The sequence below is a fragment of the Sardina pilchardus genome, chromosome 8, assembly GCF_963854185.1.
Source record: "Sardina pilchardus chromosome 8, fSarPil1.1, whole genome shotgun sequence".
In the NCBI taxonomy this organism is placed as follows: Eukaryota; Metazoa; Chordata; class Actinopteri; order Clupeiformes; family Clupeidae; genus Sardina; species Sardina pilchardus.
In genome coordinates, this window is record NC_085001.1 from 16730711 (window position 1) to 16872253 (window position 141543).

The window sequence follows — 141543 nt, forward strand, 5'->3', positions numbered from 1 at the left end:
TTAGCCATTTAAAATGCAGAGCCTACCCTCATAAGGAGACCTCTCCAATTCAGAAAAATGCATTAAACTAAAATTGGACAACGTTGTTATGTTTCTTAAACCTTAGGGTGGGTATGATATAGGCCTAGCCTATATGCTTTAACGAAATACGTTGTCAATGGTTATTTGAGCAAGCTAGCCAAGGTCTAGCTAATTTATCCTGGCTGTAGATAAAGCAGGATAGGCTATGTTTTCCCAATATGTTAGCAATTAATAAATAAATGCTGAGATGTTTGGCGATTTAATTGACATTTGAAAGAACAGTGTGCTAGATGGACCACAAGGACCAGTGTTAATATGTGAACAGTATGATGATGATCTGACAGCTGTGCTCAGCATACAGTCAGTCAGCTGATACAGTCAGTCAGCCGATTTTAAGTCTTTCAGCAGTGTGTGCACAACTCCCGTTGTTGACAGCTCCGCCCATGTCTCAGCTAGCCGCCGCATAGCCGCCTCGCGTGCTCACTGCAGTCGCCCCGGGAATATGTGTACCCTCAGGGGAGGACAATTGGCAGCGTAAATCACCTCGGCGATTAGCCGGCTATCAGTGAGTACAGTCGGGACTAGCCGGCTAAAAGCCCGTGCATCGCCGGCTATCTGTGCAGTCAGTAAACGGCTACACACACACACACACACACACACACACACACACACACACACTCACACACAATGTCTTGTTGTCTCTCACAGAAACACTGGTTTTCCTTCATTTTGGGCTCAACTGCTGTGTTCTGTGCTTTTGCGTTCTGTAGATTACAGCCCCGCACAGAAGCCCTGCTACAGCAGCTGGTCTCAGAGAAAGTGGACTGTCGGGAAGCCCTGCTGTGTGCATGGAAGAAAAACCAGAAATGTAAGTGTGTGTGTGTGTGCGCATGCATGCTTGGCACTGATATTTGATTGATTAGGGTAAGCTCTTTTCACTTTATTGATTGACTTGACTGACTGATTTATTGATTGATCTTTTGTTACTGCCTTTCTCTGTGATCTTTAGATCTCCTTTCAGCGTTTCATCAGTGGATTCCAGAATCCCTTCATGAAGAAGTTGCGAAGATCTGGCCTCCTCTCTGACAAATACACACACACACACACACACACACACACACACACACACACACACACACACACCTGTCTGGACTGTCTTCGTGCACCTGTGAGCGGTAATCATGAGCAAGTTTTTTTAAGTGTTTATTGAGGGCAATACAATAAACACTCACTTTTTACCCAACAGCATTCCTTTGCACCTTTTTTGTCTGTTCTGGGCTAGTAATAGAGTGCATAAGTGAAAATGTCACGTTGTCCTGACAATGTGATTTACAGCTTTAAACAACCGAACTGCATGCCTTGCTGTGTTGTTTCTTTCATGAATGAAATGAAAATAGATACATTTTATGCGATGGGAATCACTACTATGTCGAGGCATTTATGTATTCCTCTGCTGTATTAAAATGTTCGGGCTAGCATGAAAAACAAAGTTTATAATGTAACGGTAAGGTGTGTGTGTGTGTTACATTCACATCCTGTGCACCTCTGCCAGAAGCCTCTTATGTTTGCCATCATCATAAATGTAAGTCTCACATACATATGACCATCTCAGCATATCCGCTATTATGTTTGTTAACATATATCAATACACACTTTGAGTCTGTGGAGTCTTGTCTGTGTGGTCGTGGGTGTATCACTGAATATTTTTCTTGATCATACACGTAGAGGCATGTTACAAAGTACAAGCAGTGAGCTCTAATGCACATGGTGTGGGTGTGCTACTCTAATCTACTCCGTCAAGGGAGTTCTGTATGCCTTTCACTGACTAGGACAGGGGGTGGGGGGAAAGACCAGAGGCAAAGATGTCGATCACTTGAGTTGCCGTAGTAAGTAGGTGTGTGTGTGTGTGTGTGTGTGTGTGTTGAATGGGGCAGCAGCACTTAAGCTGTGGGATAGGTGTGAACTTCGACGAGATCGGGAACGGAATTCCACAAAACTGGTTGGTTTACTAGAGCTCTGTCGCAGACACTGATTATGTGCGTCTCGAAGACACACACACACACACACACACACACACACAGATATGCAGAAGTTATGCGGTCATTACCACAACACACATAGGTCAGCTAGCAGCAGCTAGCCCATAAAACTCAATAAATGTCTTGACGACACTTTAATGGTCCTTTCTGCTTGTTTGTCATCTATCGTAAAAATGATTGGGCGCATGATCTCATCAGAATGTTTGCTTAGCTAGTAGCCTGACAATAGATTTTGCTCAGTCAAATGATGGCTGTAATTGCATGACTGACTGTCACTGGGTTATGTAGGCCAATGTGGTTGTCTGTATTAGAAAGCTAAAGCCAAACTAGTGATTAAAGGTCCCTACAAGAGTTTTAAAATATTTGTCTTTCTGTTTTTCACACAAATAATTTTGTGTTGCATCGGGTGTCTAAAGACGTGTGTTCCCTGACTGACAAATGGTCAGTGTCCAAGTTCATTGCCTGTTATTTCACATTACGCGCATTTAGCATGGGAATGAACAAGACAGCCATTTGTGACGGGACGCAGCTGTTTGCCAGTAAGGTCTTTCACACGTCGGTGTCGTGCTGCCTGCTTTGTGTGGTGCCCCGTTAACTAGCAAAGCAGTTTTAATGAAGGGTCATGTTAACATGGTGACATGCTGGGATAGCTAATTTCAAAAGGGCTTTGCACTCTCCCTAAGTGGGTCTGGGAATAGAGAACTGGCCTTGGAGCCTGTAGAAGCACAAGGACATCAGTGCTTTCATCTCTCCGGCCTTACCTGTACATACATTATGTATATGAGGGCTATTTTAGTTAAGAAAATGTGTGAGTGTGCGTGTATTAAAGGTGTGTCCATGGATGGTCTTGTGTGCAGGAGACTATATTTCTGTCTGCGTTATTGCAATGAGGGTTGCTTTGTACAAAACGTACATATTACTGTAATTCCATCTTCAGCAGCACTCTATATAATCTGGGTCCTGTGATGCCAGCTGGATGAGAGTGGTCTGAAGTTCTGAGAGGCTCTAGTGTTAACTTCCAGCTGTGCTGATCTGAACACAGCCCAGGAGGGTGGACGCTGTTACAGGAGGTTCAGGGCCTTTTGTATGGAACGTTTATGTGGCTTATTGCTTCATCCAAGTGTTCTGATGCTTTCTCTTAATATGTGAGGGCTAAAATCACTCGTTCTCTCTCTCTCTCTCTCTCTCTCTCTCTTTCATCTTGTACATTATGAGCTTGAACATGTGAATAACGTTTGACCCCTGAGGGGATTTGTCTCTCTGCATGACAGGGACACCCTGAGATCAGCCTGTAATATTTCAGATGTGGGCCCCACCCACCCTGAGCGCTGCTGCTGCTGAACCACTGCAGAATTCATCAGCAGGATTCTTTTGGCAAGGGCCCCGCAGACAAACGAGAGGATAGACACCCTTCAGAGAGGATGGCTGTTACCAGTCAGAAAGGTCAAGAGCACAAGAATGCTTTCTGTAATTTATGCATGTCTGTATGTATGTGTGTGTGTATGTGTGTGTGAGAGAGAGAGAGAGAGAGACTGAGACGGTGAGAGTGAGAGAGAACAAGAGAAACGCATTCCTACAGTATGTAAATGTGAATAGTGAATGGTGCCGGGCAGGACTACCTAACCTGCTGTGTGTTTAATCACTATATTTAGGTTAGGAAAGGGGAGTCTTCCTGTTTCCTCAAACCTTAACATCAGTGTAGCAGGATGTGTGTGTGTGTGTGTGTGTGTGTGTGTGTGTGTGTGTGTGTGTGTGTATGTGTGTGTGTGTGCGTGCACGTACATGCGTGTGTGTGTGTGTTCGTACGTGCGTGTGTGTGTGTGTGTGTGACCTATTCTTAATTTTGTGGAGCAAAGGGGGGAGTAGTCCTCAGGGCTTGGAGGTAATTTTGGGGATTTAGCAATTTGCATATAGACCCTGGGATTAAATGTCAGATATTTCTCTGTAGGACAGTCGTCTGTCCTCTCTCTCTTTCTCACACACACACACACACACACACACACAGAGATTCCATTCAAACTGGTTTGGTCTGATGGATTAACAAATAGTAGACATTCCCAAACTAACTAATGCAATGAGCTTCAAAAGACTGGAACTTGCAACACTTCAATGTGGCATGCAAGTATGTCAGAGTTTGATCACAGGAAAAAAAGCATGTGATCAAAGTTTCCCTTTTCAATTTAAAAAGAGAATATTTGTCACTTGACCCATTTCCAGATGGGTGTGTGTGTTCTTGACTGTGCATGTGTGCACGAGAGAGAGAGAGAGAGAGGAAGAGAGAAGAGAGAGAGAAAGGAAAAAGGTCACCGCTGTAAAAAAGGTGAGTAACCCTGTGGTGTAGTAGGAGTAGAACTGAAAGAGAGCGTTTATCAGCTTGACTGAGCCATCCCTGCCCGCCCTCAGGGATAGAGGGAGGAAGAGAAAGGAGAAGGGAGGGAGGGAGAGAGAGAGAGGGAGAGGGAATTGCCCAGGGTGTGGCCGCGATAGTAACAGATTAAACAGTGCCTGAGCAAAGAATGAAGACACACCCAACGCACGGAGAGTTGAGTGAGTACGAGCGAGCGAGAGAGAGAGAGAGTGAGTGAGGGAGAGAGGGCGTGCTGTTGAGCAAGAGGAAGGAGTGGCTAACTCTTGTGTGAGAAAAGAGAAAAAGTAGGCAAAGAACTGCAGAGTGTGTCTGTCTCACACCTGTCCTGCTGCCTGCTGTCACCAAGAGAGGGAGGGAGAGAGAAAGAGAGAGAGAAAGAGAGGGAGGAAAGTGAATGAAAAGAAGAAGAAGAACAAACAAGTCACTGGAAACTAGCAGAAAGCTGCAAAGCAGAAGACAAATAAATAAATAAAGAACGAAAGAAAGAAGCAAAGTCATGAAGGACAACGGCAAGAAAGGTGGAAAAGGACAGGGAGTTCCAGGTGAGAACCGTCACCCTTCGCACTTCTCCTCTCTTCTTATCGCTTGTTTTCTCTCTCCTTTAACCCCACCTCCACTCCCTCATCCTGTTGCTTCTCCTCTGCTCTCTCTCTTTCTCTCTCTTTCTCTCTGTCTTTCTCTCTCTCTCTGTCTGTTTGTGTCTGTTCTGCCATGCAGTGGACTTCTCTCAGGAATGCTGGTAAGGTTTGGCAGAGCAGTGTGAGCTTGGATCCATGTGGGAGAGGTTGTTTGCAAACGGCCATTTTTGTAAAGTGTGCGTGGTCAGGGAATGTGCACTCAACTTTTTCCACTCGCCCTCGCATAAGCTCTGTCTGGCACACACACACACACACACACACGCACACACGCACGCACACATACACAAGCATACAGTCACCAACTTCTCTCTCTTATTCTCTTTCTCTCTCCCTCTGTCTCTCTCTTACTCACTCTCTCTGTCTCTCTCTGTCTGTCTCTCTCTCTCTCACTCACTCACTCACTCTCTGTCTTTCAAACACACACACACACACACACACACACACACACACACACTGGTGTTGGAGGAAAGATTCCAAACAGGCTGACTCACCGTATAACTGCTCCTATTTCCTCACTCCATTTACCTCCTTACCTTCTCGCTTAGTCTCTTATCACTTTTCTAAACCACACACACACACACACACACACACACACACACACACCAACCTTTTCTCTATGAGTCATACACACGTGCGTGGGCATGCAGGCTACCCCTAACACACACAGTTTTGTCTTTTGCCTTTGTTTAGCTACCCTTCCCTTGCGCACACACACACGCGCACACACAGGCCCGTGTTCACACACACACACACACACACACACACACACACACACACACACACACACACACACACACACACACACAGCTGTAAGACGGACATGTGTGATTTCTGCTAGGTTATGTTCTCATGGCACTCTGCCAGAAGAACTGATCAGGAGACATTCTTGACTCTTTTAGGGAGGGGTGTGTGTGTGTGGGAGTGTGTGTATGTGTGTTTGTGTGGAGGGGTGACTGAGATGGGTAGGGGAGGGGGGCAATAGAACGCGTTTCTCTCTAGGCGACAGGAGAAGCTGACAAGCCTTACATAACAAGCCCATCACAGCAACCCCTGCTTAGGGCTCACGTATTCCCAATGCACACATGCTATACACACGCTGTACTGCGCTGCTGAATGACTGCTGGGACTGCTTGCTGCTGGGACTTCACAATTCACATTGCAAGAAGGGCTGAAGTATCAACCATGTCACCGAATGATCACTCTTGAGGACGATGGATGTTTAAAAGACCTAGGGACTGCTGGAAGCTTGTGAAGTGTAGTCAGTGTTAGCAGAGTGCATAAGAGACATGCATGTGTTTTCTAGCTTCTTTAGGGATGTGAAGGATGATATTGACAGCAGATGCACATGGTGACATAGACAGCAGATCAAGTGTGAAGCACATGGTGAAGATTAGCACACGCCTCATGTTAATTAACTGTAGAACTCCCATATATTCCCACTGCATGTTTAACAAACTGGGTGGTATGAAAATGCATGCAAACTGCAGCATCTGCAAATTGTTTCGCTTGCCTTTTGATTGAAAATGTTCTGGGCTGCTTCTAATCTAAAACAGGCCTGAGTTGAGCAACACTGCAGCCCCCTATTGACAGACACAAATTATGCTTAGAAATACTTCAGTGAGGGACACACTAAATTATATCTCTTATGTGATTTGTGTGTGTGTGTGTGTGCACGTGCGCGTGCGTGCGCGCGTGTTTAATGTATACCTTGAGTCAGCTTTCTTCATTTACGACCATGGCATCACCCCTGAACACACCGTAGGGTTACTCTCCTTGTGTCTTTGCCAGCTGCACTTCTGCATTAACACGTGTGTGTGTGTGTGTGTGTGTGTGTGTGTGTGTGTGTGTGTGTGTGTTTTATATGAGAAGGAGCGGCAAGGCAGGTCTACATGGCCAATATGACGTGCGCACTCTCCAAAAGAAGATCACTGCATCCTCCAATACCTGTTATTCCTGTAAAGATTAGGAGCCATTGATTAAAGAAAGGCAGTCAGGTCACTTCACTCCTATCGGCTCCTATATCTAGCAGACAGACAGCACCCTCAGGCCCTCAGGGGAAGGCTGGGTGGGGAATGCGGGTGGGAGCAGGTCAGAGGAGAGGCAGGTCAGCTGTGCATTTGTCCACTCTATCCCCTCCTCAGGCAAGAGTGCCCATCAAGACCAAGTCAAGACTGCCTATCCCATTCAAATGCACTGAGAGGACCCCCTATGGCTGATAGCAGACATCCAGACATCACCACCCATACATACACACACACACACACACACACACACACACGCGATGGCTGCATATTTCAAGCGATCGTCCCCTCGGAATTCAAAAGTTACTCCGAGTAGTTCTGAGATACTGAACTTCAAAGTTGTAGGACTCTATAGTTATAATTATATGTCAATATGTCTCTTCATAAGTCCAAAAGGGCATGCAACTTCAAGACTCACCTCATATCTGAGGTAGCATATCATGCACCTCTTTAGCTAGTGCCTCTGAGTGGTGGCAGTTCAGTGGACAGTTGCAGCTCTTTAAGGATTTGTGCTGTGCTTGTGCAGTATACAGCCTGTTTTGACCGTTAAAGGTTGAGATATCTACAAGTGAATTTCTTGAATATCTTGAATTTCTCCTAGGGGATAAATAAAGTATCTATTTATCTATCTATCTATCTATCTATCTACTGTATCTAAGTATCAACTTTCATGAATCAAACTGCTGAGGGGTTGTTTTGATAAACTTTAAATAAATCAAATCAAAACAGACTAACTTCAGTGTGAATGACATTGTGCGGAATGGACAACTAACGATATTTTCTGACACAATTAAACCGGATGGCTGTTTTGCAGATGTATTCTTTGTATAGAAACTTTTATAAAGATAACCTACAGAGATCTGAACTATAGTTCCAAAATACATTCATTGAATGATGAACCCTTCTTGTGGTACATAAAGTTGTGCTTTGGCTGCAGTTCTGGAAGGGAAACCATTTCATTTGATTTAATTCAGACAGATGAGTTTGCCTTGTTGCAGTGCTTAAATGAGCCCAGTCACACTACCAATGAACTGCCCTCTTTGTGAAAGAATCAGCCAATCAGTGGCTCTGTTTGTGACAGCGTGGTGTTCCTCCTCTTCTGCTTGTGCCAGAAGTGGGTTGGGCTACTGAGGGTGAAATCACTAACCCTCATTTTGTGTGAGAGAGAGAGTTAAAGAGAGAGTTTTAGCATTCTGCTGGAGGGTGTGTGGCTGAATGAATGCTTCAGCATGCAGAGGGTGTGTGTGTGAGTGTGTGTGTGTGTGTGTGTGTGTGTGTGTGTGTGTGTGTGTGTGTGCGTGTGCGTGTGTGTGTGTGTGTTTGGGCGGGCTCCTGTCTCGGAGGGACTGGTGTAGCTCAAAGAAACACAAGTGTAGTCTTGCTTTTACTTGTAAAAGTACACTCTCTCTTTCTGTTTCTTTGGCTCCTGAAGAAAGTCATTATCAACTCGAGGAAGTCTTCCCTACTCGTCCCTTTCATAGCAACTTCTAGTTCAAACAGCTAACCCACAACTTCTGTCTAAACTGCCATGATGTTCCACTGATTTAACAGCAAAGGGAAAAAAGGAGAAGAGAGTTTATTTTCTTAACTATCCTGGTGGATTCCCAAATTAATCTAGAGCAAAAAAATATAAGATAAAAAAAGCCCTCTAGCTGACATGAATCCAGTGTCACTGACTCGTCATTCTGGCAACAGTGAACTTTCTAACAACAGCTTTAAACACAAGCAACACCAACACAGAGGGTCATTCAGGGTCACACACACACACACACACACACACACACACACATACACTATGCCTAAACAGCACTCACCTATGCAGACCTGGATCTGATCAGAGCCAGCTGTTTGCAGGGGGATGATTGGATTTTTTTTTTCAGCTTTCAGTTCCGAGTGAGTAGAAGGTTCATATGGGGCCAGGACTGGCCTGCATCTGGGTTAGATTAATAACAAGGCAAGGCAAGGCAATAGGCAAAGTGAGTTTGTTTATATCACATTTCAAACATAGAGGCAATTCAATTCACTTTATGTCAATAAAAGCAAAAGGACCAGATGAAAGCAAACAGGTGATGAAAATATTATCAAAACAAAGTCAAGTAGAATGATTATGAAGACAATTTTTAATGGAATGCTGCAGGATCAATATTCATCTCCTGCTCCAGGAATGGACGACCAACTCTGGAACGAGACTCCAAGTAGACCCTTTCCTCCATTCAGATGCCATCTCTGGGACAATAGTGGCCCTTTTTGCAGCTTTGGAACTGTCAGTTAGCCTACTCTGTAATTGGCCAGTCAAACCTGAGCCAGATCCGTCCCAGTAGAGGATACCACCTGCGTGCGGATATTAGCCTTGTCCACAGCTTAAGCTGCCAATTCCCCTGAGACTAACTCACCCTAGAGTGAGACCACACAGCATCAGACCTGTTCTAGTCCCTTGCTATCTTAATGGGGATCTGAAGACCTGTCCATTTGGAACCACTAGACAGCTAATTAACTCTTTCTGTATGGGGCATCTAGCTAGCTAGCTCTTGCTCTAAAGCAGTTTCAGAATGAGACACTATCTAAGTGAAGATATTACTCCCCTCCACAGCTTACCCTATGTCCTCTCTCCCACAAATAAAGTGACTGCCTTTACAGCGTGTCAGAGCCACACCCATTAAAGACTCATTCATTGCAGACCTGTTCCAAACCACTTTCCACACCTTTTCCACATCTGCTCCCATCCTGTTCCAGACTTGTTTCAGTCCTCCTCCCGACTCACTCCAACCTGCTCCAGACCTGGCCTACAGTCTGCTGTGATTTAGGTCACGGTCACGCTATCTGACCAAGTGAATCAGGTCACTCCGGTTGACTGCTGGGGGTTTTAAAAAGACCCCTCTCAGGCTTCAGGTATCGAGGGTGAGAGCGCTGCTCTGGCTTTTGTGTTGCCCATTTGCCTATCAGCATGTACCAGAGAGGCACATTGCAAATAGTGACCGCAGCTCAGTTAGCGTGACAGTGTGTGACAGTTAATAGACAGTAGTGGTAGTGTGAGAGTGTGTGACAGCAGTAGACAGTAGTAGTAGTGTGTGTGACAGCAGTAGACAGTAGTAGTAGTAGTGTGTGTGACAGTATAGACAGTAGTAGTATGGGTGTGTGACAGTATAGACAGTAGTAGTAGTGTGAGAGTGTGTGTCAGCAGTAGACAATAGTAGTAGTGTGTGTGACAGCAGTAGACAGTAGTAGTAGTATGAGTGTGTGACAGTATAGACAGTAGTAGTAGTATGGGTGTGTGACAGTTGGTAGGCAGTAGTTGTAGTATGAGTATGTACATAATGCGGACCACACAGAAACTGGAATTGGGGCAGTCTCGGTTAGTTTCCTATCAAACACCGATGTCAGATATCTCTATCAAATAATGGATGTATTCATTTGTTTCATTTGGGGGGTGGGGTAAAGACACACAGGTCAACCACACACACACACACACACACACACACACACACACACACGCACACACACACACACACACACACACACACACACACACACACACACACACACACACACACACATACATGTATATGAACATATACCCATCAATCTTTCCTTGGTCCCTGTCGACCTCTGGGCTGTCTGGTTTGTAAACAACAGGCCCTATTGGTCTGTATCCTGAGGCAGTTCCCTTCCCCCAATGAACTTCCTGGCTGTTCATTACAGCATAGGATGTAGGTGAAATCAGCTGCTTTATGTCTCTGGCTGACCGTGTGTGTGTGTGTGTGTGTGTGTGTGTGTGTGTGTGTGTGTGTGTGTGTGTGTGTGTGTGTGTGTGTGTGTGTGTGTGTGTGTGTGTGTGTGTGTCAGAGAGTGAGAGAGAGAGAGAGAATGAGAGAGTGGTGTGTGTGTGTGATCTATGTCTGACTCAGACTAAAGGAATGCTGAGAACAGATTTTTTCTCTTTTTATGGGGACGGCCCAGTGGCTTGCTCTCACCAGGCGAAAGTGTTTGGCAAAGTTGGCCCATAGCCCTGTAGATGAAAGACTTCCCTATGAAAGAGCAACAAGAGGAAAAATTCCCCAACTCTGTGTCTGTGTGTGTGTGTGTGTGTGTCTGGTGTGTGTGTGTGTGTGTCTGGTGTGTGTGTGTGTGTGGCTTTTGACATGATGCTCTGCAGGTCAGTGCATGGAAGACTGTATGATTCATGCAGAAGGTCAAAGTCATTTTCCTTTGTCAGGGCCCTTTCGATTCACTCGTGTCATTCATTGTGTGCTCTAGAAATCAAAGGAGCCCTTATGGTGCAGAATAATTTATTCCCAAATCCTCAAGGCCACAAAACACTCGTTCCTCTTAATCCTTAATCCTTGTCTTCATGGACCTCATCACTTCAGCACACATGAGATGAAGACATTTGGGCTCCTTTGGTCCTTTCCTTGTATGGTAAGCCATGCAGGCTTAAATAGGGCCCTCCACATCCACTTCAATAGAACTCATGATTTCCTTCTATGGTGTGAGGAATCTCCTACTGGGAGAAAATATACATGTACCACTGACAGTCTAACTCTTGCTTTATTGTGATTGATCTCTTGGTCTAGAAGCAGCAACCAATGGGAAGAATGCTGCCGAGGTGAAACAGGAAGACGATGGCTCATTTTCTGTGAAGATTCAGGGCCCCGGAGTTGAACCTTTTGAGCTGCAGGTCAGACAGTGGTGTGTTTTTGTATGTGTGTTGTGTGTTTGAGTGTCATTCCCTGAGAAAATATTAATGTTCAGTAAAAAGAAAAAAGAGAGAGACAGAAAACACACTAAATTGAAATGTATTTTTTGAATCGACATTTTAGATTAGAAATAGGCATACACAGCTGCACCTGATTTTATGTGTGAGTTTTATGTACTGAGTGTATGTGTGTCTGTGATTGTGTGTACATGATTGTGCATGGTCTCTTGAGTGTTTGTTTCTGTGTATACTTACATTATTGTGTGTGTGTGTGTGTGTGTGTGTGTGTGTGTGTGTGTGTGTGTGTGTGTGTGTGTGTGTGTGTGTAGGTGCACGGGTTCTGGCTGGTCCAGGACGTGGTGCTGGCGGCTCTGGGCCGTGACGAGGTGGCTCCGCGCACCTCCCTCTCGCTGGCCCTCTCGGGCGTCACGCTGGACCCTCTCGTGCCACTGCAGCAGGTCAAAGGCCTCAAGCCAGGGGCCATACTACGCCTGGTGGAAGGTGAGTCAGTACACACACTCACACACATACACACATACACACATACACACACATACTAGGGGCCATACTACGCCTGGTGGAAGGTGAGTCAGTACACACACACACTCACACACACACACACACACACACACACACATACACACACATACACACACATACTAGGGGCCACACTACGCCTGGTGGAAGGTGAGTCAGTACACACACACACACACACACACACACACACACACATATACACACATACACACACATACTAGGGGCCACACTACGCCTGGTGGAAGGTGAGTCAGTACACACACACACACACACACACACACACACACACACACACATATGCACACATACACACACATACTAGGGGCCACACTACGCCTGGTGGAAGGTGAGTCAGTACACACACACACACACACACACACACACACACACACACACACACACATACACACACACACACATACACACACACATACTAGGGGCCACACTACGCCTGGTGGAAGGTGAGTCAGTACACACACACACACACACACACACATGCACACATACACACACACATGCACAGTACACACACACACACACACACACACACACACATACTTGGGGCCACACTACGCCTGGTGGAAGGTGAGGCAATATGCATGCTCACACACACACACACACACACACACACACACACACACACACACACACACACATACAGTACACATACAGTACTAGGGGCCATCCTACGTCTGGTGGAGGGTGAGACAATACGCCCACACGCACACACACACAAATATATGGACGCATGCAAGGGGCCACACTACGCCTTGCACGCACACACACACACACACACACACACACACACACACACACACACATACACATAGACACAGACACACACACATGCTAGGGACCACCATACGCCTAGTGGAGGGTGAGACGATACACACACACACACACACACACACACACACACACACACACACACACAAACCCAGTGGACTCATGTTTTCCAATGGAGTCATTTTGGCTCATGTTCTCCAGTTCTCCAGTGTGCCTTATTGTAAACCTCTTAGGTGCTCTAAGGCTTAAGCAATGACGTGTGTGTGTGTGTGTGTGTGTGTGTGTGTGTGTGTGTGTGTGTGTGTGTGTGTGTGTGTGTGTGTGTGTGCTTGTGTATTTTCATTTTAATGTATGGAGCATTCCTGTGTAAAAGTCCTGTATGTACTCCCTGTGTTTATGTTGGCATGAGTGAGGGAGAATGTGGGTGCATTTTGTAGATCCGTTGGAACTGGTTACACTACTTCCATGCACAATATGCAAATAGTGTTTCATGATACAGGACCATACCAGTTGCCCCTACTCTCTCTTGTACCCTCTCCTCTCTTGTTTTACATTCTCTCTCTTCTTCTCCCTCACTATCTGTCTCCTCTCCCTCAGTTTGTCCTTCAGTCTTACGAGATCTCTCAGGTCACGCTGATCTGAGTCACTCGCCGCATTATGAGTTTTTATGAGTTTTTCAAGTGTTTCTTGGCATGCATGTGTTTATGCTTCACATTTGTGTGTGTGTGTGTGTGTGTGTGTGTGTGTGTGTGTGTGTGTGTGTGTGTGTGTGTGTGTGTGTGTGTGTGTGTGTGTGTGTGTGTGTGTGTGTGTGTGTGTGTGTGTGTGTGTGTGTGTGTGTGTGTGTGTGACTGTGTGTGTGTTTTTACTTCTGTGTGAGAAAAAAGTCTAAGGACAGATCGAGTGACTGTCTGAGGATTTTACTGTCTGTGTGATAAAGGGTTGACCTTTACTCTTGCGAAGTAGAAATGCCACTCCAAAAGATCAGCGATGAAAATGATTGTGTGTGTGTGTGTGTGTGTGTGTGTGTGTGTGTGTGTGCGCGTGTGTGTGTGTGCGTGTGTGTGCGTGTGTGTGCGTGTGTGTGCGTGTGTGTGTGTGTGTGTGTGTGCGTGTGTGTGCGTGTGTGTGTGTGTGGATGGATGTGCTTGTGTGACCACAAAGACAAACTGGTTATGTGAATGAGCACAAATGGTATACATTTGCATTCTTTTCTGTTTTTGCATACTATATTGAGACTATATTGATATTGTTTTTGTATACTATATTGAGACTATATTGATATTGTTTTGGTGTATGTTTATGTTTTACCTTCATGAGTGTATAACAATATACAATATACAATATGTTTGCATATTTATGCTTGTGCTTGCATTGTTTGTGTGTGTGTGTGTGTGTGTGTGTGTGTGTGTGTGTGTGTGTGTGTGTGTGTGTGTGTGTAACAGAGCCCTACTCCCCACGTTCTGCGCGCGCTCACCTGGCGAGGGTACAGGATCTCCTGAGAGCAGCAGGACCTCATGACTCCTTAAAAGACGGCAGATCCCCCAGCATTCTCAGCACACTCACACACACACACACCACAGGTGAGACACACACACACACACACACACACACACACACACACACACACACACACACACACACACACACACACACACATACGCACACAAATAGACACAGATCATCATCACTCATTCTCCTCAGAGATCATCTCATTCCCACACACACCTCCATTCACATACAGGCACCTGCAGCACACAGCTGAGTCATACACACACATACACACACACACACACACACACACACACACACACACACACACACACACACACACACACACACACACACAGACAGACAGACAGACACAGACTTACTCATCAATGATGGCATGAAATTCCAGGTAATAATGTCATTTCCCAGCACCGCCCTCATCTGATGCCATATTTCTGCGGTCACTGCTGATATGACATCACATATCTTCGTATGTGTTTTAGTAGGTTATGATTATGACCAATCCTCTGAAATAAAAGACAGGCTTGTTGAATTTATATATTCAGTAGCAACATGTTACAATTTTAACAGTTAGCTTGTAACAACTGTTTATGTCAGGAGGACACAACCACTAGTAGCATGTGTTGTTCACCACCAGTACATTAATCATTAGCAATAACTGACTAATTAATGTTGTGGTACGTTTAATAATGGTTGCCTATAGAACAGCTTTTAGAATAAGGATGATTTTAGAGAGAGATGTTCTGTTTTAGAGGTGGCTGTTCTATCTTATATACAGTGTCTTTTTGATCATTTGATAAACGCACATCTATAAAGAAGATGATTGACCTGAGATGACTAGCTCTGATAATACATTTTAAGATCTGAACTGCAGTGATCTCTGTAAATGGCAGTAGTAGGCTAATTTATGCTGGTTTAGGTGACGTTAACTGTTGTTAACCTGTTGCTGCTCAGATGCTCCCCCTGCTGGACACTCCTCTAAGGGCCAGAAGCGGCCAGCCAACAACACCAAAACAGATCAGCCCGGCCAGGAGACCGCCCCTCCAGAGTACATCCTGCCAGGAGCCACCGAGCGGCCCCCTCTGGCCACTCTGCTGCCCGCAGACCCACACAGTGAGGTGAGTACCATGATGGCACACACACACACACACACACACATACACAGATGCAGTGCATGGCATCAGAACAAAGACGCTACTGATGAAGAAGAAGGTGTTGATGGCTGAGGCATAACGTTTTGTTGATGATGATGACTGTGATGATGATGATGATGATGATGATGACAACGATGACAACGATGGTGGAGGTGATGATGAGGAAGGTTGTGATGAGAATGATGATGATGAGGAGGAGGAGGAGGAGGAGGAGGAGGAGAAGGAGAAGGAGAAGGAGAAGGAGAAGGAGGAGGATGGTGATGATTGTGAGGATTTCCCCACAGGTTCCGAGCTGTTTGTTGGACCTGTCACTCAGCTGTTGGAACCCGCCGCCCGGCCCCAGGAAACTGCAGGGCGACTTTCTGTACATCACTGTACACACACGGGAGGGCCGGCACTGTGATATCACTTCCTGTCCTCGTGGTTTCTTCCTCAACAGGTGAGCAATATGTTCCCGTTTCTCGATTCTGAGCTCAAGTCAATACTCTCATATCAGGATGAAAACCACAGGTGATGATACTTTTTTTGAGCAATGTTGTTGTTGTCAGGCAGTGTTACTGACTGACGTTGACATCTGTGGGCACTTTCCCACTGATACGAGGCAACAAATTTGTATCTGGAATGAAAATCATCAGCAGGCAACTTGTCATAAACATCCAATCAGATAATCAGGGATCAGTAATGTGACTACCTGCCAGCTTTGGCGAAAGTTTCCCAGAGCATCATTCCCTTACTACTGCCAACAGTTCGGACCCAGGACCTCGTGCATAATTATAAAATTGCGGTGAAATTTAGTCTGAAGCTCTTTTGACGGCCCCTTCTATTATAAACAACTTATAAAAGAAGTGAAATATGACAAATGTTACAGTTTTGAGGGATATACATGTAAGTGCCATAAGTGGAGACTCCATCCATACAATGAAACCACCCAATGAAACCCTGGTTTATGTGTTTGAATTGCAATCTTTTTGTAACAGGTTTACTGTACATTTTGTAACAGTTATACATTTATGAAATACATGCACTGTAATATTTGTTATCATGCTGTGATATCACCAAGACCAAAGTTACCAAGACCATAGAACATCAAGCTGTACCAAGCAGCACATATTGGTTTTCTGTGTACTGTAAGTCATCTTGTGAAATGTGTTATCAGGCGGAAATGTCAGATGCATTCTAAGTGAGGTTTCTGATTGGCTGTTTGTGCAGGTCTACAGCTGAGGTGTTTGACCCACGTCCCTCCACTTCCACTTCTGTGTGCCACTGCCTCTCGGACCTGCTGAGTCAAATCAGCCCAGAGTTTAAACAGAATCTCACTGCACTGAGAAACAGGTACACACACACACACACACACACACACACACACACACACACACACACACACACACACACACACACACATAAGAATGTGAGGCATGCATACACACAGAAACAAGAGTTCAAAGTTAAGACAGAACAGAAGACACTCCTACATCTTTTGTTCATTGTGCATAGTGCATAGAGTCACATTTTCATCTGTTAAAACTGTATGCGTGTGTGTGCGTGTGCGTGTGCGTGTGTGTGTGTGTGTGTGTGTGTGTGTGTATGTGTATGTGTATGTGTATGTGTATGTGTATGTGTATGTGTATGTGTATGTGTATGTGTATGTGTATGTGTATGTATGTGTGTGTGTACTGTGTGTGTGTTGCATGTCACAGAAACCAGCGTCCATCCGAGGAGGCTCTGGCATCTCCGTACCGGGTGTTGAGCTGGCTGGGTCCTGCCTCTGCTACACGCTCCCACAGGCATACCTACAGCAGCCCACTGGCCATACAGGAACACATCATCCCAGAGGTGCGTGTGTGTGTGTCTGTGTTGTGTGTCTCACTGTGTGTGGGTGTGCTTGCTTGTCTGTCTGTCTGTCTGTCTGTTGGAGTGTGTGTGTGTGAGAGAGAGATAGTGTGTGTGTGTGTGTGTGTGTGTGTGGACTGTGGACACAAATACAGAAGTAAACTGTTTGTATATGTAAATGTCATTGTGTTGTTTTCAGACTCCAGATTGGAATGAGGAACTGCAGGCAGCCAGAGATCTGCCCCAGAGGTCTTTGGAGGAGAGACTGCAGAGAGACAGAGCCATTCAACAGGTACACACACACACACACACACACACACACACACAGAGACACACACACACACACACACACACACACACACACACAATCATCGTTGTCGTCTCACTCTCGTTCTCTCTCTCTCTCTCTCTCTGCCCTGTATTACTTGTGTGGCAGAGTTTTCCAAGTAACTTCTAAGGACACATCTACACATTCAATTTACCCGAGATAAGCAAGCTAACTTGTCAGAGATCTTTTACAGTACATTAGCAAAATATTGTGAGCCATTCCATAACGTTGTCAAAATATGTTGTCTACCAGGCGGAGTTGAACAGTAATTTCCTGTGAATTAGCCGCTTTGTGTATAAGCCGCAGGGCAGTGTTTTATGTAAGTTAAAAGAAACAAAATCCATATTAATACCATATTAAATGCCCCTGTGTATTAACCTCATAAGCTTAAGAAATTTAGCAAAATCAATGTATAAGCCGCGACTAATAGTTAGGAAATGAGCAAATGACAGTATACAGCATCAGGGGCAGGGACAACTACTGTACCTCCCCACATTGGAGATGAGGCAGAGGGAGCAGAGACTAGGCATTCTAAATAAGAATCTGTTTGGAAACTGTTTTTATGGGTTAATCATTGGCTGGAGTGCATCTTTCAACATGTTCACTCTCGCAGACATGTCTTGTGGAAAGTACTTTCTCAACTTTGCGAGATGATTCACCCCGAATTCGCCCAAAGTGACTGTCACACCCCTCCCAGAGCTGCTGTCATATGGATGGGGAAATAATGACATGACAGATGAAACCCTTATCCCATAGTAATGTCATGCAGCTGGATGGGTGAAAGTTTAGCGTGTGATAAGTCACATATCACATCAACTTTCCATTCCTGCCAATGTTCTCTTCTCTCTGTTTTTCTCTATTTCTTTAATCTTTACATCCCTCAGACAGTTACTCAATCCCTTATGACAAACAGATATTGGTTATTTTGACACAAATCCGGAACACAAACTCTTGGGAAAAATTATTGTCAAATTGGTCATGTTAATTTGGCAGGCTCAAGGTGAGACGTCAAAATTAACGTTCCAGTTTTAGTTCGATTAATTTGGATTTCTGGCATGTCAGAAATGTTTGTCAGATGTTCTGTAGTTGAATGCACAGTAGTGTGAGCACAGCAAACACATCTGATTGAAACGTCCAGTCCGAGTTGCCATTTTGAATGCGACTGAATGAAAGCACACAGTGTCCATCCAGCTTCACTCAATCCTGTCTCCACCCATCCAGGTCAACAGCGCCTTTGTATGGGCAGCCACACAGGGAGCGGAGACTGTGATTGACGGCTGTGTGGACCCAGTCAACGGCGCCATGGATGAGGCAGCCTTCCTGTGGAGTGGTGTGTTTCTGAGCCAGGGCGGGGCAGCCGCGGCCCATCTGGGAGGGGAGAGGGGGAAGAGGACCGCCCAGCGTCTGGAGCTCAGGGCTGTTCAGGTACCAGTGAACTTTGACACACACAACCTATGACTTCCATGTTCCTAAATTGTTACCTCTATAATCTGACAAGAGGCATCAAATATGTCTTTTCTTTCATATATTAATTTATTACTTTCATATCCTATCAAATTTTTGGAGCATATAAAATATGAAAAATATATTATTCTGTTGATACCACTTTTATAATTAAGTTTTCACTCATTTATTAATGGTGATTTGTTTTAAATGAGCTAAAAATCAATAAAAAATTGCTTTCATTTCAATCGCTTTTATTCATTACCCCATTATCAATGCATTACTTTTAATCAATCCTCTAATGTAAAGGTCAACCTCTGCTAACCGCTGCCCCCTGCTGTCTATACAGGCCTACAGCCAGCTGGACGGCGATCTGCACAGTCTCCACACGCTGCCCACGGCGGTGGTGGACTACCGTGGTGTGCGTCTCTCCGCGCAGGGCCTGGCCCCCGGCTCGCAGGGCTCCGAGGCTGGGGCCCCCCGAGGCCTCCTGTATGGCTTCGCCGCGGGGCCCCTGGAGAACCCACTCCGCAGGAAGCTCTTGGAGCTCCTGGCCCAGTCGGCCAAGGGCCTGTCCCTGCAGAGGCACGCCGTCATGGGCCCCGCCAGGCACCAGGTGCCCCTCTTCACCTCCGTGGACGCCCAGGGGCTGCTGGGGGCTGACGGGCGCTACTACGTGCTCGACGTGTTCCGCACCATGCCCGCCGACGCCAACTACCAGGCTGCAGAGGAGGGCGAGGAGGCCCAGAACGGAGAAGGGGATGGCAAGGCTGAGGATGTTCAGGCAGCGGCGACCTCTGACCTTAAAGAGCCATGCAGGTTCCCTCACGCTCTCTGCCGCCTGAGGCCTGAGCTGGTCAAAGCCTTCATTCAGCACAAGTGAGTGTACATGTTTTTTAGTATGTGTGTGTGTGTGTGTGTGTGTGTGTGTGTGTGTGTGTGTGTGTGTGTGTGTTTGTGCACGCACATGCTTATGAGTATGGATAGAGGGATGGATTAACATCTGTGCATGCTTTAACATGTAACATGTCTGTAAATGTGTGTCTTTTGCATGGGTTTTCATATTTCAGTGTGTGTGTGTGTGTGTGTGTATGTGTGTGTGTATGTGATTGCTCCACCTGATTCTACCTTCCTCCTCTCTCTCAGAAACATCCAGTTCACGCAACGAGTCAGAGAAAGGATGGAAGAGAACGGAGGAGTGGAGGAGTGTGTTAAACCAGGTAAGATGCAAATGAGTGTGTAGCACCCCCATTATTTGTGTGTGTGTGTGTGTGTGTGTGTGTGTCTCTCTCATCTCAGTAACACTTTATTTCATTGAACCTTTCATGTCATTGTATGAATGGCAACAATTATAGTCTAACAGTTCACATTTGATTATCATCATATCACTACACGCAATACTCATCCTGATAGACTGAAATTTTGTGTGTGTGTTCATTTGGTGTGTGTTTGTTTGGTGTGTGTGTGTGTGTGTGTGTGTGTGTGTGTGTGTGTGTGTGTGTGTGTCTGTGTCTCTGTGTGTGTGTGTGTGTGTGTGTGTGTGTGTGTGTGTGTGTGTGTGTGTGTGTGTGTGTGTGTGTGTGTCTTTCCATTTCCCAGGTGACCCGCGAGGGGCAGAGGCAGTAAGAGGTGCATGCAAAGATGTGGGCTCCATCAGTGATATCATCTTTGAGATGCGCTTCAACCCCAATGTTTTCACTCCAGGTATGGTTTCTTCTGTACTACAAGTGTACCCAAATATAATAACAATATATTTTCTTGACCTTTGGTACTCTATACTGCCTTAAAATATAGCCCAGTACTTCACTTTTACTTCTATTGTTTCTTTTTCCCGCCAATATTTGATTTATTTTATCATCCCTCATAATTTTATCTCATTGTAAACCTCATGACTTTAAAACCTTTTTTCATGTTTGTATCATAACTTTAAAACCTTTATTCATGTTTGTATATGTGTGTATGTTGATTTGTGTATGTGTGTTTGTGTATGTGTGTGTGTGTGTGTGTGTGTGTGTGTGTGTGTGTGTGTGTGTGTGTGTGTGTGTGTGTGTGTGTGTGTGTGTGTGTGTGTGTGTGTGTGTGTGTGTGTGTATGTGTGTAGGAGTCGAGTTTGCCCGCTCTGAGACAGAAGCAATCGAGCTGCAGAAGAGATTGTTGAAGGAAGCCGGCTCATTCATTCTCACACACCAGATACCAGCACTGGTGAGCTCACACGCACTATACTACCTGAAGGAGTCTCTCCACACATCCAATGCATAAGAGCTGTACTACAGCACTAAGTAGACTACTGTCCATACTCCATACCATACATTAGAGGTAGAAAGAGCCATTAAACTTTTTACTTCTATGGATACTGTATGTATATTTATGGTGCCAGTGATGGTCATGGAGAATCTTCACCTATAGGGAAAAACAAATGAAACATGTGAAATACAACATTCTGGTGTATAAACATCATGTAAAGCTCATGAAGAACATCCTTCCATGAAAAATATGATTTGATGCAGCAGCAGCATCCTCGAATGAGAAACATGTTTGTTTTATGTAGTTGGAAGACTGTTTGCACTGCCACGAGATGCCCATAGATGGCGCTGCTCTCTGCCGTGTCCTGCACGAGAGAGGCATCAACCTGCGGTACCTGGGTCAGCTGACCACGGCCATCAACAAATCAGAGGACAAGGATCGTCTTCGGCACATAAGAGTAGGTGTAATTTAGGCGCCTGTTGGCACACCATTTCACTCTAGGCAAATTTCCAGAACTGTGTCTGATATTCGGTTCCCTCTTCTTTTTCAGAGATTGGCATATACTGAGATTGTCTTGCGGTCAGCCAAAAGAATCTTCAACAATTTCTTACAGGTTGGTTTTGTGTATACTGCATACTAGCATACTCCTGCTTGTACCTTTTATTAGCATCCTTGCTTACAAATAGTAGCTTGCCTATTACATTTAATAAGCTGCATTTAACTGTTTCATGATACCCCCAAGTTCTGAAACACTAAAACATCAATTGAACATTTACTGAAAACAGTTCAGTGCTTATCATGTGAATAAGACTGTCATTTCTTTTCTCTCTGTGTCACTTATTTTCCTCAGTCAGTGGAGGTGTCAAGTCTGTCAGCAGCTGTCAGTCATTTCCTCTGCTGTCTGTTGCTGCCACACCATGGCTCCGCCTCTGCTGGGGAGGAGCCTAAGAAGCGTTCCAGGAGGCGAGGCCGTGGAGGGGGAGGGGCTTCCGACAGTACGGCCTGGAGTTCTCTCAGTGGGAACGAGCTGTGGAGCATGATTGGTCAGGACGCCAAAGCAACCTATGGTCTTACAGACGGCCTTGGGTGAGATATTATGCTATGTTCCCGCATAGAAGAGGAAAAAGGAGGATTAGAAGGGTGAGATTAATTCTGTTATGCATTGGCTGACTGTATGTTAAATGTTGTTGCAGTACCAATGCTGACCACCTCGTGGAGCACTATGGCCTACAGAAGATGTCTCTACTGAGGGAGTTCTGTCTGAAGACTGGCGTACAGGTGAGTGTGTTGAAGTGAGTGTATAGATAGACTCTCATAGGAACTCAAAGGAAAGCTGTTAAACACAATCAAATCACTGACTGAAAGTGAAAAAAATCATTTGACTGAGCATTGTGAAAAAAATATTGTTGAGAGAATAGCTTGTGGCCGTCAGCTAATTTGTTTGCTTTTTCCTTATTGTTTATCACATGTATCAATGAAATATAACAGCCTATGAGAGGACGGTGTATTTTATGCTCTTTGCTATGTTTGTTTTCCTGTGTCACAGCTGCGGCTCAGAGACTATGCCCTTGATAACCGTACCAAGGCACCCATCGGACCTGACGATGTGTACAACATCCTACCTGTGGTCAAACACCTCACCATGACGACCCAGGATGCCTCACGGCTATTCCGTGCTGCCCAGGGTTACCTGCAGAAAGGTACTGACTGAATGAGCAAGTGTATAGATCCTTCCCTCTTACAGTACAAGTACTACCCCCTCCCTCCCTCTGTCTCTCCCTCTTTTTTGTATGTATTTAAGTTGTTTTAAATACTGTATGTTATGGCTCCCTGTTTCTCACCCTGAAATGTGTGTGTGTGTGTGTGTCTTCAGGCCAGCTGGACAGGGGGTATGAGCAGTTGAAGGAAGCGGCCTACCTGTTTGGCCGTGTGTGTGACGACCTTCACCCGGAGGCCTGTAGCTGTCTCAGTCTGCTGGCCAAAGCAGCCTACCTACAAGGCCGGCCCGTGGAGGTATGTGTGTGTGTGTGTGTGTGTGTGTGTGTGTGTGTGTGTGTGTGTGTGTGTGTGTGTGTCTCTGTCCATCTGTGTGTGTGTGTGTGTGTGTGTCTGTCTGTCTGTTTTGATACACTACCCATAATGCTCTGCTCTGCCCCTCCACCTCCAGGCCCGTAGTGTTCAGCTGAGGGTGGTGGTGATCAGTGAGAGAGTGCTGGGCTTCGACCACCCCAACACCATCAAGCAGTATGTAAGTACGGAGACAGGACACACTGAACACAACATTACACTGTAACCTACTCAACACCCTCAAGCAGTTTTTGTGAGACACAGGAACGATCTTTAAACAAGACACTAAGTCGCCTGCCGATTGCCAACTCTTACGCATTTGAATGGTGGGAGAGAGTGTGTGGAGCCAATCAAATGAATGAATCTCACTCTCAATGTGTCAGAGTTGGCAGCTATGACCGTACAGTACATCCTGAGCGCACTGGTGGTGTGGCTGTCTTGAGTGAGTGCTGGAGTGTCTTTACAGATCCCAGTTATAGCCTGTGGTGTGAATTGTGCATAGCTGTTTCCTGTGTCATGTGGTATTATCAATTTCGCTTGCCTGTTGACTTGCCACTGTGGAGTCCAAAGCCCAAAAGCCAATAGCACAAGGAATTTGACATCATTCCTGTGTTTAACTGACGTTACTTAACAATGGTAACGGGTAAAGGTTAAGTATTTAACAGATTTTGTTTTGCTTTTTTAATCAAAAGTGGCTTACAGAGACAAGCAAATCCAGGTCGATCACATTCCAGGCAGTGACACTTCTCTCATTTCTCTCTCTCCACTGTTCTCTCCCCATTTTCTCCCTCCCTTTCTCTCTCCCTCCCTCTCTCTCTCTCTCTCTCTCTCTGTAGGCTCTGTTGGCGGTGTATGTGTACGCTGGCGGGGAAGTGGCCTTGGCACAGCGGTGCCTGTACCGCGCTCGTCTCCTCATGTTGCTGGTGCACGGAGAGGACCACCCCTACATCGCCACCCTGGACGTAAGCCATTACTCATAGTTGCCCTGAAAATACCCACAATCTGTGAATCCACTGATGCTAATTCCCCCAGTGGCTATTTCTGCTTCTTTTTTTTTTCTGCCCGTAAGCCCTTGTGAAACACACTTCCATGTTAATCTCATCTAATCTGTTGTACAACTCTGTCTTCCATCATTTACTTCAAAAGGAAAGATCAATGAAAGGAAAAAAGACAGATCCATGTGAATTTTGACATGTCATGGCTGATTCTTTGTCCAGTGATAAAACCTTACACAAACAAGTGCTAGCAGATGTCTAAATTAGTATAAAAGTAAAATGGTTCATGAAATGTGTGAGTAACATCTCGGCCTCCTATTTGTCTTGCCCCTATCCCAGAGCTCCCTGGGGTTAGTGTTACAGGGACCGCAGTCCATCCAGTACTTGCAGAATGCCCTCAAAATCAACTCCTCCTTCAGGGGGGACATGGATGTCAAGACTGCCCTCAAGTAAGACCACTATATACTGTATTAGTCCCTACCTCACTACACGAGTGCATACACCATTGCAGAAGTATGAAGTTGGATGTTAAAGACTACATCTCATGATCTCATTTGTCACAAGGATTTCCTTGCTTGTGACATGCACTCTTTCAGTGCTTTGTGATTGGCAATTACTGTATGTAGTCCATGGCAATTAAAACAAAATGTCATCGATTTTAAGTTTGTATTGCATGGCAATTATACTATAATGACTTTGCCATTTGTTACAATTCATGTTTGTATTGGGTTGGCTTTTCCTGTTTGCTTGTAATTTTTCTATTTCGCCTATATTTCTGTCAGAGAGGTTGCATTGAGAGGTCATACTGTATGTCAAGCACTGAATGTTGTGTCATTTGTATGCAGTCACCACCTGTTGGCCCAGAAGATGTGTGTAGCTGGAGACTACAGGGCAGCCATGAACCATGAGAGGGAAGCCCAGACAGTGTTCAAGAACAAGGTCAGACAAGTCACACACACACACACACACACACACTCACTCACTCACTCACTCACTCACTCACTCAATCACTCACTCACTCACTCACTCACTCACTCACTCACTCACTCACTCACTCACTCACTCACTCACTCACTCACTCAATCACTCACTCACTCACTCACTCACTCACTCACTCAAACACACTCTATGACAACAATAAATTCATGTAAAACATATGGTGAAAGATGTTTGTAAAAGAAAGTGATTTGTCTAAATTGAACCATCTTCATATTAATTTCATTAATGTAATCTGTAATTAAAAGCCGAGATAACATTTTTATGCACGTGTTTGCGTCATAGTGTGGCGAGGACCATCCCCAGACCAAATGCAGTGCTGAGTTCCTGACAGCAATTACCCAGCAGGCTGTGCGTGTGGAGCGCTCCCTTCGTCAGGCAGCACCGGAGCTCCCTGACTTTACCACACCGGAGGTAAGATGATTGACACATTTAGAATCAGATGTTATGATATTCTAGTGTGAATGTTTAGATTTCTGTGCTTTGGAACACTAGACTCATGTTTATTGTTCATGACTGTTTCTTGTGTGCAGACTTTGGCGCCCTCTACAGACACAATACTGGAACAGCTGGCTCTGGTCAATGGCATCCTCAAGACCTCCTACAGGTAGTGACCTCATTCATGAGTCATTGAAGCCAAATAGTGCTAATGCCTGATACTTGACAGTTGGTAGTAAGCTTCACTACAAACCTTTCAACTTTCTCTCTTTAGTGAGAAACTTCTTCAGATGAAAGAAAAACTGAGAGAAAAGAAGGCATTGGAAGAGGCCACAGAAACAAAATCTGAAACCCCAGAAGCAGCCAATGGACGATCTGAAGAGCAATCGGCCAATGAGGGAGAAGTTGCTGAGGGTGAAACCACTCCCTCACTTGAAGAGAGGGCTAATGGTCACTTGAGCGATACTGCTAATGCTGAGTCAAAATCTGAAACCCCAGAAGCAGCCAAAGGACGATCTGAAGAACAATCGGCCAATGAGGGAGAAGTTGCTGAGGGTGAAACCACTCCCTCACTTGAAGAGAGGGCTAATGGTCACTTGAGCGATACTGCTAATGCTGAGTCACCCATCCAAAATGGAAACTGCTCAGCAAGTGACACAGACGAAGAAGGAGGAGCCACAAGAAATGAGGACCAATCAAGATTGACCAATGGTGAAGCGCACTCCACAGCAGCCAGTAACCAATCAGATGAGGCAGAGCCAAAAACAAACGGGGTGTCCGGATGTCACGACGAAGAAGACAACACAAAAGATGGAGCCCTGATTGCTGTGAGCAAATCAGCATCAAAGGTTGCCGTCTCCGTGGTGACGGATGCCCAATCAGAAGCCACCGTGATCAATGGAGGAGACAGCGTCATGACCAATGGTGAAGTGACGCCAGCACTGCAAGATTCTGAGTGAGAGTTGAGCAACCAATCAGAAATAAGGATTTGTGAACATTGGCAGAGTGAACAAAACAATTAGAGCAAAATGACACACCAACTAGGGAATCACTGGCTACACCATGCTTTTCTGTGACCATGTGACCAAGGATATACTATACTGTATTTGAAGATGTTTAAGCCCTAACTCATAAAATGTCCACAACCCCCATAGTAGAATTTGCTTTGATTCTAACCATGCAAGGTGGCATTTTGCAGCACTGATATCATATCCAAGGACAGTATTGTGTTCTGGTATACTTTTAGAATTTAGAAAATACAGACCTTGCTTGCAAGTCTTACAAGTCACACTTTTATTATGGTTATTCGCTGTAAATGCATTACTCACATTTCCTTGATCCCAAATGTCTGACCCCCAAGACTTAAAACTGAACCAGCAAAATCTGTTGCTCTTCAACACAAAAAGAATCCACTCGTTTCATAACGAGTTCAGAGAGAGAAGAGAGTGGCATGAAAGAATGACGAGGTAAAAGTGTTTTCATAGACACTGGAAAAGGAGAGATAGAAAGCAGTTGAGAGAGGAGGAGAGGAGACTGTTGTTTTGTGGTCTCCTCATGTTGTGAATCATGTATCTGGTGATGGGAATGGGATGTTGTTGTTGTCTGTCTGAAGGGTTTTTTAAAATGGTTACAATAAACATGACACTTTCACCGAAACAGATGGTTTAATGTGGAGAGTTGTTTGTTGTGTGTTTTTAATAGGATTTGGTGAAATCTCGGTGTGCTTTCCATGTAGACACAAAACCACTCCATATTTGATCCTTAAAGTAATGATGCAATACATGAAGTTATAATTGTCCCTCTTTTTAGCCTTAATGTGTAAAACCATGAAAAAGACATGCAGTTTAATTCAAGCCCAAATAGCAGTTCAAATAGCTCACTAATCATATTTTTAAAAAATAAAATAAAATCAAGACATTAACAGCCAAAAAGGTATCAAGAATGATTTTACTAGACTGTACTAGTTTGCTTACTCCTACATAAATGAAAAATAATAAAGGGCACAAGGGTAAAACCCAACAATGTCAGTTTTTGGCGGTTCAAGAGTACAACAAGAGAATGTCAATGTTTTTCAACCAATACTAACCGCATGCAAAGTGAGCGAGTGTCAGCAACATAATCAGATTCATTACATGATTTACAGATGATTTCATAATTTATATTTGATACAACATTTTCAGTATTATGATATGGTGCAATTATTCTGGTTTTGCTTCAAACCTTTGGCCACAGCTTTTGCCTCAGCTCTCTCTGCCTTTCTGCGAATACCGTTACGAGCACTGGCGAGTTGAGCAAAGATTTTGCTATCCATTTCATTGATCTTCTTCTCGTGGTTCATCTCGAGGTTGGCTCGTAACTTTTCGAGTTTCTTCATGTCTTCGTCTTTTTCTCGTAGAGAGCCATCACGCAAGCTCCTGAGCTTCCTCTCCAGTGCCTGCTTGATCTTGGATATTTCATTGACTAAAAAAGTGACGTCTTTGTCCCTGTGTGCGTCTTCCAGTTCTTCCATTCTCTGCAGTAACAATCTCATCTCTCTCGCTCTGATATTTGCCTCAGTCTCCTCAAACATGGCGGTGGTGTAGAATCTTCCTCCATTTTGCCGAATCATTCTGTCAATCTTACCCAGAAGAGACGAGACCTGATGTTTCTCCGTGTCTTTGTCCTTGTTGCAGAAAACATGGTGTCGACCACCACAGTCCTCAATTAGAGCCCGCAGAGGAGCTGGACTTTGTTTTATGTACTCCTTAATATCCATATTTTCTTCCCTCAGAAGCTCGCCTCTAGTGAAGCCCACCATTGTGTACGCTTTTGAGTACTCTCCAAAGATCTCCTGGATCATCTTCACTGTCTCTCTCTCCTCTTGGGTGAAACGTCCCACGGAGATCAGGAGCAGGAACACATGGGGTCCTGGTGAGGACATGGTGATGCATTTCCCGATCTCCTCTCTAATATTCTCATGTGAGACAGATGTGTCAAACAGACCTGGGGTGTCAATGACCTGCACCATTTTTGAACCAATCATTGCCGTTCTTCTCTCACACTCTGTTGTGACAGACCTCATTAAGGCCGAGGACTTGAATTCCTTCTTCCCGAGGATGGTGTTTCCTGTTGCACTCTTTCCAACTCCAGTCTTCCCAATCAGGACCAGCCTCATACAGTCCACTAAAGGAGACGAATTCATTGCGTTCATTTCTTTGTTTGGAAGGATTGTATTTAAATAATTTGCAGACTTATACAGTACTTAAAGCTGTGATACAGTACCTGGATGTATTTTCTCACGTTCAAGCCCTTGGGAGAGAGTGACAAAGAGAGAGAGAGAGAGAGAGAGAGAGAGAGAGAGAGAGAGAGAGAGAGAGAGAGATCAGAATCAGTATTTGCAAACATTTTTCCCTGTGTAAGCTGCAAACCCCAACAGATATGAGATTCATCAAAAACCTTGCCAAAATGTTACAAGTCCTTACAAGCGTTGAGTTTAGATGAAAACCGAAAATGTGTCTCTTCCCTCTCTGGCCACTGTCTCTCCTCAGGGTCCTGCCTGTGCCCTGCCACTGGTGCAGCTCCAGCTTTAGACACTAGTGTTCAATTAGGAGCAGAAAAAAGCAAATTCACTCAAAAGAATGGTCTTAATGTGGGGCACTTGAAATGCATGAACATTAGGCATACAGGTACATTATTCGTAAACCATTATTCGGGTTTTCAATGAGTGACACCTTATGAACGGGTAATGGGTATTAGGGGGCAGAAAAAGACACTAGCAGATGAAATGAGTGAGTTGATGAAATGATGTCAGTACAGGTTAACATTTTACTGTATATATAAAAAGAAGAACTCTTATGAATAAAGTAACGCTATAAGTCTAATAATAAATGTGCCCTCATACTATTGCATTTGACAATTTTCTTACAGTAAAAAGGTGATTCCCCTTTTGGCATATTGTGACAGGTGAATCGTGCCAACCTTGGATGCAGTTGTCTTAGCGATATCCTCGATATATACATATAGTTAGAAAGCTTATGTTATATGGCAGTGAGGAAGTGAGCACAATAACTCAATTTTGTAAATGTTACCAAAGCGACTGGTTTTGCCTTGCAGGGTCATATATTGAAATATGTTAATTTCCCCCCTAACATACTGTACAGGTCATAAAAAATGTGCCTATTATTTTAGAAATGTACGCAGCATTTATTCAGTTACTGAACAAAAAATCTTTTTATTTTCACAAGAATACAACACTGTACAACACATTATGGCGAGTGCTGATTCTTATCACTGTGTCTTTGGTTGTCATATTCAATGCTGATGATCATGATAAGATTTACGTGTGAAGGAGAACTGTGCGTGAGAACGCACTGTGCACAATGTCTGCTTCATGTGAATGTCACTATGCTTGTAATGTAAGTTATGTATTGGTTGAAAGGGCAAAGGACACTGTGCTCTATATAAGTTAAATGTGTTAAGACAATCAACGATGATTACATTTGTTGACATGGAAAATGAAGCAGTAGCTTAAAGACATACATTTTGCAGCTTCACATCTCATTCAAAAGTAAACAAAATAATCAAAAATAGACAAATTGTGGAATGAGCCCTGGGGTGTCTGACGTTGGACACGCAAATTTAGACATGATGTTCACACACAGAGACACATACTTCATAAAACTGAAGTATTTCTTGGTATAGCTTACTTTTTTTTGTGATGTTGATGGTTTTCCCCCTTCAGAAACCTTTGTCCTCTATAACACAAACAGCAAAAGCCAGTTGATATTTCCAGTCAGTGGATTGATATTATTCTTCTAGCCTACCAATAAATCCAACATTTCAATGGCATTCAAATGAGTGCATTGACATGAACTTGGTTTCTGTATGACTTGTTTCCCAATTTCAGGAACCCAGACGAGCTCTTATTGCAGTTTTGATAGACCCAGTCATGCCAGTTGGAGTATCAAAAAGGAAACGAGAATTCTGTTGCGTGTAGGCTACACCCTGTTGTTTGATTGCTGCTGATAGCATGTAGGTACAGGAAGTCTCAATCGTTCAGGCTATGATATATATTATGTACATTGTTTTGCTGTGGCAGCAGAATGGGAGTTGTGGATTAGGCATAAACTATAGCCCGTATGCACAGTCATTACATGCTCTTACTAACATTAGTCTACATTTACATTTATTCATTTAACAGACACTTTTTTTAAAAGCCAAAGTGACTTACATGTGTTTACTACAAGGAGGCCATTGGGCCCATAGAAACCTAGCTCAAGGGCACAAAGGTGGAATTGAACCCACAACTTTTCAGGCTACCATAACAGGCTATTTAGGCTATAGGTTCTTAACCATTAACACCGCTCCCTAGTGTGTTTAATAACATTACAGTATGATGTAAATTAATATCAACTAAGAAGAATCAGAGCCCACCATAAGATGATGAAGTCTTACCTTCAGGTCTCACCTCCTCACCAACCACTTGTGTTACTTCTTTAAACTGTATTTGCTCCTCTGTCTTGAACAGCCTACCAAAGACTGGTGAAATTTGATCTGTTTGATTGTGTCTGCTGTTGAGTGAAGTCTAGAATGAAAGAATGTTGTTGACAAAGTTTTGCAGCGACCTTTGATCACACAACATGCACATATTTCGCATACCCTGTATTGATAATAATCTACAGAAAAAAGTGATACAACAAACTAAAGAAACCTTGTATTGGTTTAGGTAATTACAACAGGCTGATGAGTTGATGATGGAACTGGTGTAGAGATATTTAAGAATATTTCCAATACATCAAATATGTGGTGTAAGGATGTGGGTGTGGGTACTAGATATCGTCACAAAATGTTTCCACAGTTGAACATTTCCAATTACATTCAATATTCAAATCTGCAGATAAGACATGAATGTGAATACTCTATATCCAATAATACACAGTCCTCTGCTTCTAGCAGGGGCATTATGCAAGATGACATGGGTCTGGTGGGCATAAATACTATAAATAGAGATCGCTCTGCATGTTGTTACTTACTAACAGATATTGTCCTGCAACTATCGGAGGACACCAATATGTATGGAAGGGGGTGTATGATTTTATTAGATATTATGATATATGACATGCTTACAATTATTACGTTTTGACTCCATACACCACAACAAGAGAATTATAGAGATAACAATAACACACTAATCAAAATATAAATGTAATTCTGGTGGGCATGAGCCTATATCTATCTTCATTGAACACAACACCTCTGGCTTCTAGATGGCTTTCTTTCAGGTTTTTCTGGTCTCTCTATCAGCATCTGACATTGTATGCATGGCATACAGCAACTAAACTGTGTCCATGAGTAAGATGTCTTGTGTGCTGTGATGCAAATCATGATATGGAGACCAGCCCCTGCACTGCAGATCACAGATTTGGCTGGTTAGATATCCTGTCGCTCTGTTCAACAGGTCTTAAACTGTAGTTGCCCTGTACTCCTCAGACACTCGTCTGATTGGCTATAGCTACACATTTGAGTGAGTGTTTGTCAGAAGTAGTTAAAAAATATCTTACAGTTGAATTGAGGACACCTTTTTCAACACCTTGGGCACACCTTTTTGATGTGCAGGATTCCATGAAAATCAAGTTGACTGCCCTGTATGTTGGAAAATTAGGCCACATCATATAGTAAGTCATACCATCATGGTTGTGATAGCCAAAGAGAAAAGCAATGGTGTCATCTGTAACACCATGCAAGAAAGCGTATCCGCTACAGAAGCCCACCACCATTGTGTACTGTATGCTTTGGAGTGCTCTCCGAATGCGTCTTGAATCATCTTCACCATGTGTCTCTCCTTGTGGGTGAAGCATCACAAGGAGATCAGAAGCAGTAACACATGGGGTCCTGGTGAGGGCTAGATACAATCCTCAATCTCAATGTTTTTTTAGATAGACTGTTCTGAAGAAAAAAAAAAAAAGACTTCAAGTTTCCTCCAGCACTATTTCCAAATTCAACTTTCCCAATGAGAATTTTTAAGTTATGGACTAGGTTACAGGCAAATCCCAGCCAAATTGCAATTGTTATCATAAGAAATTGATTGTATACAGGATAAGATTCTTGTGATAGTCATAAGGAGGTGCTGTACTTTAACAAAACAACTGCCCCCACAAGTTGACAAGTTCAAAGTGATTTAACATTCAAAATTGAAATAAGGACAGCGGCCCTTTAAATCACTTTTTGATTTTTGATTGGTTGAGGGACTATCCAAGTGTACAGAGTCATTTGAACAATGCCCATCGATCAAACAAAGCGCAGCCTACCCATACTAATGTTCAATCTTAAAGGATTGAGCTTAGTATGGTGATAGCCAGACTAACTTCTCTCATGTTCTCAAAGGAACTCTGGATCTCATTCATTCATTCATTGGGTCCTTGGTCATCTGTCTAACACTGTTCTATAGTACTCAATGCCTAATGTTTTGAAAACCAAAACCAAGAATCTGTAATCAAGAAATCATTCTTCACTGTAAACAAAAGTCATTTCTAGGTGATGGCATCATAGCCAAAATATGAGGGCAATGTAATGTATGTGACAACAGTTATTGTGAGGTTAAAATGATATAACTTTATTCAGCTGTTGAAAGCAGTTGTTGAAGAGGAAACTAAATCTGTATTTATTACATGGTAATACATATATTTTAATATATGAAGGTCTTATGTAATAACCCTATTTAATTAGATAACATTTGCATTGGTAAAATGCTCCTTATATATAACTAGGACGGAGTTTTTTTTCTTCTTTTCAAATGCATACTAGAGAGAGATTAATAATACACATTAGACTAGAAAAGCCTGACATTTTTGTTTTGATAAATCAGAGAGAAAATATTTTTTATCATGAAATAACACATTTTTTTTCAGGTGGTTGAAGTTTTTTTGCTGTCTCTTCAGCTTGAGCCTTCTCTGCTATTTCACGCAGCTGACTTTGAATTTTGGAAAGCTCACTAAAGACCTTCTCCTCTACATCGTTGTGACTTTTCTTTTCAATATGCAATTTCTCCAGTTTCTCTTGTAGGAGTTTAATCTCTCTTCGTCTGATTTGTTTCTCAGTTCCCTCATACATGGCTGTGGTGTAGAATCTTTCTCCATTTTGGTGAATCATCTTGTCAATTTTCTCCAGGAGAGAACTAATCTGGTGACCCTTGTCTTTTTCTCTGTTTCTGAAGACGTGGTACCGGCCACCACAGTCCTCAATCAGTTCTTTTAAAGCAGGTGGGCCTGTCTGGATGTACTTCTCAATGGTACAGTCTTCATCCTCAAGAATCTCTCCTCTGGTGAAGCCCACCATTGTGTACGCTCTGGAGTACTGACCGAATGTGTCTTGAATCATCTTCACCGTGTCTCTCTCCTCTTTGGTGAAGCGTCCCACGGAGATCAGAAGCAGGAACACATGGGGTCCTGGTGAGGACATGGTGATGCACCTCCCAATCTCTGCTCTGATCTTCTCATTGGAGATAGTCGTGTCAAACAGACCTGGAGTGTCCACAACCTGTACAGTACGGGAGCCAATGACGGCATTCTTTTTTTGACACTCTGCTGTGACAGACCCCATTGCAGTAGAGGACTTAAATTCCTCTTTTCCCAGAATGGTGTTTCCAGTGGCACTTTTCCCAACTCCAGTCTTCCCAATCAGGACCAGCCTGACCAAGTCAACTACAGAAGAAGAAAAATGGTTAGGCACAAAACATTTCAACATTTGTATTTATTCATGTATTTGGTGACAGACATCAAAGGCATATTAATGTTACTATACCTTTGTTTTTCTCTCTTTCAAGCCCTGGACACCAGTAGCATCAATATATACAGACACACACACACACACAGACACACACACACACACACACACACACACACACACACACACACACACACACACACACACACACACACACACACACACACACACACACACACACAGCAGATGAGCTATAAAAAGTTTTGCTACAATCATAGTGCACCACACAAGAGAACCAAATTTGAAAAAAATGAATTTCCCATAATGGTTTTGCATTCTGTTGTTACAGATTTTTTTCTTTTTTACTTAACATGAACATACAACATGTTAAGACATTGTTATCAGTGAAAAACACAAAGTCAGTGCAGTATGCTTCTTACTTACAATTATTAAGTTTATCTGAAAACATTCCAGACTTCTCTTCCACGGCAGGTTTGTTTGTTCCCTTTAAGAGTGTTTCCTTTCCTTTTGATATTTCTCTTCGTTGTTCACCACGATCTTCCTCGGGCTTGTGCTCTGTCAGAAACACTCTTCTGGCTCTAACAGCTGGCTTGCTCTGCACTTGCTCTGCATTTTCATTTCCCTCCTGCATTCTCTGTATTTTACTTTTTCAGTATAATTTGGAGTTGATGACAATTTTCTTATTTCCCTGTCATAAAAAAAACAATAGTTAATAGTAATGTATTATTGTTTCTGTTAGTAATAGTAGTAGGAGGAGGAGGAGGAGGAGGAGGAGAGGAAGAAGAAGAAGAAGAAGAAGAAGAAGAAGAAGAAGAAGAAGAAGAAGAAGAAGAAGAAGAAGATGAAGAAGAAGAAGAAGAAGAAGAAGAAGGAGGAGGAGGAGGAGGAGGAGGAGGGTGATGAGGAGGAGGAATAGCAGTTGTTGTAGCAGCACTACAAGTAAAGATCATAGAGCGTTACGCACAAAGCGCTCTATGACCTTTGCTACTACTGGTAGTAGAAATTCAATTAGAGAATAATACATACAACACACAGACTACAGTTTTATAAGTATAGAATCAGAACGTACCTTCAAGTCTCACCACTTTGTAATGTCCAGACTCAAACAGTGCATCGGATTTTTGTGCCCTTCACACCTCAAGGAGAAATGTGATGAATGTGATTAAGTCTGCCCCTTGCTAGACGGACTTGTTCGCTGGGTGATAATGAAAGAATACTGAAGCATTCCTTCAAAGTATTCAAGGTTTCCACAAGTATAGAAAACAATGCACATATTTCTTGGCCCATGTAGTGTGAGGAATTCTTTAGTAAGAGATTAACACTAAAGCACTTTTCCCCCTTCGCACGCACACTATTTCTTTATCTAGCAAACAACGACAGAGGAGTAACGAAGGTAGGGTATGTTGCATGATTTTATGAAAGTATGATGTATTGCGACATCGGAATAAGTACAATTTTGTAGGGGTTTTTTATGTCTCATTCCATCCAATACAGATCCGCTACCCTGGTATCTATCTGGTAAACTTACATAGTGTGTTTACAGGCGATAGAGGGGCGTGAAGTGAATGCATAAGTGCCATTCACCCTGTTACGAGTTGATGAACCCCTGAAATGATTTTGGAAGCATAATTTAAAGGTACAAAAAACTCTTTAGTGTTACTTTAAGTCATACCACAACGGTGCTGTTTGCATTGTAACTTTTTGACACGCAACCATACAATAGGAGAATATTGGCTTAAGGCACTTGCATGGAACACAGAACATACTGTATGTTGTGTTTGTCAGCATGCTGTATAGTAGGGCCTACAGTATATACTATATTGCAAAATACTGTACGGTTTCAAATGAGCCAAATTATGCATCACAGTGTAACACATTTACAAATGCATTATGTGTCAACTACATAACAAATATGCAAATATAGACACAACAATGACACAATATGGCCCATTTTTGTGTTGTAATTAGTAGTGTAGCCTATAATTTAGTATCTTATTATTCAACTTTCGATTGACACCGTGATCATGGCATAACATCCACTGTCACTGTTCACAATCATTCCTCCTTTACAAAATAGGCTCAAACTGTCTTTTCAATAGCATAGCACACCGTTTTTACAACATGTAATATGTTAGATGTCTATGTGTCCAAAGGCATTCTATTGTACAGTAACTAAATAAAACATCTTCATATTTAATGAAGACCACAAAATATTAAGTGCCAATGAAACAGTTGATTATCAAAACTCTCCAGCCAACAAGTTAGGCTGGAGGGACTTGTTCATGTCAGAGTCTATCTGCACATGTGCTTGAGAGGTAGAAGCATACAGTATCTATAATCACAGTGACAGTCAAGCACAAGGGGAAATAAATAAATAAACAAATAAACATGACTGGCATATTTTCTTCCTTTCACTCCCAGTGAATCATGGAAAAGAGATATTCATCATGTTTGCTTGATGGTTATATAAGGCAGCTATGCCAGCTCTTCACTATATGAGCTCTTCATTCGGTTGCACAATGACAAGACCCTTTTCCATGAAGTTTATTCTATAAGCAATGCTACAGGATAGCACAGAGGTCTTGTACCATTGGCAGCTTTGGTTGTAGAAGAGATTTTTCTGTAACAATCAATTGTTTGACTTTAATCCCCAATTTGCATACTGATTGTTACTGTCAATAGTCTATAGTTAAACTGCATATAGTCACTCATTATGCTGATTCAATGGCAACTCTTGCCAACACCGGTTCTTAACTCAGTGTCTCACTTTTTTTTTACCCTGTTACACAGTTGTTTCTCAGATGCATCTCTATCATCTACTGTACAATTAATTATTGGAAAATTGTCCAATCTGAAAGCGCCAACACAACATTGAGACATCTCTTTATATCTTGAAAGTCTAAAATATGATTAGCAAAGTACATTGCCACGTATTAATCTACATATTTGTATTTGTATCATATACTGTATTTTTGAATTTCAGTCAATGTCAATACCACCTTTGCTTTGTAAGCTGCATGAGAAGCCAGCAGTGATCTTCTGTCGCACAGATCAAAGTTATATTTGTTCACTGTGTATGCTGGAAGACCACAAAAGGCATGACATCCCACATTTAAAAGACAGGTCACAGAGACCGGTAAGAAATATGTATTTGTACTGTTTGATGAGAAAATAATTATTGTTAAGGTCTTTGGGCATAATAGACAAAGTTATGGACATAATATCTATTTATCATGCTTTTTCTTGTTATATTGGTGCATTCTCCACTCAAATCAGAGGATCTTTCAATTCATGGTTGGAAAAAAAGCCCCAAATCCTTTTGTTATCATTGAGCTTGGATGGTATGATGATATTTACAAAAAATAGTGGCTTGATTTTTGATACTGTCAAAAATAATATATTCATATTTTATACTGTAATTCCTATTTAACTGATGATTCAAAGTCATTTTGATGGTACACAAACTTGTTACTGGGAGAACTGCTCGCTTCAGCAGCCTTAGCCTAGCTGGCCATGGAGAACCAGCCTTGCAACTTGCCAACATCCCAGAAAATCACAAATGGCTTTATGGCAATTGTGCAATAGCTTATTTGTATTAAATAGTTTAATCAAGTACTAAACAATAATTGTATTGGCATCAGTTCTTCAGACATGACAGTATTATGATGAGGATGCTGATAATGGTGGTATACATGTTGAGACATAACAAAGTCTCTCCCACTTTCACTTTGGTCTGACAGGGCTTCAGGAGACTAATATCTACAGGAGAAAGGGATTGTGTCTTTACACTGACAGTTGCACCCAAAAGTGAGCTATACACAATAATGCACCTCACAATCTATCTCAATCTATTATCCCATTTTACTTCACATTTCTGTATCTGGAATTTACACTGTTGCAGAATAAAGTTCACTTACGCACAACCCCAAATCAGAAACGGTTGGAACATTGTGTAAAATGCTCATAGAAACCAAATGTGATAAAACCACAAGGCGATGTAGTAAAATAACATCTTCAACCTCACTGTGATGCAGCAGTGACGCCCAATCTGATAGCACCATATTAGTTTTTAGTTTGTCTAAAACCCAACCCAACAACCATACTACAGTACTACTACCACTTCAACACAAAAATTAGTTACTTAAAGGAGTACTTAAGTAGTAAAGCAACACAGGTTGGGAGTTGAACCCAGGTCAATCACTCACAGGGCAGTGACACTACCACTAGTTCACTATGTTCCCCATGCTTTTCCACTTATTCAAATGTAACATACATTTGGCTAGTGATTTCTAAGTTAGTTTTACCTGATCCTATGACCCAAACCTGTTCACGTTCAGGTTTCATGTCAATTAAACAAATATGTGCTGTAACCAATGATGATTCGTATTTGCTTATATCACAGTTTTTATGCTTCATACTTTCCTCAGGCCCAACTGTGTGCAAACCTGCCGTCAAACCAAAACCTCGACCAAGGATTCATAATGCACCTTGGAAGGACCAGTTAGATCATTTGTCATCTAAACTGGGGAGATGTACGTACTAGTTCTGCTGGAATTTCATCTGTGTTTAGTGTTATACATCTATCTGACCTAAAAAAGAATATTAATTCAAACTGTCTCTGCCAATTATCTATTTTATATATTCTATCACAATGTAGGTGCTTATTTTTTGCTAAAAATGATTTGCTTTATACATATATTTATCTTTGTGTTTTTGTCCGTCTGTCTGCCTGTTTATAGGGCTTAAAGGTGAAAAAGAGCAGTCAGGTAAAGTTCCATCAGGGTGTATGTTGAAGAAAATGTCCAGGTGTACTGTAATAAATGAATTGTAAACATATGTTTGTTTTTGCTTTCTTATCACAGTAGACTGTGTAAGGTTGGTCCTGATTGGAAAGACTGGAGTTGGAAAGAGTGCTACAGGAAACACCATTCTGGGAAGGAAACTATTTAATTCCTTTGCTACTGCAGTTTCTGTCACAACAGAATGTCAAAAGAAGACAGCAATGATTGGTGGCAGAAAAGTGCAGGTCATTGACACCCCAGGTCTGTTTGACACATCTGTCTCACATGAGAACATTAGAGAGGAGATCGGGAAATGCATCACCATGTCCTCACCAGGACCCCATGTGTTCCTGCTTCTGATCTCCGTGGGACGCTTCACCCAAGAGGAGAGAGAGACAGTGAAGATGATCCAGGAGATCTTTGGAGAGTGCTCCAAAGCGTACACAATGGTGGGCTTCACCAGGGGGGACGCTCTTGAGGAAGACGGAAGCATAGAGGAGTTTATTCAGTCAGGCCATGATGAGCTGAAGGGACTCATACAAGAATGTGGGGGAAGATACCATGTCTTCTACAATAAGATACAAAACAAGGAACATCAGGTCGTCAGCTCTCTGCTGGAGAAAATTGACATGATGATCCATCAAAATGGAGGAGGATTCTACACCACAGCCATGTTTGAAGAGACAGAAGCAAACATTACAGCAAGAGAGATGAAGCTTTTACATAAAAGACTGGAAGAATTGAGGCAATCAAGTAAAGTGATCTCTTTTCCACGCTACAGTGCAACGACTGTAGTCCAGCCAGTTGAGGATGAAAAGACTCCAAACAATGTGAGAGGTGAACCTGTTAAATCAAGGGAGGAAGAGAGGTCCACACCGGGGGAATTAAGGCTCCAGAGGAAGATGGAAGACATGGAAGAAAACATTTTATCTGAGCTGGCCAAGAATCGTGATGTCATCCGGACACAGGCTGAGAGGGATGAAGCCAAAGCCACTGCCAAAACTTTGAAAGATAAACGTTTTAGATGCTCCATTTCATAAGGTCTGTCAGCAGCATGCCGGCCATTTTGTGTGGGCCATTAATTTAGTCTTGCTCAAACTGATCTAAATTCTAAATTGGTCTGGCTTTACACCATGGATTGTTTCTAGTCCTTGAATCCTAATGGACCTACATTTAGGGATACCAACCCAAAACGGTCTCCTAAACCCCTTCCCCTACAAGGGAGAGGGGAGGAGGCTATGAAACACGAGTGCATGAGCAGTGATCGACGCTCTGTTAGATACCCCCTTGGCCCAGATTGGTGCACCTGAAATGGGAGTGTTGAATGTCTTGCAAATTGTTCTACAGGCTCTAGGTGGGGCCAGAGGAGCCGGAACATATTAAAAATGACCCACTTCATGTATTTCTAATTGAACATAGGGTCAGTGTCAGCAAATATGACAGAAAGTTAGTTGTATAAGGCTTACATACGGCACCTTTCATTTTATTTTATTTTTTTTCAGTGGAAAATATTATATGTTTATGTTGTATGTATTGTGTATGTAACATGTGTAACCCTTTGAGGCTGGATATGCCACATGGACTTGTAGAAGTAAACTCTGAATAATCTCAGTAAAACACAAATCCTCAAAAATGATAGATTGATATGGAAGAAATCTGAATAATGAAGGATTTTTTTGTGTTATTCCAATAGTGACTGTATAGGCTCACTTACTTAAAGATCTGAAACATAAACATCAATGTCACTGCCATAAGATTCTGAGGGGACCTGGACCAAGACATCACAGTCAGTGTAATGGGAGGTGGAATTGTGAGCGATATCTACATTTTGTAACATAGGCCTATAACATTTCAGAGATCACTTTTGTTGATTGGCATCTAAATAAGAATTTCATGTTGATAATTAAATTTGCCTGAATAAAATATTAAGAAGCTAATACGTGTTTGTTCATGAAGACTTTATAAAGAAATAAATAACTATTCCTGTTCTTATATGGGTATATTGAACAGTTAATTCAAATCTTCATAAATCCTCCTCATCAGATCATAAATGATTTATTCCACAGAATGTGTTATTTTTCTATACAAATAGACATACAGCATGAGTTGTAAAATTTTATTCAAAAGTAGCAATTCAATAAAGGTAGACCATACAAATCCATTTTTTAATATTTGGGATTTTGTACCAAAGAGGGATTACCCATTTATGATACGTACAGTATATGGATAATGCTTATTGGCTTTAAAATGCAATAAAGCAAGGATGTACACATGTTATGGTTTTGGAGGCGTCTAACACAACGCAGAGCTAAGATACAGTATGTGACACACTCACATGACATGAGGTAACAACAGATACCCTAAATGCCAGCTTAGTAGCACACATGGGTTTTAGTTGTCTTGCTAACACTCCCATTCTGAAGTCCTATAAGCTTGTGGGTTCAGTTCAGGCCCAGACAGAACACCTTAAAAGAGCAATACAGGGAGGCGCTGTGGCCCAGGTGTCTACAGTGTCCAGTGGGCTTAAGCGCCCATGGGGAACAGGCTTTGAGTCAAATCTGGGTCAATTCCTGCAACCTGTCTCTCTTTCCCACTCTCTTCACTGTGTTGTTTGATTGAACACATTCAAATAAAATAAAATAACATCCTTAAATAAAGAGCAACACAAATGAACACCACCGTCCCGCGCACAGCCAAAGCATTATGGGGTGAATGTTGTACTTGCAGCACACAAAGTTTTGCATCTAACATGCTACTGTACATTATTATTAGCCCAGTATCTCAACACCCTTACAGGTTATTTTCCCACATACCCATCAATAACAACATAATGAACAGGGGAGACACAGGGTGTGTCAGTGAGATGGGGATAGAGAGAGAGAGAGAGAGAGAGAGAGAGAGAGAGAGAGAGAGAGAAAGAGAGAGAGAGAGAGGCAAAGTGGTTGTGAACAAACAGAAATAGAGAATTCCCCACTAATTTATATTATATTATCCTATATCACATTTCCTCACAAATAATGAGTGCTCCTTTTTTTCAATTATATTTTTTAGGCTTTTATGCCTTTAATCAGATAGGATAGTACAGAGAGAGACAGGAAGTGACTGGGAGAGAGGTGCCCCAGCCAGTCGCGCCACGGCTGGGGCCCTTCCAGACTATTCTTAAGATATAGTGCATTTTTGCTGGTTGTGCTGTAAGGCCTTAGCCATGGCTTTCGCTTCAGCTTTCTCTGCTTGCCTGCGAATGCTATCACGACTTCTGGCGAGGTCAGTGAAAATTTTGCCATCTATTTCCTTGATCTTCTTCTCGTGGTTCTTCTCCAGGTCGGCTCGCAATTCTTCGAGTTTCTTCATGTCTTCGTCCCTCTCCTTGACAGCGTCATCACGCAGGTTCCTGAGCTTCTTCTCCAGTGCCAGCTTGATCTTGGACAATTCACTGACCAAGAAAGAGACGTCTTTGTCTTCATTTGCATGCTCCAGTTCTTCCATTCTCTGCTGTAGCAGTCTCATCTCTCTTCCTCTGATCTTCGCCTCTGTCTCCTCAAACATGGAAGTGGTGTAGAAGCTTCCTCCATTTTGTTGAATCATTCTGTCAGTCTTTTCCAGGAGAGATAAGACCTGTTGTTCCCGAGTGTCTTTGTCCTTGTTACAGAAGACATGATAACGACCACTACAGTCCTTCATGAGCTCCTTTAAAGCAGCTGGGCTTTTTTCAATGTAAGTCTTCATGGCAATGCCCTCTTCCTTCAGTGCCTCTCCTCTAGTGAAGCCCACCATTGTGTACGCCTTTGAGTACTCTCCAAAGATCTCCTGGATCATCTTCACTGTCTCTCTCTCCTCTTGGGTGAAGCGTCCCACGGAGATGAGAAGCAGGAACACATGGGGTCCTGGTGAGGACATGGTGATGCACTTCCCAATCTCCTCTCTAATGTTCTCATTTGGGACAGATGTGTCAAACAGACCTGGGGTGTCAATGACCTGCACCATTCTTGAACCAACTACTGCTGACCTTCTCTTACATTTTGTGGTGACAGACCCCATCAAGGCAGAGGACTTGAATTCCTTCTTCCCGAGGATGCTGTTTCCTGTAGCACTCTTTCCAACTCCAGTCTTCCCAATCAGGACCAGCCTCACACAGTCCACTAAAAAAAAGGATGATATTAGATACTTAACACATTGAACACTTAGAAGATTGTTTGAATATTTTAACTTTTCTATCCTTAGACAAGAAAGTTAACAGGTATTGAGCTTTTGATAATACCTGTATGTTTTTTCTCTCTTTCAAGCCCTACAGAGAGAAAGGGAGAGTAATGAATATGTTGGTTGGCTACTTTTCAACTACATTTCCACCAGAGTATTTATATTTACATTAATATTTACGCGATTCAACATCGCAATATTGCATAATCCATGTAACTGCAATGCTGAATATTATAGCGATTAATGCTTACATGTGTTGAGTTTTGATGAAAACCGAGGAGGTGTCTCCACACTTTCAAGATCCTGTATTTGCTTTTGCCCGGCTGTATGTTCAGACAAATACACAAACTTTGTTCGAGGTTTAGTCTTAACAGGTGGTGGAGTTTTGAGAATCTGCCTAAGATAGAAACCATTCGTTTTCTCTACTAGTCTGTCCATTTCAGACATAAGGCGTTGAACTTGCTGGCTGTCTTGTTGTTTTGTGTTGTCGAAAATGTGCACTTTTGGCCTAATTGCCTCTGGGAAGTTCTCTGCAGCTGTCTCCTTGCGGTCACCATGTGTGATAATAGCAAGGGAGGATTCTGCTGCTTTTTCTCCAAAAGTTGCCCTAATAGCCGCAAGTGTCTCTTCAAAGTTGCGACAAACATCAGCTGGGGACAACACCAGTAGGAACACACAAGGCCCTGGAGTTGTCTGGGTGATGATGGAAACCATCTGTTTCTGTAACTCCTCTTGGCAAACCTGGGAACCAAACAGGTCTGGGGTGTCCATGATGACCACATTTGTGCCACCAGCCACTCCTCGGGCAATTTGTGGTTTCAGAGTTACGGGTTCAGGGGAGGAGGGTGGACGGGTCTGGAAGACTTGCTTTCCCAGGATGGTGTTTCCACACGAGCTCTTCCCCACACCATTCTTCCCCATAAGCACAAGGTTCAGTCCCTCACCAGCTTTAGACACTGTTGAAGTAAAATCAGTAAGAGATTTCAAACGTCACTAACCCCAATCAATAGGTCAAACAGAAATATTCCAATACAGATGATGAGAACAGTGTAATAAATTCTTAGTTAGGTTAATATATGGCTGGCCTCTGTGGTGCTATATTTCTCCCAACAGTTTCTTTCCAAATGGAGCTTTATATCTTTCATTTGCCTGAGATGTTTTCTGACATCTTTAAAGGTTCCATCAGGTATCCAGGATGACGTCATTTGTTGATGTAAACCAAACACCAGCAGAACACCATGAGCAAATTCACTAATTCCCTTCCAAAACTCCAATCCGCCTTTTGGTGATTGGCCAGAACAGGTTTTTTTTTATGGGGAACAGGCATGCTCCACTTTATTTCTAGTTCACGGAGCCAGGGTTTAGTCTTTTTTTTACAGTGTGCTCATGGCTAGAGGATCGTCAGGAGATACTCACTGAGTGTGACAAAACGGGTTAGAAATAGCTTAGAAACACTGACTGTACCTTAATGTTGCTGACTGTACCTTAAAGGTGAACTATGCATGTTTTTTTTAGCTTAATTTGCCTTCACTAATCAGCTTCGGAGTCATTGGAATGGTTGTTATGACCATTGCTAGCATAGCTAGCGTAGCGGTCATATTGTGATTTTTTTCCCCCCTCCGGTCATCTACTTCGTGAATTTTTGGTTAACGATTCCTTAGTGGGGCACTGCGCTCAACTCAACTTAGCTTATAACCAGTCATTTGTGATTTGCACCCCTTTGGTAAAAATGAAAATGCAATATTATATTGCTTTAATCGCCCTTATCTTCAGATTAAATGTTATGAACTGCACCAAATTTCATGTGTATGATTAACCTGACATCCTCTGGGGAGTATGCCAAGTTTTGTGGAATTTCATCCAAGGGGGGCTAGAAAATAAATGTATTTATGTGTACATTTCGTGAGTGTACATCCATCGGCCTGCAGATGGTGCTATTGAGCGAAGGGTTGCTGGTTGATGAATGATACTGTCATACTCACACACACACACACACACACACACACACATGTACATACACACACATCCACAGATTCACACCCACAGATACACACACGCACACACACATACAGTATGCACATACACTCACGCACAGACACACACACACACACACACACACACACACACACACACACACACACACGCACACACACACACACACACACACACACACACACACACACACACACACACACACACACACACACACACATAAACATACACACACAGACACACACAGTCTTATACACAAAAACAAAGAAACACATGCACGCACTCCTTTATACAGTATACATTAGCTGCAAGAGTAGGAGATACCTGCATATAAATTGCACAAATAGGAGTTACAGGAAAAGTTGACATGCGTGAATTTATTATTGTGGAGAGAATGTGCAGAACTGAGCGGCGGTCGTATTGTGTACCGCTATGCGGTGCATCTAGTTTAACTTATTTCGGGATGACGGCTGTCTCGCTTCCCCCTAGCGCCTCTGAGCGGAAAAACCACGCATGCAAGTTTGTGCTGACAAAGAGAAAGTCTCCAGCCTCGCAATCATGCTCATGAAAAGGCAGACTGACCTGACCAATTGAGGAGTGAAAATATACACGCTAAAGTTGTAGGGGAAGCTCTGCAGAGAAATCTGCAAGCGTAAAACGAGCGAAAACGAAAAGCGAAAGTGAAACCGGCGATCAAATCGCCAAACTTGCATAGTTTCCCTTGATAAAGCATGAAAGATGTCTTAGTAACCATACCATAACAATCACATTTAAAATGTCAATGAAGCAGTTAATGTTGCCTGAGCTCTGATAAACAAATAATACCACACATAGCAGACGTGTATTGCACATGATAAGCGGATCCATAGCACATCTGTAACACGAGCTGGACCACCAGTGCTAGCCCCTGTTCACAGCAGAAATTGGATCCAATTTTGGACCTATGCGCATCTGGATGCCGAATTAGGTCTATAGGCATATTGGTGCTGGATTATATGGTAGGTGTGGCCCAGTTCCATATGAGTGTATGTTTGCTATTTGGAATAGTGATAGAGCAGGTGCAAGGTGGAATATGGAATGGAGAGTGTATCAACATGTTCTGTTCTGAAAAGGTAGAAATGAATGTGGATAGTCCAGATTTCTTTGTTGATATACAGTAGAGTTTACTGACACCACCCAGCTTAATCTTTCTAAGACAGTTAACCGGTTCCTTAAAAGATGGCAATAGAATGATCACCAGGATGACATTTATTTTAATTATACAGCTGATAAAGGTGCGTGATAACAACGCCAGGAGCTGTTCTTATTTGGCTTAGCTCCATTTAAGTTCAGGTGTAAGGTGAAATAGCTTCAAGCAATACACGTACACCTGTACTGCATGAAGTTGAATGAGCCCATTGATGCCCATTGAACACGTCTGTCAAGTCCCCCATAGTGGAAACAGCATCTGAACAAATCAGCATTCTGCTCTGACAATCAAATATTCAAAAAGTTCTGCCACCTTATGACTTATTTTTCCTCTATTACTAATACTACTACTACCAGTGCTACTACTGACTGTATACAATATCTGTGAAATACTGAGGTTATGTCATTTCATGTAAATGAAAAATAATTTTAACTTACTGTTTGTGATGTTGAAGGCTTTTTTGAGAAACGTTTCTACTGTAAAAAGGCAAAAGCCATAAATTACATGACATGATTTATGGCTTTTGACATGATCAAATTGTACATTTCAAATTCACCCTCAAAATTACATTGCAGTGTCTGCTTTAAGTGCATTAAGAACATTATTTGTTCATGAACATAACAGATTAGATGATGGATAGAAAAGAAAGACTTACTACTACTACTACTACTACTAATAATAATAATGATAATACATGAGTTTATTGGTAGCTTTAGTGGTAATTATAATAATCAATATGAACCAATATGACTTTTTATGACATATGCAGTAGAATAGGTTTTGCAGCAGTGTAATGACATTTTTTTCTGGAACTAGCATTGGCTGAAAATGGTTTGCATTTCAATATTACCAGTATATGTTGTGTAATATTAACATTGGTGCTCAGTTCAATCCTACCAAAAATCAGCCTCCTGTGAGTTGGTGATGTCGTCCTCAAGTCTCACCTCTTCATAAACCACTCACGTCACTCCTCTGTGGTCTTTATATGCTCTGGTGAAATCTGATTGGGCCATGTGTGGATTGAATATTTAGAAAGTGAAAGAATTTTTGAAAACGCATGCACAGTAATACAAGGTTTTTTTTTTTTTTTTTTTTTTGATAACAATCAGACAGAGTCGTACGACAAACCCAACCTGGTTGTATATAGTTTATAACATTTACAACAGGCAAGCGAGAAGGCAACGATTTACTCATGGAATTAGACCGTATACTGTACATTCAATATTTCAATTGATTATGATTATTAAACATGAAAACAATGTATGGTGCAAACTCTGCCTGAATCTGAACTTGCTGATTTTTTTCCTAACTGACCTTCCCTAGTTTCAGCCAGGTGAGAGTGATAACAGTTAACTCAGTGAATGCTTGGATTTAAATGCTTTCTGAAGGGGAGATATCTGTGACTGTGCTGCCTCTGTGCAGTTGTGCCCTCTGCAATACATCCTTTGCTTTGGATCAATAAAATTACTTTATGTCCTATACAGGAAAGTTACCTCTCTTCCAAGGCAGACTACAAAATTGCCATGATACAAAATTCAGCTGAATCTATATTATGTTATGTTTAAAACTAGACACTGTATATCAACGCACAACAGTCAAGGCAATTTAGTTCATATTTTAACCTCCCAAAGTCTGGTTATTATTCACTGAGTTCTTGGTATCATGCTCACCTGGCTGAAGGAAGGTCAGTTAGGAAAAGTTTCTGCAAGTTCAGTTTCATTGAACAGCATCAAACGTGTTTAAAAGCACAACTATGCAAAGTATGCATTTTGGTGCCTTGGACTATCTGATGCCAATGGCTTTTCTGTGTCAGTTCTGATGATTGCTCTCCTCACAAAGGCCAAAGGTTAGCCAACTGCTTTGGCTTGGTTTACTGTGTTGAGCAAATTGCCTACCTTGATCACAACAAACCCAGATACATCAAAGACATAACTTGAACGATTCTAAAAGTGGAAAGCAAGCATGAGGACAAATGTCGTAGTCCATTTCTGTCAAAGTCTTGCAGGCTCCTGGTTGGTAAGCGATTGCAGTCCTGACTTACAGATAGGCTCTGCTGAGCGTGAGGACAAATGCCATTGTGTTTGATTGATATAGATTAGAATTTCGGTACGAAGGCCCACTGACATGACATTAGATAAAAAGGTGCTTTGAGTTGCCTCAGATAAGGCTCTTGTGCAATGCTTGGCATTTTTACACCCATACCCCCCCCCCCCACCACCATCAGCATTGTACAGAATTGAAAGAAAAACAAAAAGATGTTTGGCATCGATTTATCTCTGCAGATCCATGTGATCCATGATGTCAGACCACTTCCAGATAGTTATTTGCTATATTATTGCTTTCCTGAAATGGTTACTACATTCTGTCAAGATTTCATAAAATAAAGGCACAGCAAGAAGAAATGTAACAATTTATATGATCATTCTTCCCCCAAGAAAATATATTTCCTCTATGATTTCCTATTTGAGTAACATAACTTTAGAAAAGGAACAGTTCTCCATCCTCTGCCTCTCTCTTATTTATTCCCCCTCAGGATTGTTGATTGTTCATTGGAACCTGCCTTGCCTTAGTGATATCAAAAGTGGGTTGGTTTCATTTCCATTCTTATTTTCATTTAAATATTCCTTGATTTTTATTTCATTATGAACACTAATCACAACTTTATTCCCCCCTTCACTTTGATGTAAATGTGACTGTTTATCTTCCAACATAATACCTTTATGATTTTGTTTCTTACTGTATGTAGGCATTTTATATTCTGTATTGTGTCATTATGCGTTATTTTGCTATTATTCATCACAAAATAAAATACAGAAGCCATAATATGCATCATACTGAATTCTGGTGTTTTTTCAAGGGAGAATGGAATCAATTTGATCAAGAATTGACAGTTAAATCATTTGGCTGATGCTTTAATCTAAAGCAACTGACAGTTTTAACTAACCCCATTATCATCAATAGGCCAAAATCATGTTGTTTAATCATTCCTAATTCAAGTCCAGTGCATAACTTAACAAGAGAATAACAAGGCTATATCATGAAGTTCCAGTATGTGAGAAACTTGATGTGTCTACGTATGCAGCCAATAATTAAATATAATTGCTATTTGCACAAGGTGAACTTCTCCCCACTGTGGTATGCAGAAAGTGATGCTACAAAGAAGGGAATTCAAACACACCCAATACCTCTATTTCTGTCATTGTAAAATGCAAACATGTCTTTAGCAGCGCAGTGCTGCATGAAGATAAATCAATCCACTGACATATAAAACACTTGACAGCTGTCAACATGTCTGCCAAGTCTCACATCTCTAGTGCAAACAGTAATATCGAACAAATCAAAATTCTGCTCAGACAATCAAATATTATATTCACAATGTTCTGGCACCTTATACTACTACTACTACTACTACTACTACTACTACTTCTACCATACCATTACTCAAAGTCTGAGAAATACTATGACACATTTTAATACAATCTTAATGTGTTTCATCAATGTATTAAAGAATAATTGTAACTCACGGTTTGTGATGTTGATGGCTATTTGATAAACGTTTCTACTGTAAAAAGGCAAAAGCCACATACATGATAAAATTGCACTACAAGTTCTGCATGTAGTTCCCACTTATTTGTTCTTCATAACAGATTTGATGATGGATAGATCAGATAGACTTATTACTGTTGTTATTATTATTAATAATAGTAATGATGATAATGCATGACTATTGTATTGATAGTACTAGTATCATTATAAAGCAATATTACATTTAATGACACTGACTGTAGAAAAGGTTTTGCAGCAGGGTAATGACATTTATGGAAATACTTTAGCATTGGCTGAAAATTATTTGAGTTATGCATTTTAATATTACAAGTATATGTTGTGTAATAAGGGTCTTATTAACATTGGTGCTCAGTTAATAAAGACAATCCTACCAAAAATCAGCCTTCCTGAGAGTTGGTGATGTCGTTTTCGAGTCTCACCTCTTCATAAACCACTCATTTCACTCATTTCTGGTGAAATCTGATCGGGCCATATATGGATTGAACATTTAGAAAGTGAAAGAATTTTCAACATCAGTGAAGTTTTGATTGATGTTAACAAAGGAAGGTGTGGTGTGCCTGACAGCTACAGGTCCATAATGGCATAGAATGCCAGCGAAATGCTTTGCTGATGTGTTGAAGTCAATAAAGAGTGAAAACCAGAAGAGAGGAACAACAGTTTCCAGATCCCCTTCCCCTCAGACCTGATCCATATGGAGATATTTCATGTTAAATTACATTAGAGTTATGCACTAGATTCAAATTATGCAGTCTCAATGCATTTTTGTTACAAAGCAAGACAAAGTTACACTGAACATTTCTGAAATCTTACTCTGTTGTTTATTTTGAATGCAGCCTCCTGCTGAAGCCATCATTATTTCAAAACTCATGAAATGACAGAGAATAAGCAGTCAATGCGCTGTATCCTGTATACCATGGTATTCACATAATATACTGTAGCACTAAAACGGTCACCCCAAACCATAACATTTGTGAACTTCCCCACAGTTATGGCTAAGACCAATTTGGGTTAAATGACTCAGATAAACCAAGGTCAACAGAACAACTAGAAACGCTCTTGCTCTCTCGCTCTCTCGCTCTCTATATCTCTCTCACACACAAACACATACACACACACTCTCTCTTCTTGTTATCTCCGCTCTCTCCTGATGATCTCTAGATCTGGGCAGTGCTGGTACTGTGGTTCTTCTGGGTCGGCCCAGGTGGATTCTGGGAGTTGGCTGAGACTTTGAGGGGTGAAGCAGATCAGTGCCGTGTCATTGAACACATCCAGGAAACGCTGCGAGCAGGGCAGGGCTGTCTCCTCGCACACACTCATCGCCTGGCAACAGTGTCAGTGGTCAAGGTCCTAATTACATTTTTTTTTTTAAAGTTACAGAATTGTAAACAGAAGCTGGAGTGGGCTCCAAGTAAGTGCCTTAATAAGTGTTAAGAGTAAGTCCTCTTTTCCATGAGATATATTTGCATCGCATTGCTTCTGTGTCACATTTCCAGAAGCAAGAACCGCAAGACTTGGCAGATGCACAACTGCTTCTGAAATATGCCCCTGCACGGCTGGTTGAAAAGGAAGCATTGACTTGCATGATGGCTATTAAGATCCTTCCTTACACATTGCAGACAGAACACAACAAAGATTTAAAGTATACAAATATAGTGGAAAAGTATGTACAGTAGCACACCCCCTTATAGAAAATCTATGACTTCATTATCCTAACAAAGCAAAGATACAGGGCTCTTCTTTTAGGAGGCCTATTAACCTAGTTAACTGACTGATAGGTCACTAACACATGTACTTGGAATTGTGTTGTAATTGTTTGAGTGAAAGGATACAGTGCACAGGTAAGCATAGTCCCTCTGGAGCTCCCTCTGCAGCATTCTATGGGAAACACACACACATGTTTAAATTGCAAAGGAATTGGATGAATATATACTGTATATATTAGGGCTGGGACTCGATTAAAAAAAATAATCTAATTAATTAGAGGCTTTGTAATTAATTAATCGAAATTAATCGCATTTTAATTGTATATGAATATATGACCTGAGAACAGTGAGAAGAATTTTTTTTTCACATGGATTTTTAGTATAGCCTACTATTGGATAATGACTGAATACATAGGCCTAAGCTTAAGCAACAAAAATATTGTTTATTAATAAGTCCAACAGACCAGTGCAATTTTTGCCATAAAGTGTAGCAATACCATATTTAGAAATAGTACATTTTCAGAAATCCATATAGCCTATAGATAGGTAGGCCTTCTGTAAACTATAATACTGTGATATCCTGTTAATTGTGTCACCTGTTACCTTGAGTTGAGTTCATGAAATTGTTGTGTCCCTTTAAGGGGAACTGGGGGGCGGAGTTTACGTGTGTGCGTGTGTGTTTGTATGCGGTTCTGAGTGTGAAGTTTCTTTTAGGTCTATGAAAGTTGGACATGGAATTAGGTTCGGTGGATTACTGTTATAAGCGTGAGTTGTGGTTGTAACAGCAACTCGGTTGCTATTTGTTTAATAAATAAAGCTCAGAGGTTTCCCTCAAGTCACTTTGTCCACGCTAGCAGCTAGCTGCTTTATGTTTTGCACTGAGGTGATACCTGCGGTGATACGTCCTTGTTGCATAGGTTGCACACATCTACGCTTCCATCCGTTCGTTTTTTGTCTTTCCCATCCACGGGGCCAACCAAAGCGGTCACATCAGCTTCTTTGTTCATGTTCACTGTGCCACTGTGGTTTGTTTTGTCTGAACCGAACTCATGCGCGTTACTTGGTGCTCCAGTATAATCGGTCCGTCTGAAACTCATCCAGTGAGAAACGTTCCGCGGTGCAAAAATAAATAGGCATACGATTAAAATGCGTCAATTTTTTTAATGCATTAATGTTTGTGTAATTAATTAATCGTAATTAACGCGCTAAAGTCCCGGCCCTAGTATATATATATATATATATATATATTAAGAATTAATTGCTGGTGATTCATACTGTAGATATTATCTACATTAATGCAAATTCTGCCTGAAATATTACTTTAGACAAGGACGGTGTAGATTTGTTTAATCTCTCATTCAGTTTTTGGCAACAACGGTCAGTTAGGACACACCTTTCTTGAATGCCAATGAAACTGTTGCCTACGATGAGGAGTTTGGGCAAGGCCTGAGAGCTCCAGTTCTTCCAGAGCAGGTTGTTATACAGAGCCTTCCCACAATGCATCAGGTAAAGGAGTGTTGGCTGATGCACAACTCGCTTGCCTTCCTAAAACACATCCATGCCACAGGGTTAATGTTAAACAAACAAACAACAAAGATTCAATTCACTTTAAATATAAATCTGAGTGTCACCTGCAGCTTGCAAAGCTTGCAGATGAGAGAGGGAAAGTGAGCATTTGTGTTTTATTCACCTCATTTTCTGTGAGTACTGAAAATCCCAGAGCTCTAAGTGTCTCACACTCCGTCAGTGAGAACACAGGATCATACACACTGCAGCGCTCCACTGGGATCTGCAGAGTGAACCTAGTGAGTAACCAGGACAATACTTTGCATACATTGAACACTGTATCAATATACTTCTGTTTCCAAACATTTTTTTTCAGACGCCTTATGGATTTTATCAATTGTCAGATGGACCCATTTGAGTCACTATTCACGCAAAAGCATTCAAGACCAAAATGTTTTCACTGTGTGTGTGTGTTCAAGAGCTCATGCACATATGCAACTATTCAAAATAAACTCAGGGGCAAGCGTACTGTAAGTGTAGCCTGCTCTTTACGCGAAGGAGCATGTCATAATTTATGTTTGGGTCTAAACTATATGCAGGCATGTTTCAAAGTGCATGCCAGGTGGGTATTATCATTTTACAACAATATCATTATTAGAAGCCTTGTAGCTTTATTTCCTTGGTAAAGCAAAGCCATAGCTATAGGACTAAGCCACACTTGAAATACCTGGTGTCTATTTGGTACACACCTTTAGGGCATCCAGCAGGAGAAGTAGTAAGGCCAGTTGATAGCGTGCAGACACACATGTGGAGAAGCTGCCCAGGCCGTAACACACACAGTCCTGCAGGCGTTCACTCTGGACACCTGTCTGACCCCTACAGGGCCCAGTGTTGGACAGCCGTCCCGTTAGGAGATCTGTGAATGATGAGATTATAAAAAGATAATCTTTCAAAGTACAATTTCGGCATCAACACTTGCCTGACAGTTTGGCAGTTTGGCCAAACCAATCTGTGCTTGAACGAAATGGAGACAGACAGGAAAGAGACACTACTAACCTTTCCATTCTGACCAGAAGTCCTCCCCTCTCAGTTCATTCCTACGGGAAGAGATATGAGATTCAAACACTGACAATAAAAGATAAACGGTAAGTTAGTCTGTTGTATATGAGGCATGGTGTATGTTTGGATACTGACTAGCCTACAGCAGATATGCGACGCAGATGTAGTTTTGGAATGCTGTTTTCGTTTACCTAACAGCCACTAGACACCAAAAAGTGTGTAATACTCACACGGCCTGAATGATACGTTGCTGATCTCGATGGCTGTCACCGGCTTCAGGGACTGGAAGATCAACGGCACACACAGTTGGTGTTTTCTTCTTTCTACTTGAGGATCCTTTACGCCGCCCTGCTACCTGCCACTCATTGTCACTAGCCATCACTCAGTAAGATCATCGGTGAAGCAAAAGAGGAGGCAGATGAAAGCACGCGATGCCATACCTTTTAACACGTAGGCTAATGTTAAAGTCTAGGTTCAACTGAGTTGTGTAACCTATCCAGTCTATGGCAAATTTAATCGTATTCAATTACCAAGTTATTTCAACAACTGAGACCATTCAGGCATCAAGGCAGCGACTTCACGTGTTTACAAAACCAGCTTCCTGAATTCTGTCGTCACATTTTACGTCAAAATAAAGGTTACCAAGCGTTCAAAATAAAAGTTCTGTCTCTCGTTTGATTTTGTGACTATTTTACAGCCCATAGCCTAACAGGTCTCTAGATAGGCTAGCTAGCTTCATTATTCTTTACTGACAATTAAACAGATAAGGCGTAATGCTTAGAGCATGCATCCACCACCACCACCACCCATCTGAACTCTGAACTGTTTCATTTTGTATCTGTGTTGCATGGAATTTGAACATATTTGTTTGGTGTTCAGACCGTGGAGGAGCAGTCCAACTTCGATTTAAACCCAATAGCGTAAACGGTAATGAATAGTGTGTTTTCTTAATTAACGACAGATCACATCGTCCACACATCGCGTTGTTACTTTTTTTCAGAATTGAAAATGCATGTTTTTGAACATTTTACGGAGGAAGTTGCGCCATGAATTGACGGGAAAAAACGAAAGTAGAACTATTGCTGCGTTGCCCAAAACAATACCTTATCTGTGACTGATGCCATGTCAAGTAACCAAGACTTTTTCACGTGTTCGATGGTGGACGAACTCAGAGACCATCACACAATTCTATCTGCAGCAGAGAGAAAGGTAGGAAGGTCTAGTTACAGGTTCCACTTACAAGCTATCTACAACTTGAACGTCGACATGCAGGGTGAAGCAAACAAGCTATTTGGAAAACAAATCCGTTTATTCCCTGCTAGAACTGCACTTGGTGTTAGGTCAACATTATACTAATGTTCTTTGTTTGGTAGATATTTTGTAACACTTCTCAATCGCTCACGGTATAGAGCTCCCCAGTCCCGCCCACAGCCTTGTCCGGAAGTAAAAATCCAATACAATTTCTCCATTGACAATTGGAGAATAAGCCATAACATCGTAACCGTCCATGGTAGACTTAAAACCAGCTACGATGTGACTAAGCGATTATACCTGCTCATATAGATGTCAAAAGTTAATGGGGGCATCAACCTTGTTTTGAGAAAACAATGCTTTATTCACGATTTAACGAGAGAGTACTACACTACCCGACACCCTAACGTGTAAAACTGGTGAAAGCAGAGCCTTTGATTGGTAGAGATCGCCGTTGCCATGGCAATGCCAAACAAACTGTACTCAGCTTTTCCCGCGCCTATCGTCCAGCTTCGTCTCGCTGGAACTTCCAAACTTAAAATGGCTGCAGGGCTGATCAGGACCGATGTGTGGTCTTCCGAAAAATAACGGTTTTCTCATCTTGAAGGTTGAATTTACTCAATGGAAACGGTAGGAAGTAATCATCTTCTTTTCTCAGATTAATATGGAACCATGTTAAACTATCTTTAGGCTGCAAATGTTGGAAATGTGTGTACGTTTGCAAAGCATCCTGGGATTTGAGTTTTCTATCTCGGAATTTAAGATATGTACACAGTCTTGTACCTTTCGCTTTTTTTACATTTTCTGTTCATTTTTTCACTCGAAATTATAAGTTATATGCTTATGAGTCACATCGTAGCTGGTTAGCCTAAGGCATGGTCTAAAACTCTATATATCCGAATTTTTCCAGAAGTCAATGGGAGAAATGAATGAGAATTTTACTTCCGGACAAGCACCTCTCTCGGAGGAGGGGCGGGACTGGGGAGCTCTATTTAGCCTAAAACTAATTTATTAGGTGAGTGTGGGACTAAGTGCCTGTGGCAGAGCTACAGTAGGCTATATCTAGCTGTAAAACCTACAGTGGTTGACACTATGACTCAGTTGTAGCCTAAAATCTGCTTAGACATCTCAGATCTTTGTGACTTGACAGGTTTATTTTCATTTTAAGTTCACAAGACAAATTTGTGGTAGGCCCACAACAAGTTATCAATGCTTCCTTCCTGTTCTCCTTTTTCCAAAGACCATTTATTTCACCACATCCTAATGAAAGGAATTGTAGACAACTTTGATAATGAGTTTGAGTGATTGCTGTCTAAGTCTGAGAAACTATGGCTATAATCAGGTAATGCCTTATATTTTGTTTTGTTTTTAAAATAAAGATGGAAAAAAAAAATCTATGATCACAATTTTCAGTGTTGATCATATGTATTTTGTTCATCATAGACACACTTCAGGGAGACCCATAAAATCCAGCAGAGAATCCAGATGAAAGAGAAGAAGCTCCAGGCATTGAGGAAAGCTGTGGATGCACTCAAGGTGAGTAGCCCACTGAACAGGATAGGGCAGGTGGCTCTAGTCCGTCAAATACGAGTCTATTGCTCCTTCACTTTAGATGAACCACTCTACATTGTGTGTGTCCTAACAGAGCTCTGCTCAGACAGCAGTGGTGGACAGTGAGAGGATCTTCGTCGAAATGATCTACTCCATTGAGAGAAGGCGTTCTGAGGTGAAAGAGTTGATCAGAGCTCAGGAGAAGGCTGGGGTGAGTCGGGCTGAAGGCCTCCTGAAGCAACTTGAGCAGGAGATAGCTGAGCTGAAGAGGAGGGATGCTGAGATGGAGCAGCTTTTACATACAAAGGATAACATCCATGTCCTCAAGGTAACTGTTGATGTATGGTTAGTTATGATACCCATGTTGGATATTGTGTGTGTTTTAATGAATCATTAGTCACAGCTATTCAGTCCATTTTCTTGCTCACAAAACACATGCAAAATCATTATATAACTTTATAGACACTATATAGAGGCTACCAGTTGAAACCAGGCTGGCTTGAGGAGGTCATTCTTTAGATGTACATCAAGAAACTTGAAATTAATTTTGCCTCCAGTCATCCCTCTGCATTTTTTTTTGTATTTCCCTCTAAATACCTTCCAGTTTGTGAGTGACCATCGATCTAAAGACTTATCCTGTATCACTATCAACCAGAGCCTTACAGAGAAATCTGTCTCCACACTAAAAGAACAGCTGGAAGACTTCTGCAAGCAGGAAGTCATGAAGATATCTCCAGGTTGGTGGCATTCCTGCCATGAGTTTAGTCTCCTGTCTTACTTTGTGAAAACATGGAAATGGTAAATTCTAGGATCTGTGAAAATGTGAGATGGTGATAGCATATAATGGCTTAGGTGCTGGTGTAGCATGCCGTAGCCAGAAAAATGGTGGGTTTAATTGCCAGCTGCTACAGTTGTGCCTTTGACCAAAGCACTTCACCCCAATGTGCTCTGAGGAGAGAGACCTTTGTAATAATTTACGGATGTAAAGTCACTTTGGATTAAATTGTTGGCTAAATGACAGCTATCATGCCTTAGGAGACGTAGCAGGCAATAAACAGGGTACCAGTCAGATCTGCCAAAATCATATCCAAGTTGCTTGCATGACCCCTGGGCTCTAGTTTAAAATGAAGAGATTAAATATATGGGCCTATGAGGTACCATGGCATATATTGTATACTAGATTTTTATATTTTAAGTTCAATTTTTTTTTTTTTAAAGTGAGGCTAGTTAAGATCAGAATTAGGTTAATGTTCAGAAGAAAACATTTATGTGTTGTTTTCTGCAAGCATACACACATACCTAAACAAACACATAGTACATAAGTGCATAGTAATGAACCAAATGATTTCGCATATGATATCTGCAGTTGGGTTGTATTATTGAATAGTTTCAGACTATCAAGACCTGAAGGTCTTCTTCCTTACTCTCCTAATGAGGGTGAACGCTTCTTTGAGTGAATCTCCATCTTAACTGGTCAGTGATCCCAGAGTCCTTTCAGATTAAAGCAAAGGGATACTCAAATGTCACCTTGTCTTAATTTATTCTGACATGATGTAAAAATTAACATCCTGGTTTTTTTTTTGCCAACCTGGGAAAACCCAGACAAACCTTTGGCAAATTTGAATTTGCTCTGCAGGTCCGTCTGGCAAAGAGGTCATTCACTCCCATTTCTAATGTTCTTAAAACCCGATAACATGATGACATTGAAGCAGTTTTTGAAAAAACAAAAAGATGTTGAGATGTTTTTTTTTTTTCATTGGTTTGCATGTCATCTCCTTCATTGTTGTGATTTGTTTTAGGTTATACAATTGCAACCAGAGGCATTTTGATCGTTGTCTGTTAGTGATTCTGCTTGGAAATAGGAGTTGAATGAACCTTGTCCAGACCAATCTCGATTTCAATTGAGATAAGGTAACGGTCTGGTGCTAACCAGGCTATTTTTTTTCTGCACTGCTCACTGATTGTAATTGGTTGTAATGTTTTCTGCCCAGTGTCTGATGTCCAGGCTGTCTTACCTGAACCAGTGACCAGAGAGGATTTCCTACAGTGTAAGTTGGGCTTGCGAGCAATGCAAGTTCACACGCACACACACACACACACACGCACACGCACACGCACACGCACACGCACACGCACACGCTCACGCTCACGCTCACGCTCACGCTCACGCTCACGCTCACGCTCACACTCACACTCACACTCACACTCACACTCACACTCACACTCACACTCACACTCACACTCACACTCACACTCACACTCACACCCATACAGTCAAATGAATACATGTACTCAATGCATTTCGCATGCACACAGACTCATACTTGTAAGTCATTATTAAAGGACTCACCTCAAACACACACACACACACACACACAAAAGACAAATAAATACTGAATAATAATAAATAATAAATAAGCACTGGCTTCAATCCCAACAGATTTCACTCCCTTCACACTGGATCCAACCACAGCACACAGAGAACTCCACCTTTCTCAGGAGAACAGGAGCGTGGAATGGAGACCTAAGGTCCAGTCATATCCAGATCATCCAGAGAGATTTGATTGGCCTCAGGTACTGTGTAGAGAGGGAGTGTCTGGACGCTGCTACTGGGAGGTTGAGTGGAATGGGGAAAATGCGGTTGATATAGCAGTCTCTTATAAAAGCATTCGCAGGAAAGGAGGGAGTGAGTGTGTGTTTGGAGGCAATGACCAATCCTGGAGTCTGATGCTTTTCAGCTCCAACTCCTCTTTCAGACACAACGATGAAGAGACTAAACTCCCTGTAGTCTGCAGTTCGAAAAAAATAGGAGTGTACGTGGATCACAGGGCAGGAGCTCTGGCCTTCTACAGCATCTCTGACACAATGACCCTCATGCACCGAGTTCAGACTACATTCACTCATACGCTCTACCCTGGGTTTTTGGTTGGCTTTAGGTCGTTGGTTAAGTTGTTGTGACAGAGATATATAGACACTTAATCCAGATGTCAAGTTCCATAGGCTTTTAGTTTTTGAAACTTTTTGTTTCTTCACATTCTTGCTATCTGTAATTAGTTTTTTTGTATGCTTTATACAAATGCTACACAGCACCTCATCTGTGAAGCTATTGTGACTCAGATATAAACAAAAGGAACTAAGACCGTATTCACCCAGCCTGTCTTATGTTTGTCTAGAGAAGTTTGTTTGCATCATCAGTAAACTGTTATGACACTCAGGTAGGACCACATGTTGGGAATAGGTATCATCTACTAAATCTCCGAGCCACTTTAGTTTACATGTCCTTTGTATCTTATATGCTTTATAGGTCTTTGCACTTCAGACTTGACTTGATGATGTAAATACTACTTTAATGTTCCTATTTATATTACTACTAAGTTGAACTGGTTCTGAGACTAAAGAATTTCACTACTGGAAATTATGTTGCATCTTGATCAAGTGTAGGAAAATACTGAAGACAAACACGGCATTTATTTAGAATGACCAAAATGCAAATAAAAACAGGTAATTTTTTTTTGCAGTAATTTGTTAGATTACCTTGATTAACAAAATGGTATAAAGCATGAAATGAAAGGCATTTCATGTTTTACCTAACTATGATATGCGTTAATTTTGAAATTGATGCCTGCAACACATTCCAAAATGTGCAAACAGACATTGTGTATTCATGTGACATCACATGGAGCTTGGCAGTGAAAACAACTAAAAGAGAAAAGAGAACATTGAGATTGATGGGTAGCCTACTGTACATATGCTTTAGTGGATTATTTCCATTTCGTTTTTTATTTATTTCCATTTGAATTTATTAAAACACATTCCACAGGAAAATACAGTATGGTACTATGTACTCTTCCACGCATATTTTACAGCATTGGTTACTAAAATAAAACACACTTGTAAAGTACAAGCCAGTTATTTCCTACCACTTGGGCTTCTGATGTCTCACAAACACATATACTGTACACATTTCATGTCCAGGAGTTGATAAAATCTACATCGAACTGGGATGTGTCCCTCTAAACTCCACACATGATTTCATTTCAGTGAATATTCAAGTGATCCATACATCATTTCATGACCTCTCAGATTTATCTGTTGTCCCTGCATACTGTACAGTATGAAACAGTTTTAAAAAGTAATGTTGAAGTTTCACCTCTACAACTGTAAAATGTTGCTTACTCGCTAATCTTTCAACACTGTTGATCCAATAACGTCATTTGATACACAGAGGTATCAAACTTCTACTTAAATATTCCATTCACGTGCCATGTTTCGCTGTACTTTTCTTACAGGATATGTTCTTTTAATAGAGTATTTTTGCATTGCTGTATTTATATTCTTGCTTAAGTAAAGGATCAGAATTCACCCCTCTCAGTCTCTCATTATAGCACTTTCCATTGTGAACCAGTGGCAGTAGATTCTAGAAAAAAAACTGATTGGCTGGCCGGGCTGGAGCACAGACTCAGAGAGGAGTGGCACATGAACAAGACAAGTAAAACGTAAAACAATACATATTTATGTCTTAAATAGGCAAACTTTTTTATGTCATTAATATTTGAAAATGCAGACATATGAAGTAACAAATATATACCTTAATTTTTGGTAGAACATCTGAATCACATAACTTCAAAGATGCAATGCAACACGAAAGATAGTATTTTCAAGTAAAGCAGTAGGGCGGTTTTCCACTGTATTCCTGTTTTCCTACTATATAAGCTAGATGTGCATGGAGAACAACTTCATTACAATGGTAGAAAATGGTTCAGTGACACAGGGCATTCATAACATCGCAATGTGTCCCCGTAAATATAGCCTTAACATTATGATTATATTAAATCAATGTAAAAAACGTGTTTTTGGCTTTTCATGACGTTTCATGCTGACAATCCCAATCACACCTCGGTGGGGTGGCCCTTGGGATCCCCTACTGGATTCCGGGGGTGGCTTTTGCCCCCCATTTGGCTCTGCCCCTGGTGTCAACTCTATCTGATTTGGCATCAGGTGGATGGGGTAGTTTAATACATATAACACAGATACATATGTTTGTCAGTCCTTTTTGCAGTTGCCTGAGGTTGCATAGTCAAGGTGGTCTCCGTCCGTTAGAGACTGAGAGAATGATGGTTGTGGCCATAAGAACTCATCTTTGGAGGAAAACGCTCCACATTTTCATTCTGATCTCTTGATTATCAGGATATTATGACTTGACTTTGGCTCTACCTTCTCTCCTGTTCTCGGGTTTTCACCGCTGTATTTGGATCCAGGCAAGGCTAATAAATGAGAAGAAGATGGGACAAGCTTAGTTCACTTTTGAAAGGTGTGTGTGTGTGTGTGTGTGTGTGTGTGTGTGTGTATATGTGTGTGTGTGTGTGTGTGTGTGTGTGTGTGTGTGTGTGTGTGTGTGTGTGTGTGTGTGTGTGTGTGTGTGTGTGTGTGTGTGTGTGTGTGTGTGTGTGTGTGTGTGTGTGTGTGTGTGTGTGTGTGTGTGTGTGTGTGTGTGTGTGTGTGTGTATGTGTCCGAGACCGAAGGAGAGAGAGAGAGAGAAAGACAGAATACAGTATGTTTGTCTGAAGAGTGTATTTGTGTGTCTGTGACAAACTTACACTGTGAGAACTCCTATCTGCTCACTAGTTCAGTAAGACAGCCTAGATTTTACTGAGACATAAAACATATCATTTCAATGACTAAATAACATAAATTGCATAAACATCACAGCTCATTTTTTTAAAATCACATCAGTAGAGGTATACAGTACTTTCAACCATACTTTTAACCTCCTGCTCAGTCACTATAGCTTGGCTGCATTTCAGAGATAAACATGATTTTAAGTTATGTGGCTTCTTAAGCCTAATTGCTGTATCATTGGCATCTGTGGTTTAACCTACAGCTGCACACACACACACACACACACACACACAATCACCTCCCCAGCTTACCGGCGTATAGTGAGCATGACATGACCACGGCGGACGGCATTGGTCATGAGGTCCACCACCTGCTTGTGTGAGTAGCCAGTGATGGATGTGCTGTCAATGCAGATGAGCTCATCCCCTGCCCGAAGCTGGCCGTCCCGCTCTGCTGCTCCATATGGTATGATCGTCCCAATATACACCTGAAACACACACACACACACAAACACGCTTATGTTACAGGAGTATTTTTAAATATACTGTATGTAAAATAAATAAATACACGTAAACATATAGAGTATGTGTGATTTGATATTTCAATAAACACATTTATATTTATAAAAAAATTGCTCTCAAATATTTCATTTTGCAATTTAATTAGCATGGCTGACACCAATCCAATTCTCAACTGAGAACTGGCCTGGACACAGTTTTTCTTTCCAAGCATAACCAGCAGTGAAATGAAACACGTCTACTTTTAAGGTTGACAGCGTCCCAAGATCTACCAAGCCAAATAGAAATCCATCTAGGAGTATAGCAAGAAAGCAATACCAATTGATGCCAATGTGCCAACCACCCTCTTCTGTCTGTCATCGTATAAAGCTTGCTCCATGCTGGTTGTGATTCGTTTCTGAGATCTGGATATGAATTCAAAATGTGCTCTCAGAATCGTCTGGTCTCCATGTTACAGTTGAATGGCAGTCATTCTTAATCATGGAGTACGCTGGCAGCATTTTCATTTTCAAGACAATGACAGCTCTAATAGTATAGTGATATGGGCCATCTTTAAAAGGTGAGCTGCCTGCTCAGGTTCACGCCAGAAATACTCACGGCCTGCCCGGGTCTTTCTCCTCCACAGATTCTTAGGCCAAAGCCTGACTCCTCGTCCCGTGTGATGAACACATCCAAATTCACAGTGTTCACAGCCAAGGCTGGAGAAGGGGAAGACGTCAGACACTTCAACACAAATTAATATAATTGCTTGAGAATGTGCTTAAATCTGAATCAAACACATGCTGGAATGTCTTGCCAAAATTCTGACTATACTGTTTTGGGACAACTAAATTAGTTCATTTATATTAACCACACCAAGGAAGTTGGTACACACACACACACACACACACGTTTATAAGATTTGGATAGGACTGGATATGATTTCCCTGTATCTTATTCTTAATATCAAACATCAAAGCGTGAAGTAAAAAATGACTTCAACAGCAGTATGTCGCTCGTGGGATCGGAGGTACTCCTGCCATGTATCCATCATCCACCATCGGCCCCAAACGCCTGTCAGCCCTGCTCGACCGAGACTGCGTGTCCGTAGCGGCGGGGTGAACTCCCTGAACATTCGCCCTTTGGAATATTCCCGATGCCCCCAGGCCGCGGTTCACTCCAGTGAAAAAGTGGCCTTGATCAACAGCAGGTCTGTGTCTAACAAGACTTTCATTTTAAATGACTTTTTCACTCGTCACAACTTGGATTTCCTGTTTTTAACCGAAACATGGATCGGTGCTGGAGCTGGCCAGTCTTCTGTTTTCGGTGAACTTTGCCCAACGAACTGTTCGTTCATTAGCACGCCGAGGTGCGTCGGAAGAGGAGGCGGTGTGGCTCTTGTTTTTAGAAAAACTTTAAATTACGCACACTTGCTGCAGGGGGTTTCTCCACCTTCGAACAGCAATGCGTAATTGTGGATTCTGTTAAGTCCCCACTGGTCTGCGCACTGATCTATAGGCCCCCTAAGCCTGACAAAGACTTTATCACCGAATTCTCGGACTTTCTCTCCAATCTTGTGTCATTATATGATCGTCTTCTCATACTTGGCGATTTTAATATCCACGTCTGCTGTCCAGACAAACCTTTGGTTAGCGAATTTCGTGGTGTAATAGACGCACTTGGCTTTACGCAACACATAAATAAAGCTACTCATAAACTGGGACATACACTTGACCTCATTTTGTCTTATGGTTTAACTGTTGGAAATATTGTGATTGAGGATGCTACATTTTCGGATCATAAGCCTATTATGTTTGACATCACCCTCTCCAGTCCCCTGCAAACTGCTACAGCTCAGGGCCGTTATTCCCGCCATATACACTCTCTTACTGCAACTCAGTTTTCTGATAGCTTTCTGAGTAAAACTGTTGCTTCTTCCATTGCAACAGCAGCTTCATCCTCCTCTAGCCCTGATGAGCTAGTCACCCTTTTCCACTCCTCTTGCTCTTCTATACTTAACTCTGTAGCTCCTCTCAAGTACACTCGCCCCAAACTAAAATCTCACTTTTGGTTAGATGATGCCACACGCTCTCTCAGGCAGGCATGTCGTAAAGCTGAAAGGAGATGGAAAAAGGACCAACTCACTGTCTCCTTTGAAATGTTTAAATCTGCATTAGCTTCTTTCCAGACAGCTGCAAAAAAAGCCAGAGCAAAGCATCTCTCTGACCTTATCAGTAAACACTCAAACAGACCCAACATTTTATTTAGTACTTTAAACTCTGTTATCAACCCCCCAAATTCTCCAGTTGCTGATGTATCTACTGACACCTGTGAGAAATTTCTAAAGTTTTTCACTAACAAAATTGAGAACATTAGGTCATTATTTACCCACTCTTCTCCTGTTACTCCACCTGATTGCTCAGGTGTAGAAGCTATTTTCAACCAGTTTCAACCGATCTCCTTCACTGAGCTGAGGGACTTAGTATACCACATGAAACCAACTACATCACCTCATGATGCTATACCCTCCTCTATTATGAAGGATGTCTTTGATACAGTTGGCTCCTCCATTCAGATAATTTGAAACTCATGCCTTGCCTCTGGCACTGTCCCTGCATGTTTTAAGCATGCGGTTGTCCAACCCTTGCTTAAAAAACACAACCTTGATGCCAAATGCTTAAAAAATTATCGTCCCATCTCTAAGCTTCCCTTTATTTCTAAAGTTCTGGAAAAAACTGTTCTGTCACAGCTGTCTCCCTTCCTGGCCACCCATAACATACTATAACCATTCCAGTCAGGATTCAGACCCCTGCATAGCACTGAAACAGCCCTGCTTAAGGTAACCAATGACCTGCTTCTCACACTAGATTCAGGTGACAATGCTATTCTGATATTACTGGATCTTAGTGCCGCTTTTGACACAGTTGATCACAACATCCTCCTCACCCGCCTTGATCAGCTGGTGGGCATTAGGGACTCTGCACTACTTTGGTTCCGTTCCTATCTCACACATAGGACATTTTCTGTGTCCATTGGTCAGTTCTCCTCCTCATCTGCTCCTGTCTCGTATGGGGTCCCCCAGGGGTCCATCTTGGGTCCTATGCTCTTCAGCCTGTACATGCTCCCGCTGGGTGACATCATTAGAAAGCATAACATCTCTTTTCACCTTTATGCGGATGACTCTCAGCTGTACTTGCCTCTAAAATCTAGGGACTCCATACAATCACTCTTGGTCTGTCTTGAAGACATTAAAAGTTGGATGGCCAACAACTTCCTCCAGCTGAACAGTGATAAGACTGAAATCATAATTTTTGGTCCTCCCAAGGCAAGATGCACTGTAGAGCAAAACCTAGGTCATCTTACCCCATCTGTCAAATCCCATGCTAGGAACCTGGGGGTCATTCTTGATTCTGAACTCTGCCTTGACAAACAGATCAGCACTGTTGTCAAAAATAGTTTTTACCAGCTCAGAATGATCTCCCGCCTCAAATCCTTCCTATGTCACAAAGACCTTGAGAAAGTTATCCACGCCTTTATAACAACACGGCTGGATTATTGCAACTCCCTTTACCTCGGTTTCCCCCAATCCTCACTCAGACGTCTGCAGTTGGTCCAAAATTCAGCTGCACGCCTCCTGACTGGCACCAGGAGACGTGAGCACATCATGCCAATTCTAGCCTCCCTACACTGGCTCCCAGTTCTTTTTAGGGTCCAGTTTAAAGTTTTATTATTTGTTTTTAAGGCACTAAATGGGCTGGCCCCAGCATACATCACCAACCTTGTCCAGCTCCACTCTACCCAAAGGTCCCTTCGATCCACCAACAAAGGGCTCTTACATGTGCCGCGCTCACGGCTCAAACAGCGGGGTGACAGAGCCTTTGCTGTTGCTGCCCCACGTCTGTGGAACCAGCTCCCCCTGGATATTAGATCCGCCCCCTCCATCTCTGCCTTCAAATCCAGGCTAAAAACCCACCTGTACTCCCTGGCCTTTCCTGTTCCCTAATCCTGTACTTTCTGTTTCTTCTCCATATGTTCTGTGCTGTGTGCCCTGTCCTGTCTTGAATGTTATTATTTCACTACTCGTTAAGTTTAGAACTTGGGAGAAAACGGGTAAGCAGACGCACATGGAATTCGCCAGGGATTTAACATTGCACTTTAATAGGTGGTGTTCTTCCTTCGAGGTTCAGACATATGAGGCACTATGTGACTTAATTGTTTTGGAGCAATTTAAAAACTCGGTTCCAAGTCGCATAGCTACCTATCTAAGCGAACACAGGGTAAAGACCGCTGCAGAGGCTGCCGTCCTGGCGGATGAATATGTATTAACACACCGTGAGCGTGCACACAGAGCCCATGATGGTCACATGGATGGCTCCTTTAAGTCCCAGTCAGTAGGTAAGCGTTGGGATGATATGAAGTGCCAGCAGGGTAAGCTGAATCGGGCTGCTCAGGGCCCACCGTTTGATGCAAATAAGATTTGTAACTACTGCAAAGGTAGGGGACATTGGAAAGCAGAATGCCCAGTGAAGTACTAGCCTTGTTCCTACTGTTATTGTCTGGTTATCATGTTAAAGGTTCAGAAATTGTCCTTGACATTGTCCCGAGCCTCTTCTTCCCTTTCCTCTTCCCACTCTTAAACTTTGCTTCCTCAGGCGCCAGGGGTTGCTGGGTAGTTAGTGGAGATGGTAGGTTGGCTTTGTGGAACCTTCTCAGATTTGGTGAGTTTGCACAGTTGTTAATATTAAATGCCAGGTAGTATGTTAAATGTTCTTATTGTGATTTTGTAGGGGGGTGTAAATGTTTCATGTTTGGGGGTAGAGTTATTGGTAATTGTTGCTGAGTGCCTGGTGGGAGCCCTGCTCTTATGGGAGGGGGTATGTCACGGCCCCTCTACCATGGGTGCCTGTGCCACTGTCCTCTAGAGTCCGCAGGGCTCCACCAGGGCACTAGGTGTCCCTGTCTTTGTCTCTCTGTTTGCAGGCTTGCTGATTGCTGCACCTGGGCCCGGTGTTGGTGGTCTTAAAGTTCAGTCTGCTGGAGTGTTCACTCTCTCTGCTCACCCCGCCTGTGAGAGCTGTCTGGGTGGCTTGTGCTGCAGCAGGCCAGACGATGGCTGAGGCGTTTTTGCTTTTGTTAAACTATTCTCTCATTTCGTAGATCTACTATTTTCTTTAATAAATTATTACTATTATTATTACTACCCCTCGTGTTGTCTCCATTTTGTCATGGTTTTGAGCCAAACTGTGACACTATGTTTTAGCAAATGTTCTTTGTATTACTTTGTATTATTTTGTGTCCTTTTTAGTCTTTCACTGTACAGCACTTTGGTCAGCTTATGCTGTGTGTAAATGTGCTTTATAAATAAATTTTACTTACTTACTTACTTACTTACTATGTCTTCCAGACTCCCAGACACTTTTCTACTCTTCTCACCTAAGCATCAATGCACCAAGCACCTCATTCAGGTGGATGGCAAAGTAAAACCTGCAGGAAATCATCAGGCATTTCTCTCCCTCATTCGCTCACCTCCTCGGAGCACCAAGAGTGTGACGGTGCCCCCTATGGGAACCTTCTTGAGCAGGCCCACCACCTGCGCATGGCTGAGCATCTGCACGTTGCGGTGGTCGATCTCCTTGATGATGTCGTCCTTGAGCAGGCCACAACAGCTCTGTTCGTCCAAGAGCTGACTGACCCTCTGGCCCAGAGGGCTGTCGCAGATGCCGAAGCCGAACCCACAAGGCCCACTCTGCAGCGACACCTCCAGCAGCTGTGGCCGCACGTGGGGGCCCTCCACCCAGCCCCCGTATTCCGCTGAGGATTCCAGGACGTCAGTGGGCATCAACTGTCTGTCCAGGGTGCGATGGATGGGGACGGCTTCGGAGATGACCCTGCTGGCGGAGTTGGGCAGTGAGCAGCTGCGTTGCAACCGTTGCAAGTCAGTCTGCTGGCCCACCACAGACTGGGCCTTGCCCAGCATGCAGCGACCTCCCATCTCCACTATAGCACATCATGTGAGGGGGTAAGGGGAGAGCAGAGAAGAGGACAGGGGAGTGTGTAAGAGGGGAGGAAAAGAGAGGAAAAGATAAGTTAGCACTAATCGCTCATGAGTGTGACCGATTAGTGCTAATACCAGGAACAGCCATCTGTGTGTATGTGTGTGTGTGTGTGTGTGTGTGTGTGTGTGTGTGTGTGTGTGTGTGTGTTTGGGGGGGGGGATAATGGCCAGTGACACAGTAATAACTTACTGCTCGGTGCCCACGTCACATTCCTGTTTATTCTTCTGACTGGGAGTTCTGGATCAGTATCTGGGAACCAAACAGAGAACATCAAGGAAGTGAAGATGAAAGGGGCCCACTTATGGTTGCCCATATCGTTTCAGCGTATTTAAATGTTTATATTGTGTGTGTGTGTGTTCGTATGTCTGTGTGTGAGTCTGCGCACGTGCACGTGTGCATGCGCTTGATTGGATGATGTGGACCAAAAATAAATAGCTCATGTCTGGCATTTTGTCCAACCTGCTGCAGATATCTTAACCACTCCTTGCATGATGACGTCATCTAGTTTCTCTTCCAGCTGTGCCTTCACTACAGAGACAGATTCCATCACAGCCACAAATGAGAAACTTTGGCTGAATGTCGTGCTGGTTGTAACTGTACTGCAAGGAGCACTGGTGACTGATACAACATTCTGCAGAGAGAAACACACAAAATGTATTCTCTTAGGGCTGTGCTGTGAAACAGACAATAATTAAATTCCAGAATAATTTTGAATGCTCCCTTTGGTATGATAGCTCGAGATTTCAGGAAATCAGTACCACTGATATGCAACTCAGTAAATTATCTGTGAATTGCAACTCAGTTTTGTTTTTTTTATTAATTAATAACATTATACCTTGAGGAAATGGATGTGGTCCTCTGTGTGTGAAAGCTGCTCCATCTCAGCATCTTTCCTCTTCAGCTCAGAAATCTCCTGCTCTAGTTGCTTCAGGATTCCTTCAGCCCGACTCACCTCAGCCTTCTCCTGAGCTCTGATCAGCTCTTTCACCTCAGAGCGCCTTCTCTCAAGGGAGCGGATCATCTCAGTGAAGGTCCTCTCACTGCCCTCCACTGCTGTCTGTGCAGATCTCTGCAGGACATACACAAAGATGAGAGAAGGAGATGCACAGCCTTGCTCACAATGACTCTCATTTAGATCATGTGACAAATCCTGCCAGACTATACAGTACCTATCTGTGACATTGAAACAGACATCTGTGTCTGATACGGAAGGATATGGAACACATCTTCATTTAAATAGCATATGTAGCCTATTATGTTTTAATGTAACGTCAGATATACAATACTTCCTGGCTGGCGTGATGTCTTGACAGCCATGACCTACAGTAGTTGTAGTGCATCATTGTGATAAAGTTCACAGCACACATAAAATCTTAAATCTCAAATCAGCCTGCTGTTGTCTTCTGTGTGCTTGTCAGTATAGGCCAACTCACCTTGAGAGTCTCTACAGCCTTCCTCAGCTCCTGCAGCTCCCTCTCTCTCTTCTGGACTCTCTGCTGGAATCTCTTCTGGGTCTGCCCCAGCTGCGTCTACAGGTATGTTGATGAAAAACATTAGATCCAAATCATGATGCTAATAATATATGCTATGATAATATGACACTTTATGGTATCATACAGTTAAATATTGTTATAGTCCTGAATTAACAAACTGTTACAATACTCTGTTCATCTTGTTGAACAGACCATTTGTAAGAGGGCTGTTTCAGTACATTGAGTTAACATTAGTAAAAACAGCAATATTTATGTCAAGTAGGCCTATTTTTCAATGTTTTGACATTGATATGTTTTTTTTTTTCAATTTACAAAAACTGGTACAAAAAAGTAGTATAATTAGGCCATGAAAATGTGAAGGAGTCAGTACAAACATAGGCCTGTGCCTCCATTTGATCAACACTCAGCAATTTGTCAAAGACCATCATTAAATTAACTTTACATAATTAGACTATAAAAATGGGGCAGACAATATAGGCTATGTCAGTAGCCTAATTAATCAACATTCACAAATAAAAACTTTTTTGTGAATGTAGGCCTAGTTTTTGCTTTAACTTAACACACAAGAAATACTGTGATTGGTCAACTCGCCCTGCTGTGTGTTAAGCTGGCTCCTTCAAGCAACCTGTGGGTAACATAAGCTCAGACATATTTTGGTTACATTGATGGGGTTATCCGATTGTAAACTGTCTGTCAGTAACGTTATGAAATCAACTCTTCGTATCGCCACCAAGCAGCAGTTCATTCTGGCTACCGTTGCGGTGATAAGCGACGCAAACAAAACTTTGACAGGTTTACGCCGCCGATGCAACAGCATTGTGTCGATGCGAAACCCTACTCACCAGCACATTAGTGAGGGTGTCGTATGCATCTACGCACAAACGTATGGGTGTAAAGAAACCAGTCGCTTTCAAAATAAAAGCAACGATGTTGATTTGCGTGCATTATCTCTATGCCAGGCTCTTGACTACTTTTCCACAGACCTTACGCGGGCCGGTCTGGGAAAGGCCACGGGCCGGATTTGGCCCGCGGGCCGTACTTTGCCCAGGTCTGTGTTTGATCAACAGATGCATGTATTGTGTCAATTTGTGTTTTCAGCTCAGGATGAGGGTGGTGGCAGCCTTGGTTAACCATCTGGTTTTACAAGTTTACCCCCCCTACACACACACACACACACACACACACAACTTACATTCCGACATCACTAAGCAATGTGTTGTTAGACCGCAACACAGAAAATATCCAGTGTAAACTGTCCCTACCTGTTTCTCCTTTCTCCCTGCAGAGGTAGACTCGGTGTTATGGCCTTTGTGTTCATTCACCAGACAAAGAAAACAGACACAGCTTTGATCTGTGCAACAAAATATCTCCAGAGGCTTCCCATGTTGGGCACAGATCCTCTCCTGTAGCTGACCTGTGGCATCCACCACCTTGTGGTTTCTTCCAGGATTGAGTTCATTGTGAGCTTTATAATGACTTTCACAGTAAGAATGCACACACTCCAGACAGGACTTCACAGCTTTGAGTTTTCTCCCAGAGCATATGTCACACTCCACATCTCCAGGTCCAGCATAATGGTCAAAAGGAGGATCAGCCTGAATTCGGGTCTTCCTAAATTTCTCCACCATCTCAGCAATCAGGGGATTTTTGTAGAGCACAGGTCTGGGATGGAAGGTGTGTTGGCACAGGGGACAGCTGTAGACCCTTTTAGTATCCTCCTGATCCCAACAGCTATGAATGCACCTCATACAGAAATTATGTCCACAAGGAATAGCTGCTGGATCCTTCAGGAGATCCAAACAGATTGGACAGATGAAAGACTCTTCCTCCTGAGAAAACCTTTCCGCCATTTTCTATCTCTCAACAACACCAAGCACACACTCTCACTGTAGGAAGCAGCAGCAGAGTGAGTTGAGTTTTGTTTCTGTTTTGCTTCATTGGAATGTTCAGGAGGAGGACAGGTAGGGTAAGATCAGAGAGGGTGGTGCTGTTGAGTAGTGGCCAATCAGATCAGAGAGCTTTCCCAATCCCGCCCCTTTTAGAAGATCTACCTGAAGTGCTCATCCTGAAGCCAATGACTCATTCTCAACCTCTCTCCTTGATGCTCGATCCTCCAGGCTTGTTCCCACTGATCTATAACTAGCACTAGATAGACTATCCCATTGTTGCCACCCCATCATCCTTTATCTAGATCAGTGGGAAGGAGGACCGAGGAAGGAAGGGAGGATGCATAAATAGATGAATGAGAGGCACCCAATGAAGCCTGTTCAGATCATGCTGTACGTTGATCCCGTCTTTCAGGATTCCCAGGCACTCAGATTGGCCACTCCACTCCACCTTCTCCCCCTTCTCCCCCCTCCTCCACCCCATCCTGCCTGTCCCTTCCTGCTCTATACTCTGCTGCTGCTCTTTTGAGGTTTTTTTTTTAACAGAGACACTGGAACACACTCACAAATGCTAACTTGCACACAAATATTCATGCCGTTCAGGAAAATCACACACAGACACACACACACACACACACACACACACAAATCTGACTTATACAGTAGGCTATATTATGTGAGACATTTCCTCTGACACAAAATGTACAAATATTACACCCCCAACCCCCCATCACCCCTTCAATCTAAATTTGTCCAATCATAAGAGTCCTGTCACTTCACCATGATTCAAACACAGCACATTGAGAACTCCATCTCCATCAACAGTTTGTTGTTTTGGACATAGATTGAAATGTCATGTGGGACAGAAAATGTCTGTAGTTCAGCACCCTACAGAAGCGTAATAATACATTAACTCATTAATGTAATAGATGCGTCTTGTTTTCAACTGTTTTCACCTCAGATACAATTCTACCATTTTGGCTTTAGTTGCAGTTCGACCAGGGTTCCACTGAGAGCAAGCTACTGACGGCTAAATCTGTCTCTTTCACCCGATTGTCGTCAAATCTCAGATTTGATTGTAGTTTTTGCAAGTTCAAAATGGGTTATAAATGGGTTATAAATCTCTCCTCGGTCCTACAGCTCGTGCCCCGGAAATAGTTAAGCGGACGTCATAGACCTTTGAAGTGCACCTACAAAAAAGCATCTTTGCCCAAATAAGGAGATCTGATATCTGACGATTTTTCCTATGGGAAAATAACATGGGGATTTGGAATTATCACACCTGTTAAACTCTTGCAGGGATGACAAAATCGGAAATTTAGGAGTTTCCCTGAAGTTTTATATATCCCTGTGATCTCCGGTACGTGAAGGCGGCAGATTTTGATTTTTGCTACCACAGAGCTAACTTGTGATGCAACTTTTAGCTCTGGGGAAGCAAAAATTAAAGTGTGCCGGCTTCATGCACTGGAGATCACAGTATCCACAAGAAGGCAGAGGACAAAAGTGTGTTCAGGAAAATGTTTGCATTTAAGACTTCTTCATCCCCACAAGAGTTTAACAGGTGCGATAATTCAAAATCCCCATTTTCCCATTGAAAAAATTGCCAGATACCGGATCTCAAAGATGGCAGCTTTTTTATATAGGCAAACTTCAGAGGTCTATTAAGGACATAGGCCTACTGTAGGCTACCAAAGATCACAGTAGGCCTATCCAAGGCAGGACAAAAGTGTGTAGAGCAAAACATCTGCATCTCCGATGTCTTCGTCTCTGTGAGAGTTTAACAGGTACAGTGATTCAAAATCTCTATGCTATTTTTCTATGGAGGTAGATTTGTCTCTTTATTATTCAATCATAAAAAAGTGTGCTTCAATCAAAAAAATATCTTCAATCAAAAAAACATTCTCTTCTGTCAAAGAAAACACATTCATTCAAAGAAAACAAGTAGCCTATTTGAATGCAAAAAAAAAAAATTGAAACTCAAAAAAATGCCCTTGTCAGTCAAATATGTCTGCCAGTGGGAAAGCGTCCACCCTCTGCGGTACGTTTGTCTCAAAATGATTCAATCAAAAGAAAAAACACTTCAAAACTTTTTTTCACCTCCAAAAGGAAAACATTTTCAATCAAAGAACAAAAAGGGTTCAAATGCAATTATTTGGGTCTCAAATAGTTTTGGCATTCTATTGAAGTTGGGGTTTTGATTGATTTGTTTTTTTCTTTGAAGCAACATCTTTTTCTATTGAATAATAAAGACACAAATGTCCTACCCATATTATGGCCCAAACAAAAAAAAACATTACTTCAATCAAAAAAGCTGCTTTAAACAAAAACATTTTCACTTCTATCACAAAAAACATTTTCAATTAAAGAAAAAAGGTGTTCAAAGGCATTTATTTGAGTCTCAAATTTTTTTCTTGCATTGAAATACTTTTTTTCTTTGAATGAATGTGTTTTCTTTGACAGAAGATAATTTTTTGATTGAAGATATTTTTTTGATTGAAGCACACTTTTTTATGATTGATTAATAAAGAGACAAATCTATCTCCATATTTTTCCATAGGGAAAATCTCAAGATACCAGATCTCCTTATGGGCAAAGATAGTAGCTTTTAGCCTAGGTGGACTTCAGAGGTCGATTGCAACTAATGAAAAAAGTACCCTCCAGCGGGTGTCAACTTTCAACAAGTTCGGATTTATTTGGGTCAGTAGGCCTAGCCTAGATAGATTTATAAACTGAAATGATCATGAGCAGTTAGGCCTACAAACTTTTTTTTTTAAAGGTTCATGCCTGTTTTGTTCACGCATTGTATAGGCCTACTGTAGGCTAAGGCCTATTCGTTCATGTCTCGGCTATCAAACATAACCATATTATCAATAAGTGGGAGGAGTCCACGTTCATGTGACATTTTAAGCATTGGTAGGCTATACTCTCTGCAATTTGCGTGTCTGTTTATTCTAGCCTAAGAGGTGACGCGACGTCTCTTAAAAGTGCATCGTGAGTGAGCAGGACATCTATCGCCCTCTCCCTCATTCCTTCATCCTCATACAGTAGCCTAAAAGATAGACGCTATCGCAACGTAATTAAGGAGGGACTGGAGGAAGGAAGGAAATAAGGAAGGAAGAAAGGGAGAGGATAGACAAAAGAATGAGAGCAGCCGTCTTTTTAAGCAGCCCAAAGGCACGTGACTCGGGTCAACGTGCATATTGACTGATTATCAAACAACAAGGAAGCAAGGAACTAGCCATATTCGGAATTGTTGCTCTGTGGAAGAAAATGGCGACTTCATGTAACCAGGACCTTTTTACGTGTTCGATTTGTTTAGATATACTGAAGGATCCAGTAACTATTACCTGTGGTCACAATTACTGCATGGGTTGCATTAAGGGCTGCTGGGATCGTGAAGATCATGAAGTTTACAGCTGTCCCCAGTGTAGACAGACGTTCACTCCAAGACCCGTTTTACACAAAAATAATATTGTTGCGGAGCTTGTGGAACAATACAGACAGAGAAATCTAGCTACTTCTACAGCTCAATGTAGTGCTGGACCCGAAGATGTGGAATGTGACGTTTGCACAGGAAGAAAACTCAAAGCTTTGAAGTCCTGTCTGGACTGCCTGTTGTCCTATTGTGATACTCACTTCAAACTTCACAATGATGTAAATCCTGGGCGAAAACACAATGTGATTGACGCCATATGCCAGCTACAGAAGAGAATATGCACCCAACATGAGAAACCTGTGGAGATCTTTTGTCGCAAGGATCAGTGTTGTGTTTGTTTGCTTTGTTTGGTGAATGAACACAAAGGTCATGACACCGTTTCAGCTGCAACGGGGAGATCAGAGAAACAGGCAAGACGGGATATTCTTTCAGACTGAATATTTTTGCCATTTCAGATCAGCAATTGTGGCCTCGAAACATTATTGATGTAAACCAAATGGACAGATACGTTTTATGCAAAAATATTTTTTTTATGCCAGAGGTTCCTTTTCATCAGTGTGAATCCAATTAAGTATAGGGATGAGGTGAATGCTAATAGGGCTCGGAATCGTGACGTGAAAACTTCGCAGGCAGCCATATTGGCAGCCTCACTCCAGGCTACTAGGCTATGGATTCCTATGGATTTACTCCCGCCTGTTAGTGTGTTCCTGGTAATTAGTTTTAGCCCTCTTGGTCGTATGTTGCTGTAGTGGGGTGTAACAGCGCAACCCGATCGCAAGAGGAAAAGAATATCTAATATAAATATTCTGCTTCTTGTCTTAGTGCATCCGAATGAATGGATTATTAGGGCTACCAACATGGCGGCAATATTTCTAGAATGCAACGCGTGTGCCCAAGCCCTATGAAGCTGTCAAATTAGATGATGATCAAGACAACACCTGCATGCATTAGGGTCAATCCATCTTTATTAGCCCACAAATTATGAAAGAATATTAGTATTTGTCAATAGGCTATTAGTCTGACAAAGTATGCTTGGCTTTGGCCACATGGAGAAATGTTCTACAACTATGTTCTTCTTTGGTGCTATGGTGGAGTTTTGGCACATAATATAAAGTTACTTTTTTGTCAAACTAGCTGCATTTTTGTCCACATAGAAACAATTGGGGAAGACCCAGAGGAAATTCCAGCAGATAATCCAGGAGAAAGAGAAGGAGCTTCAGAAGTTGAAGAGGGCTGTGGCGACTCTTAAAGTGAGTGACCTGACCAGAGGAGAAGATAACAGCTGGCTGCTGGAGGCGCTGTTTTAGGCCAATAGACCTCTGAAGTTCGCCTACAAAATAGCCGCCATCTTTGAGATTCGGTAGCCTATCTGGCGATTTTTCCAATGGGAAAATAACATGGGGATTTTGAATTGTCGCACCTGTTAAACTCTTGCGGGGACGATAGAGTCTTAAATGCAGACGTTTTCCTGAACACACTTTTGTCCTCAGCCTTCTTGTGCATACTGTGATCAGTACCTGAAGTCGGCACACTTTAATTTTTGCTATCCCAGAGCTAACTGGCTATCTAACTTAATGGCAATTTGTATTATTGCAAGTTAGCTCTGGGGTAGCAAAAATCAAAGTCTGCCACCTTTGCGCACCGGAGATCACATTATCTTCTCTAAGGCAGAGGACAAAAGTGCGTTCAGGAAAACACCTGAATTTCTGATTTTGTCATCCCCGCGAGAGTTTAACAGGTGTGATAATTCAAAATCCCCATGTTAATTTCCCGTAGGAAAAATCGTCAGATACCGTATCTCCTTATATAGGCAAAGATGGTAGCTTTATTGTAGGCGAACTTCAGAGGTCTATTAAGGCTCTCTGTCAGCCAGAGAGCAGTCTGTAGTGCTTAACCATTTCCAGTTCTTCTGAGCCACACTGTGGATTGCAGTGCTGGCCCAAGCTCTCATGGGGCCCTAAGAAGAATTTGATTTGGGCCCCCCTTCACGTCACCGTGGAGTCACCTGTCCTCGATACAAATGTCACGTCACATGTCACACTATTAACCCTAGTCTAACAGATTGGGAAGTGTAGGCTGTGTCCTGAAAGAGAAAATATGATATTCCATTCTGTCACCTTAAAAAGTAGACAATTAGCCTATTAGATCTTCAAAAGTGTCTGATAGCTTATATAACTTCTGGCACAGAAAATGTCCTTGCCCTGTAAAAGCCTAACCCAGTGGTTCTCAAACTTTTGATAATGAGTACCACCTCAGAGAACAATTGACTCTGAAAAGGAAAATCCTTTTGATCAACTGGTCTATACAGGGGAGACAACAACTGAGTCAAACAGCGCATTGTCAGCAATGCATTTGAAGGAATCTGCATGGTAGGCCTATGCTAACTCTTAGTGTTAATCTCCATCCCTGATTGCATGCTATGCCATCTGTTTCATTTCTTTAGGTTAAATGTTTTTCTTATTTTCTTTTTTTCCACACACAGGCAGCCGCTTACTCTGCTTATACCTCGGACCGGCTCTGGTGGATAGCAGGTTGTGTGGAAAAGTAAAGTGAGAGAGTGGCTTAGATTGGCCTTCATTTCTTTGTGTGTTTCCTAACAGAGCTCCACACAGAAAGCAGTGGAGTACAGTGAAAGAACCTTTACCGAAATTATCCGTTCCATTGAGAGAAGACGGTCTGAGGTGACCGAGCTGATCAGAGCTCAGGAGAAGGCTGAAGTGAGTCGGGCTGAAGTACTCTTGAAGCCACTGGAGCAGGAGATTACTGAGCTGAAGAGGAGAGATGCTGAGATGGAGCAGCTTTCACACACAGAAGATCACATACATTTTCTCATGGTAACTTCACAAAAACAATGGATCAGATCAGACGTCTTGAATTCATAACCAATTTGATCAATTATTTCATGAAAATAGTGTGGTAGAGTGATGGTAGAATGTGTTTTGTAGGCTACAGTATGTTATACTTTCGTCCCTGGGACAATATCTTAAAAGGTTTCCCTTTCCACTTTTCAGCAAGGATTAAAATGGTTCAATTAAGGAAAACTGAGACAAAACAATTTCAAAAGTTCTGCAGTGAAAACATTATTTTCAAATTTAGATGACCAGTAAACATGATGCCTCTCTTAACTTCACTGCCTCACTAAAATACAGTTTGTACTCTCTCTCTCTCTCTCTCTTTCTCTCTCTCTCTCTCTCTCTCTCTCTGTAGAATTTCCAATCAGTCAGTACTCCACTTCAGTCTGAAGACTTACCCAGCATCACCATCAACCAAAGCTTTTCTTTTGAGGCTGTAAAGAAATGTGTCTCCACACTCAAGGGACAACTGGACGATTTCTGCAAGCAAGAAGTCATGAAGATAGCTGCCACAGGTTGGTCATATTCATATTTTGTATGTACAGTAGTGTAGTCGTTCATAAGGCAAAGGCAGTTTTAAATGCCTACACATTTGCACAGATACTACGGACTCTAACTGTTTGGGTTTCCAGATAACACAATGTAATTTTGATTTAGCAAGGAATATACTTAGACCACAGGAATATACTTTCACTCATCTTGTGAAGACAGTGAGTCTTATACACCCGGTGCATTGTGGCTCCTATCTTACACCCAACTCAGTGATGATTTTTTTCCCATCAAGTGCTCGAGTTGACAAGTTGTCAAATAAACATTGTGCACCCACAGTCATGTCAATGAATACTAAAATGCAGTGTTCAGGTGCATGATCAATGCTTTTTTAACGCCACTGAAAATGATCATGCCACTGACCAAGAAAAACCTGGTCCAAAGTGAAAGGTGCATTGTAATGCAATGGCGCCCTGTCACGAAATGTAAGGAAGACCTTTGCAACGAGTCCCAAGCAACGATTAGGTTGCTTGGATGAATGTCTTTAGGATTTTTATTCAATCACTCAAATATTGTTGGTATAAGTGTTGCTTTTTTCAGGCTATGTTTTCGATTGTAACCTCATGTCAGTCAGTAGTGAAAGTGAATAACTAAGTGAAAGGCTTGTTTTGTTGTTACTTACAAATTCAAATACTAAGCAAGTGCAGATGCATGTAGATTTAATGGATGTTATGCCCAAAACACACCCATGACTAAACAATATGCCTGTTGCAGAGACCAATTTTCCCCTTCTCAAAAATAATAAATGAGAAGCCAGGCATAGAACCCAGAGCCTGTGAGCTGAATACTAACCAGGATGCTTCTCAATAAAATTGAATATTGTGTAAACGAAAAAATAAGTTCATATTTTATGGTTTCTACTTTAGTTTCTGATATACAGGCTGTTTTTGCTGAACCAACAACCAGAGAGGAGTGCATACAGTGTAAGTTGGACATGCAAGTTGCATGCATGCAACACACACACACACACACACACACACACACACACACACACACACACACACACACACACACACACACACACACACTGTACATAGAGAAAGAGAAAAAGAGAAATGTGTGTGTGATGGTGGAAGGTGACTGATGTTTGATGTTCTGATGTTTAAACCCAGGTAAATGAGAATGTTAAATTCCATCTAAGTATACTTTATGTTCTTTGCTTTATTAGTGCTACAGATTTGTATAATTTATTTTTAGTATTAGGCATTGATACAGTGGGGAGAATAAGTATTTGAACCCATGTGAAAGCTGGTTTGATTTGCACTGAGCTTGATGAGCATCAAACAGGCTAATAGGCTAACTGAAAATCTCTAATCTCTAGGTATGGTGAAGGGTATGTGATGATGTGGGGCTATTTATTTATTTAATTTCAAAGGCCAAGGGAACATCAAGAGCTGGCCTTTCAAAATAGCTAAAGGCCTATGGGAATTTAACATAGGGGTGCAAATGCTTATGCCCCCTGTATTTTAAGGAAGAACATTTATTTATTTGCAATACATTCTTCATTCACAGGAAAGACAGAAAATAACATTTGTGTCCTTATTAAAGATTGGATTTTTACTATTTTACTATTTATTTAAAATTAAGACATTATGATTAATTTCCAACAGATTTTATATCTATTTTTTAGTCAACTTTAGCATGGGTTCAAATACTTAAGGGCCAGTTCAAACACAAGATCCGTGACGAGACGAGCTGCAACATTCTAAAAACCAGCAATTTTCTGCAACGTGTTCTAAAACTGAGGTGTTCAGACCACTGCAACGACATTAAAATACAGTCTAGGCGTGAGGACAAGATAGAAGTTTTCAGCCAGCGTCACAATAGCTCCGCGCAAAAGTGTTCTAAAACTCTGCAACTAGATTTGACATGTTGAATGTTTAGCGACGGCTTGAAACTGCTTGCAACTGCTTGCAACTTTTTATTCACACCGCTGCAACTGCTCTCCACAACCGTCTCAGACCGTCGCGAATCTTCGGTTTGAACTTGCCTTTTTCTCCCCACTGTGGCTAGAGCTACACTGTATAATATTCATTGTGCTGTTCAATTACTTTTAATTATATATTGGATATGATAATGTAATGGTTTCTGTCACAGTGCCTGAAGTCCAGTCTGCTTGTGCTGAAGCTGTGATCAGAGAGGAATTCTTACAGTGTAAGTGGGACATAAAGTCAACACACACACACACACACACACACACACACACACACACACACACACACACACACACACACACACACACACACACACACACCGCTCTCCAGCTATCTCAAACACAGGCACTCACAGAGGACACAAAACACAATGCAGTTCATACTGTACATGCCTCACAACTTGCAAATATACGCAAGTTGAAAGCCACATTTATACCTCCTGACACAGAATAACTATGCCTTTAAACACATCGACAATACTACGGCAAATGTTAAAATAAATTAAGCTCCTCTATCCGTTAAGCCACAAGCACTCCGCAATGAATTGCATACAATGTGTGAAAATTGCATTTGGAGCTTTCTGCTTGATGAAAGCTATCTCTCCACTATTATTCCCAGTCATAGCCATGTCTGAACACTCCCACCCAACAAGACCAGTCAAGTCCATTTATCTCAATGTACTGTAATGTACTTACTCACTCTATTGTACTTTTTAGTCCAAAACTAAAAAAAAAAAAATCTCTCCCTTTGATTCTACTTTCAAAAAGGTGTCCATTTTAGTAGGGCTAGCCAGCTAGGTAAATAGCAGGAGAACTTGCGGATGTCATGGGCTTTACCAGGCTACACTGATATCACAAAGATTATCATGGAAAATATAATGTTCAGATATGCAACAAATTATTGGGGGCCAAGCAGCGAAGCTGCGAGGCAACCCATAGTGATTGTACGTATTCTTATTATTATTATTATTATTACACATTGCCCATTTCCCAGCCAACCATACACTCCAGAGTTCTGAAATTTGGCACACTCATTCAACTTCAAATTTGCCCGAATCTATTAAATTTACAGACAACAAACCCCAAAACTCCAGCGCCACCAACAGGTCAGGCTGAATTTTTCTAAAAGTTACCCAGGTCTCAAATTTTGTCCATTTCTTACCAAACTTGTCACACATGACCTTCACACAAGGCCACTCAAGACTTATCAGTTTGTTAATTAATATTCAAAAGCGTTTGCCTGTCACAGCCAATCAAAGTTGGCAACGCACCAAAAAACAGCATGTGAACCTATACTCTATGTAACCAAAGAACCATACAGTAAAAAGTTGGGATTTTTTGGTACACTTATTCTCCCTAAGCCAATGACCACATACCTCAATTTTCAGACCCCAGAGCCCAAAACTCCAGCGCCACCAACAGGTCAAAATTCATCAATTTTTCAACAACATTAATGCAAATAACTCTAAAATGCGTAGACCTATCAAGCTGAAACTTGCTCAGTACATTAACGCAATAGGTATAGCCCCACCCACCAATTAACAAGACTTTTCCACAAACGCTGTAGCGCCACCAATAGACCAAGGTCAAAACTTTCAAAAAGTTTCACAGGTCAGAGATTTCATCCGATTCTCACCAAACTTGTCACACATGACCTTCAGACAAGGCCACTCAAGACTTATCACTTTGTTAATAAATATTCATAAGCGTTTGCCTGTCACAGCCAATCAAAGTTGGTGACGCACCAAAAAACAGCATGTGAACCTATTCTCTATGTAACCAAAGAACCATACAGTAAAAAGTTGGGATATTTGGTACACTTATTCTCCCTAAGCCAATGACCACATACCTCAATTTTCAGACCCCAGAGCCCAAAACTCCAGCGCCACCAACAGGTCAAAATTCATCAATTTTTCAACAACATTAATGCAAATAACTCTAAAATGCTTAGACCTATCAAGCTGAAACTTGCTCAGTACATTAACGCAATAGGTATAGCCCCACCCACCAATTAACAAGACTTTTTCACAAACGCTGTAGCGCCACCAATAGACCAAGGTCAAAACTTTCAAAAAGTGTCACAGGTCAGAGATTTCATCCGATTCTCACCAAAATTTGCACACACCATCTTCAGACCATGCCTTCTTATTGCATTGCTTTTTGGAACAATTGACAGAAGTGCTCGCCTCTAACAGCCAATCCAAATTGGCGGTGAAGCCGCCACACAGGAAGTGAACCTACATCTCAGCAAGGCTTTCACGTATCAAGACTTGGGAACACATCCCAAGGACACACACACACACAAAAAAAAAAAAAATAGAAATTAATTTGGGCTATTTTCTTAACATCCACTCTCTCTCTGTCCCAAACCCAGACAAAAGCACACACACTCTCCTCTATGGTGGTTGTGGGGGGCAGGGGTTCCATTTGCACACGCCCACTCTTCCATTTCATGTGTTTTGACCACTAGGGGGGCATTATATTCACAGTAACTCAGCTCATTTTTCATTAATGCTTTCATCGGAAGTTAGCTCATTTGTCATTAATGTTTTCATCTCTCTCTCAAACTCAGACACAAGCACACACACTCTCCTCTATGGTGATCATGGGGGGGGGGGGTTAGCTTTCCCACATTTTCCCATGGACTTCCTGGATGACCACTACGTCTGTCCACCTACTGGGTGGTAAGACACCTGGGATTTTCCGCTGCTGTGCCTCAGCCGGAGGCCATGTGAATCTTAGCAATGCCACAGCCTCGAAAGGGATAGAGGGACTTACTCACTGTTAAACATCCTGCTGGTTCATTCTCTATATATAGCCCACTCTCGCCACAGTTTTCTCTGCGACGGTAGGTGAAAATTTGGACGATTTGGAGCTGAGCATTGTGGGTAAATCCCTCCCAAAGAGTTTATTGGGAGCCAAGCAACAACATTAATGCAAATATCTCTGCTATGCTTGAACCTATCAAGCTGAAACTTGCTCAGTGTATTAAGGCAAAAGTCAAGGCCCCACCCACCAATTAACAAGACTTTTCCATGATTGCTGTAGCGCCACCAACAGACCAAGGTCAAAACTTCCAAAAAGTTTCACAGGTCTCAAATTTCATCCGATTCTCACCAAAATTTGCACACATCATCTTCAGACCATGCTTTCTTATTGCCTTGCTTTGTGGAACAATTGACGGAAGTGCTGGCCTCTAACAGCCAATCCAAATTGGCGGCGAAGCCGCCACACAGGAAGTGAACCTATATCTCAGCAAGGCTTTCATGTACCAAGACCAAACTTAGAACATGGGCTCAGAACCCTATTAAGAGAGGCCTCAATAACTTTGGTGCCCTTTGACAACTGTGGGGGCGCTATAGTAACAGGAAGTAGGCTCATATCTCAGCAACGGTTTCAAGTATCAAAACCAAACTTGGTATATGGACTTGGGACCCCACCCTGAGGACGCACAATACATTTGGAGTACTCTGACCACTAGGGGCGCTATAATTAGCAAAACGTTCTCGGATCAACACCAAACTTGGCACGTGGACTTGTGGGCACATCCTGAGGACCTACACTAAATTTGGTGACGTTTGAACACTAGGGGCGCTATAATTAGCAAAACTTTCTCGTATCAACACCAAATTTGGTATGTGGACTTGTGAGCACATCCTGAGGACCTACACTAAATTTGGTGACGTTTGAACACTAGGGGCGCTATAATAAACAACACTTTCACCTATCGAAACAAAACTTGGTAAGTGGACTTATGAACACATCCCAAGGACACACACACACACAAAAAAAATTGAAATTAATTTTGGCTATTTTCTTCACATCTACTCTCTCTCTGTCTCAAACCCAGACACAAGCACACACACCCTCCTCTATGGTGGTCGTGGGGGGGTTCCATTTGCACATGCCCACTCTCCCATGTCATGTCTTTTGACCACTAGGGGGGCGCTATAATCACAGGAAGTCAGCTCATTTTTCATTAATGCTTTCATCTCTCTCTCTCTCTAACCCAGACACAAGCACACACAACCTCCTCTATGGTGGTCGTAGGGTGGGGGGTTCCATTTGCACACGCCCACTCTCCCATTTCATGTCTTTTGACCACTAGGGGGGCGCTATAATCACAGGAAGTCAGCTCATTTTTCATTAATGCTTTCATCTCTCTCGCTCTCTAACCCAGACACAAGCACACACACCCTCCTCTATGGTGGTCGTGGGGGGGGGGGGGCGTTCCATTTGCACACGCCCACTCTCCCATGTCATGTCTTTTGACCACTAGGGGGGTGCTATAATCACAGGAAGTCAGCTCATTTTTCAGTAACGCTTTCATCTCTCTCTCTCTCTCTCAAGCCCAGACAAAAGCACACAAATACTCCTCTATGGTGGTCACAGGGGGAGGGGCAGAGGGGAGTTTGTCTTTCCAAATTTCCAAAGCTTGGCCCCCACATTGCTGCTCGCAGCTTTAATTATAATGGATTTTTATAACAACACGTGTTATAACATAAGAACATCTTCATGTTATTTATTTGATTTTTTAAATTTATTTTTCCTTCCAACTGCTGGTGCCCCCTCGTGGCCTCCACTTTGAAAACCACTGATCTATGGGACATATGGCCGTATGAAAACCACTGATACCCCAGACATATGGCCGTAGGCTGTCTGAGTATGTTTCATGTCTACCAAGCAAAGATTGCCTGAGATGTAAGGTCACTTTTTGCTTGGTGGCATCAAAGCATATTTTGATTGTCTGTGTTGGGCAAACGCTTGTGAATATGAAATCAAGACACATCTTCCGCTCATTCTGAACAGTATTGAAATACACTACTAATAAGTTTCAATTCCAAACACTCCAAAAGTTACAAGCCAAAATGCATTTTTGCTAATTGCAGCGATCTTAGAGGTCAAAGGTCCTCTGGATGGGATCATAAGTCCATGTATTAAGTTTGGTTTTGATAAATGCAAGGGTTGCTGAGACATGACCTTATTTCCTGTTTGGCGGCTAGGCTGCCAATTTTGACTGGCTGTTACAGGTTATGTCTGCAGATGTTCTAGGTCCTTATGAACACACACACACACACCAACCCTAGTACAAAATAATCAGCTTTATTGGCCAGGTTTGCATAAACGAGCAAGGAATTTGATTCTGACTCTGATTCTTATCTGATAAGAGAAAAAAATGTCTTGTCTTCCATCAGACCTCTGTCACTTCACACTGGATCCAAACACAGTAGAGAAACATGTCCATCTGTGTGAGAACAACACAAGGGTGGAATGGAGGGGAACGCCAGGGTGGAACACATCCATCCCGTACTATCCGTATCCTTATCACCGAGAGAGATTCTGGTGGTGCTATCAGGTGCTGTGTAAAGAGGAAGTGTCTGGACGCTGCTACTGGGAGGTTGAGTGGAGTGGGGAGAATGTTTATATAGCAATCTCATATAAAAGCATAGACAGGAATGGATGTTTTGAGAGTTGGTTTGGGCGTAATGCTCAGTCCTGGTGTCTGGATCTTTCCAGCTCCAGTTCCTCTTTCTGGCATGATGATGAAGAGACTAAACTCCCTCTAGTGACCAGCTCCAGAATAGGAGTGTATGTGGATCAGAGCGAGGGAGTCCTGGCTTTCTACAGCATCTCGGACACAATGACCCTCCTGCATAGAGTCCAGACCACATTCACTGAGGCACTCTACCCTGGGTTTTACAATTATATAGAGTCATCACTGAAGATATTATGACCAACTTGCTTCCATAAGAATATATACTGTATACACCTGTAATTTCAGAGTTTTTAAAGCATTTATTGTAAGTGATGAGCAAATTGAGGATTCTATAACTTTACAACAATCTTAAAAGAAGGCTGTAAGTTAATTTTACTTTTCAATGTTTACTTTCTACATGCAATATTTGCCAAATGTATTTGAACATCTACTGTATTAACACTGTACAACATTTATTATTTCTGTATAATACATTATTATTCCTTGCCATTAGAGTTTTGGAGAAATGGATATTTTTTTACAAAATACATAAAAACTTGTATACTTTTATTTTGATTTATTTCTGTTCGCTATCTTCTTGTGCTCATGTAACAAAAAACACTTATCACTATACAGATACAGTTGCCTTGCCTCAAGATCAGCATAGAACTTATACGGTTCTTTACTTGCTGCAACTAGTCCCTGAACACAATAAGGTAGCCTACCAATTCATTTTACATGAATTTTTCTTTGCCTTGGTATGCAGAATGTTATAGATCACAGAATATGAGAAGATGATGCAGTATATACACACAGTTATAGTGATTATTGTTAGAATGGTCATTGCTGCAAATAGCAGAATGGTATGATGCCAATAGCATTGGCAACGGAGTTGTGGATTACGCATGCAGTAAGATGTCATCAGGATGTACGGTACATACAGTACTCTCACTAATATTTGTTCCCTGTCTAAATAAAATGATTCCAACAAATCAGTGCCTAACATGTCTCACCTCTATAGTAAACCTCAATTTTGTTCCTCAGCCTTTTAATAACTCCCTGGTGACCAAGAAACCTTGATCAATTTAATTGGATCTGTTATGGATTTGGAAAGTGACCTTCAATCACACAATATGCACCTACTAAAAAAAAGTATATACTAGACATGCACTTGGTCATTATTGGATACGAATCAGCAGCCATAATGATATTTGCTGTATTCACTTCATACTGTATGTAGGCCTAGTGATGTTATATCAATAGGCATGATCTTTCTGATTAATTCTGCATTCTTATTGTACAGGGATGTGTGTGGAATGAGGGTGGAAGGGCTACACAGGAACAGTACTCAGGGATCAGAGCCAGGAATCACTGTGCCATGCCCAAAATGTGCTTTGCTTTAATCATGTTCAATAAACAAAAAAAGAGGTCACAAAATGATTTGCTGTCCGAATAAAATCATTTTCTAAAAGAAACATGTTTAAAACTAGGATATTCAAATAGGCTTACAATTCAGTGTTTCCATAATGTTCCTCTGAAAGTGAATGCTCTGTTTATGCAAGCTCAAATCTCTACCTACCTTTTACAATGATGAGCTTATAGATGCTGTGTGTGTTTACCAGTGACAGAACACTTCTTCTGCCATAAGAGCACCATATGCATTGGATGAGTAGTTACCTATTGGAAAATAATTGATCAGATTGCCAAAGGTTGCCATTGACATTAATGCCTTTGGTGTTGACATAGCCTATAGCTCTAAGAGAAGACATTTTCTGCCTCCACCACCAATGCTATCTCGAAACATTTTCCAAAGTCAAGATTATTTATAAAGCACATTTCATACACAGAGGTCATTCAATGTGCTTTACATAAACAAAAGCAAAGTGAAACTATTTTTTTGCCAGTTGGAGAGAATGGGGTCATGAGACTTGGCTAAAGATTTTTCGGGGGTCGCCAAGTTTTTGAACCACTGTTCTATGGGACTGAATGCCTAATGTTTTAATTCATTCTTCACTGTAATCAAAAGTAATTTCTAGGTCATGATGATGGTTTGAATTAGGGCCAAAATAAGAGGGCAATGTAATACAGTACAGTATGTGACAAACATTATTGTGAGGTTAAAATGTTACATTTATTGAGTAGTTGAAAGCAGTTTTACAGAGGTCAGTAAACAGTAAATTAAATCTGTAATTATTACATTGTAATACACATATATGCTGCCCTGTAATATAATTACTTAGATAACATTTGTAATGGTAAATGAAAAATGTAAAGACTTTATCTTCCCTGTTTTTTACCCCTCTAAATCACTGGGCCTATATTAAAAAAAAACATGCTAAAATGGATTAATAATGCACAGTAGACTAAAATAACCTTTCATTATAGTTTCATGGTAGTTTTGAGATTAATAAATGTTCTCATGAAATGACACATTTCTTTTCAGGTGGTTGTAGTTTTATAGCGGTCTCTTCAGCTTGAGCTTTCTCTGCCATTTCACGCAGCTGACCTTGAATTTTGGAGAGTTCACCAAAGAGCTTGTCCTCTGTATCTTTGTGGTTATTCTTTTCAATATGCAATTTCTCCAGTTTCTCTTGTAGGAGTTTAATCTCTCTTCGTCTGATTTGTTTCTCAGTTCCCTCATACATGGCAGTGGTGTAGAATCTTTCTCCATTTTCGTGAATCATCTTGTCAATCTTCTCCAGGAGAGAACTAACCTGGTGACCCTTGTCTTTTTCTTTGTTTCTGAAGACGTGGTACCGGCCACCACAGTCCTCAATCAGTTCCTTCAAAGCAGCTGGACCTGTCTGGATATACTTCTCAATGGTACAGTCTTCATCTTCAAGAATCTCTCCTCTGGTGAAGCCCACCATTGTGTACGCTCTGGAATGCTCTCCAAACGTGTCTTGAATCATCTTCACCGTGTCTCTCTCCTCTTTGGTGAAGCGTCCCACGGAGATCAGAAGCAGGAACACATGAGGCCCCGGTGATGACATGGTGATGCACTTCCCAATCTCTGCTCTGATCTTCTCATTGGATATAGTCGTGTCAAACAGACCTGGAGTGTCAACAACCTGCACGGCTCGGGAGCCGATGGCGGCGCTCTTTTTTTGACATTCTGCTGTGACAGATACCATTGCAGTGGAGGACTTAAATTCCTCTTTTCCCAGAATGGTGTTTCCTGTGGCACTTTTCCCAACTCCAGTCTTCCCAATCAGGACCAGCCTGATCCAGTCAACTACAGGAAAGAGAAAGAAAAAATGGTTGATCACATTTCCACATCTGTATTTACGTATTGAAAAACAAGGCAAAGGCAGGTCAAAGTTACTCTACCTTTATTTTTCTCTTTTTCAAGCCCTGGAAGCATATAATCCATGTATGAAGACAGAGAGACAAGACAAAAACGCATGAAAAAACATCAGTTGAGCTACAGGAGCTTCGCAATATGCAAAATCACATTGAGTCATCACATATGAGTGCCCATAAATATGGCTCTGCATTTCTCTGTTTCAAGGAAGTTTCTTGTTTTGCTTGACCAACTTGTTTTCTTCAACATGGGCATAATACAAAGACATATCAGTAAGACAAAGTCAATGTTGATATGCAGCTTACATTTGTTAAGTTTATCTGAAAACATTTCAGATGTCTCTTCTTGCTCTGGCTTGTTTGTTCCCTTTGAGAGTATCTCCTTCTCACGTGCGTGTTCTGTCAGAAAGACTCTCCTGGTTCTGACTGCTGGCTTGCTCGGCGCTGCTTCTCTGGGAGAATCTTTGTTTTCCTCCTGCATTCTCTCTGTATTTTATCCAAAAGGCTTGACTTGAGACTTGAAATTTCAGAGTATTTGAGTAAGAATAGAAATATTGATGGAATCTTACTGTTAGCTTATTTGAGTTGGTGACAACTTTGTGAATTTCCTGTCATAAAACATAAAAAATAGTTCGCAAAATTGTACATGCACACATGCACTGAAATACTTATGGAACTTGGCGAAACAGCTAGTTTATATTGCTGCAGCAATAATTAAAAGCAAGGACTAAACTTTTAGTTTGTTCTGAGCAAAAACATTATTATGTGCCTGTTCCACTGTTCCAAGTGATATAAGAACAATCAACAGTGTTCCTTTAAAATTGACTTTGCCTTTACATATTGATATATCAGGTGGCACAACAGTCTTGTAGCTTAGTCAAAGCACATTAGATTGTTAAAAGCTCTACCTGAAATCAGGCGTATAGGCTGGGATTTGAAAGTAAGCATTTAGCCTACAGTACATTAGCCTGGGTTTCCCATACTGCCTTGCGCGGTGATTTCTTTCACGCTGCTAAGGCAGTCTGGAAACTAACGCCCCCATGTTCGCCTGATGTTGGAGGCCAATCACAGAATAGGGGAGAAAGCAAGACCATGAAGAGCTATGCAGAGACGCATTTGATTGACATCCGTGGCGCCCAATGAACGGATCTGGGCATTTTTTCAAATACGAGAAAATGAACGTCTGGTTGCCAGACCACGTCTCATTTGAGAAGTGGGAGGCGTTAGCCAGGCTAACAGTACATAATATCTTCATGAGATCTTCAAAATTGTCTGATAGCCCAACTTCAGGTTCAGAAATGTTCCTTGATTAAGCCCTGTAAAATGCTGGACTAACTAAATGAGGTGGGAAGCTAGGTCTAACGTGACATGGTTTACCGATTGGCATCAAGACGTGTTCTCGCAAAAAAAACAAAAACCTAAAATCACTCTGAAGTCGCACACATGCACCTTGAAGCAAGCACAATGCTTTTCTGCTTCGATGTCAAACATCAATTCACTGGAATGGCAAGGGGGTAGCAACAGAACAGCACTACAGACACAGACAGGTCCTATGGTAGGGCTAATGTTATGAGAGTATTAACATAATGGGATATTTACAGGAAAATATTAAAAGTTAGCGGGGGGAGTGAGAATTCGGGAAAAATTGGAGGGTTGACAGCTATTGGCGGCATTTCCCAGATCTTTAAGAAGCTCTTAAGTGCTAAGATCTTCTTAGGAGTGTTCTTAGAACGTTCTTAGAGCGCTCCTAAGAAGATCTTAGTATTTAAGAGCTTTTTAACAAATCTGGGAAACGCAGCCTTTATTAGTCACTTAAACACATCTTGTAAATGCTTAATAAACCATTTAAGGAATTACTGAATGGATAGTTTTACATTCAGTGGTCATCAGATACCACATTACTTGCAAGTAATTTATAAGACACTCAAAAGACATTGCATGCACTGTAATTAATTCCTAAATGGAGATATTTTTCTCTCTCATCTGCCAGAATGACATCTCCATGAGCTTTAATGAGGTATAAAAGAATATGTAAATATAACAAGTATGCCTGAGGCACAGGGTGGAACAAGTGGAATGCCGATGGAATGCAGTGCACCAATTAAATGTGAAGAGGTAGTAATGAATCATCCAATCTCTATGTTGTTTCAGTTTACTGACAACACTCACATCAATCACCAATGGGTGTGGGCAGCTACCTGACAGGTTAATTTTACAATGCTGCCCTTTATAACATAAACATCATAATTTTGTCATACAGCAGAGTAAGATACAGTAATGTGATAACAAACGCCATGGGCTGTTCTTGCTTGGCATTGCTCTGTGTTTTAGTTCATGTGTGAACTACTTTAAGCAAACCAACTGGAATTAAACTGCTCAAACCTGGTCCTGGAGAAAATATATTCTGAAGTATGGAAGCATATGAGTTCCATAATTCAAATGAGAATGCATTCTGCAATATGCAATTCTAAAAGACATTACATTAGGCAATTGCTAATTCATTATGCAATTTAATATTACAATTTGCAATACTTTCTTTCAAACTGCATTTTAATATACAAAGTGACAATGCAATCATCAAATCAATTTGATTTATTTTGGTTAAAAATTTGAATAAACATGGATTGAATTGCATTCCATTTTGCCATGGTACTTTAGTCTCAAAATTCAAATGGCAATTCATTTTGCATTTCAATTTTCAATATTCAGTTTCATCTTTTAATTGTCAATTACTTTTGCAATGTAATGTTCAAAATTCAATGTAGAATTGAATTATTTTTTAATTTTTTAATTTATTTGATTTTTTTTTTAAAATGTTTTTTAAAAAAATATTGAAAACATTTTGAATATTTTTTGGCAAAAAGTTTTGCCCGGTTTGCAGAAATAGCGCCCCCGTTATTGCATAGCACTTTGTCACGCTCTTTGTGTCTCAAAATTCAAATGGCAATGGCAAACGCGATTCCAAAACACTTTGCAATCTGTCAGTCTCCCATCACCCATGGCGGGAACTACGTCACGTCCGTGTTTATCTCGCATTGGTCAGTCTTCTCTTTAAGGCGGGTCTTGGGCAGGGCGGCTGACGGCCTCCAGGTAGAGAAGATAACGTAAAAGAGAAATTGTCGCTGACACAGTAGCCTACTGTTGGAGGTGATGAGCAAGAACAGTCGCTCAGCTACTGAGGGAGTCAGGCGTGTGTGTGTGTGCGTGCGGAGACCTTGATCCGACCGTACGCCACCCCCTCCAGGAGCGTGTATCAGGGTGAAGCGTGAAAAATAGCACACAGGTAGCCAGGGGAGCTGATCGAGGGAGCTGGCAGCCCAGGGCCCTGGAGCTCATATCTGGGTGCAGCGTTTGCTCCTCTCAGCCCGGAGGACTGCTCCAGATTAACGACCATAGACAGTAAGATAGGCTACTGACAGGGCTAACACAGGGCTACTAACAGGTTAGGGCTGTTAATGACAGGGCAACATCGTTTCATTCACACTCAGGCACTCCTGGTCTGACCACGACCGTCCAGCTGCAGCCTGCACTGTCAGAAAGGAAGCGTAGCCACGTCCTGAGATATCGATGGCTTTGCCCCAAACGAGGAACGTACATCGTTCTTTTCACAAATACACCGTATTTGTAAGCAAATAAAGTGGTTTACTTAAGATTACTCAGCGTTTTATCAACGTTTGGTCAGAACCGGAAAGCAAGCGTAGTCACTTGCTGAGATATCGATGGCTTTGCCCCAAACGAGGAAGTAGTTTTTCACTGATCGTTGATAAGAATGTAGCACAAATTAGCAAGTGCATCTTTTAATAGGTGTCTACGTTTTATTTTTATAACGTAGCACAAATGTATTACATTCGTCAATGTTGACGTTTTTCAGTTATAGTTTTGGATGTTGAATGTTTGTACAAACAACAATCCAGTGGGATGATCACGTCTCACCGAGTCTCGCAACCGATTCCCTACCACCGCCGTCATGTCATCCGGCACAAGCTTCCTTGGTACACTGCTGTCATAAGGATTACGGTTCCCCATTGACTCCCATTGATTCTGACTGTCAGAATCAATGGGAGTCAATGGGGAACCGTAATGCTTATGACAGCAGTGTACCAAGGAAGCTTGTGCCGGATGACATGACGGCGGGTTCCCTACCGGTGCAGCGAGAATATTTTCGCGGACCAAACGTTGATAAAACGCTGAGTAATCTTAAGTAAACCACTTTATTTGCTTACAAATATGGTGTATTTGTGAAAAGAACGATGCACGTTCCTCGTTTGGGGCAAAGCCATCGATATCTCAGGACGTGGCTCGCTTCCTTTCTGACAGTGCAGGCTGCAGCTGGACGGTCGTGGTCAGACCAGGAGTGCCTGAGTGTGAATGAAACGATGTTGCCCTGTCATTAACAGCCCTGCCCTGTTAGTAGCCCTGTGTTAGCCCTGTCAGTAGCCTATCTTACTGTCTATGGTCGTTAATCTGGAGCAGTCCTCCGGGCTGAGAGGAGCAAACGCTGCACCCAGATATGAGCTCCAGGGCCCTGGGCTGCCAGCTCCCTCGATCAGCTCCCCTGGCTACCTGTGTGCTATTTTTCACGCTTCACCCTGATACACGCTCCTGGAGGGGGTGGCGTACGGTCGGATCAAGGTCTCCGCACGCGCACACACACACGCCTGCCTCCCTCAGTAGCTGAGCGACTGTTCTTGCCCATCACCTCCAACAGTAGGCTACTGTGTCAGCGACAATTTCTCTTTTACGTTATCTTCTCTACCTGGAGGCCGTCAGCCGCCCTGCCCAAGACCCGCCTTAAAGAGAAGACTGACCAATGCGAGATAAACACGGACGTGACGTAGTTCCCGCCATGGGTGATGGGAGACTGACAGATTGCAAAGTGTTTTGGAATCGCGTTTGCCATTGCCATTTGAATTTTGAGACACAAAGAGCGTGACAAAGTGCTATGCAATAACGGGGGCGCTATTTCTGCAAACCGGGCAAAACTTTTTGCCAAAAAATATTCAAAATGTTTTCAATATTTTAAAAAAAAACATTTAAAAAAAAAAAATCAAATAAATTAAAAAATTAAAAAAAAATTCAATTCTACATTGAATTTTGAGCATTACATTGCAAAAGTAATTGACAATTAAAAGATGAAACTGAATATTGAAAATTGAAATGCAAAATGAATTGCCATTTGAATTTTGAGACTAAAGTACCATGGCAAAATGGAATGCAATTCAATCCATGTTTATTCAAATTTTTAACCAAAATAAATCAAATTGATTTGATGATTGCATTGTCACTTTGTATATTAAAATGCAGTTTGAAAGAAAGTATTGCAAATTGTAATATTAAATTGCATAATGAATTAGCAATTGCCTAATGTAATGTCTTTTAGAATTGCATATTGCAGAATGCATTCTCATTTGAATTATGGAACTCATATGCTTCCATACTCTAGCAATACAGCTGAAAAATACTTGCATGCAATACTGATGGATTAAAAACTTGACTTGATTACCTTGACACCTTCAGAGAGTCACAAGGAATTCAATTGCAATTAAAGTGCTTAAACCTGGCTTCAGAGATAAAACATATCTTGGACCTTCATTCCTTGATATTCGCCTTACTTGTGAAATCCAACAACACTCAGAGTGTCTTGAAACATTGCTGTATTGCAGTACTTCAGTATGGTGTATGCAGTAACTTACTGTTTTGTGATGTTGATGGTTTTTGTTCTATTTCACGAAATACCCTGCAGCACAAAAAGATCGCTTGAGTGCAAATACAACATAATATAGGGCCAGTGTGAGACTGTATTCTGTAAAAGGAAATCATTTCTATCAGTTGCATTAGGAGTGGAATTGGAGTTGCAGAAGTGCAATTAATTGTCTTTCTGGACATAGCATTAGCTGGATAGGAGTCGTGGATAATGCAAAAATATTAACATTCATATACGTAGTTCATAAAGTTTCCTTCCAAGAATCAGAGCCTACCGCGAGTTGGTGATTGTGTTGTCTTCAGATCTCTTCACGTTCCACTCATGGTCTTCTTCTTTCATCTTTATATGCTCCTCAGTCCTCACTGATGAAATGTGGTTAAATCTGATTGGGCTGTCTGTAGATTCAACATTTAGAAAGCGAAAGAATTTTGACAACTTGACTTTAGTGTCATATTTACAGTACAACAGCTGAGGTGTAGAAAACAACATTGCGCTTCAGAGAAGGGCTGCACGATTAGGGGAAACATTTCTAATTGCATTATTTGTCAGATATTGCAATTACAATGTGATTTGCAATAAGGCCACTTCTGATTGATGCTTTTGAAGCCTCTAGCACACATACATGGCGTATTATCCGTCTGAATTTCTGTGTGGCAGCCAAGTAACAACCACACCCCACGACCACAGTGAATATTCCAGATGTCTTTGAGTAATTATCTGGGATCACAGACACAAAGCAGCCATCATCAGCTGTGCAGTCAAATATGGGTTTGTCAATGTATTGACTATTCTAGAAAGACAATTATTATTATTATTTTTTTTTTTTTATTAAAATGTCAAAGGCTAGGCTTGGCAAGGTACTTTTGTTTGTCAGTTTTGTTTACCTTGTGTGAATTTTGTTTCACTCCAAGTAAAGGCATATTTACCAGGGTAATTCAATGTGTTTTTAATAGCAAGGAAGGAAGGAAAATAATAGCAAACAATAACAAAAGCATAACATGACTTATTTCTGTTTCTTTCATTCATGTATTTACTAGTGCAGTGCCCGTACAAACAATGTTTTCCAAGAAACTTGTTGCACAATTACGTTGATGCAGGTAAATCATGTTAGATTGGCAATGATGTAGAATCAGGCCTGTGCAGTTAGTAGAGCTTTTTACTCACTTTGCCAAGTAACAAAGTGAAGGGGAAAGGCGTTTGAGTTGCAGCTAATGGAAATATTAGACACATGTGAAGTGGGGGAGACGCGCTCACACTATCGCCTTAATAAATTCAAGTCTTTAACTGGGTGCTGAATCCCATGTAAAACATAAATGAAAGAAAGAAGCGAAGGACAGCACTCTTCAGATTTTCCTTAATTTATTCGCCTACGAACGTTTCGGGCAGAGCCCTTCTTCAGCGTGTATAATGGCGATTACATACATTACATACAGTACACGTGTGTTTTTGCTGTTGTTGGGAAATTATAAAGCTAACCGCATGACCATGGCCATGCCAGTGCTATTAACTCGGAAGTGATGTTTGAATGAATGTTATGCCCGTAGCCGATGTCCAGATAGAGTCAAGAGCAGCTGTTTTAAATGCAAATTTGCTAGGGCAAGGGCGGTAGGCAACCGCGGTTGTTGATATAGAGTAGCCTACCCTATGCAATGTTACGTTACTTTAACAGCCTGCTTACCAACATGGGTGCATGTTCAAGATCAACAATCTTGAAACGGTCCGTTGTTTAAGTGAGACATCATAATTTCCATGAATGGCAACACGTGAGTTTGTCAGCGAAAAGGGCTTTTTTTTCACCCTATGCTGGAGTAAGTGACAGTGAGAAGGGGAGTGGCTACAGTTAGATTGGCTAGAGTAGAATTGTATTTTGCTTAATTCAACCATATCTTTGCACTGCACTCACGCATGCCATCAGCAAGATCTGTGTTCAATTGTAGGTCAGTCGGATGAGTAGTTTGAGTTATGTGTGGAACGCACAGACAGACAGACAGAGTGACACACAGACAGACGTTCCTTGAATTTATAGATAAGTAGGCCTAGATATTTCTATACTGTTTGATTCACTTATTTAGGTTTTTCCACATTCCTTCATTTGCTGTGTGTTCTTCTGTAGGCTTTTACTATGTAATCGAGGTAACAGCCAGTTGCTGAAAATGAATCACAAGTTTTCTTTTTTTTTTTTTTTGGCAAGTTTTGGTCTCCTTGAAAATGAAAGTTCAACTTTGGTATGGTATAGATAATTGCATGCATGAATAACCAGTTTTCATGTTCATATTGCACAGCACCTACAACTAGAAATGTGCATCTCCGAGGAGGAGCTGCAAGAGTGGGCTTGCTCACTAGGGGGCAGTCATGTCAATGCCTGAACATTCCACCATTCATTTAAGAAGGAAACAAAAAAAGAGAGAAAAAAAATAATTCCCCATTCATTTCAATGGGACCAAAAACCGGAGACAAACTTTGAAGCAAGCCCACTAATGAGTCTTCACAAAGGCACAGTTTAAGTGAAGCAGATTTGCTGCAAACTTGTGGGTAATTTGAGGGAAAGCTGTTTTTGGGGTTTCCTGCATTGCCGTGTGCAGTCGTAAACCTGTATTTCCACAACAATCTACAGTGCCATTTACAGACAAGATTCCCACTTTTCATGCAGTGATTACTATCCAGAGTGGCAGTAGTGTTGTCAAATAGTGGGGGTCCTTTAAGAGTAGTTACATGTGCAGGGCAAAATGTGCAGTTGCGACTGAAAGGAAGTTATTATGCAAAGTGCACGGTGGCCAGCAGGTGCAAAGAACACATGCAAATCAACAAAACACTGTCACAACCCTTCTTTTTTTGGTGTTCATCACTTTTGTACCCCTGAGGACGTCTGTTGTGTTGTGAGTTTTGCTGTGCATTTGTGATTCGCAAAATGTGTCATCCCAGTTTTTGATACGCAACGCACCAAAGCATGCAATACTATGTGTTGTCGTGGGGGCGATAGGCCTACTGCAAGAATTGTTCATTATTTCAACTTGTGTTATATTTACAGAAGAAGGTTGAATACAATTGCGAGCAAAGAGGAAAAACTATGTGAAAGTACGAACATATCCACATTTGTATCCGGCTACCAATAAATACTAGCAGTTCTAAGATGGTTGAGTGAGTTCGTGAAGCATTGGATTACAGAGTGAAATTTTTCCGTAGGCAATAATGATCACCGTTGTGTATACATGTGTGTATGAAGTTAATGCTGTGTGCCCGTCTCGAGAGGCTGAAATGGGAGAGAGATTATTTTCAATGTTTACAACTGTTCAGAGTGTTGATAATTGTTGCCTGTATATTATGCGAATGTGGATAATACAGTGCTACCCCCTGTTGCGTGAGTGGTGGATTTCGTTTCACGTATCGCCCGCGTTGCTTGCTTCCGCTGTGTACACTATGAAAGTGAGTCACATCACTTGCGTCACTAACGTTGCTTGCTCGTGTTGACTCTCTAAGCACCCTAACGCTCAGCACTGGTGCTCCACAGGGTTGTGTGTTAAGCCCCCTGTTGTACTCACTGTACACATTTGACTGTGCAGAAGAAAGGCCCGGCGCATGACCCCAGTCATCCCAGCCACCATCTTTTCACCCTCCTGCCTTCAGGCCGATGATGCAAGAGCATAAGGACCCGTACCAGCAGATACAAGGATAGTTTCTACCAACAAGTCATCAAGATGCTGAACCGTCCTTGGAAATCCCCATAAGATGTCACTTTCTTTTTTTTTTCAATGTGTTTATGAACACATACTAACACACACACACACACAAACACATACTGACGTTCTGACATTCACACCCTCTGACATTTGTCTCTCTTCCTGTTAACATCAGAGCATGAGATGAGATCTACACCTTGGTGCGTGTGTGTGTAAGCGTTTAGATATGAGGTCTGAATGTTTTGTTTAAATAAGAGACCACACTATTATGGAATGTTATGTGACTTTGGATATATGCAAAAGAAAGTAGTCTAGAGATTTAAGAGATATATGGTTTGGGTAACCTTATGTTGAGAGGAAGCTTTAACTAAGGAGCCACAGTTAATGTTCTCTTCAACTTTCAGTATAGGGGGATGTGGTGTAATGCAACATGGTTACAGTTTAGACCTGATGAGTTCACAGACAATAGGTCGCCTGGACACTAGGGGGAGACTCTATAGGTTAAGCTTAGAGTGGTAATGCAGGTCACTGCTGGCAGCTGAGAGAAGCCGGCTTCCATTGAAAATGAATGACTTCCGGAATCTTTGGAAGCTCAAGTCGCCGGCGGTGTGAACGCACAGTTAGACATTTCAGCAATTTCTACAGTACTTTACTTCATATCTCACAGTAAAATACTTTAAATGATTATTCCAGTAAGTTATTGTAAATATGGGAATTTTTGCCCGATAAGTGTGGTAAGTCACCATATTTTTAAAAATTGTGGTAGGCTAAATTACCAGGTTTTTCAAAATTGCTGTAATCTACTGTAACCTACGTCACTTGCGACCCCCACACAAGTGAGTGCGCTTTCTGTACGGATCTGCATCCCCACTCCACTCGAGAGTACTGGACAAAAAGGTAACTGTACTTTAACAAAACAGTCACATGAAACTCTGACTCTGTCCACAGGTCTTCTTTTTGTCAATGTTTGGTAAAACAGCAGCTATCGATAGATGATAGGCTATAATATGACACCGTCAACTTTCTGCCAACAGAACATTAAAGTGTAAGTTTGGCGGAAAATGAAAATAAAGCTATTTTCTGAATGAAAATACATCAACTAAGCCGTGGAGGAAGTAATTTTTGTTCATCACGCAGTACAGAGCTAGCACGGGCAGCAGCTACAGTCCAAAATCGCTAACAGTGGGTTAGCATGGGGCCCGAAGCCACACGCTTTCAAAATCACATTTTTAAACCACTACCATTGCTCAAAACAGCGCCAAACCAAGTCAGCAGCTTGCTCTAGGTGTCTACACATAAAACGAAGTACCAATCAGTCTGTAAACGTCGGAATAGTTTGTATACAGTTAGAATTAGTTCGAGACAGCAACCCCAGCTGGAGCACAGAAACGTCACGCGAGATCTCTTTGCATCTATTAGCCAACTCAAAACGTGTTCTCTACAAGCCTTTATAGGACTGTCAAATACAACAACAGGAAACATAAATGTGCGATTTTACATGTACAAGGCCTTTCCCATATGTTTAGGAGGTGCTACGATTTGTACAAAGCCCACAGGGTCTACTCCGATCATTTCCACTCAGAGACATCTGTTTCTCCATAGGCTTCCATTGATCCATCGGCCGATATTGCCCCTAGCAATATGGCGGCGCTCTTGCCGTACGCTCTAGAGTCCAATGCGGTGTCTATGTATATATGTCTATGGTTCTAAAGTTTTTTTGTGAGTGCTACTTTGTTTACAGCGACCGCAGAGCCCATGCTGTTGAAATGCCGCGAGGGTGAAACACCTTCCTTTTACCGTCTCTGTGGAAACACCAGCTGTTCGTTCCAATTATGACGCGTTTTGCCCCCACCAAGATGGCCGCCGCATTTACGTATTCCACTAATAGAACTCCACGGCCAATGCGGTATCTAGCTTTATATATCTATGGTTCTAACCCTATTATGGAGCTCTTCTTATCACAGTTGACATAAATTTGTTACAAGTAATGCATCTACTTCCTGAATTTTTGGTCATCAATTCCCGGGACACTGTAACACAGGGGCACATGAAACATGGTGGGCATGTAGCCCCAGTAGACTTTTACGGAAAAAAATTGTTTGGTCCCAGGGCCACTCCACCCCTGCACTGCCCCCCCCCCCCCCCACACACACACCCAGTAGGGGATGGAGTAGACGATGGAAAAGCATGATTTATATTTGCGGAGAGAATGTGCAGGACTGAGCGGCGGTCATATTGTGTACTGCTTTGCGGTACATCTAGTTTACAAATAAATTAAACGGAACGAAGAAAGAAATACCGAGGACATGACCTCAGTGTCCTCTACATACCACCAGGCTTGCAGTTTATAAATGGTTACCTTGTCTTTGTTGCCTTTATGATTTACTTTAAAAAAAAAGAAAAAAAAAACGTTTCTTATATCAAAACTGAAATCAACGCTATCATTATCAACAATGACTAACCAGCTGGAACCTGCCTCTCTCTATCCTCTGCTATCTCATGCATGCTCAATATGCGTTCCCAATTAAATGGAGCATAATATTCAAATTATATCTGCCGCACAGTGGAGATTGAGAGGACGCTGCTTGGTGCCTTTATTTGACATAACTCTTTTGTCTTTGTTTTGCTGATTGCCGTCTACCATCTGAAGAATATGGCAGTTGCGGAGAGCTATGGGGTTGTGACCACAGCTTCTTAGATATATTTGAAAATAAAAATGAAACAAAGTAAAAGGGCTATCTGAAGATAGAAAGGTTTCCATGCCAACAACCAAAAATGCTTTTTAAAGGAGAATTCCGGTGTGAAATTGAGCTTAACTGTACCGAAACATGTTAAGGTGTACTCACACGTGTTTTAGACGCACTTTCACTCACCCCCAGCATTCCGAACTCCTCCGTTTTCAGCCTAGCTTACAGTAGGCTTGAATCTATTAGATTGGGCATTACGTAGCCTATGCAGCTAAATCGCTATTTTTAAACCATTAAAAAGGTTCCAAGTAACTCCACACTGCATTGGTTGACTTCTGAGGGTCCTGACATTTAAAACGAGATACTTAGAACTTTGGAAGTGCACAGGAAGTTTATTAAAAAAGACTGTTTATTCAAGCAGTACCTTCATAGAATCTCTCCGCTGGGCGCCATCTTGTGGTGAAGTCGCGATAAGTCGACTGACGAGCACAAACGAACAGGAAAGACAGGGGGACATATTGCAAACATTTTGAGCTTTGTTACTCATCATGCTCATGTAGACAGTATAACTATATATTTCCTATGGAATTACTTTAGCAATATGTTCCCCTGTCCATCCTGTTCGTTCGTGCTCGTCAGTCGGCTTATCGCGACTTGATTCCAAGATGGCGCCCAGCGGAGAGATTCTATGGGTGCCTCTCATTATGCCTCCTCGATCCTCGATGCTCGATCCTCGAGGGGCGTTCCCACTGATCTATAACTAACACTGGATAGACTATCCCATTGTTCCCCCCCCCCCATCATTCTTTATGTAGATCAGTGAGGATCGAGGCATCGAGGAGCGAGGGAGGACGTATAAACGCTGCATGAAACGCACCCTATGAAGGCACTGCTTGTAAACAGTCTTTTTTTTAATAAACTTCCTGTGCATTTCCAAAGTTCTCAGTATCTCGTTTTAAATGTCAGGACCCTCAGAAGTCTACCAATGCAATGTGGAGTTACTTGGAACCTTTTTAATGGTTTAAAAATAGCGATTTAGCTGCATAGGCTACGTAATGCCCAATCTAATAGATTCAAGCCTACTGTAAGCTAGGCTGAAAACGGAGGAGTTCGGAATGCTGGGGGTGAGTGAAAGTGCGTCTAAAACACGTGTGAGTACACCTTAACATGTTTCGGTACAGTTCAGCTCAATTTCACACCGGAATTCTCCTTTAAGGTGGATTGATATCACATCCCTGATTGGCTTACCAAGATGTCAGCTGCTACAGCCTCAGATTTTGTTCAAATTGCGATACATCTTCTGCAGAGTATACATTCACTGTACTGCTCAGTATTGCATTGACTTATAGACCTAGTCAGGCTGTGTCACTTTGTGGTATTGACACTTTGGTCTTGAAATGTACTCGTTCGTGTGAGTTTTTCCACCACAGTGGTTGATTCCAAGTCTGCTTGTTGTCAGTTCAAACATGTTTCCATTTGCAAAGAAGAACTATAGCTGTAAATGCAAAAAAGAGGAAATTCTGTATGTTGTATAAGTGTACTAGGAACTAGTAGTGCACTCCACTTATGAGGAATGACAGATGAGAGAAGTTTGGATTTGCCTGAGCGTGCTGGTGGAAGTGCTAGAGTCAGCTAGACGTTGCTCGGCTGAGGAGCGCAACGGTTGTGTGGTTGCATTTATTCAAATAGAAACAGAAACGGAAACATAACATGTAGAGTTAATAGATTATTCTCACGCTAAAAGGCACTCAAGAAAAAAAGAGCATTTTTCTTCCTTGTGGAAGAAAAAGGGGTCATGTACCTGTCCAGAACTTGTGAGTATGGTTGTTAATCAAATTATTCAAACATATTAATCAAATTTGCAATGTGTTCATCAGCCTCAAAACTGAATTTCACTGATTTTCAGAATGAAGCTGAACTTATACATATACTTTTGTCATTTAAGTTGGCATGCACATGTACAGTCAGATCCTACGGTACAGATTTGTGATTTTATCACTTGGACTTCTTTTTATTATGGTGAGTGGCTATTAGTTTGTTTTTTACAATGTTCCTAAAATACTTTTGAGCAAGTAGATCTGGAAGGGACTATAGGCTTTAACTATTTATAATTTTGACAGTCAATATTAATTGGCCAAGTATCAATGAAACCTACATAATGCAACTTTTAAGTTAGAATAGCTATTCAATTCATGGGTTTCATCAGGTCCTTTTTCACAGGTGTATTAATCAAGCACCATGTAGTCTGCATTGATAATCATGGTGCTTGATTTTATACACCTGTAGAAAGGGACCTGATGAATAGACCTCTGAAGTTCGCCTACAAAAAAAGCCACCATCTTTGCCCAAATAAGGAGATCCGGTATCTTGAGATTTTTTCTATGGGAAAATAACATGGGGTTTTTCAATTATCGCACCTGTTAAACTCTTGCGGGGATGATGACATTGGAAATGCAGACGTTTTTCGCTACACAGTTTTGTCCACTGCCGTCTAGTGGATACTGTGATCTTCGGTAGGTGAAGACGGCACACTTTGATCTTTGCTACCCCAGAGCTAACTTACAATGCAACTTGCCATAGGCAGTTAGCTTCAATTAACTCCCGGATCTCCTTATATGGGCAAAGATGGCAGCTTTGGATCCTTTTTGTAGGCGAACTTCAGAGGTCTATTCATGGGTTTCATCAGGTCCCTTTCCACAGGTGTATAAAATCACACACCTTGATTATCAATGTAGACTGCATGGTGCTTGATTAATACACCTGTGGAAAGGGACCTGATGAAACCCATGAATAGGCAGCCTGTGGCATCTATTAACTTCAGTTCACTCCATTTGAGGGTATTTGTATAGCCAGCGAGGGTTAAAGTGGAGCTAATGCAAAAAATGATGCTGAAAAACAAAACAAAACAAAAAACATATTGTATTGAAATACATTTTGAAGTGTTAAAAATATATTAGTGAGCAATTTTGTAATATTTACATATATTTGAAAAACATTTTTTTTGTGTGTATGTGTATGGGGTTTAAAACCAGCATGGATATTTTTGCCTCCAAGGTGGATCGGCCAATTCTAGTGGTAAGAATGTTTGTGTTACTGTACCTGCAAAGGTGTATACTCTCTCCACACTGATACACCTTTGCTAACCTTTACCACAAACTTTACCGTGGTCAAAACATAAGGGATCAGTCAGTATATTAACGCAATTGGCATGTATCAAAATCAGAATTCTAACATTTGAATGTATACATGGAGAACAACATCCAATCAAGAGAGCAGACAAATATTGTTTAAGAATCATCAGTTTGGCAGATTCTGTTCACAAAAATAAATGATGCTTGTCAAGTTGTCTGTCTCCTATTTGTGCAATTTACATATACTGTATCTCCAACTATATACAGCTCACATCTAAATGAGTGTGGCATGTGTGAATTTTCTTTTGTAAAGAAGTGTGTGTGTGTGTGTGTGCGCGTCAATGGTGGTTATAGAAATTTCTCGCCCATGACGAATTTAGACAGACGAGACCTTTATTGTACGTGCGTTTTATTTTAAGACATGCATTTTGTTTGAAGCAGCATACCAGTAGGCTATCAAAAGCTGAAGATTTTTGGTTTGGTTTGGAGTCTAAATTACTCTTGGACTGTCTGATTATATTGCTAAATGTTGGGACTGATGGGCACTGAACTCTGGGGGTTCTTTGATGACTCACTATTAAGAAGGTTTACTATTGTGTCATGTAGTTGAAAGAGTGTTTCCACCCGCTGTACGAGACAAGCCACATTCATTCATTGATGGAATGGAAACATCATATTGCATAGCTAAGTAGACTAAATTGAGTTATTTATACATGATTTGATTTGTATTGAATTTGTAGGCTGGAAATCACGGCAAAAGGTTTTACCGCCGGGAGAAAAAACATTGTCTAGTCTATTCTTTTCTGTAATACAGTGCCTATAGAAAGTCATCATACCCTTTTGAAATAGTTACTTTTTTTGTCTTACAGCCTGAAATCAAAACCCATTTTTAAAAAAATCTTTTCCAGTTTTATTAACAAATTTAGCTGTACAACATCAAAATAATGAAAAAAAAGTCAACAGTTCTGAAAATTAATAAAAAATGAAAAACTAGAATAACAGGGTTGGAAAAGTCATCATACCCCTGACTAAATACTTTGTAAAACTTCCTTTTGCTTTCATTACAGCCATCAATCTGTTTGGACATGTCTCTATTATAGCTTTGCACACCTAGATAGGGGAATATTTGCCCAATTTTCCGTACAGAAATGTTAAAATTTCGTCAAATTCTGTAGGGAATGGCGATGGACTGCTCTCTTCAAGTCAATCCACATATTTTCTATAGGATTTAAGTCAGGGCTCTGACTTTGCCACTCAAGGATATTCACCATCCTATCCTTAAGCCACTGCTTTGTTCTTTTGGCATGTATGTTTAGGATTATTGTCGTGTTGGAAGGCGAATGACCTCCCCATCCTCAGCTGTCTAGGAGAGGGACGCAGGTTTTCCTTAAGAATGGGTGTACTTGGCAGCATCCATTTTCCCTTCTATCCTGACCAATTGCCCAGTTCCCGCTGAAAAGAAACATCCCCACAACATAATGTTGCCCCCACCATGCTTCACACTAGGTATGGTGTGTTTTGGGTGGTGTACTGTGTTGGTTTTCGCCAAACATTGCGCTTGGAGTTCAGTGCAAAAACACATCTGGAATATTCTGCTACCATGTGGAAAAAGCTTATATGGTCAGATGAGACTAAGATCGAACTTTTTGGAGACTAAGATTGAAGTTTTTGGACTGAGCTCCAGGCGCTAACCAAACACAGTATACACACCCAAACACACCACCTTTGTATCAGTCCTTTCGTACATCCTGAACCTGTTGAAAAGGGGCCCTTGCTACAAAAACGATACTGACGACCACTTCCTCTTCAGAACAGGAAGCATGCGCTCTTTAGCAAGGCGAAGAACTGGCAGAGTCTAAAGACAAGCGCACACTCTTTGGTAACGTGTGAAACTTCACAAAATCCAAAGACAAATGCACCCACACCACTCTACTTAAAAGTGAAAGCCTCGCAGATTCTCAAAGACACACACACAGACACACACATACATACACACAGATACGCACACAGACGCGGTGTGCACGGAGGGAAGGGGTTGTGGCTGTGTGTGAGTAAGGGACGAAGGGAAGCAGGGGAAGGAAATGCAGCTTTACGAATACGATGCATGTTTTAAATTGCGTAAAAAAAAAAAAAAACCCGCATAGGCGGTCGTGTTGAATCAGTGGTGCACTGCCACAAATTAGTTTATGTGTGGGAAACACTGTACAGGCGGCGCATGTCATTGCAACATTGCTCTGGAAATGCCCCCGGATTTGAAACGTCAACTTTATTGTAGTCGAGGCCAGAAAATAAATAATGACATAATCGATTCTGACACATTGCCGCATCGATGCTGAATCGTGCATGCCCCGCATTGCGATGCATCGCCGAATCAATTATTGTTGACACCCCTAGTAGTTATACACGCACGTGTACACCCCAGGTTAGCCACGCAGGGCACAAACACCTCCCAACACACATCACCCCAACCTGGACGCACTGCTGAAATGACTTACACACCAGAGGCCACCAGAGTCGCACACACACACGTGTGTGTGTGTAGACACATTCGTGTACGTAGACACATGCACATGCCATGATGTGCGTTTGCATGAGTGAGGGGGAGAGAGAGAGAGAGAGAGAGAGAGAGAGAGAGAGAGAGAGAGAGAGAGAGAGAGAGAGAGAGAGAGAGAGAGAGAGAGAGAGAGAGAGAGAGAGAGAGAGAGAGAGACAGATGTACATGGACATCTAAAGGCTGGCTTACATTGCACGATTTTGGTCTGTTTTAACAGTCGGCGACTACTTTTCCAAAATCGTGCGGAAATCTTGCCAGTTGTACTAGAATCTCGGCGCGCTCCCGTCATCTAAATCGTTTAGTGTAAGGTGCCAATCTTAGCGGTTTTAAGTCCGTCGGAGTCAGTCTTTTTCTAGTTTTGCCGTTACGACAATATCAAACATGTTTGATATTATCGTAAGTCTTTTCAGTCGTGGCTCATGCAAATAGTGACGTGAACATTAAAAACCAATAATGACCTCGGTCGACGAACACGAAAACGGAAGGGGCAAAATAGGCGACAGCTGTAGCCTGTATGATTACTTGTTATTTAATTTCTTATAATTTATTAGTCGGCTATTCTACGTGACAGAACAACTGTATATCTGTTAGTGATGTCACACTATCAAACAATGCTGCAGAAACGCGAAAAAAATACTTTGATTTGAGTAGGCTATCACGTGAGTTCCTGTTGATGATGACGTGTAGCCTAGTGCGCGATGGAAATAATTTGAAGGAATCTAGCAGCAGTCTTATAAATAGTGACCCACAGTCTTTGCAAAATCCTAATCTGAGACTGGCCTGTGACTAGTCTGTGACTAAAAACTCAATGAATTGTCTTTAGATGTGAGAGGGTCTGAGACTGTAGTCTTTCAAAAATCTTTTCCAAATCTTTGCAAAGTCTGGCAATGTAAGGTAGGCTTTACTCATCTTTTAGTGGTCTGTGCTTGGGTGTGTGTGTGCGTGTGTGTGACTAACAGATAGAGATCTCTTTCAGGTGAACTGAAACCCTCCTCACAAACACATCACCTCTCCCACACACACACACACACACACACAACATATGTTTAACCTGATTGTAGAGATTTGGGATTGGACATATTCTGACATTCACACCGTCTGAGATAAGCTCTACACCTTGGAGTGTGTGTTCAAGTGTTCGTGGTTTTGCATGTGTATGTGCCACCTCCAACACTCACCACTCCTACCTGGACAAACTGTTCAAACGACTAAAGCTGGGCATACACTGTGCGATTTTTTCAATCGCAGTATTCAGCTGCTGCTTATACTGTACGAGTGAAATCGCAGGGGCAGCTCATGATTCCTGTTCTCACACTACACGATCTGATGGTCCGATGCGATCTGACTGCTCACACTGTACGTCCATATCCAACTCGTCGGACTCTTTTATCTGGAACTTTATCAGCTGTGCTGCCATGCGGCTCCGTGTTGTCTACTTGCTTTCAGTGTTGCCAGGTCACGTGAGGAGAAATAAGCAGCAGGTCTCTGAAAATAAGCCATAATAAAGACACAACCCCAAAAAGTTATAGCATCCCCTCCCCGAACCCCTGTTACATTTCTGGGGTGGTCATAGAGGAGCCTACAGCCTACAGAGTCGACGCGGCTGCATATAGGTTCAAAATGCCCTCTGTGTAGGCTACGTGTAGGCGCTGCGTGCAACCAGCAACTTCACACGAAATCAAGCCCAAGTCACTTAAAATAAGCAGACTATGGCAACACCGTTTGTTTTGTTGTCCGTATCTGTGTTCGCGCATGTGCAGTGTGACAGGTTGAGGTAAATCGGCTCGTAATACTGCTTCAACAGTGTGATAGACTCACGAGGGGCGACCAGGTTTGATATTCTCCCGATCGATCGGGAGGTGGTCGTGAGGTGGTAATCGCTTCTCGTTACCCCATGTATACTACACGATGCGAGACGCACGACTGAGCCAAAATTCGGCCCGATCCCCAAAATATCAGGTGGGCCTGAACCCAAAATATGAATATTCAAATTTGACAAATTATTTTATAAATGGATTCCAAGTTAAATGATTAACATATGCCTCATTAGGCTACATGACATCGCAAGCAACGTTACCACTTCTCAGCACTGGCAAAGTGTTTTCAATAGCTGAGGGGCAGTTGTCATTAGCCAATGTGAACGATTGTCGTTTATATGGGCCTATTCCGTGCTACCGCTTTAAACGCACAACTGAGAAATAGGCGATTGTTATTAATCAGCTACAAGATGCTGCAACTTATCCGAAATATCCGAGCCTTCTCTGGGTCTGTAGGCTAAATCTTGGGTATTAGTTTGCAAGCGATTTTGCACACCTCTTTTGTGGGGAATAGGTTAACCAGTGTAGCTCTTTCCACAACAACACAACGGGGGCAGGTTCTTAGATACGGGCGTTTATTTATCTGGATACACCGAAGTCTCCACACTCCATTCACGCCGTGAGAACTATCAAGTAATCACCAAAAGGATACATCAGTGTACAGTGTATAAACAACAAAACGATACAAAGAAACAAGGAAAAACAATATAAAACAAAGTAACAAATACCTCGTTGGCCGCTGGTTATAGAAAGAGGTTGAGCTTAACTTAATTCTTCTCTTCTGAGTACAAGTATACCAGGCCTAAAACGATGCATAAATTGGTTGGCTTTACAGTAATATACACATTAAGATAAAACGAATATAGCAAACAAAATGACATAAAACAAATGGAAATAAATACCTTGTTGCTGGTAGTTCTTGCGCACAGCTAGATTAAGCACTATAACTTAAGGCTTAATGCAAAATAAAGGCAAAGCTTAGCGTTATGGTCTGCCTCCACCGTGACAATGGCAATAATGAACTATGCGTTCTTTCGGTAGCCAACATACAGACGCGCCTCGCGCACAGAGTTTTAATAACAAATAAACAATTCTGAAACCATAGCAGCTTCGAATACAAATAAACATATTTATTCCTTGTTGATAAGGAAATGGAAATTAGAAATTCTATAAACTTAAGATTCTATTGTAGAATTCTTCACATAGATAAATAGAATAGAAAACTTAACATTTACACTCCCACCAAATCACTCATTTATTTGGAATGTGGGATTTCTTTGAATAACAAATAAAGAAAATAAATGAAAAGAGAACCAACCAAACAAAGGAAAATAAATAAAATATAAGTTATGTGTGGGTGTGTGTGTTAGTGTATGACTGTGAGACTTTGCTGACTTCAATTAGTGTTACTACTTTATGGATAGGTCTTTCAAGGTAAACTGATCTAGTGAGTGGTTTTCCATTGATAAGTGTAGTGTCACTAATAAGTAACTTCAGCTTTCGTACCATGCCATCTGCACTAGGGTGAGCTTGTATAACTCTGCCGAGCTTCCATTCATTCCTTGGCTTGTTGTCATCTTTAAGAATAACAATGTCGTCCACTTGTGAGTTTCGAGTTTTCTTTTGCCATTTCTGTCTTTGTTGAAGATTTAGTAGGTAATCTCGCTTCCATCTTTTCCAAAATTCATTGGCTAGAAACTGAACTTTTCTCCACCTTTTCCGTAGATAAAGATCTTCTTCACAGAACTGTCCAGGAGGGGGCAGAATGATTGATGACTTCATTGTAAGTATATGGTTGGGAGTGAGAGGTTCTGGGCCATTGGGATCTTGAAGATGTTCAATGCTTAGTGGTCTGCTGTTGATAATAGCCATGGTCTCATAAAGAAATGTCCTTAGCGTAGTGGTGTCAAGACGGCTTGCAGATTTGTCTAGCATGGATGTCAGGATGCTGCGGATTGTTCGAATCTGGCGCTCCCAAACTCCACCCATATGACTCGCTGATGGGACGTTCATTATGAACTCACAGCCAAGTGTTTGTTGACGGTCTTGATCCATCCCTTTGAGTAGCTCATAAAACTCTCTTTTGGCTCCTGTGAAGTTTGTTCCTTGATCACATCTTAATTGGCGAACAGGTCCTCTGATAGATACAAGTGTTCGAAGAGCGTTCATGAAGGCATCCGTTGTCAAATCGTCCAGAGTTTCTATGTGTACTGCTCTGGAACACAGGCAGGTGAACAGCAGCCCATATCGCTTTAGTTCTTTTCTGTTTTCTTTTACGATGAAGGGGCCAAAACAGTCAACGCCACAGTATGAGAAAGGAGGAGATGTTTCAGTTCTTTCTTCTGGTAGATCTGCCATCAGTTGAACTTCCGTAGTTCTTCTGTATCGTCGGCATTTCACACACTTGTAGATATGTGAAGAAACTAGCTTTCCGCATCCAAGGATCCATATTCCATTTGCACGTAGTTCATTTGTAGTCATGCCTCTCCCTTGGTGGTGTATTCGCTCATGGTAGTGTTTGACCAGCAGTGCTGAAACGTGGCACTTCTTTGGAAGAATTGCTGGGTGTTTAACATCATAATGTAAAGAGGATTTGGACAGCCGTCCTCCCACTCTGAGAATACTGTTCTTATCCAGAAAGGCATTTAGTTGGTGTAACTTGTTATGTTTGCTTAAGTTGTCTTCTTTCTGTAACTTGAGTTTCTTAATGTCCTCAGCAAAGGCTTCCTCCTGTGTCAGCTTGATGATGAACATTTCAGCTTCTCTTCGTTCTTCAAGGCTTGTTAGTTCATTTGTTCTTGGCTGAAGACCTTTTAGTTCTCTTACAAATCTTTTGAGTCTGGCGACAGCTCTTACAACCTTGTTCCATTCAGAGAATTTGGTGAAGCGGTTCAATATTGCAGGTACTTCTTTTGTCTTTACTGTATGGACGTGGACCTTGCGAAGCTCTGGATCAGTTAGTTCCACTTCTCCCACCGTCTTTTCTTCCTGTGGAAGATTTATTTTCCAAAGAAAGTCCGGTCCTTTCAGCCAGTTAGACTCTTTCAACTGAACAGCAGTAAGTCCTCTTGAGGCATGGTCAGCTGGGTTGTTCTCTGAGCTTACATGTTGCCATTGTTCAGGAGATGTGCTGGATTTTATGCGTTGAATGCGGTTGGCCACGAAGGTGTGGAACCTTTTGGCATCATTATTCAAGTAGCCAAGGACAACTTTTGAATCTGTCCAGTAATACTCTTGCAGCCTTTCAATCTCAAGCTCTCTTCTGACGACAGAACCATTGCGGACTGAAGTTACTGCTGATGACAATTCAAGTCTTGGAATAGTTGTTAGTTTAGTAGGGGCCACTCTTGCCTTCCCCATAACCAGTGAGCAACTGATTTTCCCTGTTTCACTTATTGCTCTGAGATAAGAACAGGCACCATATCCACTGCAACTTGCATCTGAGAAGTTGTGAAGTTCATAACGTGCAACCTCCCCAAAGTCAGACGGAGAGTAACTTCTTGGAATTTTCAAAGCTGCTAAACGTGGCAAGTCTATTAGCCATGCTTCCCATTGTGGTAGAATGTTCTCAGGGAGATCCTCATCCCAGCTTATCTTGTCTCTACACAGTGACTGAAGTATTTGCTTGCCGACCAAGATGAAAGGGGCTACAAACCCTAGAGGGTCATAGATAGAGGCGACAGTCGATAGAACTCCTCTTCTTGTCAGCGGATTGTTCTTGACAACAACTCTGAATTGAAACTCGTCTGCTTCTACACACCACTGAACTTCAAGAGCTCGTTCAATGTTATATTCTCTTAAATCCAAATCCAGATCTTTGGTATGGGCACGTTCCTCAGGTGGTATCATTCTCATCACCTCCTTGTTGTTGGATACAAACTTGTGAAGCCGAAGGTTACCAGTTCTACACAGGGCTCTTGCTTCTTCAACCAAATGTATGGCTTCAACAGGGGACTTTGTGCTTGTCAAACCATCATCAACATAAAAACTTCCATGGATGAACTTGATAGACTCTTCACTGAACTTTCCATGGCCTTGTGATGCCAGGTGCTTGAATGCATAATTACAGCAGCCAGGTGATGAAGCAGCTCCAAACAGATGTACTTTCATTCTGTACACAGAGGCTTTTGCATTTAGATCACCCTTCTCCCACCATAAGAATCTGAGGTAGTCTTGATGTTCCTTTGTGACATGAAACTGGTGAAACATTTTCTCTACATCGCACATTATGGCTATTGGACCTTTTCTAAACCGGCACAATACTCCAACCAAAGTATTTGTCAGGTCAGGCCCAGTCAAGAGCTGATCATTTAAAGAGCTGTTTTGGAAGCGTGCTGAACAGTCAAACACTACGCGGATCTTTCCTGGCTTCTGAGGATGGTAGACTCCATGGTGTGGAATATACCAGGCTTGCTCATCCAGTTCAGACTGTGGAACCTTTTCAGCATCTCCTCGGGCTATTATGTCATCCATGAAGTGAACGTAGTCCTGGCAATACTGTTTATCCCTTTTCAGTCGTCGTTCTAGTGAAGTGAGTCTCCGAACTGCACATTGTTTATTATTTGGAAGGTTAGGTGTGTCCGTCTTGAATGGAAGTGGAAGTTCATAATGACCATCTTTGTTCAATCTTATACCTTCCTTCACTTTGGACAAAAAGAGAAAATCTTCTTGAGAAACTGGGTTATCGTCTGCTGAGTGATCCGTGAAGTCTGATTCAAGTGCTTTAATTATGTCTGTCGGTCCAATCTCCTTAACTTCAGTTCTGCACACGAAGTGTACCTCCCTCTTCAGTTCAACTGATGGCTGTGCTGCAGGTGTCACTTGACACTGTAGGATTTTGTGGCTGGTGCCTATTGCATCACTGTAGTCACATTCTGAATTCGCACATCCAACGATGCTCCAGCCAAGATCTGTTCGCTGAGCGTATGGGTGATTTTCTTCTCCGGCAATGATCTCTCTTGGAAGGAGGGCTTGTTGGCAGTTATACCCAATCAGAAGGCCTACCTCACAATTTAATGGTGGTGGTATCTTGTCTACTAACTGTTCCAGATGAGGCCATTTTCGAGCTGTTTCTGAAGTGGGGATGTGCAGTCTGTTGGCAGGAATGAACTCTCGTGTGAAAGCTGGTGGCAGGGGAATTCTTTTCTCTGAATTATATCCTCTCACTTGGAGATTTGACAATTTCTGACAAGGTATGGTCTTTGACAGCGCAGACATTGTGGACAACTGTAAGCAGACATTCTCCTTGGTTGTGTTGAGGTCTTGGGCTATCTCATCCAAGATGAAGGTTGTGTCACTCTGCGTGTCTAGAAGTGCATATACAAGAATTTCTTGATCAGGATGTTTTGAAGATGAGACCCAGACTGGTATTGTTGATGACGTTTGTGTGTTCAAGCTCTTATGAGTGGTTGCGTTGGCAAATGACACAGCTGTAGCCATCTCTTCAGCATTTGTCTTGTCTTTTAGGTTGTAATTTCCACTCTTTACTTTGAAGTTTTCCTCATGCAGACATGTTGGATGTTTCTTCTGACACTTTTCACATGTGCTCCTTTTAGCACACTGTTTTGATTGATGACCAATCCTCAAACATCCAAAGCAAAGCTTCTCTGTCTGTATGAACTTTACCCGATCTTGAAGTGGTCTTTCAACAAACTTTCTACACTTGGCTAGGTGATGTCCTATTTTCTTACAAAAGACGCATGATGGTATATTGCTTTGTGTTGTATTTGTGGAGAGCGTCTTCGCTTGGATGGTTTGGTTTCTTGGAGGCTTTGGTTTTTCACTTTCCATGTTTCTGAGGGCTTGTATTGAAGACACAGGGTCACAGGCAAGATCTGCTTCTTTAGACAGAAAGGGTACAAACACTTTGAATGGTGGGTATTCCCCGGTTTCCGCTCTGAATTCCATCACTTTGCGGTTCCATTTAGACACTAACCAAGATGGTAACTTCAGCAGAATTTTTTGGTTCTCATTGCAGTCGTTTAAGACTTCTAATGTTTTCAGATGTGGCATTGCAGCCTCACAACTCTTGAGGAAGTCTGTAAACTCTCTTAATTCGAAGGCCTCTTTAGAGCTTATCTTTGGCCATCCATGCAACTTGTCTCTAAAAGATTTCCTAATTATGAATGGGTCACCAAAACGTTTTTCTAGTACTTTCCAAGCCTCGTCATATGCTGAATCAGTGCCTAGAACAAAGTAACCTTCAACAGCTTTCTTTGCTGCTCCACCTACATACTTTCTTAAGTAATACAGTTTTTCATTCTTTGGAATATTCTTTCTGTCTATCAGTGTTTCGAAAGAGAGTTGCCAGTCTTTGAATTTCAAAGGATCGCCGGTGAACAATGCTGGTTCTGGCGTAGGAAGGCGATTGGCACTTATGGCTTCTGCTAAAACATTGACCAGGTCACAACTGTTTTGTGTCTGAGGGGTAGGCATTGAAGCATATGGAACTTGAAACCAGGGTGGGAATTATACCAAGGCCATGAGGCCATGGCCGCCGTTGCCCTACACTTTGGCCTTGATGCCCCCTGAAAAAAAACCCATCTTAAGGCCACAGTGGCCTTTATGCCCCTGACTTAGGTGTCAAATACGGAATCGTCCCGTGCAGAATGTGCAGAAACCTGTCTGAAAACGGCTTATGATGCTTCCATGAGGGAAACATCCCAAAACAATGGCACTCATATTTGCTGTTGTTTTCAGAAGTATCTCATGCAAACATGCAAAAGAATGAACTATTGTAATTATATAGCCTATCTTACATTAGTAAAGCACACCCCTGATGTGCATAGTTTTCACAAACTTTTTGTAAATAATTTTGGCACAAACATTGACTGCTTTGAAGTGAAAGTGCATGTCTAACAATATAGCATAATACTAATTGTGATATGATGATTTGATGGGGGGTGGGGTGAGGTATGTGTAGATGGGCCCTATGACCCCAAAGTCTGCCATGATTGGGCCTCAACTTAAAGAAGTTTGAGGCTGTGTTAGTGTTTCTCAAAGCCTACAGCGGCTAGCGGGTCTATGTATTTGTGTCGAGATAACCCTGAAATGTAAAACCATCGAATTTTACTCAGTGGCCTTTGTGCCCTATCATGTGGCCTTGGTGCCCCTAAAAAAAAAAAGAAGGTGAAGGCCAAATGGCCTTGCCCCTAAAATGACGAAATTCCCACCCTGCTTGAAACACAATGGGGCTTGTAGCAGGAGTTGCTTGGGTATTAACTGGCAGTGACTGAGGACTGAATGACAGACTTGAGGCAGGAACAGCTTGAGACTGAGAAACAAATGGTGGACTTGCAGCAGAGATGGTTTGAGACTGAGGAATAAGTAATGGACTTGTACCATGAATGGTATGAGACTGAGGTACGAATGGAAAACATGCAGCAGGAATGGCTTGAGACTGAGGAATGAGTGATGGACTTGTAGCACAAACGGCATGAGGCTGAGGTAAGAACGGCAGACTTGCAGCAGTAATGACTCGAGATTGAGGAATGGATGACGAACGTGTAGCATGAATGGCATGAGACTGAGGAATAAGTGTCAGACTTGTGGCAGGAATGACTTGAGATTGAGGAACATCTGAGTTAATTAAAGCACTGGAGGCTTGGCATTGAGGAATAGTGGAAGAAGGTGCTGAGTTAAGTGTGTAGGCAAAGTCATTTGCTTCAAACTGTTCTTCAGCTTGATCATAAACTCTTACTCGGGCTTTTGCAGCATTTAAGTTTTTTAATTCTTCTAAGACCTCAATGTTTGTGCGTCTACCTCGCATCTCTTGTTGTCTGGCTAGTTTTTCAGCTTCATGCTGTGCCTGACGAAAAGCATCTTCAAACTCAAGTTTTTGAAGCTCTGTTGCTTCCTTCTCCTGTTCAATCAATACGGCAATTTTTTCTTGGGATGCAGCAGCTTCAGCAGCAGCCTCAAATCTTTTGACTGAGTGGATGCTAGAATGTAAAGAACTGCATCTTGATCTAACAGAAGATATAGAGCTTGCTGAGTCTAAGACGGATCCAACATCAGGCCAAAGTTCATCTTCCTCTTCCTTTCCTTCAATTTTCTTCTGTGCTCTTTGAACAATGAACTTTGAAAGAGCTATGCAAGAATCCACTTTGCGCCGCAGGTTTGTTTCAGGAGCCTGTATCTGACGAAGATTTTCATAAAGGGCTCTTACCTCTGAACAAGTGCTTTGTACATTATGAATCAGTTCCTCTAACTCATCTTGTGAGGCCTCATCAGATAGCATTTCTTTGCCTACTTTTGCATTAGTCTTCCAGAAGCCATACGCAATTTTGTACTTACGTTGCACAGCCTTCAGACTTTCTTTTTCTTTTTCTGTCAATGTTCTAAGTCTTTCACTCCTTCTTAACGGCATTTCTCCTGCAGAGCTTTCTTCAGCAGTTTGGCAGGTACTTTTACTGAACATTTTGTGTGAATGACTACTAGAATTACTGTATCTGAATAACTTATGTACTGTATATGAATGTATAACTTAAAGTGAAAAAGTAGGCCTGTGTGTAAAGGCTTGAAGTGACCTACGTGACTTAGCTGTCTTAAATTCACAAAACAAACAAAACAATCAAAAAATGAAACTAAATGAATCAAATAAACTAATTGCTGTAATGGACTTATTCTAAATATGCAATTAAATATTGCATAAAGATAGTCTATTGTCAGTATTTGTCAGTGTTCTATTTTTAAAAATCAAAAATAAACATAAACAGGATTTACAGAATAGAAGCTTTCTCTTTAAACTGTAACCTTCTTTAAACTTTGCTTAATCAAAACAGCGCAGTGCACAGAATCCTTAATACTGACTATGGTTTTTGCAATAAGCAAGCAGTCCTTATATTGCAGCTTTCAAGTTGCACCGCTCCTCAAACTACCTTAACTTTACTTAACTTAAAACTTTGTAGCAGAGTAGCCTACTTATGGCCTTCACTTGAAACTTTTGCTTTAAAAAGTCTTTGCTTGCTGTCGCTAAACCGACAGAGATTTTAAGGGCTTATCTGATAAACTGGATGTCGTTAGCTGCCGCGGACGCGTCCTCTCCCACTTCGGAATGAGCAGGCAAGTTGCAGCTGATGTCCGTTGCGCAGTGAAGTTGTCTTGTCTCTTCTACCCGCGATGAGCAGTCGAGTTCTCACTGTAGCTCTTTCCACAACAACACAACGGGGGCAGGTTCTTAGATACGGGCGTTTATTTATCTGGATACACCGAAGTCTCCACACTCCATTCACGCCGTGAGAACTATCAAGTAATCACCAAAAGGATACATCAGTGTACAGTGTATAAACAACAAAACGATACAAAGAAACAAGGAAAAACAATATAAAACAAAGTAACAAATACCTCGTTGGCCGCTGGTTATAGAAAGAGGTTGAGCTTAACTTAATTCTTCTCTTCTGAGTACAAGTATACCAGGCCTAAAACGATGCATAAATTGGTTGGCTTTACAGTAATATACACATTAAGATAAAACGAATATAGCAAACAAAATGACATAAAACAAATGGAAATAAATACCTTGTTGCTGGTAGTTCTTGCGCACAGCTAGATTAAGCACTATAACTTAAGGCTTAATGCAAAATAAAGGCAAAGCTTAGCGTTATGGTCTGCCTCCACCGTGACAATGGCAATAATGAACTATGCGTTCTTTCGGTAGCCAACATACAGACGCGCCTCGCGCACAGAGTTTTAATAACAAATAAACAATTCTGAAACCATAGCAGCTTCGAATACAAATAAACATATTTATTCCTTGTTGATAAGGAAATGGAAATTAGAAATTCTATAAACTTAAGATTCTATTGTAGAATTCTTCACATAGATAAATAGAATAGAAAACTTAACATTTACAACCAGTTATACTTAGAAGAGAGAATCCCGCACACTGTCCAATACGCATGCAAACTTTTATTCACAGTATTCACGACGTTTCGGTCGACATTCCTCATGTGAATTTATGACCGAAATGTCGTGAATACTGTGAATAAAAGTTTGCATGCGTAATGGACAGTGTGCGGGATTCTCTCTTTAAAGTATATCTTGGGTATTGCCATCAATGTTGAAATAAAATATGTTTTCCTTTATAATTTCATTCGCTTATGCGCCCAGTTCCCAAACCACGTTTGCTGATACTGATTTTAGACATGCATGTTTGTGGACATCGTGCCATTTAAGCCTACCTTACATTGACAGACTTTGCAAAGATTTGGAAAAGATTTTTGAAAAGTCTTAGACCCTCTCACATCTAAAGACAATTCATCGAGTTTCTAGACACAGGCCAGTCTCAGATTAGGATTTTGCAAAGACTGTGGGTCACTATTTACAAGACTGCTACTAGATTCCTTCAAATTATTTCCATCGTGCATGTATAGGCCTACAGTATATCAACAGGAACTCATACGATAGCCTACTCATATCAAAGTCATTTTTTTCACGTTTCTGCAGCATTGTTTCATGTGTGACATCCCTTACAGATGTTCTGTCACGTAGAATAATTAGACTAATAATTTATAAGAAATGAAATAACAAAATCATATAGGCTACAGCTGTCGCCTATTATGCCCCTTTCTGTTTGGTGTTGGAGCGAGGTCACTATTGTTTTTTATTGTTCACGTCACTATTTGCATGCGCCATGGAAAAGACTTCCGATATATTGTTGTAACGGCAAAACTAGAAAAAGACCGACTCCGACGGACTTAAAACCGCTAAGATTGGCACCTTACACTAAACGATTTAGTTGACGGGAAATTTCACTGACATACTATTAAATGCCTATTCAGACGGGATTAGTTTTATGGGGTGACATCAGGTAAAGTAATAATTACCAGGGAATTTAGTCCCGTCCGGACGCGCCAACTTTTGAAGTTCCAGCGAGACAATAGGCCCGGGAAAAGTTGAGACAGTTTGTTTGGGATTGCCATGGCAACGGCAATCTCTACCAATCAAAGGCCCTGCTCTCACCAGTTTTACACGTTAGGGTGTTGGGTAGTGTAGTACTCTCTCGTTAAATCGTGAATACATTTTTTTTTTCTCAAAACAAGGTTGATGCCCCATTAACTTTTGACATCTATATGAGCAGGTATAATCGCTTAGTCACACCGTAGCTGGTTTAAAGTCTACCATGGAAGGTTACGATTTTATGGCTTATTCGCCCTTTTCACATGATGTCAGACAATTTCCGCTTTGAAGCGTGCTGGGTGTCCTCCGGCATGTCCAGCCGCCCAATACTACAGAAGAAGAAGAAGAAGTATTCATGGGTTTCATCAGGTCCCTTTCCACAGGTGTATACAATCAAGCACCTTGATTATCAATGCAGACTGCATGGTGCTTGATTGTATACACCTGTGGAAAGGGACCAGATGAAACTCATGAATACTTCTTCTTCTTCTGTAGTATTGGGCGGCTGGACATGCCGGAGGACACCCAGCAGCTTCGTCTGACATCACCGTAAAAAGGGCTAATTCTCCAGTTGTCAATAGACCTTTGAGTTCGCCTACAAAAAAGCCACCATCTTTGCTCAAATAAGGAGATCCGGTATCTTGAGATTTTTTCTATGGGAAAATAACATGGGGATTTTCAATAATCGCACCACTCTCGCGGGGATGATGACATTTGAAATGCAGACGTTTTTCACTACACAGTTTTGTCCACTGCCTTCTAGTGGATACTGTGATCTTCGGCAGGTGAAGACGGCACACTTTGATCTTTGCTACCCCAAAGCTAACTTACAATGCAACTTGCCATAGGCAGTTAGCTTCAATTAACCCCCGGATCTCCTTATATGGGCAAAGATGACAGCTTTGGATCCTTTTTGTAGGCGAACTTCAGAGGTCTATGGAGAAATTGTATTGGATTCTTACTTCTGGACGAGGCTGTGGGCGGGACTGTCGAGCTCTATTGTGTATAAAATACACAATCACCATTGTGTATTTTGGACTATCATGTTGCATATCATATATTGCCTTTGCGAAAAATTAATTACCATCCTGTAGCCTACCCTAGCTACTGATTTGACTTTAACTGCATGACCCCCAGGCAGATTTTGATTGTAAAGGGGGGGGGGGGGGGGGCGCAAAAGTTGCATAATTGTGGAGGGTGTATCAGTCATGTTCAGTCTGAGTGCTTGCATCAGTTCTTCCTGAGCTATACTTTAAAGAGGAACTATGCAGGACTGGCGATTTCATCTCTGGTTTCGGTTTCGTTGGTCGTTTTCGCTCGTTTTATGCTTGCATTTTCTCTGCAGAGCTTCCCCGACAGCTTTAGCGTGTATATTTATACATGTATAGGCTATATTTAAATATATAAATTGCAAGCGTGGTTCTTCGTCTCAGACTTCCAGATGTAAACAAAGAGCAATCGTCTCCTGCAGAAAGTTGCATAGGGTCTCTTTAAGATTTTTTTTTTTTTTTTTACAAATTTCCAAACTTTTCAAGGTCTGGAAAAAGGCACTTTAAAATGCCATACTTTTCAAGTTTCAAGACTTGAGCAAGTACCCTGATTCAATTAGTCCGTACAGCTGTTACGTTCGTTAGGAGATACTTGTGACTGGTTTGTTTACATCCAGCCGGAAGTTTGGCTGTGCTACATTAAAACTTCCCCAAGGGCATTCGGTGCCTACGGCATAGTTCCTGCCCCACTGGACATAGCCACCCTGTGAGACATACCTTTGCTTCCGTCTCCTCTTCCTAGGCAGGTCTTCATCCTAAACATTCATGCGACCACCCTAAACCTTGTCATATGACTATATCGGTCACCATAACCATATTATTTCCCCCTTCAGGTTGGGAGCAGAGGATAGTGCAGTGGAATGGCTCTGTAGTATTTCTCACCTTTTTCAAATATGATGCGGGCATTGAATAATTCCCAACGGTAACCCGACACTTCGCATCTTCTGATGGCTTTCTGTGTTTTCTGGTCTGAGCCGTATGTTGGCCACACACACTTTCCATCTTTGTTCCAAAGAGATGGCACTATATTTGTTGTGCCTTCATCTGTGAGGAGGACTCCACAATATTTCTAACATAATGTAAAGAAAAAAAAAAAAAAACCTTGATATCAATTACTGGAAACAAAACCTGAAAACTGAAAAGCTCTTTCAAAAACTGAAAACTGAAAAGCTCTTTCCATGGGCCTAATCCTTTGTGTGAAACAAGGGAATGATCACTTGTTTCCCCTTGTAAGGCAAAGCCACACATTTTTGCTCACATTAGCCATCGTCGTAAATTTAGTGTCACTATGTGAAGGAACTCAGAATCAAAAGGATATGTGAAAAATGGAGTACTGTTCTGGTATTGTCTGTAGGCAACATAAACCTCATTGTGGCACTTAAAGGAGAATTCCGGTGTGATATTGACAAAAGTGTGTGGAAACATGACAACGAGTGTGAGCGTTTATCTCAGAGCTGATCTCGACCTGCCCCCTGCACTCAGAAATCTGCCGCTAGTTAGCTGATGGGGAGCGTACCTATGTTCCCCGGGTCCTATGTTCCCCGGGTCCTATGTTCCCCACTTTGTATGGGACCGGGGAACATAGAACCCTTTTTCAAAAAAAGGGTCCTATGTTCCCCAGGAGACCGGGGGAACATAGGACCCTTTTTTTTTAAAAAAGGTCCTATGTTCCCCGGTCCCATACAAAGAGGGGAACATAGGACCCTTTTTTTGAAAAAAGGTCCTATGTTCCCCAGTCTATTATTATGACCGCCACACAGCGAAGCGGTGGGTAGGTCAGATTTAGTCAGATTTGGGGGGGGGGGGGGGGGGGGTTCACATGCGCAATTTTCCGTCAAGAAGTCCCGGGCCACTGAAAGATCGGGGTGCATGAAACTTGGTGCGCATGTAGACCCACAAGCATAGCATGGAACCATTGTTTTTCGTTTTGATCCGTCGCCAACTCAACTGGACCCCCGTAACGAGGGTAGAATGAAGAATTTATCATAAATAAATAAATGTTTTCCTTGAAACACAGGGGGCATAGTGACTCCTATGTTAAATTCCCATAGAAGCAGGAAGATTTTTGATATGTTTTTATTTTTAAAGGCCAGTTATTTCATGGATCCAGGATACTATGCATCCTGATAAGTTTTACTTTGCCTTTGGAATCAAAATAGCCCTACATCACCACATACCCTTCACCATACCTAGAGATTGGCATGGTGTTTTTTTCAGTTAGCCTAGGCCTATTAGCCTGTTTGATTTGCATTAAGCTCAATGAGTTATGTGGTGATGTAGGGCTATTTTGATTCCAAAGGCAAAGGGAAACTTGATCCATGAAATAACTGGCCTTTAAAAATTAAAACATATGTAAAATCTTCCTGCTTCTATGGGAATTTAACATAGGAGTCAAATACTTATGCCCCTGTGTTTTAAGGAAAACATTTATTTATGTGTGTGTGTGTGTGTGTGTGTGCCTGCATGTGTGTGCATGTATCTTTATGTGTTTATGCGTGCGTGTGCATAGTGTACAGTCGCTAAATGTACACATATTCATTTATTGTATGGTCCCTCAATTACACAAAACTTATTCAGAGGGTGTCGTAATTTTCTGTGCAGTTTTGAACCTGTCAACCAAAGATACCTGCAATTACAATGCCTCAATTTTGCTTTTTCATTTTTAACTAGGTGGCTCTATACATGAAATGAGTGGTTATGGGATGGGTTGATATGGTCCTTTAAGACCAACATACAAAAAAAGGTGGTCCAACATGTCCAACAAGTTTCGTGCACCCCGGTCCCGGGAATCCTTGACGGACAATTGCGCACGAAAAAAAAAAAAAAAAAAAATCTGACTAAACCTGCGCTGTAGGGCGGTCATAATAATTTTACCAACAAAAATAGCACAAACAATGCACAGTTAAAGTATTAGCCTAATTGAATTTAATTTCCCCTTGGGGATCAATAAAGTAGGCTATCTATCTATCTATCTATCTATCTAATACTCACTTACTCTGCCTCACAGGAGAGTCTTTCACCTACCACTCACAAAACATTTTACAATCAAAGAGGGATGCAGTGGGTGAGACTGGTAAAGTTCCGTTTCTCACAGCGGGGAACATAGAACCCTTTTTCAAAAAAAGGGTCCTATGTTCCCCGGGAGACCTGGGGAACATAGGACCCTTTTTCAGAAAAAGGGTCCTATGATCCCCTGTATGTATTGCAACCGGGGAACATAGGACCCTTTTGGGGAAAAATGGGGAACATAGGACCCTTTTTTTGAAAAAGGGTCCTATGTTCCCCGAGCGGGGAACATAGGACCTGGGGAACATAGGACCCGGGGAACATAGGGATGACCCCTAGCTGATGCTACCAACAGGTTTTCAATGGGGGTGCCTCGGACATCGGCTTAGCCATGCAAATAAATCACTCTTTTACACCATTTATTAGGCTCAAAGTAGAACTTAGAAAAAGAACTGGTGGTTTACTTACATGACGGTTTATTCAGGCAGTCAGTTCCGAAAACCGCCATCTTGAATTTAGTCACGTGACGAGCCGGAGCGGAACTATCGAGCGCAACTCAATCCCTCTCCTTTCCCGGCGCTCATGCAGCTCTTCCTCCGTATATTCAGGCTCAAATAAATAAGGGAGTTGTACTGAATCACAGCATGCTCCCTTCAACTGAATGGCTAAGTGTAAGGTGGCAATCTTAGCGGTTTTAAGTCTGTCGAAGTCAATCTTTTTCTAGTTTTGCCATTACGACAATATCATTAAACACATTAAAAACCCAATTGTGACCTCGCTCCAACCCCAAACAGGAAGGGGCAAAATAGGCGACAGCTGTAGCCTACGTATATGATTATTTGTTATTTCATTTCTTATAAATTATTAGTCTAACTATTCTATGTGACAGAACAGCTCTATATCATCTGGTAGGGATGTCATACGTGAAACAATGCTGCAGGAACACGAAAAAAAAAATACTTTGATGAGTAGGCTATCGTATATGAGTTCTTGTTGATATACGTGCACGATGGAAGTAATTCGAAGGAATCTAGTTTTAGTCTCGCAAATAGTGACCCACAGTCTTTGCAAAATCCTAATCTGAGACTGGCCTGTGACTAGAAACTCGATGAATTCGCCCTTTTCACGCTAACGACACTTTCCGCTTTGAAGCTTTGCTGGGTATCAGTACATCCTGCGTAAGCAAAAGCTATGGTGATACGGTTACAGTTCTTGAGGTAAGATTATTATTTCACGTGTATTTATTATCTTCATTTTCCTTGTTATCGTTGGCGATCATTGCCATCACGTAGCTGCCTTGATTTGAGAGTAAAGTCAGTAGTACTTATCCTTTATACTAGTGCAGTGCCCGTTCAAACAATGTTTTCAAAAACATGCAAATTTTAACAGAATGCACCCGACATGTGTCGGCATATTTTTGCAAGATCAGCAACCTGACCAGGTAATAACCGAACTGCTAGGGCAGTGTAGGCAAGCGCGGTTGTTGTTGTAGTATCCTATGTAACATACGTGACTTTAACAGCCTGCTTACCAACATGGGTGCATGTGTGTCGGACACAGCATGTTTATCCAAGATCAACAATCTTGAAACGGTCCGTTGTTTAACTCATTCACTGCCATTGATGTCTTTAAAGTCAATTTAGACACATACGTTGACTGCCATTGATGTCAATTCATGGGTTTCATCAGGTCCCTTTCCACAGGTGTATTAAATCAAGCACCTTGATTATCAATGCAGACTGCATGGTGCTTGATTAATACACCTGTGCAAAGGGACCTGATGAAACCCATGAATTGCATTTCTCAATGGGGAGGGCTCATGGGTGGGCTTGGGAATGATCTGGCAGAGTTTCAGGCTTGTAAACAGACTGTACTAGCGATCCGAACTGCTAGATGGTAGCAGTGCCATTTGGATGATTAGTATCTGCCTGCTGAGCCAACATGCGAGACATAAAGCTAGGGTGACCAGATTTGAGTTTGCAAAAAAGAGGACACTTCAGGGGGGGGGGGGGGTGCATGTGCATGTGCATGTGCATGTGCATATGCATTCATACAAATATGTCAACAGACATGGTAACTATGTATGAGCTTTATTGGCCGGCCCAACACTAACAGAGAAACACTGCCTCAAAAGGCTATTTTGAACACAAGTTTTAAATGTGCAAAAACAAACTATAAATTTCTAGGCTATACAATGTAAAGTATAACAACAAAAATAAAATAATAAAATAATAAAAAGTAAAACCAAAATATTGCACAAAATAAGACATTTTTAAAGTTGTCCAATGGCTTTTCAGTCCTCCTCACGTGGGGCATATTTTTCAGAGGACTGAATCTTTGCCAACAGTCCACGATTACTCATTAAGTGAGAATGGAAGTCTTTGCACGTCATGTTTTTGTAATTGTACTGGGTGCACAGAATCCCCTTCAGCGAATCAACAGACAAGCGATTCCTCTCCTTGGTCCATTGGGCTTGCATCAGGGAGAAGATACGCTCAACATTTGCATTGTGAGCAGGTATGGCAAAAAAAAAACTGTGCCATCTTAAGCAGCTCTGAATGGAAATCAACACTTTTGGATCTTTCAAAGAATTTGGTCCACCTCTGGTGTGCTTGTAGACCACAGAAGTCTGCATCACTGTTACTTCTCTCAATGAAATTCTTGAGATTAGTGACCTGGTCAAAGCACTTTGAATCATCAATGTCAACCCCTTTCCCAGTTAGGTGCCTGATACAGCCCTCTACGTCATTCCAGTCAGGAATCTCACTCAGATCCATCCACATAAAAGTGGAAAACTCCTCCATGGGTGCCATCCATGTCTCGAGATAGTCCAAACATGTACTGTACAGGCCCTGTACTTGAGCACAGAAATGCTCACACCTTTGACCATACCCATCCTTCTGACTTTGTGCCAGCATACTCTTGACTTTGAGAGGCATGAAGTTGTTCATCTTTCGTGCCTGAAGCATGCTATGGACCCCGTTTAGAATCCTCTTTACTTCCACAACTGAATTATTCTCTCTCTCCATCTCCTGAATTTTCGACTGAAATACACACGAGTGAATGCATTTGCCAGAGGTAAATCTCACTGAACTCATCTTCAAAAAACTTCCTGATCTGCATTGGTGGTTTTTCCTGTGACAAAAAGAATGCTTTCACAGCTGGATACATCTGTAGCAATCTCTCAATTCCTGGGAATAATGACAGCCATCTTGTCTTGCTGTGAGAAAGGAGAGCTCTAAATTCAACATCAGCAAAGTCACAGTACTCCTTCAGACTCTCTGTGCGCACAGTGTAGATGTGGAAGTGCTGATAAATTTTGAAAATGATGTGCTCAATGTCAACATCCAGTGTGTCTGCTCCATGGTGAACAAAATTGTTCAGAATATGTGCTGGGCAGCCTACACCAATAAGAGCTGTGTTCTGCAAGGACTTTTTTAAATTGGCAAAAACATTCTTCCCCTCCTCGTTACGCCGGATTCCTCCAAAATTTGTGTTGCAGTTGTCACCAGTAAATGCAATACATTTAGAAAATATCCCTCTCTTTTCCAGTGTGTCTTTTATGTACTGTGAAATAGTTTCAGCTGATTCATTTGGGGTGTTTTTAATTTCAAGTAATTTACTTTGCACACCACCGTTTTTCCAATCAAAATACTGAATGAGCAGAGGGAATATCTGCCCCATGATTGCTGCCATCAGTAGACACGCCACAGTAGGGGATATCTTGAAGTGCTTCTAGTGCAACTTCAACAGAATGTGGGGCTATCACGGCATTTACAATTGCTTCTGTCTTTGTTCGAGCGCATGAGAACTTTTGAGCCGTTGAAGAATCTGTGAACACCTTTTTTAACAAGCCTGATGTGCAGTCCATTGACCTGTAGCTTTCGTGGTGCTTAACCGTGTGGAAAGCATAGGTACCCTCAGCAGCACTGACAGCTGCGCTCTCGTTTTTACTTACGAAAAACTCTGTCACTTTAGCTGAAGAGCTCTCACCCCTCGCAGCCGTTCGATGTTTTGCTGAACTTATGTGTGTCTCTAGGTCGTTGGCACCTTTATTTGCGACCGACACGTAAGTGCCTGCTTTGCAGGTCAGGCACTCAGCTTCATATGGTTCTCGACCGAGACGAAAACATGGAAATTTATTTTTCAATTCCTCAGTGAACTTACACTTGCGTTTCGGCATGGCTGAAGATGCCGGGTAGCCACGTGCGTTGCCAGTGGTAAACAAGGAAGTGTGCTAATGAGGTGAATAACCAATTAAATGTTTAGGCCGAGAATATCGACCAATGACGGTAGCTCTAAGGTCAGGCTCTACACCTACATTTCAACTCAATGCAAATGCGAACTGTAGGGGGAGGGCGTATTACTAGGCCTACTATGTGAATGAAAAAGAGAGCAATGCAAATTCGGTGAAAACACGTTTGAGGCTAGAATATCAAAATCCCGGACGATTTTTAAATTCCGCCCGGACACATTTTTAGGTTCCAAAAAGAGGACATGTCCGGGAAAAAGAGGACGTCTGGTCACCCTAATAAAGCAAGCAAACATACTGAAGATCGACCACAGTGGATCTAGTTTGCACATGGTCCAGCGAATAAATATGCTTACTTCTTACATCAAGGATGGAAAACATGTGAAAGGTATGATCCATTTACATTGAATATTGCTATATAGACTAACAACAACTTTCCTAGTGCTAGCTTGCTAAGTCTACCATCCTGTTTAGAGTCTATAGCGACCATCAGAGTCTCTAGCAACCTTGAAGAGACTGACGAGATAACAGTGCAATCGTGGTTGACATACTACTGAAACGCTAACGTTAAAAAGTTGATTTTCACAAAAAGATCGTTTTCTCAATTTTTTGGTCAAAAACAGGTGTTTTTACAAAACTAACCCATGTTCTACTGACGATTACTAAAGAACGGAAAACGATAGAAACTAACCGTTTCCTGGTGAAAGAAGAGAGTCTACTCTTTCATTCGGTAGCTTGTGTGTTAACATATGTCAAAATGCTGTAAAACATCTGGCAGTATGGAGCGCTCTGCGCTGAAAATGGCTGCCAGGAGTGCCAGCCAATGAGTTAAGTGAGACATCGTAATTTCTATGAATGGCAACACGTGAGAGTTTGTCAGCGAAATGGACTTTTTTTGTTTCTATGCTGGATTGAGAGTGAGATGAGAAGGGGAGTGGCTAGTGCCGAGAGCGGTAGAATTGTGGGATTGCGGTAGAAGTGTATTTTATTTAACGACATCTTTGTCATTTGTTGTCCGAACACGACCAAACTTTGCACTGCACGCACGCATGTCAATAGCAATACATGTGCCAAATTTTAGGGCAGTCGGATGAGTGGTTCGAGAGTTGTGCGTGCCACAGACAGAGTGACACACAGACAGACGTTCCTTGCATTAACTCATTCACTGCCATTGACGTCTATAGGGAGGATGGGGAGGACTCATGGGTGGGCTTGGGAACGATCTGGCAGAGTTTCAGGCTTGTAAACAGACTGTACTAGCGATCCGAACCGCTAGATAGAAGCAGTGCCATTTCGATGATTAGTATCTGCCTGCAGAGTGCACATGCAGAGACATACAACAAGCTAACACACTGAAGATTGACCACAGTGGATCTAGTTTGCACTCGGTGCAGGAAATAAATATGCTTACTTCTTACATCAAGGATGGAAAACACGTGAACGGTATGATCCATTTACATTGGATATGGCTATAGACTAACAACAACTTTGCTAGTGCTAGCTTGCTAAGTCTACCGTCCTGTTCAGACCCAGCTAACAATTTCTGGTTAGGAGAACGTTTTTAGAACATTTTTTTCTTGGTTAGGGGAACGTTGCCTGAAAGTTGCAAAAGTTGCCCCATGGTTCCTCAGGAAAGTTTTCCTGATGAAAATACAACGTATTTTTTCTGGTTATTTATTTTGGTTAGCAGAACGTTCTCCTACCCTTTAGGGACCGTTACAATATTTGGTTGCATTAACGTTCCCCTAACCTCCCAGCAACAACGTTTAAAGGGGGGGGAAAAATAGATTTATCCTGACATGCGATTAGCTCCGCTATTCATACTCGCCGTCTGCGACGACATGTGTGGACATAGTGGGAGTGAACGTACGTCATTGATGATTAAGGCAATGTTAATAGACTATAGTTATATTTTTATCTTACCGTGAGCTGCTTGCTGAACTGCGACGAATACGGCCCGTTACTTCCTGCAAGTGTCAGCGGGTTAGGTCTAACACTTTCTTGTCTACAGTGTCTTTTTCCCCATAATAAACGATTAGTCAGATCGGTTGTTCAAAACATCAGCAGAGCAGGCTAGCCTAAGATGAAATGTCCCAACCACGTTTCAAAATTCAAAACCGGCTGCTTTTATTGCATCGTATTCCATTAAAAGTCCTCGGTTCAGAACTATGATGGATTTTTGGTTTAATTTGTTTTAAATTGGGACTGGGAATTGTGGGATAGGCCAAGTGAAAACAGTAAACAACAAATCAGTTATCTCGTAGGCTATAACTTGGACAGCTGGAGCCACTTGCACACCTGTGCTAAATGCGTCAAGTCCATATATGGCACTGAATTGAGTGACAAACGCATGGAGGAGGCTATTGGCGTAGTCCCTGTGTGTGACACAGAAACGAGGAGAGACCAGCATAGACATAGCCGTCGACAGCAGGAGGAAGTTGGAGAAGCTGCACGGTTCAGCATATCCCACAACACCACTGGTCCAGTGTACAAAAGAAATCGCGGGTACTTTGTAGCCTTCCACCTATCCACTTCCTTCAGAGACCTTGGCTTTGTGCAGATTCTCTTGGAATGTGCTGTTTCAATTGCACAAGGTTCTGTGAGATCACGTCTTGCGTGGGCCTTTGAGCCACAGATGGAGGAGACACCTGACCACACCCAACCACACCAGGTGCACATAGTCAAGTGGGACCTGTGAAACCAATCCAACATTCAAACCAAGGCATGAGGACCCAAGTGGTGCTCCTCATCCTCCTGCCTTGTAAAAGCCTCATCAGTTCTCGGAATACTATCCAGAAGGGGGTATGTCATGCGATTATTTATATACAGTCTGTATTTGTCACATCCATGGTAACCATTGAATGATTTTGTGTTTTTGACAAATTAACGGGCAGGTGTATCACATATGATTGAATGAAGTCGCATGGTGAACCTCTTCCCCTCAATGCTGAACCTTACCTGGAGTATAGACAACTCACACACAAAATCTGCTATAAAGTCTTTAGAGGGGGCAGGTTTAAGTGTGCCAGAAAACAGACATATTATCCACTGGCTCCTTCATCGGGACACTAACTAGCATACCCAGAACTGGCCATAACTGTATGCAAGAGGTCTTGAAGAATGGAAGGCCATCGATGCTGATTCGAAGTGGTAAACAACAACCATAAACCAGTTTGTCCTTCTACTGAGACAGTGTGTTTCTAAAGGCTTCAACAATGCCAAAGTAATTATATAGACCTATACAGAGCCCTTTGACAGAATATACTGTCCTGGCATGTAAAAGCATTCTGGCATCCGGCAGATCTGATTTATACATAGTTAAGATGGCCAAGAGAGCAGTGAGGGCAATATGTGAAATGCCATAAGTCAATGCCCAGTTGGAAAGGCATGTGAGGTTTTCAGATTCCTCACAGTCAGGCATTTCTCACAGATTGTCACCCTCATCATCATCATCATGATCATTATCTGACACAGAACCTACAACTGATTCGGGATCCAATAAAACTGTGTCTCTCATGTCCCATCTGCAGGTTCAACAACATCCTTAAAGTATTTGGGAGGAGGTGTTACCTCACTCTCACCACTGTCCTTTAACCTTTTGTTCATGTCCATTTTGGCTCTCCTCAATGCTGAGTTGGAAACAGGTTTCTTGCTTCTATTCATACAGTATTACAATGATTATCTCAGTGTTCTTGCAAAGGCTTATGGGAACACAATGTAATGGAGATGCAAGGCATCCCATGCGTTCATTTGCCTAACTGGTTCTGTAAAGTAGGTGCTTCACACTGATCTATTCTTTTGAATGAATTCATTGCTCTGGCAAAATATATAAATTCCAACGTAATAACTTTGTGTTATTGTGTTTGTTTAATGTTTAGTGGTTTAGTAAATGTGACAAACCCTCATTTCCTTTTTAAACGCTTACCTTGATTCATTAAGAAAAAGTGGATTACTCAACCGGAATGACTATTTGAACACAATAAGGTTTCCTTCAGAACTGGAATGTTTAATGCAATTCTAACGTAGTATAATTTGATACATTTTGTACAGTGTACGATGCTTGATGCTATAACCAGCACTGGATAGACCAGTGCTTGAAGTGGGCCGGAACGCAGTGAAACGCAGTTCCAGAACTTCTGTATTTTCGTCTTTTGGGTTCCGCCACTTTTTTCTGCGTTCCGGTACTTACTGAAATTGATCCGACATAGCGACAGTGACCCGAGAATAGACAATATCACAAGACCGATGAAAGACTACATTACCCACGAGCCACGACAGTGCCCTATCACAGTGTTTCTCAATCTATGGGTCGCGGACCGGTACCGGGCTGCAAAAAGATTACCATCGGGCCGCCGGCCGACCCTCTCTGCCTTCTTCCAGAGACGCACCATGTGGCCTCGGCTGCACCCACTATTCTCGGTCATATTGCTGCGCACAGAAATAACAGGCATATCATATGCAGAACCTGACCTTTCCAATGGTGCTAGCCACCAGTATCGATGATGAACGGTTTGCGAGATAAATAGCGTTGAAAATTACAGTTACATATAAAAATTATTGTTACATTCAGTTCTGTCATACCCATTCTTCTCTGTGAAATATCTTATGATTTCGTTTTTCGATTTACGATGGTAACAGATGTTGTATGCAGACCCCTGTTTGTCATATAGCCATGGCAGATGCTTGCCATTTCACGACCCAAAATAGCAATAGAAAGAACAGTCACACTTACTCTCTTGTTCTTACTTTTGACCTTGAATCTCTGTTCTTGGCCAGTTGTTATATTGTTAAATCAATGTAACAAGTAGGCTATTTCACAGTTTTCTGGGCCTTAAGCCCAAAGGTTTCCTTAAGGTTCTAGGACCTTTTGCCCAGTCTATTGTTAGGCCTACAAGTAGGCTATCACACTGGTCTGGTTCATGTTGTTTTAATGGTTTTTCAGTATTCCATTTGTGAATTAGAAAAAGTAGCCCAGGCCTATAGGTTATTGCTTGAAATAATAATTATTAAATTAAAATAGTTTTTGAACCAACACATCCTTTCACAGCACCAATGTCAAATGTCAGAAAATTAGAGTTCCTGCACTTATTTTTTCCCACTTCAAGCACTGGGATAGACTATCCCATTGTTGCCGCCCCATCATTCTTTATCTAGACCAGTGGGGACGAGGATCGAGGAGCCCATCATTCTTTATCTAGACCAGTGGGGACGAGAGGAAGGAAGGGAGGGTGTATAAAAGACCAAATAAGAGGAACCCATAATCGAGGGTTTTCACCAACATGTAGCCTAAACATGGCTAACGTTACACTGTTCAGGAATCTGAAGCAACTAGGATGATGAACCACAGCAATACTGAGGCAGTCACATCAGGTGCTGACGCGGAGATAATTCGCCCTTTTCACGCTAACGTCAGACACTCTCCGCTTTGAAGCTTTGCTGGGTATCAGTTCATCTGGCATAAGCAAAAGCTATGGTGATACGGTTACAGTTCTTGAGGTAAGATTATTATTTCACGTGTATTTATTACAGTTTTTCTCAAATGCTAAAACACAAAAGCCAATCCTCTAAACCAACTGACCAGTTGTCTAAACACATTTACTAAATCTAGCCACAATTTTTCAATACCATAAACACATTTCACATGAAGACACAATTCTCAAAACACAATCCTCAGTTCTCATAAATCTAAGCACATTTTTCCTTGCTAAAACACATGTTGCAAAACATATTCTCAAATGAAAGCTCATGTGATGCAAAATGCTTGCCACAGTCAGCAATAACTGAACACAATGAACATACCTGGCGTCATTCATTACACACAACGACTCAAAAATGAAGACATTTGTTGCTAATGCGCACAGTGACTGTGGTGTGTGTGTGTGGTGTGAACGAAGAAAATAAAAGAATTTCACACCCTGATCACGTTTTCAAGAGTACTGTTGTGTGCAATAGATTCTGGTTTTTGCATTGAGTTGTGTTACAGTATGTACTTGGATAGCCTAGAAATCTAGACGCACCCTAGTGGCCAAACATATTTTTGCCTATACATTTCTGTGTAGTTTGGCTAGTACTTGGAGAATTTTTGTACTCTTGATATGAAACTCACAACTCTAAATGAAGAGCTCTTTTCCAAAACGCTATAAATCCATTTTATAGACATTACTGTACTGTAACAAATCATGTTACTGTATTTACAGTAATTGTGTGTTTCAGGTAATAAAAATGCAGTTGTTTTGTTTTTATTGAGTAAAGATAAATTTACTGTAACTAAACATAACCCAATACAGTTTCACTGAGATTACTTGAAAAACAAAATGTAAAAAATATATTTACGAAAATTAATTAGTAAAATGGTGGATATAGCGTTTTGGAAAAGAACTCCCAATCCTCTGCAGAGATCTAAGAAGATCCGTTACTCTATGCATTGGCGGTTATGAAACAAAGAACCTTCTCACAAATTGAGCATTGTGTTTTCAATTGTTTTGCTGAAGTGTGTAATGATGGGTATAGTGTTTACATTTTTGAAAGCTCCGAGCTGCTCTTTTGGTGTGAAAGTTTGAGGTTTGAAGTGAGAAGGTGTGGTTGTGCTTATGTAGCTTTAGAAAAGGGTATTGTGTTTAGACATTGGGGAACATGGAGGAAACGTTTGTGAAATGTGTTTTAGCATTTGAGAAAAACTGTATCTTCATTTTCCTTGTTATTGTTGGCGATCTTTGCCGTCACGTAGCTGCCTTGATTTGATATGAGAGTAAAATCAGTAGCCTAATCCTTAATATATAGCAGCAACTTCAGCTAGCTTCACCGAAGATCAAGTTGGTTTGATATTGAATATTCGACAGAGATTCAAAATAAGGAACGGTCTTTCATTGAGTATCCGAATATCCAATATCAAACCAACTTGATCTTCGGTGCTAACATGTTAGCTAGCTGAAGTTGCTGCTATGTATAGCAGGGGTCTCCTAACGTGAGGACTAACGTTATGTTCAGTTATCGTTTGCAATCATTGCTCTCGTAGCTGCCTTGATTTGAGAGTAAAGTTAAATGACGTTATGACTGTATATTACTGCTACCGGACGAACTGATACCCAGCTGCTGACATCACGTGAAAAGGGTCTATTGCTTGTAAAAATCTTCTCAGTATGTATAGCCTACTACCGGGGACATTCCCCACACTCACAATCGGCTGCCACCTGTTAAAGGGACACTTCACCGATTAGCATTCAACTTTGTATCTTTAGAAAACCAGTCATGTTTTTGAATGGTCGTGCATCATTCCCTCAGTGTGCCTTGAGATGGGAGAAATACGGATTTCAATGAAACCCATGAATAGGACTTACTGCTTTCAATGATGTAAAATGATGATTTTGGAGGTTAAAGCTCTAAGTTCAAGGCTACTGTGACCACATACACAAGAATGCCTTGAGAAATGAATGAAAGGTCTTGGAAAAGAGATCAACAGATTAGATTCCTATCATCTTTATAATGCATCATCAAAAATGCATGGCTGCACAGAGGCATACCACCACAATGTTTATTTGTTTGTTTACCTTTGTTCAGGTGCTGTGGTCATTCATTATTGAAGACCGTAAAGGGGGTGAGCTTCCTAGGCCTGTCCAGCAGCAGCACAGGAACAGATCCAACAGACTTGTTAGCCAAACGCAAATGCTCAAAATCCCAGAGGATCTGGGCTTTAGTGCTGAGGAGTGGGAAAAGATACAAAGGGCAGTATATTGGAGTGAACCAGACCGTCCGATTACCAATGTAACTATGTGCACCAGTCCGGACCACTCCACATTCATTATTAATGACTTCAAGGACAGTTACTATGTAGGAGAAGAACTCCTCGTCACCATTGTTGCCAAGGACTTCACTGGTAGACCAAAAAGCTACGGAGGGGATTTCTTCCAATCAAAGGCTTATTCTAACAAATTAAAGGTGATTTTATTATATTTTTTCATAGAATTTATGCTGTTCAGTTCCATTTAAAGGCTTTCTTTTTCATTGTCAGTGTGAAAAAAAACCAACCCCTAAAACAATTGGTTTAACCTAAATTGAGATGCTGCAGCCAACAGTTAGAGCTTCCAAGCAGCTGCGGTGCTATGCTCTGGGGGCTATGTTCATGCCCCCTAGAGTTTGGCGCTGTAACTGCCTGGCTGCTTTAGCTGTTGGCTGCAGCAACTCAAGGTTTAGGTTTTTTTGTACCTACAGCACAAAATGTAATGTTCTACTAACTAGCCTATTTTAAAGTATTGATTCAGTGTTATTGTCAAGATCTTGCTGGGACTAACTTTGTGCCACCCTGGTAATCATTTAGTACATTGCCCTGTGTTAGTTTGCTTTTGCTGTTTCCCATGTGCTTTGTGTTTACCTGTCTGTCAGGTTACCTGATTTGTCTCCGCCCATGTCCTTATATGGTTTTCACTTCCTGTCTTGTTAGTTTCCCTCTGTTTCTGCTTGCATTGTCCCAGTAACAGGGCGTTCACACTGTCTACGTCCGTCAACGGATCTCATCGACTTTGCATGGGGCGGACTCTAAAGGAATTGTGGGTCCGTACGTTCCTTCAGCTCCGCTGCCTCCGTCAAAAAAGTTGAGAAATGTTCAACTTTTCAGGCAGCGACGGATCTGTTAGCCAATCAGATAGCGTCTATGCAAATATACATACGGCAGACAGGCATTCCGTGATCCGTCGACGGACGTAGACAGTGTGAACGCCCTGTTATTGTCTTGTTGGTCTCGTCCAGTCATGTCTTTCTGTTAATTAGTCGGTGTATTTCTCCCCAACGGGTCATTCCACGCCAAATCAACCAGAGCCCACGCACTTGCGTCTAAAAAAAATCTGAAAAAAATACCATGTGTGCCTATGTTACCCTAGCCTGACTCTCGCCAGACCCTTGTAGTTCCGCCATGCTCCACCAGAGGCTGAGCTCCACACAAGGGTCTGGACGCGAGGGCAACCCAAACCCCTGGGCCAGTGATCAAAAAATAAGCAACCAATCAGGAGCGCAGAAGCGAGTGTTTGATTCAAATAACAATGGCGGCACGCAGCGAGGAGTCTTGTGCTGACATTGATTCTGCTATTTCAACCGTTTTGTCGAATCTATCGAGTAGTCATTCTTTAAAAGATTAACAGAGAATAGTTTTGAAGACATTTATTGGTGGCAAGGATGTTTTTACTCTTCTTCCGACCGGGTTTGGCAAGAGCTTGAAGAAGCCTAGCACGTCATTCAAGATAACAGGCAAGTGGTTTATCGAATCACATGCGAGGATGTTTTACAAGGACCCGCCTTCAGAAATACATCTCCTATCGAGAAGTCTCAGATCCTTGTGTGAAGCAGACAGCGAACTACAGGATCTGGCGAAAGTCAGGTTAATGTTACCCAGGAGACACTCTGTAAAATGTTTTTGTGGTAAGATCAATACTTTTCAAGTAACAGCCAGTTTTACAGGGGGAGGGGGGTGTCAAATTTGTTCTGCCTCTTTTTTTGGTCAAAGTTCACAAGCTCATTGCTCAAAAACTAGAATCCGTAGGAGGCTCAAATTTTGCAGGCTGGTGCATAAATAGGAATAGTATGCAGTAAAATCATTACGAGTAGTCTGGATGATCCTGCATGGTCATAGCAGTCCCTCAAAGTTGATCAACATTTTATTGGAGTTTTTGGCTGTGTTCTGTTTAGGCCTTCAGAAGACACATTTTTACTCAACATAGACTCTTGGGGTTTTTTTCTTATTGAGATAAGTAGAAACACTCTCCGAAAAAGCAATGAAGAGAAAAGAAAATCCATCAGGGACTGAACAGCAGACCTCACAAGTTTGAAAAATAAATTTAGATCTCATATTCAGAGCACCCTAACACCTTGTGGGAATATACAAAGATTTTTTTTATATTTTTTTCTATAATCTGCATTACCTCTTCTTTTTAAAAACACCAATTTGACTTGTCTTATGCAAATCTTTCTTTTTCATTTCCCACCCTGAACAAGGGCAAAATGCACCATAGAGATCTATTGAGAGATTTGTTTTGTATAGAGTAACCACTAGGTGCCACTAAAATCACTGAATCACTGAAATTGCAGGGTGGGGACAAAACATATTGATCTCAATGGTGCATTTTGTCCATGTTTAGGATGGAAAATGAAAAAGAAAGATTCACATAAGACAAGTCAAATTGGTGTTTTTAAAAAGAAGAGGTAATGCAGATTAACGAAAAAAATATAAAAAAAATCTTTGTATATTCCCACAAGGTGTTAGGGTGCTCTGAATATGAGATCCAAAATTATTTTTCAAACTTGTGAGGTCTGCTGTTCAGTCCCTGATGGATTTTCTTTTCTCTTCATTGCTTTTTCGGAGAGTGTTTCTACTGATCTCAATAAGATAAAAAAATCAAGAGCCTATGTTGAGTAAAAATATGTCTTCTGTAAGCCTAAACAGAGCCCAGCCAAGAACTCCAATAAAATTTTTATCAACTTTGAGGGACTGCTATGACCATGCAGGATCATCCAGACTACTCATGGTGATTTTACTGCATACTATTCCTATTTATGCACCAGCCTGCAAAATTTGAGCCTCCTACAGATTCTAGTTCTTGAGCAATGAGCTTGTGAACTTTGACAAAAAAAAGAAGTAGAACAAATTTGACACCCCCCTCCCTCTGTAAAACTGGCTGTTACTTGAAAAGTATTGATCTTAGCACAAAAACATTTTACAGAGTGTCTCCTGGGTAACATAGGCACACATGGTATTTTTTTCAGATTTTTTTGAGACGCAAGTGCGTGGGCTCTGGTTGATTTGGCGTGGAATGACCCCAACTACACCTCTGTTCTTTGTTGGTTCGTCTCTCTGTTAGTCCTGTCAAAGTCCTGTTTGTTTGTTAGTAAGTCTTGTTAATCAATAAAGTTTTTGCCTGAACTTCTACTTGCGCTTAGGTTCTCCTGCTATCCCTAACAGTTTTATCTAGTTCATTTCCTAGATGTTGCAATCTCTTGTTTGCAAGCCAACTGACATTCAATCAGTTATGACAAGTGAGGTGCTGGATTCAATAAACTAGACTCAGAGCACCGTCATCCTCTGGCACGAATGAATCCCTGCCTTAAATTCACTTGACAATACCTATGGTATGTGTGGCCTTTGCAACATGTTTCCTCTTTCCCCTGCATGCTAGGCTAGTGTGTTTGGAGAGGTACTAGATCATCAGAATGGCACCTACCTGGCCCGGTTTACCCTGCCATGGGCAGGCGAGGCTTCGGTGGCAGTCCGCCTGATTCACTCCAGTGAGGGTGTGCAAATCCTCAAGCGACACTGGGACACAGACCCTGACCGCGTCGACTTCTACGGCCATTTTGAGGGCAAGAACCCCCAGGGTGCTAAAATGAAGGAGACGGTGGCCTGTACCGTTAAGTGGGAAGGGGTGGCAATGCCTGGCAAGGGGAACTGCTGCTGTGAGTACCCAGATGTCCGTACAGGGCTGACGTGGTACTGCCGTAAACCCCCAACTCTGCCCTGCAATACCCTGGTGTACTACACTTTTGGTGTTTACAAGAATCACATGACAGACCTTGAGAACAAAATCATGGACAAGTGAGTAAAAGAAGTTTGGTATGTATTGAGATTGAATTGTACATTTCAACTAGCCTTGCTGGCGCCTACCACTTCTCAGATGAGACGTGTCTGGCAACCAGACATTCATTTTCTCGTATTTTTAAAAACAATGCCCAGATCCGTTCGTTGGGCACCACAGATGTCTATGAAATGCGTCTGTGCATAGCTCATCATGGTCTTGCTTTCCCCCCTGTTCTGTTATTGGTCCCCTATCTCTGGCAAAAATTAGGGCGGTAGTTTCCAGACTGGCCTAGCAGCGTGAATGAAATCACCGCACAAGGCAGGATGGGAACATTTCAACATTAACATCTCAACATTCCTTACTGACAACCCTTTACTCGACATCACCATCATAATTATCAAAAAGTTAACTAGAAAATGTAATTCCATGGAAGGAATTACCATTGCATGTAAATGCGAACAGGTTGCTGTGTAAGCATTGT

The 141543-nt window shown here is 41.8% G+C and overlaps 12 protein-coding genes across 22 annotated transcripts in view; 6 read left to right on the top strand and 6 right to left on the bottom strand.

The window, feature by feature from the left end:
• Nucleotides 1-1264, top strand: part of dhx37 (DEAH (Asp-Glu-Ala-His) box polypeptide 37) — a 19408-nt gene extending 18144 nt beyond the window's left edge. For both annotated transcript variants that reach the window (XM_062542987.1, XM_062542988.1), the window contains exons 27-28: nucleotides 792-889; nucleotides 1031-1264. In XM_062542987.1, coding sequence (XP_062398971.1) covers nucleotides 792-889; nucleotides 1031-1107 — 175 coding nt within the window. In that variant the 3' untranslated portion in view covers nucleotides 1108-1264. The remainder of the gene's footprint in view (nucleotides 1-791; nucleotides 890-1030) is intronic.
• A 3391-nt stretch (nucleotides 1265-4655) lies between these two features.
• Nucleotides 4656-27766, top strand: si:ch211-166a6.5 (clustered mitochondria protein homolog). Its single transcript, XM_062542985.1, has 27 exons — nucleotides 4656-4970; nucleotides 11659-11762; nucleotides 12110-12281; nucleotides 14549-14686; nucleotides 15570-15733; nucleotides 16054-16208; nucleotides 16979-17101; nucleotides 17467-17602; nucleotides 17799-17891; nucleotides 19149-19352; nucleotides 19720-20249; nucleotides 20517-20590; nucleotides 20970-21074; nucleotides 21472-21572; nucleotides 21919-22071; nucleotides 22165-22227; nucleotides 22465-22700; nucleotides 22808-22892; nucleotides 23161-23314; nucleotides 23488-23627; nucleotides 23782-23862; nucleotides 24518-24643; nucleotides 25016-25125; nucleotides 25522-25615; nucleotides 25958-26086; nucleotides 26206-26279; nucleotides 26385-27766. Exons 1-27 carry the CDS (start codon nucleotides 4925-4927, stop codon nucleotides 27067-27069), a joined length of 4275 nt encoding a protein of 1424 aa, XP_062398969.1. The 5' UTR covers nucleotides 4656-4924; the 3' UTR covers nucleotides 27070-27766.
• Nucleotides 27767-27773: 7 nt separating this feature from the next.
• LOC134088846 (GTPase IMAP family member 9-like) lies at nucleotides 27774-31638 on the bottom strand. 2 transcript variants are annotated; one of them, XM_062542998.1, is made up of 5 exons: nucleotides 31544-31638; nucleotides 30796-30843; nucleotides 29572-29682; nucleotides 29372-29398; nucleotides 27774-29272 (listed from the first exon to the last, which is right to left on the bottom strand). In XM_062542998.1, coding segments are annotated over exons 2-5 (1119 nt in total). In that variant the 5' UTR covers nucleotides 30797-30843; nucleotides 31544-31638; the 3' UTR covers nucleotides 27774-28292. The 2 variants fall into 2 exon arrangements, with proteins under 2 accessions (XP_062398982.1, XP_062398981.1); XM_062542997.1 differs by lacking the exons at nucleotides 30796-30843; nucleotides 31544-31638 and adding an exon at nucleotides 30015-30782.
• A 2052-nt stretch (nucleotides 31639-33690) lies between these two features.
• LOC134088848 (GTPase IMAP family member 7-like) lies at nucleotides 33691-36027 on the bottom strand. The gene is made up of 4 exons (XM_062543004.1): nucleotides 35901-36027; nucleotides 35255-35519; nucleotides 34889-34912; nucleotides 33691-34788 (listed from the first exon to the last, which is right to left on the bottom strand). Exons 2-4 carry the CDS (start codon nucleotides 35460-35462, stop codon nucleotides 33971-33973), a joined length of 1050 nt encoding a protein of 349 aa, XP_062398988.1. The 5' UTR covers nucleotides 35463-35519; nucleotides 35901-36027; the 3' UTR covers nucleotides 33691-33970.
• A 3037-nt stretch (nucleotides 36028-39064) lies between these two features.
• On the top strand, nucleotides 39065-40652 carry LOC134089449 (GTPase IMAP family member 9-like). Its single transcript, XM_062543891.1, has 4 exons — nucleotides 39065-39095; nucleotides 39259-39363; nucleotides 39571-39597; nucleotides 39694-40652. The coding sequence occupies exons 1-4, from the start codon at nucleotides 39065-39067 to the stop codon at nucleotides 40650-40652; spliced, it is 1122 nt and encodes a 373-aa protein (XP_062399875.1).
• A 1077-nt stretch (nucleotides 40653-41729) lies between these two features.
• LOC134088843 (uncharacterized) lies at nucleotides 41730-47928 on the bottom strand. Its single transcript, XM_062542994.1, has 5 exons — nucleotides 47888-47928; nucleotides 47428-47466; nucleotides 44061-44765; nucleotides 43871-43897; nucleotides 41730-43751 (listed from the first exon to the last, which is right to left on the bottom strand). Coding segments are annotated over exons 2-5 (1713 nt in total). The 5' UTR covers nucleotides 47429-47466; nucleotides 47888-47928; the 3' UTR covers nucleotides 41730-42771.
• Nucleotides 47929-51352: 3424 nt separating this feature from the next.
• srrd (SRR1 domain containing) lies at nucleotides 51353-55497 on the bottom strand. The gene is made up of 7 exons (XM_062543005.1): nucleotides 55056-55497; nucleotides 54823-54863; nucleotides 54516-54682; nucleotides 53951-54049; nucleotides 53654-53805; nucleotides 52387-52432; nucleotides 51353-51877 (listed from the first exon to the last, which is right to left on the bottom strand). Exons 1-7 carry the CDS (start codon nucleotides 55202-55204, stop codon nucleotides 51686-51688), a joined length of 846 nt encoding a protein of 281 aa, XP_062398989.1. The 5' UTR covers nucleotides 55205-55497; the 3' UTR covers nucleotides 51353-51685.
• Nucleotides 55498-55505: 8 nt separating this feature from the next.
• LOC134088847 (tripartite motif-containing protein 16-like) lies at nucleotides 55506-61531 on the top strand. 4 transcript variants are annotated; one of them, XM_062543000.1, is made up of 6 exons: nucleotides 55506-56034; nucleotides 57520-57612; nucleotides 57722-57955; nucleotides 58232-58364; nucleotides 59619-59675; nucleotides 60068-61531. In XM_062543000.1, the coding sequence occupies exons 1-6, from the start codon at nucleotides 55948-55950 to the stop codon at nucleotides 60583-60585; spliced, it is 1122 nt and encodes a 373-aa protein (XP_062398984.1). In that variant the 5' UTR covers nucleotides 55506-55947; the 3' UTR covers nucleotides 60586-61531. The 4 variants fall into 4 exon arrangements, with proteins under 4 accessions (XP_062398984.1, XP_062398986.1, XP_062398987.1 ...); XM_062543002.1 differs by having other exon boundaries at nucleotides 58283-58364; XM_062543003.1 differs by having other exon boundaries at nucleotides 55506-55752.
• Nucleotides 61375-73612, bottom strand: LOC134088841 (E3 ubiquitin-protein ligase TRIM47-like). Of its 3 annotated transcripts, none has more exons than XM_062542990.1 (10): nucleotides 72556-73612; nucleotides 71234-71329; nucleotides 70753-70869; nucleotides 70260-70431; nucleotides 69990-70049; nucleotides 69271-69741; nucleotides 64363-64463; nucleotides 63559-63734; nucleotides 63226-63277; nucleotides 61375-62891 (listed from the first exon to the last, which is right to left on the bottom strand). In XM_062542990.1, exons 1-9 carry the CDS (start codon nucleotides 73141-73143, stop codon nucleotides 63268-63270), a joined length of 1791 nt encoding a protein of 596 aa, XP_062398974.1. In that variant the 5' UTR covers nucleotides 73144-73612; the 3' UTR covers nucleotides 61375-62891; nucleotides 63226-63267. The 3 variants fall into 3 exon arrangements, with proteins under 3 accessions (XP_062398974.1, XP_062398973.1, XP_062398975.1); XM_062542989.1 differs by having other exon boundaries at nucleotides 70636-70869; XM_062542991.1 differs by lacking the exons at nucleotides 61375-62891; nucleotides 63226-63277; nucleotides 63559-63734 and adding an exon at nucleotides 63831-64169 and having other exon boundaries at nucleotides 70636-70869.
• Nucleotides 73613-76154: 2542 nt separating this feature from the next.
• LOC134088842 (E3 ubiquitin/ISG15 ligase TRIM25-like) lies at nucleotides 76155-88411 on the top strand. Of its 2 annotated transcripts, none has more exons than XM_062542992.1 (7): nucleotides 76155-77025; nucleotides 77770-77865; nucleotides 79216-79449; nucleotides 79823-79982; nucleotides 80883-80939; nucleotides 82114-82170; nucleotides 87145-88411. In XM_062542992.1, exons 1-7 carry the CDS (start codon nucleotides 76450-76452, stop codon nucleotides 87681-87683), a joined length of 1719 nt encoding a protein of 572 aa, XP_062398976.1. In that variant the 5' UTR covers nucleotides 76155-76449; the 3' UTR covers nucleotides 87684-88411. The 2 variants fall into 2 exon arrangements, with proteins under 2 accessions (XP_062398976.1, XP_062398977.1); XM_062542993.1 differs by having other exon boundaries at nucleotides 87178-88411.
• A 1429-nt stretch (nucleotides 88412-89840) lies between these two features.
• Nucleotides 89841-93138, bottom strand: LOC134088852 (GTPase IMAP family member 7-like). 3 transcript variants are annotated; one of them, XM_062543011.1, is made up of 5 exons: nucleotides 93111-93138; nucleotides 91298-91336; nucleotides 91035-91214; nucleotides 90756-90779; nucleotides 89841-90660 (listed from the first exon to the last, which is right to left on the bottom strand). In XM_062543011.1, the coding sequence occupies exons 3-5, from the start codon at nucleotides 91207-91209 to the stop codon at nucleotides 89843-89845; spliced, it is 1017 nt and encodes a 338-aa protein (XP_062398995.1). In that variant the 5' UTR covers nucleotides 91210-91214; nucleotides 91298-91336; nucleotides 93111-93138; the 3' UTR covers nucleotides 89841-89842. The 3 variants fall into 3 exon arrangements, with proteins under 3 accessions (XP_062398995.1, XP_062398997.1, XP_062398996.1); XM_062543013.1 differs by having other exon boundaries at nucleotides 91035-91336; XM_062543012.1 differs by lacking the exon at nucleotides 93111-93138 and having other exon boundaries at nucleotides 91298-91498.
• A 44028-nt stretch (nucleotides 93139-137166) lies between these two features.
• The window catches only part of LOC134089450 (NXPE family member 3-like), a 16966-nt gene continuing 12589 nt past the window's right edge, over nucleotides 137167-141543 (top strand). The window contains exons 1-2 of the mRNA XM_062543892.1: nucleotides 137167-137439; nucleotides 140664-141079. Coding sequence (XP_062399876.1) covers nucleotides 137167-137439; nucleotides 140664-141079 — 689 coding nt within the window. The remainder of the gene's footprint in view (nucleotides 137440-140663; nucleotides 141080-141543) is intronic.

Bases quoted from the DNA above. Each gene is read 5' to 3' on its own strand.
- si:ch211-166a6.5 (XM_062542985.1), top strand. From the start codon at position 4,925: ATGAAGGACAACGGCAAGAAAGGTGGAAAAGGACAGGGAGTTCCAG. The intron at 17,603-17,798 runs GTGCGTGTGTGT...TGTTGTTTTCAG, and splicing joins AGGAACACATCATCCCAGAG to ACTCCAGATTGGAATGAGGA. The intron at 23,863-24,517 runs GTAAGTACGGAG...CTCTCTCTGTAG, and splicing joins CCAACACCATCAAGCAGTAT to GCTCTGTTGGCGGTGTATGT.
- LOC134088846 (XM_062542997.1), bottom strand. From the start codon at position 30,108: ATGTATATATCGAGGATATCGCTAAGACAACTGCATCCAAGGTTGGCA. The intron at 29,683-30,014 runs GTAAGAAAATTG...ATTGAACACTAG, and splicing joins AGGGGAATCACCTTTTTACT to TGTCTAAAGCTGGAGCTGCA. The intron at 29,399-29,571 runs GTAAGGACTTGT...CTCTCTCCCAAG, and splicing joins TTCATCTAAACTCAACGCTT to GGCTTGAACGTGAGAAAATA.
- LOC134088848 (XM_062543004.1), bottom strand. From the start codon at position 35,462: ATGCAGGAGGGAAATGAAAATGCAGAGCAAGTGCAGAGCAAGCCAGCT. The intron at 34,913-35,254 runs GTAAGTAAGAAG...ACTGGTGTCCAG, and splicing joins TTCAGATAAACTTAATAATT to GGCTTGAAAGAGAGAAAAAC. The intron at 34,789-34,888 runs GTATAGTAACAT...CTTCTTCTGTAG, and splicing joins TGAAAGAGAGAAAAACAAAG to TTGACTTGGTCAGGCTGGTC.
- LOC134089449 (XM_062543891.1), top strand. From the start codon at position 39,065: ATGTTCCCCATGCTTTTCCACTTATTCAAAT. The intron at 39,096-39,258 runs GTAACATACATT...TACTTTCCTCAG, and splicing joins GCTTTTCCACTTATTCAAAT to GCCCAACTGTGTGCAAACCT. The intron at 39,364-39,570 runs GTACGTACTAGT...GCCTGTTTATAG, and splicing joins GTCATCTAAACTGGGGAGAT to GGCTTAAAGGTGAAAAAGAG.
- LOC134088843 (XM_062542994.1), bottom strand. The intron at 43,898-44,060 runs GTAAGCATTAAT...TTCTCTCTGTAG, and splicing joins TTCATCAAAACTCAACACAT to GGCTTGAAAGAGAGAAAAAA. The intron at 43,752-43,870 runs GTATTATCAAAA...CCTTTTTTTTAG, and splicing joins AAGAGAGAAAAAACATACAG to TGGACTGTGTGAGGCTGGTC.
- srrd (XM_062543005.1), bottom strand. From the start codon at position 55,204: ATGGCTAGTGACAATGAGTGGCAGGTAGCAGGGCGGCGTAAAGGATCC. The intron at 54,683-54,822 runs GTTAGTAGTGTC...CATCATTCACAG, and splicing joins CTTCTGGTCAGAATGGAAAG to ATCTCCTAACGGGACGGCTG. The intron at 52,433-53,653 runs GTGTGTCCTAAC...TGTTTCCCATAG, and splicing joins TTCATTGGCATTCAAGAAAG to AATGCTGCAGAGGGAGCTCC.
- LOC134088847 (XM_062543000.1), top strand. From the start codon at position 55,948: ATGTCAAGTAACCAAGACTTTTTCACGTGTTCGATGGTGGACGAACTC. The intron at 57,956-58,231 runs GTAACTGTTGAT...AATACCTTCCAG, and splicing joins ATAACATCCATGTCCTCAAG to TTTGTGAGTGACCATCGATC. The intron at 58,365-59,618 runs GTTGGTGGCATT...TTTTCTGCCCAG, and splicing joins AGTCATGAAGATATCTCCAG to TGTCTGATGTCCAGGCTGTC.
- LOC134088841 (XM_062542989.1), bottom strand. From the start codon at position 73,143: ATGGCGGAAAGGTTTTCTCAGGAGGAAGAGTCTTTCATCTGTCCAATC. The intron at 70,050-70,259 runs GTTGGACAAAAT...TTTGGTTCCCAG, and splicing joins GGTTAAGATATCTGCAGCAG to ATACTGATCCAGAACTCCCA. The intron at 69,742-69,989 runs GTAAGTTATTAC...GATGTGCTATAG, and splicing joins TGTGACGTGGGCACCGAGCA to TGGAGATGGGAGGTCGCTGC.
- LOC134088842 (XM_062542992.1), top strand. From the start codon at position 76,450: ATGGCGACTTCATGTAACCAGGACCTTTTTACGTGTTCGATTTGTTTA. The intron at 77,026-77,769 runs GCAAGACGGGAT...TTGTCCACATAG, and splicing joins CGGGGAGATCAGAGAAACAG to AAACAATTGGGGAAGACCCA. The intron at 79,450-79,822 runs GTAACTTCACAA...CTCTCTCTGTAG, and splicing joins ATCACATACATTTTCTCATG to AATTTCCAATCAGTCAGTAC.
- LOC134088852 (XM_062543011.1), bottom strand. From the start codon at position 91,209: ATGCAGGAGGAAAACAAAGATTCTCCCAGAGAAGCAGCGCCGAGCAAG. The intron at 90,780-91,034 runs GTAAGCTGCATA...ATATGCTTCCAG, and splicing joins TTCAGATAAACTTAACAAAT to GGCTTGAAAAAGAGAAAAAT. The intron at 90,661-90,755 runs GTAGAGTAACTT...TCTTTCCTGTAG, and splicing joins TGAAAAAGAGAAAAATAAAG to TTGACTGGATCAGGCTGGTC.